The following is a 123,925-nucleotide window of genomic DNA, read 5'->3' as shown; positions in this document are numbered from 1 at the left end:
ATTTTATCTTTATATCATACACACAGCGTTGTTTTATTGCTTATAAACAAAACCATACACACTGGAGATAAATTTCTCTCCAATGTATATTATTGCACAGACACCTTGTCTGTGATTATGGTATCCAATGTCTGGACGGCGTGAATGGGTGCCTTGTTATAGCGCCCCCAAGAGGTCATGCTGACAAATGCGTAAACGTTCTTACACAGCAGTAGCATACATACATAGAGATACATGTAGAGTTCTTGAATGTGGTCACATGATTTGCCAATAGCCAACATTCAAACCTTTAATATTTTCATAAACTTGAAAGATTTTGTTACAGACACTCGCAAAAGAAAAAAACGTGGGCCTGTTGTCAATATGGTTTTGTGTAGTTGTTTTTAGGGAACGAGCAGAATATACGGCAGGGGGTGTGAGTTTGGTAAAAATGTTCTCGCAACCAGCCCCCCCATCCTTTGCACTCTAAATAAATATGCCCCAAGCCTGAAATGAATCCAAGAATTCCCAAACGCTACACATATATTTTATATATGCAATTCTACGGTACGCAACCCCCCTTCCACATTCTGGAGATGTGCAATTGTGTGGTACACTATAAAATAACGGTGGCAGTAGACTTCAGCATCCTTACATAATAAGAGATTTCTTGACAAATAGTGTGGGCTTTGCATAGATAAATCTCACATTGGGCTATAACCTATACTTGTGGTATTCCATGTCACAAAAAAATGCAAAGCTTAACACGACAAGAAATAAAAAAACAACACTATCTAAATTTACACAGCCATGTAATTACACCATGATACTGGAAGTCATCCTCTCTGAAGATGATTTATGTATGTATAACTAAGGGTAAACCATTCGATTCGGGGGGGTGTTTTTTTTTTTGGGGGGGGGGGGATTTGGAGGAGGAGGATTTGGATCCAACAACATTTTTTTTTCAACCACCATGACAGCAAAATTTGGCCAAGTAAGGGTACAGCAAGTACATGGTTTAAATTTGACTTTTCGCTGCGTCGTTTCACGTCGCCTCGTGTAACTTTTTATATTTGAAACAGGAGACACATAAATGATGAATGTAGCTTATTTCAAAAGTAAAGAGTTAACAATGAATGCAGCTTTAATATTCCAAAAGTGGCAGGTAAAATTGGAAAGTAGGCAGTAAAAAGATGAACAGAGGTTTGAGGGAGCCAAGTGGGGGAAAGTATTGGAGGGGGTTTCCCCCTTCCGCCCCTGGAGATTGTTAGACTAAAGATTGCTTTCTGGTGTTATTTTAACATGTCGAGGTAGTAATAATATGAGGTAAAAATTGAATCAAAACACAAAAGGAACAGTGTAGGGGTGGATACCCAAAGAAATTTTTGAAATTGAAGAACTAAAAGAATGCTTTTTGATGCTAATTAATAGGTCAAGATGGGCAACAATACTAGTTAAACTTTGAATCAAAATACAAGAGAGCAGTGTGGGGGCGGGCACAATTAGTTTGAAATTTAAGGACTAAAAGAGTGTTATCTGTTGTTATTTTGACATATCAAGGTGATAACAATACCCTTTCCTGGTCGCAATTGAAATGTAAATTCAGAAAAATCCTCAAAGTATATTGTAGCCTGCCATACCATTTAAAATTATTTTATCATTATGAAAAATTACAGGATTCATTCAAGATACTAAGTCAGGTCAGTATGCTTAGTAATTTGATTCGTCGGTAGTATTTTTTGGTTTGTTTCAGTATTTGCCAACAGTTAGTATATTTAACCTTTGACAAGAAACTTTAAAAGTTTAGGTGCCGCCTCCATAGCATCAGAAACACATGTGCCTAATTTGTAGCTAGTTTCTTCACTTGCAACACAACATTTTTTTAGCTCATACCCTGGGAACAGATTTTTTTCTGTCTTGAGTTGTTCAGCAAATTTTTTTTCCTGCTTTTGGCTGGCGACAATTTTTTTCTCGAAAAATCCTCCACACTCCCCCCCCCCCCCCGAAATCAAATGTGTACAACAGCTCCAGAGTATTTTGATTACAGGAGTTATATAATATCAATAGATCAACGAATGTACACTTAGTCAAGCATGGAAGTTTAATATACCTCCGGCCTCCATGAACCAGACAGCAGGAAATCGTACATTCGTACATTGAATACCAATAAGTTGTGTTCACGAAATGGATCACTCGGTTACCCCGACTTCTCCAATCTGAAGTGAGCCATCAGCGGTGAGACTGGGTAACCGAGACTCATACATACCGTATTCGGTTTCTCCGTTGTAATTACAAAATTAAGTTGTCAACAAATGTTTCCCAAAACGCATTCATGCACAGCTAAGTAAATCATGATTGGGCTGTGTATTAGTTTTGGTTCTTCTTCTTCTTTTCTTCTATTTTCAAATCTGTCACGGATTTCAAGATGATTTATGCCACTGAAGGTCAAACCTTGACCTTGATCCCCATAACGTGACCCCTAGACTTTAAAGTGTGTGAGTTAATTTGGTCCAACGCTTCGAGGCAGTATTGGTCAATCATTGGAAAACAACGAAAGTTTGAACACCTGTTCCACGACTAAATCTGTTGATCAAGCAGAACTTGGTATATTTTTTAATGTTTTGGTGTTTTTTATATATAAAATTTACATATAATTAATACATGTTTCTTTCACATTTCATTTACTGGATTTAATATGAAATGCGAAAACTAATCATCTCATTAACATTCCAAATGCAAACACGAATTTACATGTTCTTTGTATGCTATTTTTCTTAAATTTGATTAACCCGCAACCGAAATTTTACAATACTTTCACAGATCAATATTCATGTTATGAGCCTATTCTAAAACAATATCAAAATGGTCTTTGTTTAGAAAATGATAACTTTTTAATGCCACGTTACCCCTGGCAACCGACTGTACTTCGTTTACTAAACCATACTTTGGCGGGAAAGTACTTTGGCTTCTCTATTAGGGGTTTTGGCGCATCAAAGATACTGTTCACCGTGTATTTAGGTCCTCTTTCACAAGGCGTTGTTTTCAACAGAAAATCTCCATGCAAGTATGAGACACTTTCAATAGTGAGACCTTGTATAGCCATTGGCAATGAACTTGATCGGTAGATATAATCTCGTCTACTTTTTTGGAAGATTTCGAAAGGTTTTGTGGTTTTGACAGTTCGGTCAGACCTTGTCCTGAAAACAGACCTTGACCAAAATGATTAAACTGTCACCGGTGTTTTTTTCTAGACTAAGTGCACTTTTTTATTACTTTGGTTGTTAACGATGGTATTGGCAACGCTAATGGTTAACGTTGTTATTTTGGATGTCCATGGTCCACTTGACCAAATATGTTAATCGACAAAGTATTGTCCTGTATCGAAGTCAAGTAGTAAATCACGTCTCAACACCACAACAGATAATCAGTGTCAAAGTCAGCTCAGAATTAGTCGTAAACATAACATACACAATACATTCAGGACACTATAACATTCCTCACAGATATTTGTGAAAATATAAATCTGAATAAATGTTCGTTAATATTGACATTACTAACCAATAGTGATATTGAAGAGAGAGGACTTTACGGGTATCTATAACATAAAGTAATATTGAACCTATTCAACGTATAACACTAGCCTACTTTACGATGGTTGTGGTACTCTCTTTAACTCTCATACCACGAGAGATAAACGGCAAACAGTGTCTTACAAATCTATTTGATTCCATCCATGCGTCAACTTCAACGAATTTCCTGGCATGTGCCACAAAACTGTTCTTTGTCAAACCCTGGAATGTAATACCTGATCACCTAGTTCCTTTAGACGTGGTTTTGCCGATTAGTAGATTCATTTGTTTTACCACAGATAACTAACTGTTAGTTATCTGTGGTTGTACACACCCTCCCCACGTCTAGATCTGTTCATGCTATGCAAACCTATCGATGGTAGTATAGATATTCTACCTTCGGCTGCCCAAAGCAACACTGACCAAACACTCCTTATTAAATTAGCCATATGGATGAGAAAGGGTGTATTTATTTTGGATTTTTAATTGATAAGACAACACTACTATGTGTTCTACTTGAAAACAAAATGTGAAACAGCATGGGCCAACTTCTACATGCATCACAAGATCCATACATGGACTTGAATTTATAAGGCGTCTGGTTTGATATGAGCAGATAATCAACAACAACAACAACAACAACAACAACAACAACAACAACAACAACAACAACAACAACAACAGCTGCAGCTGCAGCAGCAGCAGCAACAACAACAACAAAATAGACTAGAGTAGAGTAGAGTAGAGTAGAGTAGAGTGGAGAAACCAGGATTTAAAGTTATTTTTACTGAGGGTTTTGAATACCATGATATTAATTTATTTTCATTGTTCCACATGATAGAACATTTTGATTTTCCAATGATAGATTATATTCAGGGGATGTCTTTCCTACTGCTACCTGATCCGGGTTCTGAAATCAGTTTTGTGTACCATGCAAAATCAATGACGTCTATAGTTATTTTGAATTCTTGGCAATGAACTGGTAGGCTGTATGAAGTACTAACAATGACAAGTTTTGTAACAATATATGTCATCGTACTTTTCGCACCTTTGCAAACCAATTGATATGACAGAAGTGTATAAATCATCACAGTTTATGTCTGACATCAAAATCATTGCGTACCTCAACTGACATTAGTCGACATGTTTATCGTGTACTGAATTTGTGTTATCTTTCTAGGTTGCCGCTGTTATTGTATGTTACACTATCATGGCAAGAGTTTAAGTTTCCATGACTACAATCATAGTCGAGATACTTTTCAGGTCGGATGTACTATAATATAGATGAATCGATTGACCCCCTTCTCTATTACAAGTAGGTCAGTTGAACATGGCAATGTAGCATGAAGCACAATGACTGAATTTGAGCAAACAGTGTCATTTTTATTAAGATGTCCAGTCATGCATGCATGTATGTCTTACTCACTGTCAACACTTTCAATATTTGAGCAAACAGTGTCATTTTTATTAAGATGTCAAGTCATGCATGCATGTATGTCTTACTCACTGTCAACACTTTAAATATTTGAACAGCATAAAAAAAATCAAACTTCACCTTTCATCACTTCTCCGTTGACGTCTTAAAATGACAATGACGACAGAACTAGGGACACATTCAACCTAAACTGGGTTATGAACAGTGTTGTCTAGATCTTACAATAAGTGTGATATTCACAGGTCGTCTTTTTTTAGAAACTGATCAAATCTGTTGTAGTCTGTTATCAATAGATTATTATAAAGATAAAGGTACAGTTTTCGGTCCCTTGTATGTTGTACAGTAAAGTCTTGTTTGGTACTCTATTGCTGTGTCTGCACGACTATAAAAGACTGTTTCGTTTCATCTCCACCGTCTTTTCTACATTACTAGATTAAACAGAGTATAAAACACCGAGACTTTTCACATCTACTATTACAAAGATTGTCATTGAAAAAAATTTTCTTCAATCGTTTTGTTTGCTTCGCTTTTAGGAGAGAACAAAAAGATGTAGAATGTTTATTTATATAACCCTCCCCCTCAATAATACGGGATGATATTCCGAATATTAATGTATGTATGTATGTATGTATGTATGTATGTATGTATGTATGTATGTATGTATGTATGTATGTATGTATGTACAGGCATGGATTCTCGCATTAAATGTTATCTTATCAGTGAAGTATATGGGATTCTATGTACATAAGATCACTCTTTTGTTAAGGACAAACTTTTTCTATAACTACCAGACAAGGAGTACTGTTTTTCACAATCACGTAGGTTTATCCGATCGAACTGGGCCTTTAAACATAAAGTTAGGACAGCAAAGGCTCTCGTTGGTGACTTGAACAAATCGTATGTACATGTATGGAACTCAACTATAAAGTTAACATAGCTATGGTGCACAGAAAGTTCACTGCAGAAGATTTTGAAGGTACTGTGAATGTGCGTGTCTATACAATACATCGACTCGTGTTGCATGACAACTCACATGAGTCAAACACTAGTATTAGCAATGTCACGTTATTGTTAAACTTGTGCTCTATGCCATGAAAGGTACACATACGAATCTAAAGCACTGACTCAATGAAGTTCCTTGTTAAGCAGCATACACGCAGCAGAGTATATTGTTGGGCAAATCTTTTCAGCAAAACGCTTTTTTTTTTAGAAAGTAGAACTATCAAAAGTGTGAACACCACCCTAATGAAGTGGATGTGTAAACATCTCTGTAAATAATACCCCATGCAAATAATATCATTGAACTTTTATCTATTGACTTTATAAGAATTTGTATTGAAATGTTCTTGACATATTGTGATTTATAAGAAGTGATAAAATATTTCCAATGGGCAAAAGTTGAACCATGATTACGTCCCACTATACTTTGCTGGGGCACAAGTTGAACCATGATAACGTCCCACTAAACTCTGCTGTATAAATTGGGGGATCTAGTAGTTAGAGGTTGCTGTGTGACAGCGTTGAGTAGAGGCAACAGGGATTGTATATTCCCAATGCAGTTGAGGAAGTGTCATGAGTTTGTGTCATTATAGGTACTTGCCAGGTGTAATAATTGTAAAACGCTTTGATTATAGTGTAATATATCACTATAAAAACTCCATATTGCATTACTATTGTTATATATATATATTTGGTCATGATGAAATACATTTGTTGTGACTTCGTTCCTTGGAAACCATGGTGGAAAATTCAACTCCATTGACCACCCAATAATACACTTCTTGGGAGGTAAAGCTTGGTGATTTGTTCATAACAGCTAACCTTGAACTTGGTGGTACATGGGGTGAGGAGGAAGTTGAACTCAATGATACAGTGGTACATGGGGTACCATGGGGAGGAAGTTGTACTTGATATGGGACATTGGGACATAGGGTGGGGAGGAAGTTGAACTCAATGATACACTGGGACATGGAGTGAGGAGGAAGTTGAACTCAATGGGGCATTGGGACATGGTGTGTGGGGGGGGGGGGAGGAAGTTGAAGGAATGGGTTTGGGTTAGATGTTAGCTGATTGTTATATAGAATATTCACTTCTTCAGATTCATACTTGCAGTAATATCAAAGTGAACATACGTTTATGTATTTCTTCTAAAAGCAGTAACATAAGCTAGTCAATTACTGTTTACTGTTTTCCATGGAAAATAACTAACATTGGCATAACATTCTGTACTGTACCAAGTTGTAGTGTCATCAGGGGTATTACCAGGTATTACAATACAAAAGTAGCCGGCATGGACCGGTTCAGCCTTAGGCAACAGTAGAGTGTAGAAAAGATATGAATTGTTGAAAAGATCCATTCTTACAAGAATCACAATAAAGGCAAACACACAATGTCTCAGTTCAACCTTTTATTCTAATACAGTCAAAGGTAAATAGGCACTTGCAAATCGTAAAAGTGTTTCGTCCTTGAAATGAAAATAAAAACATCAGAATGTAAAGAAATGTGCAGACTTTGGTCCTTGTAGTAAATTCAGAACATATAATACTGTACAAAAGATACAGATAGCCCTTTGACGGCCATTACAAGATCTTTCTTTTCTTCTTTTTCAACAAATATTTGCACAATATTTCTAGGTTTTCAGGTCATACTTGAGCGGTATGCGCTACAAGCAGAACAGTATCATTCATTCGGCTCCAAAATCACTTCAGATTCCATAAACAAATTCAGAAAAATTTGAAATTTTTTTTCTTCAAATTTTCGGATTTTCTGGAGAAACTTTACATATGGATGTTAAGAATATGTAAGTTTGATTCACTTGGCTCCAAAATGATAATCAGATCTTGTGAAAACTACAGAAAACTAAAATTTGTATAATAATTTTAAGCGGGAAAATGGCAGTCAAAGGGTTCTGATTGTGGACATGAAGGAATTCTGCATAGTAGAGATGCGCACCCCGAGAATACAATAAGTGCCCCTTGGGTATAAAAATATAACTTGTATTGATAAAAGATTAACTAAGGTTATGTTTAAAATAAATAACACAACTGTACAATTGAAATATTTATAAATAAGTTTTTTATGCATGTTTTGAAAAGTCTAAATTCATATTTACATAGGTATGGTTTATGCAGGTAGCAAGTACTATGAACAAGCTAGATGAAGTAGTTAGATTTTGCTGTATTTGTGATGGAAAGCAATATTTGCATACCCTATGTCATACATTTTGCATATTTCTAATACAATCTCAGGCTACAAAGTCACATGATCAAAATTGTGATGTCAAATTTTGGTTGTCGTACTAGAGTGTAGCCATGTTGGATTTTCGTCACTTTCTTTAACATTTGGTTCAAATGTAAACCAATACTCCAATATAACTCTCTCTGTTTCATTTCACTCTTGACTTGATACAAGGGTATGTTTTACTGATATATGTTCTTGGTATTAGTGCTAATTTTTGGAATTAAACTAATTATCTTGGTAAAAAAGAATGGTCAACTTAAGAATTTATTTTGAAAAATGTGGAATGTTTTGTTTTGTCGGTTGCTCAATATTTACAAAAATTAACCAAAAATTCTTGGTTTTGACTGGAATGTGATAAAAGCTTCTCAGCAGTCATGAAATAATCCTCAAAACCAGATATACTATCAAATTTGTAGTACAATGTTACTATTAGTACAGTAGATTGTTTCCTCTAATTTCAAATATTGATAACAATTTAGTACATGTGGGGTGAACAGGTACAGTCTTGTGAGTCAACCATGGGTCAAAAGTTGAAGTTACTAAGATTGTCACAATCTCAGGTCAGAGGTGAAAGTTCAAATCACCAAGACTGTCACAATTCTAGGTCAAAGTTCAAGTCCTTAAGACTATCATAATCTCAGGTCGAGGTGAAAGTTCAAATCACCAAGACTGTCACAATTTTAGGTCAAAGTTCAAGTCCTTAAGACTATCACAATCTCAGGTCAGAGGTGAAAGTTCAAGTCATTACAAATGTCATCATATATAAATGAATAAATAAATCATAACTGATCACAGGCAGAATGCATAAGCAATCGTGCATGTTTGTTAGTAGCTAAAACTGAATCTACCGCGATTGAATTTCTTTGACTTCTACGCTATATTATACTCATTTGTATAATACTTTAAAATCTGCATATGAACATCATTGTTGAATAAGTTAAATACTAACTCTATGAGAGCTGATTTCAATATGGGACAAAAACTCGGCAAGTATAAACTTGATTTGAAATGTTGATATTTACACTGCATATTAAGTACATTGTACATTACACGTAAGACTCCTCTGAATGGCTTTGTGACAACTCCTCATCGTCTGAACTGATAGGGCTAGCATTTTTGGCAGTGCTGGAGAGATGTTCAGACAATGGTGAGGCTGTTCTATGTGTGTACACAGGCTGTCGATAACTGTCACTGAGGTGCTCTTGCATATAAAATGGTGAAGAGTTCATTCGTTTGTCATAATTGTCACTACTGCTTCGTTGCACAGATTTGACTCTATTTGATTCACTTCTGCCCATGTACCTGTTGTGAGGTCCATTGTACCGTGAAACAGGATCAGACTCTGAGAATTGTTCATGCAAAGTCCTGTTTAGAGTGATCGGTTTCCGTCTGCTATCTCTCAGAGTTGTGCGATGTGAATGGATTGTTTTGACGTTTTGTATCGTCAGTCCCTGTTCTGGTGATTGGTTTGCGTGCGTTCGGTGTTGCAACACAGCGCGTCTGTTCATTGCTTCCTGATATGAAGGTGGTGCAAAGTTTCTTGGTTTGTCATGAGGGTCAGAAATACTTCGCCGAACAGATGACCTTGTCATCGCGTGACTATCCATTGGCAGCGGTAGCGTGGATGTGGTTGCTTGCGATGGAAAGAATTCTGTCGGAGGTGATTGTAAACTGTCTTCATTTTCACATGTCACATTAAGTTTATGTTTAAGCCGACTTGGTGTCACAATTCTCTTGCTAAACTTGTGTTTCATTTCTGGTGAGTCATTTGGAGATAATCTCCTCTCTCGTGGTGACACCATGGTTTTTTCAGAAGCTGGTGACCTCTGAATTGTAGATGCTTGAGCTCTTGGTGTCTCCTGTGAAAAATCCCTCTTTACTTTAGGTTGTGATCTCCACCGCTGTGCATCACTTCGTTTCAGCGAAACTTTCCTTTGAGCAGCATGATAAGTCGGAGGTGCTCTTTTGCATGTTAAACTACTGTCATCCTCAACATAAAATAGTCCGCGAGGAGACGTAAACTTACGTCCTGTCTGTGGTGATAGGATTCTTCTTTTATTGTGATTTTCAATTTCGAGGTCGACATCCAGAATGGAGCTGATAGAATTACTGCGCCTCATGGTTCGTGAAGAATGCGGTGGAACGCCAATGATTTGAAACTTTGTAAATTGTACAGTCGGACTCACTGGTGCAGAGTTCATACGACCTAAAGCATGTGAATCAACAACCTGTGAAGGCTGCCTAAGTCCTTCAATCAAGTCATTAGCAAAACGTGGGCTCAAAATTGGAGACTCCCCAAGCAAATCAGGATCAAACTCCAAAATATTCTTCCGCCTCATTTCTGATAAGTTTGGTTGTTTCTTTGAGGTGGAAACTCTTGAATCACTTTTAGGCTCTCTCTGATAAAACAGTTTATCCTGTGTGTTTTTGTTGAAGAAACGAGTGGGTGGTGGTGAAACCATGGGTTCAGACTGTCGTCGTTCACGATTCTGCTGTGTTCTCAGTATAGATTCTGGTGACGTTATGTTCCTGTTCAAACTGTGTGATAGCCCAATTCTTGATGTAAGACAGTTTGGACTCAGTGCTTTGCTGTCATAACCTGAATCTGTTGTATCTGTCGTATCAGACTCTGTAAAAAGCTGTGAATCACTCAAATGGATCTCAGAATCTTTGCTCAAAGCTGACGGTGACAGCTGATTGCTGTAAATGTACTGAACATTATTTTCGTTAAAGTTGATTTCCCTGTCCAGGCTGTCAAGTGATTCGTCATCTCGTCGGAGGTGTCCTACAAGATATGAAAATTGGGAAATATTAGAAATGAATGAATATATAGTTATATTTTTAAATAGCAATATGAAAGTTTGTTGGCAGATACTTGATTCTCAATCCAAAACCATACACTGTCAATTACTACATATCTTAGAAAACCAAGTCTCATTACAGAACAATTCAGAAAACGTTTACTACTTTGCAGAAAAATTAAATATGAAAAGTAGTAAGAACGAAACTATCAAAAATGAAAATCTTACATGTGATGGCTGTTTCTCTACAACTATACCTTATAAGGTTGCATTGATACCATATATGGTTCATGACATACCATATATGGTAACACAATTTCCATATATGGAAGTTTTTCTTACCTGTGTGGTCAGATGTGCTGTCAGAATCCCAGCCTGATCCAGAATCATGTCGTGATCGTAGTTTACTACCTTTCACTGGTGGGCTGCCAAATATTGAAGTAACATCACTACCCATGATAGTTGTCAGGTTTTCCAGCATAAACTCAATCAGAAGTGGAATTTTCTTAGATGTTTCAGCCTGCAGATAAACATTTTACATTATTCAATGTCTGGGTATCCAGCCAAAAAATCTGGACTTCAGAATTTAGGAATGTTGGTGAAAATATGTTCACCATCTGTGTTGATCTCTGTCAGTATTTCATGAATGTAGGTCAAGGTAACTACGCATTTCTTATCCAGATGCAAGTTACCACATTCCAAAAATGTGTAACACTACAACTTCACATGTTATCTTGTTTTTTTGATAAAATGAATATACATTTCTGCCAAAGTTGCTGAAGAAATTGATAAAAGTTACAATCTTTTAAAATTACTTTAGAAATATCTGATAGACATGAATAAGTAATTTATCTCTTTGGTTATTCCAAAACACTCAGCATATTATTGGTAGGTTGTTTAGTTAACTCAAATTTTTGAATACAACTTACTGGATTATTATTAGTTCTCTTGGTAGGTGGGAAGATCAAACTCTGACCAACACAGACTGACAGGTTGTATGCATTCATATTATTCTCCTCTGAGTTCTTGTCAATGTGGTAGAGTATACAGAAGAACTGCCTTAGGAGAGATTGGTTGATTTCTGGTAACTTGTCAAACATTCTGTGAATATAATTATAGGAAAATAAGGTTAATACGGTACTTGTTTGTATGATGTATGGGTGGGTAGGGGTGGAGTCAAAAAGAAAGACTGGGGTTGGGGGAGAGAAGTTTGAGAGAGAGAGAGTTTGAGAGAGAGAGAGAGAGAGAGAGAGAGAGAGAGTTTGAGAGAGAGAGAGAGAGAGAGAGAGAGAGAGAGAGAGAGAGAGAGAGAGAGAGAGAGAGAGAGAGAGAGAGAGAGAGAGAGAGAGAGAGAGAGAGAGAGAGAGAGAGAGAGAGAGAGAGAGAGAGAGAGAGAGAGAGAGAGAGAGAGAGAGGGAGGGAGGGAGGGAGGGAGGGAGGGAGGGAGGGAGGGAGGGAGGGAGGGAGAGAGAGAGAGAGAGAGAGAGAGATAGTTTGAGCGAGAGACAGAAGGAAACAGAGAGACATAAACAGATATATATAGAGAAATCATTATTCATTATTTTCTTACGTTTTTGTTCTATGTATCCTCTCTGTGCCATTCTCAATTTCAATACACTCCAACCAGCTATCATACAGATTACAGATGAACAGACAATCTGGCAAACTACGTATCAAATCCTGTAATATAAAAAACAAAACATGTGTTATGTTATATTAATCAAATCAAATACCATGTCTAGAAATCATACAACCATTCAATATATAGAACACAAAAACAGAGCAGAGGATATGTCAGAAAAATATGAATAATCAGAATTAGAAAAATACTATCTCTAAAGTTCCATGAACAGAAAAGGTCTAAAGTTGCTAAGTTCCATGAACAGAAAAGGTCTAAAGTTGCTAGAAAGGATAATAATATTTTTCTGGTTTTTTTTTGTACATTACCATGCGCCACACAATATTTAGGATATTTTTTAGACCAGACATTTTATTCAATAAAATTATGATTTTTTGAATTTCAGAGAGTAAATTGTTATTCACCTTCAAGATGGTGGCTGTTACCAACACAGGATAATCATCAAAGTTGACTTCTTCACCAGATTCCAGTTTTTCTTTCAGTTCTCGGCATACTCTGGCATTTGCTGACTTACGAAAGACACCCGTCAAGAATGGTGCGTTATTGTAGACATGGTTTAGCAGGTCTGAGATAATGATTGGAAGATTACCATCAACAAACAGTTGTTGCAATGGAAGACCAAACAACCTGGAAAATAATTAAAACATTGGTCAAAATCTTCAAAATACAAATATTCTTCCATTCAAAAATGTTTTCATTTCAAGAGAATTTGTCTTCAATCATTTCCCACAAAAAAAATCCATCTTTGTATAAATTTTCTGCCAAAGTTTAGTCTTGTGGCTTCTTTCACTATTGATATTTTCCCGCCAAAAAAAATAATTACCATTTTTTTTCAAAAAAAGAAATAAATTTGAATAAATTTGAATACATTAAAAAACCACACATTTCATTCTTCAAATTATCAGGATCCTACATCTTCTCAAAGATGCAGAGATATGAGATGAGAAATTTTGGAGTAAAAATTCTTGAACAGCAATCCTTATCATCATTATCATTACAGTCAGGTACTACACCAGACACAATACCTCTGTATTTGTTCTAAACACTAAAACCTGTTTCATTGGTAACACAATTCTTTCTTTTATTAGCTGCCATTGAAACCTAAATATTTAATTTTGGCTTTTGTTGCAATCCAAGTAGTTTCCTAGTAGTGCCTTGCCATGCAGCACTAACAAAGCTAACCTGTATTGACCGACTCAAACCTATCTTTTACAGGGCTACATAGTTGAAATACTTACAAAGCTTTGAAACTAGTCAACCATACTAACCTAGGAGAAGACGTGCTACCGTCCACGCTGTCACCACTTTTACTGGTACTCCTTTTGAATTTGAAATTAATCAACGAACTTCTCTTGGCTTTCTTGAAAGGTTTATGAGCCCCGCTGACATCTAGAACACAACAGGAGAAAGGAGAAGAATTAGATTACGTGGTCAAACACCTGTCGTTGTCTTCGTGCCAAAAATTGAGACCCAAATCTCCCAATAGCAATATTTAAACAATGTAATATAATACTACACAGCAGGCTTCCTACAGATTTCAGTGTCACATTTGCTATTTTGTGACTGGAAACTATAAACTTTGGAAATAAAAATTTGATGGACCTTAAACCTGCATTCCATGCATGCTACCAGTTCATTGTATGTCCATACATTAAGTGCAATAGGTATGAGTTCATACTAATCATAGTTATCAAAAAGTTGTTTCACAGCTTTGGCACTCAGTAAATAGTATGTGTAGAATGACTGCAATGTTGATGCAATATGAGTGGGAGGAATGAATGCAGAATCTAGCCGTTTGGATCAACTCTTTGGTTTCATTGAATGTACAAAGTTTGGGATACTGGTAGCAATCACATGATAACAATTGATAAACACACACAAACCATGGTTGGGAGATTAATTTGACTTACCAAGGTTCATCCTGTTAGATTTTCTCTTCAGTCTCAAGACAAACTGACATTGTGAGCCTGATGGGTAGTTATCCATACTACTATCAAGATCAAGTACACCCTCGTCATTCTGGTACATGTCTCGTAGGTGATTTATTTGAATTGCAAAGGGGATTTCATGTCCTGAAAAGATTACAGTATAGAAGTTATTGTAGACAGTGTCAAAGAGAAAGGTGGAGTGAAATGTATGTCATATATATATATGGGGAACAAGGGGGTTATGACAAAATTATGATGTGGTCAAAAATATCCAGATTTAGAAATGTTTTGAGAAGACTTACCAATGAGTGGATACAGAGTGTCTTCTTTCCGTGATTGAACCCAAAGTTGGAAGTCGTTTGTTTGGTAATCGTTGATCTTAAACTGTTCCAGGCACAGTCTTATTACTTCATTAGCATCATCTGAATTACATACTGGGATGCTTCTTGTCTGTACAAATAAACCAAACTCAATCTTAGGAAATTTGTTGTCAAAAAGTCAGAAAATATACATTTTATACATAAAATATACATATACATAAAAAAGAAAATATACGTTTTTTTTTGTATTCTTCTTGGTTGGTACTTCCAAATCTTGTGAGATGTCATAAATATTTACAAATTACATTACAGACATGTATTTCCCATCATGCATCATTCAATATGGCTACCGACACTACAACAAACTGAAAAGAGTTTGACTTACCACTGAATAACCATTGACATCATTGTTACTGACTTTCAAGTTCAATATTTTAGGTTCTTCCTTCATCCTTTCTTCTTTGATATTTCTGTCGAAAAAAAAAGATATAAATTTATGATAACAATTATTTACTCGGGCAGTGTCCGACAAGTTTCCAGTTTGTGTACTCTCTGGCTTTCTGCCTATTCAGATTTAATTTTGACATGTTATTTTACAGGTAGTTTGATGTACAAAAGTTCAAGGGATATTTTCGCAAGGTTTTTCTTCAAAACATTTGTTACATGTATTGAAAATTCTTAATATTTCTCAAATTTCAACTTCTCTATAGGAAAATCCAACTAGCTTGAAAACTTTGGAAATTTGTGTTACTTACTTGTTGATCATATTGCACCATAGCTGTCTAAGATCTGATGATGGAAACGTTACAACGTAGTTTGACGTCGGCCATCCCAAGACAAATGACTTGTCCATTGATTTCGACGACTCGCATACTTCCTCAAGACAACATGCTGTCCACATCTCACTCACTCTTACTTTCTGTTTTAACCTGAATGTGGTCCCAGATCTAGTAAAAAAATTAAGACAATAAAAAAAGTGAAAATTTGACAAGTTTAGGACACCAGCTTAGAAGTCATACCCGAGTACACATCCATTCAAAAAACATTCACAGTGACGCCAGACAAAATGAAAGCGTTCTTTCATATAAACACAGTCTTTTGATTCATTTGTTTTGAAAGAGTCACTTGTTTTGGGCCGCCTCTCTGTGATCACTGGAGTGTTGATGTAGTTGCCATTACATCTTTTCATTAGATCAACTGTACCTTGGCAAGTATGACAACATTATTGTTCAATAACACACTAATGGACACCAACAAAGAAAAAAAAAAGACATAAAAAAAAAACTTCTGAGGTGTTTATGTTTTAGATATAATAGAGGCCAGAATAGTTGTGTCATTACAATAGCCTGGGATAGACTTGAATGTTTCTATCATTGTATAATGTTTTTGATAAAATTGTCTAAAAGCTTCCTATAAAAAGCACTGGCCATGACTTCATAATAGTAACTTATTTTATTTTTTCTACAAATAGAACATCAACAGTCCCTAGGGATAGACTTGAAGGTTTCAATCATTGTACAAAGTTTTGGATTGACTTGTCTAAAAAAATCACTGGCCGTCACTATTCAGCAGCTTACTTTTGTAAGCTATTTTAGGTCTTCAACGGCCTAGAGATGCAATATCAAAGTTTCATTAATTGTACAATGTTTTGATAAATCTTGATGCATTTTCCAATAAAAATCACTGGCTGTTACTTACTTTGTTTTTGCTATTAATAAAACATCATTGAACAGGAAAATATATCGGTCTTGTGTTTGGACACCTGTTGTCAGTTGTACTGGGCCTTCCATCACGTACAGTCGGCTACTATCATTATGATTGGTCTTGTCACTAGAACTGTACAAAAATAAGACATTCTTAACTAACTTGAAAATTTTAAATCGATAAAGTTCTTCAAGTTTATATAGTCTAGATATTTAAAAAAAACAACAACAACACAAAACTCAAATAAAACTTACACTTGTAACTAGTCAACTAAACTATTGACATGCAAATATGTATAACTTTCTAATTTCAAGTTTGTGATTTATGTGGTCTGAAAGAAACAGAAAACTGAGAACAATTTACTCAGCTGCTTCGATTTGTTCACATGTTCACATCTGGTTGAAAATGGACTAATTATTAGACAAGGCATCTTACTGTTTCCACAGTCTATTTGACTACGAAGCCATTAAAATCCTTACAATTTGCATCATTCCGTGTCCAAGAATCACTGGAATGTTACTCTTTCACAACACCGCTTGGCGTAGGGTTTGGAAGTATTTCAACAAATGTATATATGGTTGTAGCACTGCCAGAAAGCAAACTGTATCGTTTCTAAGAATGTTTTATTTAAATTCTTAGAATATTCTGTTACAAAGTATGTACACACCTTTTACTAGCTGACATGTTTGTGTTGTTCAACTTATGTAGGCAAGATGCAAGATTAGATTGGAATTTCAGATAATGACTATCGATTCATTGAACTGTAGAACAGGACAGCTAACCTTGTTCTAAACCTGAGACTTGGTAGTCTAGTGCTATCTGTGCATCAAATCTCAAGATCTCCCTTTACCTGAGATGCTTTGATACCATGTTAGATTCTAGACTAGAGATTTGGCTGTCCTGCTTGACAGTGTCATTCTGTCAAGCAAGGTGCCAGATAGCCAAGTCTATGGGCAAAAGCTGTTCCTGTTTTACAGTATGAAAGGGTATGAAATGTTCCAGACTACAAGATCGAAGACAAAGTGTGTTCCAGAAGATAGCATGGATTTCAGAAAACAAAACAGCATGGGTTCTGACTAGTGTTGGTAACTGTTGCCTGAAACCCTTGCCACCTGTAAATCATTTCCTACTGTTCAGTTTCAACCTAAAGTTTCCTTAGAAAGGTTTATTTTATATGTGGATAGCTAGTCAGAAATACAATCTCTTTTTGTACTCAAATTTTGATAAATATCACAAGTATTCAATATCTAATTTTCTCCGCAAAATACCGAAAAGAAATTTAAAATCACTACAAGACTATCAACTAGATAAGTTTAAGAGTTATTCTGATCCAAAATGGGGAAGGAATTCTATGAAAATTTCCAAAGAAAGACAAATTTTTAAATTCCAATTTTGCTCAGAAACAATGCAAAGTGAAGTTGTGTTTATGTAACATGACCTCCTGAAGTGTTAGATGTAGACAATCAGTATATAAACTATCTGGTAATCACTATTAACATGTAACACATCAGGCTGATTTCATTAACCTGTATTCGCTGTTAATTGGTTAATAGCTGTGATAATGAACTACACCAGACAATGTCTTACAATACATGAATGCAAGAGCCTTTCAAAACAATGATATAACACTCTAAAGTGCTGTCTGTCATACAAGTTCAAGACTAGACTATACTCTGTGTTTACATCTAGGTTTCACTAGAACAAGACAATCCATCAAGAACAAAATTTCAATGCAAAGGTAAATTAGTTTGGGCAACTTAAGGACATATTACATTGCAATTTGAGTTTTCACTGAACAAAATCTTAGCAGAAAAAAATTAATTTGATAACTTTGAGATATTTTAATTTGAAATCTATTTTTTTCACTAGAATAAATCTTAGCAGAAAAAAAAATTGTTTTGACAACTTTGAGACATTTTAGATTTCAAAATTTCATTTTTCACTAAAATCAAATCTTTTGGAAAAAAATTTAAAAAACCTAAAATTTTGGGAAAACAGTTTTAACTTAATTCCTATATGTGAAACTATCATAATTAAGTGAATATAAAATGCTGGCAGTACAACATAGGTTTAAAACTTTTGTCATCGGTAAAATGTTGAAAAACATTACATGGAAAATGACTATTAATGATCAAAATGTTGAAAAACATTACATGGAAAATGACTATAAATGATCAAAAACTTTCAAAATTCTTACCTTGTGACCTTTGACTTGCTCAAAGAAGTACCCTTTGATCGTCTTTTCAAAGTTGAATTTTTGGATTTCTGTAAAAGAAATTTGAATATAATTAACCATTTTTGGGATAAAAAGGGAATTTGATTACCATTCTACAAAAAAAGGTAATTTGATTTTATTTGAGAAAAAAAGAAGAGAGAATTTGATTAGCCTTTTAAAAAAAAAAAGGTGTCAGAATCCTATTGTGTGGTGACAGACACATATCTCACATTTTTGACAGTTTTTCACAGCTTCATTTCTAAGTGCCATCTCTTTTGGATGTGTTATTTTTTGTTATTATGTTTCTAATTTGTGTGAAGGAGGCTCCCACACAAGCTGTGACAGGAATATCAAAGTCCTTGTATGAAAGTTCTAAAAATAATTGTGTTGTTTCTCCCGTTGTTCAATGTTGTGTCGATATCAGTTACGATAATTAGTTTGTGAATATTCAAACAACAAACTGAACGACTGCGCTGTGATGATTATCTCCCGTACGGGACAGACATACAATATTTGATGAAAAAACAAACATGTCCACAAACTTCTCTGCTACCGTTATAACAAACACACTAAAAAAAATAACATTCTTTCTATTGTGATGGAACTGAGAAGGTCTTGAAACTTTTACCCCTACGATCCATTAACTTGATGACTTAACAAGAAGGTGAAAAAGTACTCTGGAGTATAATCCCGGCCATAATCTCAGCAATTTAGCATGTTTCTTTCAAACACCACAGTTTGTGGGATGAGCATAATGAAAAGGGCCTGTAGTGAAAACTGAGTTAACTGGGCTGTGTTGTTATGTAACAAGCCCCTCAAGGCAGTAAGTCTTTTATAACTGCACAATAAAGGAAGCCTTGTTGAATTCATACCTTGTCAAAAAAAAACTCAACCCACACTAAAAATCTTTCTATTTCTTTTACTAAAAAAAGTTTTCTCTCTACACACAGTGATTCAATTGTGTGTTTGGAGTGACTTGCTACCATCCCATTACCATTATTCCGCATGGAGGAACTGTTATTGAGATATAGATTGCCCTAGTTGGCTGATGTGTATCTCTCTTCTATGATGGCATCCATAATTAATGACTGCTTGGCTTGACATACACAAACACAATACATCTTTATGAAGGAAATCATTGAATTTACACCGTGACTTGATCCACCGTAACTGAAGGCTCCATAAGACTCTTCATTCACTTAATTATGGAAGCTTTAGAAGGGGGTGATTAGAGGGAGGGGAATATCATACCTGTGCAATGCCAGCAGCTTTGTCAAACAGTTGTAAGTTGTCGTGAGGAAACCTTTCCTGCACTTGTTCAAGTTTATACTGGTTTCCAGCGACTTGGATTTCATTTTCCCTTTCTTTCACCATCTGTACAAGGAAACAATATATCACATGTAATGACAACAAAGTTACCATTTCACCTACATTACATCACTTTTATGGCTTCACATCATGATTGCAATAAGTTTCAAATTTGTATCTGATTCAGTACATCATACGTTTGCTATGGTATTATAAAAATAACAGAAATCAGCAGTTTCCATAATTCTGGTGACAGAGCAGTGAAATCAGGTATCTATTACACACTGGGACTAACATTTTGACAATGACTCTTAGTTGAACTGACACACATTTCATATCCATTGATCGACTTTTGACCTCTGTGCTACTAGTTGAAAATTCATAATTTTTTTTTTTACGTTTTGTAGACTTGAATGCAGAGATTGAAGGAGTGAACTTTTTAGTGGAGGAAGTAATAGATGGCATGCACAAAGCAAAGTTAAAGAAAACGAAAAACACGCTTGGTTACCTCCAAGACTGACTATTCTGAAACCTGAATGGCGACATATTTACACTAGGTTTGTGTATCGCTTTCACCTAATTACTCCCCTAGATTGCAATAGAAATCTAACTGCAATGCAAGGGTAGTTTTGAAGTGGACAGTATCTTAATCTTTAAGTAGGTCTGACTTGCACCAGAGACGAAATGTCTTCATTGAAGTGCTCACACACAGACATACAACCTTGGAAAGTTACCTGTAGAGGCGGTCCCACACACCTCTTAAAATTCTACCTTCAACTAAAATCACTTTAAACGGTACCTCCTTTACATAAATTCACAGATTATTTTTATGAATTTCTCATCGTAAAATCCTCAGATTGTGAATAGCAGGGGGAGGAGATGATGTCAAATAATTGAACTAAAACTATGGGTAATCTAATGAAGCATGGTAATAGTTGTAGTAGCCATTACATCAAGGATTAGTGAAAACTTTGTTTGCACATCACGTCTGTACAATTTCAACTTTGTCTGTGCTTGCAGGTACTATGGTAAATATAACTGTAGGTATACCCTAGCCATGCTCATTACCATGCGTAACAAAGTAAGGCTCCAGAAGTATCAGATTATTTGGAGTTGCAGACTGACGCATGAAAATGATACATGACAGACACGATATTTCAACATGGTTTTGATCTCTGTGTCAATAGACAAAGCAATGGTTGTTACATTAGCGTGTAAGTCTGCTACAAGGACAGATAAATTGTTACTAAAATAAGACTTACGTTGTTTACTTTCTGTACCACAGGATGAAGATCTTCGTAAGTTGGGTGAGATTTAGGAGTCTTCTCCAATAAAGAGGTTAAGTACTGGTCATATTGAGGGATTCTTTGTACCTGTAGATTAAAACGATATATTGGTCAAATCCACAGCTTTCCAGCCAGGCGTCCATGAAGGACACAATTACTCTGGTTTGCAATGAAATTCAAATTGAACCTGTGGACTGGAACCACTTGAAAAGAGAGATATTGTCACACATTGTTCAGTCATTACAGGTGGAACGGCACGTAGCATGAGCTAGTGGAATGCAGAAGAGAACAAGACAACAACCTCTTGTGTACCTGATCTTCTGGGGGACTGGTTAATCTCGCCATAGCGCATTGCTGTCGGCCATGTTACTTAGTTGCAGTGTACGTCCCAGAGGATGACATGTTGGTCAACCAGCTACAATATGTCCTTGTGGTAGAGATGGCACTTGGCCAAATAAATCTCTTACTGCCTTTGATATGTAAATGAACTAGAAGCCATACAAATGTAGATTGAGTGATACAATAGCACATAATAATGACACACAATAGCCATTGAAAGACTTGTTTATGCTAATTAGTTACCCAACAATTCTTTATTGTCAGTCAGGTTTTCATTATATACTGGGAACACTCTGACCTAATTCAATTACAGCTTAGCCACGTTTTTACCACAGTTTTAACAACTTTTTTTTTAATTTCAATATTTCCTGCTATGTCTATGACTTCATTCCAAGTATGGCAACAATAGCAATACATGCAATGATTATCATTTCCACATGATACATAATTCATCTTTTCAAAGCTAATCAACCAGTAAGTTTAGTACTGGGTACCCTACCACCCCTCCTTACTGTCAATGTTGGTTTGGTCCTAGTATTCTGCATTACAAGTGCAGTCAATCTTAAATAGTACAACCATTAACCAGATGAAAGTTGTAAGACAGTACATATACAGACAACTATCACGAAATCTCCTCAATTCTACACGTAAACATGTTTTTCTAGAGTCACAAAGTCTGTCATTTTTTGCTGAACACTTTTATCTTACATAACGAAAACAGAAGTCATTGACGGACATTTTAGACAAACCTCTAAAAACTTGGTTCTTGTTTTTCTACTGGAGAACGTCACGACAGTTCCATGTACCTGATTTCCCTACACTTTGAGTCAAATGGCACAAACCTGAATACGTGACCACAGGACTGTACCATCTTAATGTGCCAGGCAGGGTAAAGCCAATAAACCATCAGTTTATTTACATTTTGTAATAACTACAAAAGCTTTATTTTTCAGTATTCAATTTTAATTTTTGTTCCAAACACAACTTGAAAATTTACCTGAAATTTTCGACTGCACACTACAGTCTTTGTCAACAGATTGACCCGGCGCTATTCAGTACATGTGACCTTACGGACACGTGAGTATAATAAGGGGTCGTACATTTATTTCTTATTTCAACTTCAGCAAGAGGATAATCTTATCCTTCTGCTAATGTTAATTGATAAACAGTAGATGAGTTGATCATTGTTTTAACCCTACCACATCCCCCTAGTCAATATGCTCTCTATAGATTACATTTTGCCGCATAGTTTCACCAGGGTCTGTCTACTAACTTTTATTATTTATCTCCCTGACTATTTTTAGTCTCTTCATTTATTTTTCCCTTCTGTCTACACAAGGACAAATCTGTTTAAAACCGAATTAGATGATAATGGAACTGTGCTTGATTTAGCACACAAACTAATACAGTTTCCTTGAGACTTCACCATTCAATGTGAAGTGAGGCCTGGCTAGTTAAAGACCTGTGTCTCCAGTCTATGTATTTCAAGGATTGTAAATGCCATTATATCTATTCATCATCACCCCTCCACATTTTTCCTACTGTTTAAACATCCTCCAAACTTGATTTTGGACTTGAGAGCAAATTACGATGAAGTTATTGAATGAGGTAGCTCCATCCAATGTGCAATGAGGCCTAGCTGACTAAATACCTGTAAATCCATTTGTGTACTTCAAGGACTGTAGTCTGTTTAAAGCACTCTCCGGATACATCATTAGTTCTCTTGCCCCCACACTTTACAAAAACGAGGACAACCGACATATCTCGTCAGTGCTATAAACTGGCAATAAGGACTGAAAATTACATTACCTCTATTTAATCTGCCCTCCTTGGCATGTCCCCCCCTTCAAACAGCCTCCAAACTTGATTTTGAAGTTATGTGCAAATTAGATTACAATTCCTAAATAAAGTATGTCCGTCCAATGTAGAATGAGGCCCGGCTGACTAAGATGCTTAAAGACCAATACTTCTATTTGTATAACTCAAGGACTACATATGACATTGCATATTTTTACACCTACCCCCTCTGCAGTTTCCTTTGTTCATAAGTTATTTGTACTTGAATTTGAGTTTGTCAGAAATTACACTGATCTTTCCCTAATAAGACATCTCTATTGAATGTGCAATGGGGCCTGGATATCTTAAAGACCTGTGACTATGGTTAATGAACCTCAAATATTTCCCTTTCAGTTGATTTTCCTCCTCGACATATTCCCCTTCTGTTTGGACAATGTGCTTGAAGTTGGAGTTGAGAAACAAAATACCTGAATTAAACCCACTCAAAAGCCCATCTATTGTAATTATCTACAAGTTCCAATGTTGTAAGTGATGTTTCTAAAGCGCTTTGTATTTTGGAATGTCTTTACGTGATCTAGTTGTCACGAGACGTTGAAGGTAACAAGATGCAATGGTAAGTACATCTATTGTCTACATTATCTACATAGTTGAGTCACTGCTTGAAATGTAAAGTAGTCTTATTATCATTCCAAAGTCAATGTCCTACAGAAAAACTCCACAGAAAAAAAAAGGCTGCCGTAACGAAATCTTTTGAACTTCAGCCAAAAGTGTATGCAAACCACATAGACTTTTGATTTAATGCTAGGTATACAACATGTACAATACTTTGCTGTAATGTTCAGTTGTTGTTTATGTACATACTAATAGAGATAAAAGTACAGATGTGAAGAAACTCGGCCAAGATATCAGTTACTGTCATTGAATTGCACAAAAATATTATGATCTCTAAGTTACGGCAAACCACTGGAATTCAAAGCGATTGGCAAACACTGACAACTGCTACCTGTCACGTCGACACTTTACGACCCTTGACCTTTTCACTGACTATACCCATGGTAGTCATCTTGAATGGGTAATACGAGAGGAACACTTCAAGACCTCAAACAAATCAAAGGAAAAAGTGATTTTATCTGTTTGTCATCAAATTTTTTTGTTACGCGAATAAGCCACGTGTTTCATTGTCTGCCTATATTTGTAGTGTTCTTTTATATTTGAAGTTGGAACTTCCGCGTCAATTTTATGCTACTTGTGTGTTAACGCTATTGTTTCCTTTCCGATGACCAGCAACATTTTTTCTTTTCAGAGATCGGAGACTGAAGGCTGCTAGGACAGAGATCAGAGACAGTCGACTGTGCCGACTTCCATATTAACTGGATGTTTTGTAATAGCTATGAATAACTGGCTACCATCACAAAAGACTTCTCTTTTATCTCACATTTTTGTGTCGATGAGATGTTATATCAGATTGTCGTTTCCGAAATACAGAAGTTTGATAAGGGTGATGACTTTGGGAAAGTTTTAGTTTGCATATTGTGCAAACTTTCTCATATTGTTTCTTTTTTGCCTCCCCAGAGAGTGTTTAATAGAGACACAGAATATAAGTTGATTCTCAGCTATTTGTTGTTACATTCCCAAATGACTTTGGTAATTTTGACTTTTTAAAAAATCTAAGACTGAATTAAAAAACGCACACAGTAAATGACAGTAAGTACATCATGGATAATCTATGGGTGTCTACGTTGATGTATAGATGAAAGGTGCTAATGACAAGATAAATGGTTCAGCCTGAACGATAAACAACTTTTATTTTCAGTTGATGAATATCAGACAAACATCTCCACTCAACCATTATCTCTTCATAGATTCTTGATCAACTTTTCCCAAATTTTCCATCCACTGGAATCCAATAATAAGACCTTTCCCCTCTCACTTCATATATTCAAGTACCTGACTCTTAATAAGAACAAAGAAAAAATATTTTGGACCTAGTGCAGGAGGAATTTGCGACACCCGTTGAATTGAATACCGCAAGCGCTGCCTAGGATGCGAGATAATGCACACGACAGGTGCCATAAATCGATGACAGCAGGTTGGGGACAAGGCGGCACACGTTTAAACAATCGTGATACATACTTCACCTCAAGAATGTGGAGTTAATGATCCAATCGTTGGATGATTTATATCCACATACATATATATTTTTGTCTGTCATGATAGGGCATGTTTGTCAGTTTCTGCATTCTCAACCTCTGAACTACCCAACAGCTGTTCTTTGTCTGTGTATAGACATCTCAGCTGTTCTTTGTCTGTTTCTGAAGTCCCAAAACAAAAGTCCAAACTACAAATTAGCTATTTATTTGTCTTTTTCATTGATTGTTCTAAATTTTGCACTTCTACATTTTGGTGTTCTTTTATCCATCTTTTCTTTTTGTTCATTTTCTGCAGACATTTTTGCACAGTATGATTTTCTTGTAAAGTTTGATAATCTTTGCAGTCAGCAACTAAATTTAACTCCTTTTCTCAAAACGAATGTAAACAATTAGAAAGTACTGAATGCATGTTAATATATGCAACTTTTCTGACACAAATTTGAAAAGATTTCATTGATCCTATATTTCCAAAAACTTTCCAATCTCTGGCTTTTTCCTAAAGAATGCAGGAATGTAAGTCTTTGTTTTTTGGTTTCCATGGTTGCATTTTGCAATGCATTATAATTAGCCCCCCAGTTCTGTCATCATGTATGAATTATTACAAATTTGAATTGCAAGCATTTCTTGAATTTTCCTTGATATTGTTAAGTTGTTTTTCTCCAAGCCTGTACAGCATACCAACCCCTCCCCCCAACCTTTTTGAGCATACCAGCTCCTCCCCCTCACAAACCTTTTGACCTGATCTCCTCAAAACGTTTTCCGATGTAGAATCATTAATCATGATGATGGAACCATCCTTGGAACGTTCAACGTACAACAAATCCTTGACTTTGTGAACTCGGAACCAAAGCAGGCGTACCAGGCGCCTGTTCATCCGTTAACAAACCATTGTACAATACATTCCGGATCATATGAATTCAGAAGTACATCCGATTTTCTGATCTTTAAAGTTTTATTTTGATTACTTAAAATTTACTAAATGCACCATTGTAATTGTTTTGCACCAAATCATTACACAGACGTACCATTATGTTGTACCATTTATTACAAACAACAAAACTTTTCAGTGAAAAGGAACACAATTTATTGCTTGGACATCCCTCGAGGGGTGTTGAAACAATTGAATTGGAAACTAATTATTGTTTTTCAATGGTCAAGGTACAAGTGATGTCAGGGTTTCATAATTTCCCCATCATAGGTACAGACACAGACAACTCTATTGTGTTCAGTCAGGAAATGATTACTTCAAATATGATCTTTGCACTGGAACTGACAAAGCATCAAACATTTTAACTCTGGGACTTGGCTATCTGAAAACACAACTTACTGGCACATCATCTAGCTGGACAGCCAAGTCTCAGTCTGAGCTACAAAAGTTGCACTGAGAACTTATCATTGAAGTAAAAACATATATGAACATGGATCTCAGTGCCAATGCTTGGGGGCAGTACACAGGGGCTGCACTATATCTCACCCCTGGACTCTTTACTAGGGTTCAATAATAAAGTTTTGGTGGAGTGTATCAGATCCGATGTAATGTTCAAAAGCTCTCCTACTCTCTGAAGTATAAGATTTTCCTTCAAAATAATCATATGTATACAATATTTTCACTTCTCTATCACTGACATGTCGTTCCCTCTACAATTAAAGTTAAAATACGGAACTTTGTGCAAAGTTTACCAAATTTCCTCTTCCCTGGAATTCCCCTCCAAATCATGGTGTAATGTATACAACACAGTGGAAAATTTAGCAGACTTCCACTTCTCTGATATCTAGTTTCCCCTTAAAAGTTCTTTTGAAAAAGTCTACGACTTGAAATAGTGTAAACATTTACCCAAATTTACCCTCTTTGTCCCTGGGTTAAAAAAACCCCAACAAAATGACCATCAACATTATGTACAGTTTTGCTCCATTTCAGGTGAAACGTCACTTATCTAGCGCAGTACTTCAAGGGTGATTATTTTTGTCAATCTTTTTTGATGATAGAATGAATATGAGATTGCCACCAAGGATACATTGGTCGAATGCAGACTGTTAGTTGTCATGCCTCAATCACCCAGATATAAGGGAATGTGACATTGCTAGGCTGTTTAACACTGACCTTTTGTCACCCTACATTTATCGTTTAAAAATCTTTACGGTTGTTGAAACCCTGGCCTCTGAGTATAAACCTTGACTTTAAGGGACAAGGAGCACCTTGATTTCACTTGACAGTAATTTATACACTTGTAGCCTAATGTATAAATAACCATCTTTCAAACTCTGTCAAAACTTTGAAAACTTTCAGCTAGGAAAATAATACTAGCAGAAACAGCTGTTCAGTTGTTTTATGTTGTTATGATATTTGATGATTTGGATGGTGTGAGGAGGGGGGGGGGGGTCTGAGATTAAGAGGGGGGGGGGGTCTGAGATTAGACTCAAAGTAAGATTAGAATAATAACAATAATAAATAAACTACTATGGTCAGGACTGAGGGTCAAAACTCAAAAAACAACTAAGTTCGAAAAATCTGAATTTTTCAGATTCAAGTGGACTTTACTTCAAAATTTGAGGCATGGTGAATAGTGAGATGACTGCTATTGTTTCTACGTGCTCATTTGGATGTACTGCTACCAGTTGTTTGAGTTGTACTGTTTGAGTTTTGTCTAGATGTGGTGATGTTTGATATCAACAAACACAGCAACACACAATGGAAACCTTCACCACCGACAAGGGTCTGACAGATTTAACAAACATGCTTAGCTAACATTAAACATAAGACTACAGAAGAACTAGTCAGTAAAACAATTAGACTACTAGGTAGGAAGTTGACTTTCTACTACCTTGTTGAGTGTCTGATGAAAGATTGTCGGTTCAGACCTCCCGGTGTCTATTTCATGACAGAAATGTACACCATATCTCACACGTTCAATATTGGTATACTTTTCAAAAAAAAGTTACACCACAACAGAAAATGGTAGAAAAAATATAATACTGCGAAAAACTAGGTACAAAAAGTTTGAGAGGATTCCTACCTTGGTTTGGGTCTGTCCAAGTACACTTTTAACACTACTGTGAATTTCTCTCATTGCTGTCACGATTACAGAGGAACCCTGAGACACAGCCAACACTACGTGAGTGCTCACAATCAGTTCAACACACTGCGTATGACTTAAAGTCTGAACATGCGTACGTGCGTCACGTTACAACTGTGACGCAAATCAGATAAACCACGGTTCAAGTACGCTGAAGAAATACGTAAATGTCCAGTAAATATTTCACATAGAATCTAAACTATGGAACGTACTCTTCTCTCAGTGGTAGAGAGAAATACTGATACTTCACAATTTAGTAGAGACTTTACAAATGTTCTATGGTTGCAGTGTAACCATATGTCGATCTGTGCCAAAACCTGTGTAGTTCCGAGGTATACCCGCGATGACAATCGAACCACCCACTCACAACATTGGCTTGAATAGATATCCGGCCGATCCTACTCGTTGGACAACTCTGATTTCTTTGGCTCTCCAACACGGGACTGACACTCCCCTTTGTGTTGATACAGCATTCATACGCAAATGCTGTATATCTTTTATATGTAAATATTCATATGCAAATGTCGGCATACCAGTGATATGTAAATAACCAAGCCCAGAACCTTATCTATTATCTGAGATACCTGTGTATTGTTTGGTCAGCCTGATCATTCTAAACCGGTGTATGTTCAGCATACCATCAAGAAATATCAGTCTTGTTATTACTTAAAGGTTACATCCTGTGAAATACTGAACCGGTTCCAAGTTTGGGACAAAAAATACTATTTCTGTGGAATGACTTTTAACCTTTAGCTGTACTATATATCATCTTTTCAACCATAGTGCTATCATGACACCCTGATTGTATTTTCTATAATTAAATTGTCTTATCACTGAGTTATACTAATACAGTTACCCAACCCTCCTGATTATCTCCTTCCCGTATCCCCCCTCCCCCACATTAATTAAATCATTATCACAGCATACCATGACCTACAGAGTTCAAAATTACTGTTTTCATGTTGACCACAAGTTTGTAATTTAAGTCATCAACAGCAAAATATTGGTGGTACATACTTTGTAAGCCATTAGTTATTGCAATCGAATTTATTTTATCTGTAGACCCCCTCCTGCCCCCAATCATTTTTTGTATTCTTGTATTTATTTTCGATATAAAAACTTTCCAATTTGGGTATCTCAGGTTAACAATAAATTTATAGTGATCCTTCTTGGTGAAAAATCATGTGTTACAAAAATACCAATAAAACAAACACCACACCACTGAATTCAGCGTTGGTTGGAAGGTAAAATAGCAGTTGTTTTTTAAAATTAATAATAAATTTTTTTCCCTTCTCGTTTTTGATTTTAGACTACAATGAATCCATCAATCACTACATTTGGAATTAGAATATAATTTACATACATGTATACTGTCATGACATTAAATAACTTTTCCATAATTTTTAGTAAAATTTTCCGTTATCAATTTTTCCGTCGTTCACACGTCATCAGGTAAAGTACATGAGGTAGGGTCAAGTTGTGAGACCCACACATAGTTTTCATTTTTGCCTCACCTGTTTTCTTATCACCAACATTACATACTTCCCACCAATAAATCTATCCAATATATATATGTACAATACATGACATGTTTCATACTTTCATGCCAGCTTCATTTCCAGATTTCATTTTTATAAAAATAGATATTTTAATTTTATCTACGAAGAATATAATATTAGACAACAATCGTAATTCACAAATAGTGAAATAAGTAGATCCTTTCAAGAATAACAGTATTCTTCATAAAACTAATTGTTTTTCTCATCTTTTGATGAATATATACCATATTTTTCAGAATTTTGATGACTTTTGAGCACCAATCTGTCCAATTTTAAATTAACATTTTTTCATTTTCGATTCTAATCCTTAAGAAGAAATTTTAAATAATGACTAAATTGAAAGGACATTCAACCTACTCAAATTCTCTACTGTTACTGTAAATCTTTTGTATTTCTGAATTCTACAGATTTTTTTTGGTGAATTTCTATAGCAAATTTTGATTGAATAACTTTAGTTTGATTACTGATTGTCGGACAATACCTGCTACAATCGTTTGAACACACTGGTGCCATCTTGGAATGTATCAATATTGGCTGACAAGTAACAGTGCGGTTATTTACCCTTTGGCATCTATGGCTTAAAAGGGTGCCACATACACACAACAATCAGAACATCTTTGTCAATAACGTAACAATCAGGAGAGGAGTTAATATTTACATAGTCTCATTACGGTGAATTCAGCCATCGTTCTAAAGCTAGACAACAAAATGGCTGACTTTAAGTCTCAATCAAGACATAACTTTATTTTGGGCTCTCACAAAACTTTTCATTTTTTTGTTTTCTAAGTCTTGTACATTGGTCTTTCAACTCTTCAAAAAACTTCCAAGTTTGTTTTTTAAATTTCAAACCAACATGTTGAATACAACGAATTCAATTTTACAAATCGTACAAACTAGGAATTAAAAACAAATAAAAATATTACAAGTCTATCTTTCTGAAACATCTGCCAATGTATCCCTTTCCATTTACTGTTCCTCTGTTGTATGTTTACAAATGTTAAGGGTTTAAAAAAATGGTAAAACTATATTTAAAAAAAATGTAAACTACACTTTGGTCACAATTTGCTAATAAAGGGAATTGCTCTTTTTGTTTAAAGTCAACACCAGAAAAAAGAGAACAAAAAATAACAACCCCCCCCCCCCCCCCCCAAAAAAAAAAAAAAAAAAAAAAAAAAAAACCCACAAAAAAACAAACAAACAAACAAACAAACAAACAACAAAACAGTAAGAACAAGAAAAGATACAGGATATGAAAAAGAAAAAAAACGGAAGTAAAAGACTAGAGACCCATCATGAAGCTGAACGGCAACTTTTAAAATCCATCCCTTTCTGAGGTAATACAAAACAGTAACCCCTAGGGTAACAAAGTCTTTGTGACTGATGTCAGGTGGGAGTGATGAATCCCTTTTTTTAAACTTGACATGATTCAGTTGAACCAGAATGTCTTGTATAACTGTCACTAAACAAAAAATTGATAAAAGAAGAGTACATACATTTGGAAGAAAGAAATCAAAACAACTCCCACTTGTCATTTATCACAATAAGTTGATTGAAAAAACCCCCCACACACAGCGAAGTCCTTCAATGATAATCTAAATACGCCTTATATAATACTTATCTGTCTCTGTCCGACAGGCTTTGATCGAAAAAACCAGAATGCATTAAACTCAAGCGTTTGTTTTCACTGCGCCTACACAACTGATTGTGACTTTTGAATACTTAAGTAGTTTCCGCAGCAACAAATGATTACAATTAATTGATGCCTTAAAAACCTAAGCACCCACCTCATAATCTTACAATATATAAACACATTATTGGCCATAAAATGAAACACTCAGTTTTTTAAACATATATCGCCAGCTGCTCCAACTCATGTGGTTTGCAACGTGACAACACATCAAGTACTGTAATAAGAATGAACTCTTCAGTGATGTTAATTTTACGACTGAATTTTAATTACATCTCGTGACAATTTAATTAAAACAAGTTCTTTGAATAAGTGTCTGTATAGAACACCTTAGAAATCATTCACGTGCTCACAAACATGACTTGTACAGGATTTACAAATATAGTTACTTTCGATCTTTAATTAGTTTCTAATTTACTGTACCAAAGTAACTATATTTTAATGTTCTATTGATTCTTGGAGCCATGAACAATATATCAAGTTCTCTATGTTTTGTATAGTTTGACTCTTTATCAGATAATACTGTATATCATATGAAAAAATCATGCTGAAATTCTTGAAAAACTTTCATTTTGGAGTGTTAAGCTTGTAAACTTTGTAATCAATCAATCAATCAATCAATCAATCAATACATTTTGGAATATCTGTATTCTACAGGAAGTAAAAGTTCAGAAGTCCTGTACATTTATATATTGAAAGTTTTCACGTACACAATGTTTTAAGGTTCTTCCGGAAGGCATTGTCTGTGGGTTTTTGTTGTAGCTCTAGTGGGAATTTGTTCCAAAGATGTGGTACGGCACGTGAGAAGGCATGGCAATCAAAGGAATTCAGTCTATAGTTGGGTTCAAACTATAAACATGACTTGTTCATGAAAAGATAAACTGATAATCTTGACTTTTTTAGAGAATATTTTGGTTTAACTTCTGGCATAGTACTTAGAAAATTACTAATAATAGCTTTTATAGTGGGTAACATGTAGCTGTAAGGTCTAGTGGCTTTAAAGCCTGTAAATGGATAGTTCACAAAGCTTGTCAATCTATACAGGTGAAATGTTACTTATAACTAATTTAAACTTTTGGTCATGGTACCAGAATTAATTGCTAGTAATTAGTAGTATAAAAGAATTAATTAATTGTTTTCTTTAACTTCAAAACTCTTCCGCCATACTTATTGTTGTACCTGCTTCTGATAAGTTAATCATTTCACTTTTAAAAGAACAGGAAGTCAACAGATTCATGGTATTTTGTTTCACTTTTCACACTTTTTGAGTTTGTAAGTAATTAATTTCCAGACTCTACCTCAAACTATTTCCATGGTTACATTATTCATTGCGTGCTTTCACTGGTTGAGTAAAATACGCATCACAATTAAGTCACCAAACAAAAATATGAAGCCATTGGATATACTTACGGCTAGTATCTGACAGATTGTCGTATCATACCCAGTACCTAATGGTAGACGGTTCAACAACAGAATTTTCATCATCGTAAACTACGGTCTCTTTTAGTATTACGACACTGTCCGAGACACACCGTCAAGAGCCTGATATTTTGCAGTGTTCTGGTTTTGTGCGAATGCAGAATTCTTTAAATATGACATACTAACAATACTACATTGATTGCAACCTCGGTATTGTATTAAAATTGTACATCTGTAGAATAGAATATATCAAGTAACTATATGAAATTGAGAGCTAGCCTTGGCTATTGTGTCATCATCACGTGTACACAGGTGTGTCTTTTATAACATTATGCTTTTTCACATGTATTTGACACATTAAAGTGGCCATATGGATGAGGATTGGGGTATTTATTTTATAAAACAATTTTCCTACTTAAAAAACTAATATGAAATAACATAGATCAAGTCTGTGTTTGTAACTCAATATATTGCAAAATGCTAAAAAATGAGTAAAAAATGTTTATGATACGTACAATAACAAATATTTCACACATTTTATTAATCTTTTGCAATTTATTGAGTTACAAACAAGGACTTGGCATATGTTGTTTGACATTGATTTTTCAAGTAGGAAGACATGACAAAATTATTTATAAAATTAAAAATCCAAAATAAATAGCCAATCCTCATCCATATGTCCATTTTAAGTCTTCTTTTTGATTTGTGAAACTTTGAGAACAAGGAGAAGGAAATGTAAAGCCATAACTTCAAAAAAATCTTGAGTGTAACAATTACATGTAATAACTTCCTGTACAAATTTCAACTATTTATCATAAATCAATTCACTTTCAAAGTTTTGTCTATGGACTTTTTTATTGATTAATATGCAATCATATGTTATATCTCAACATATGTTTTTGAATCACCAAACATAATCACCAACATAATCCTTGTCGCTATGATCTGAAGACGAATGGTGGATAATATGAAGATGTTTGTTGAGAAAAACCTACATTTCTCAGCTGAAGAAAGGTATCACATGATAAATATAATCATGCCTACACAAGCTTAATTTGTGAAAATTTAAAGAAAATAATGACAATTTTTTTTACTCATATTTTGAGCACCTGAAGAACCAATGACGTAAGGATATGTTGTCGTATTATAGATCAACTTGAAATAAAGTTGACAAATGTGTAAACTGAGTTACATGTAGCATACAGTATAATAGAAGACATTGGTGATACAGAAATGAAGAACTAAAGTCTCTTCAAATTTCTAGACATTCATTATTTACATTGTCTACAGGCTATCCATGACCAGTAATTCACAGACCAAATATTCAAATATCATGTCCTTTATACTATTGTACAATGTGTACAGCTATGTCACATATCTAGAGGTGATGATCAATATACATCATTACACATGTGAACATCATTGTCGTAAACCACTACCTTCCTTCCTGCAATGTTTCTAGTAACCAAAGCCCCTTGCTTAGTATAAATATTTACTCTGGCTTGTGAGATGGTGTACATGTACACCTATGTAACAAACATGTACTTGCTATAGTATGTAGTATCTTCCAGTAATCAAAGCCTAGCAAAACCCATTAATTTAAATTTGTTTTACAAAAAAATTGTCAATTAGACACTCGTTACTTGTTGGTGATCATGCTGACAATCAAATGTCAAGCCAATATACACAGATTGTCAACAACTAGTTGACAGGTAATTCAGCGTATTAGAACCATTTATTAACCATTTCTAATCAAAGTTGGGTCATTTTTCAAAAGGTGAAAATTACTGAAAAACAGCAAAATTTTACATCTACTGGGGCTTTACTAGTATAATAATCTTATGATTATAAGCAAGTCACAGCAATTGATGCCAACATTTTAGAGATTGTTTATTTTGTTCCAAACACAAACTTGAATCAGTTACAGCTATTATATTTTTTCACAACAGCAAGATGATTAAAATGTTACAGAATACGATAATGAGTAACCTACCAAACATACATACTACGCCTAGTTTTATATCTAATGGTGATATCGCTGTATTGGGTGTGGATGTATTATAACCCCAAGATAACGATAACCCTGATAACATTTTCAATAACAACACGGTGTAAATAACCATTTTCAGATGAAAATTCATCTGTGTTGGTAAAACATAGCTTGGATTAAACTTCTGTTCCAAATACAAACTTCCCAATTGTTACCTGAAATTTTTGGCTGTACATTTCAGTCTTTACAAAAAATTTCAGGTAACAATTTTCAAGTTTGTGTTTGGAACCAAATAAACGATCTCTATTAAAACTCTAAAATTTTGGCATCAATTGCTGTGACTTGCTTATAATCATAAGATTATTATACTAGTAAAGCCCCAGTAGATGTAAAATTTTGCTATTTTTCAGTAATTTTCACCTTTTGAAAAATGACCCAACTTTTATTAGAAATGGTTAATAAATGGTTCTAATACGCTGAATTACCTGTCAACTAGTTGTTGACAATCTGTGTATATTGGCTTGACATTTGATTGTCAGCATGATCACCCAACAAGTAACGAGTGTCTAACTGACAATATTTTTGTAAAACAAACTGTGAATGAATGGATGTCTCTAGGCTTTGATTACTAGATGATACTACATACTATAGCAAATACAATAACATAGTTGAAATCAAGTACAAGATGCACAACAAAAACATGGTCTCAGTTGCAGCTATTGGAACTTGATGTATTGCTTACTCCTACATCAAGCCAATGTCTGATGTTGCTATTTCTATAATTTCGACATTGAGCTAACCTTTACTAAGGGTATTGACCCTTGTATGTACAAGTGAACTAATTAACATCGTTGGAACCTGGTCAACGGTAATTGCCTCGGTTTAGTTTTTTTTTCTCTGTGACCATGCAACGCATGGCAACACATGTGATGGCAACATTGACATATGGCAAAGTACACAACATCACAAGGAGAGACAAATTTACTCCTATGTCTGTATCAGTAACAGCAGAATGCTGACTATGGCATCAGAATATACTTGATATTTCATGATTTCCACACTACCTATGATGCTGTCATCACCATACACTTCATCACATTGTTGACTTGGTCATCTTACCTCAAGTTTCTGGTATTGCACTCCCAATCACAATATTGACAGTAGTGTATATGTACAAGTATTCTCATTAAAAGTGACTGTACCCTGGAGGAGTGTCAACTGCATACTACATTATACTTCATTTTATCTTGTTTTCCTTTGATGACAGTGCACATGGCAACACACGTGTTGTAAGCGTGATGTAGTATTACAGTGCAAGACAAATTAAAGAAATATCATGGGACTCTTGTCGGCTTTACCAAAGACAACTGAAATGTAACACATCTATATTATCAATCATAACAATTGACGCAATTGTCTGAACGTTTTTGTTAACTATCATGGAAACTAATTCAAATTCAAATTCATTCCAGAAATTAACATCACTTAAGAATGTATAATTGATCACCAATGATATGCAACTGTTGGTGAATCACATTGCAAACCACATGTATGTACCATGTGGAGTCATGATAGTTGAATGGTTCGAGGAGCTGACTTTCAATCAGTAAATTGCTGGTTCAATCCTCGTCACTGCTATTTTGTTGCCAAATGGCTAAAAGTCCTCTGGCAAGATATAACAAGTGGCCTGGTCAACCTGGAAGTATATACTTGGGGACCTGGTAGGATAGAGGTTGCAATGCATGTGAATGCTTTAGTCCTATGTACTTAGAGAGGCTACAATGGACTGTATGCTTCCCAGTGGGTTGTGGTAGTATAAAGGACTGTTGTACCGCTATAAGTCTATGCTTGGGGTTATAATTCTAATAAAAGCATTTGAAGAAAGTGATAAGAATACAAATCTCAACATTATTCATTACCATTTATATATCGACCAACTATTATTATACATGAACAATTTCTATGCTTTCTTCAACTAAACTCAACCCCAAGATGTGTTTCTAGTGTTTTAGGTAAAGGTTGTTGGTACACTTTGTTCCCTACATATTTTACAGGAAAGTTTGATTGACATTTGATGGTAATTGTATATTTCTACAAGTCATTTGACCCAGACTTTTCAGCAACCCCAGGGTGGCCAAAAGAACAACAGGAGGTATTAGCATTGATGTTGTATCCAGATCTAAGTACTGTACTTCCCAGCTGTTGAAAAACAAGTTTATCATGAATAAAAAAACACTGTCTAACAGCTGTACAAAAAGTTGTCTAATACCTGTCTGATCTCTGCCATAATCCTAAAGGTTTATTTACTTCAGATCATGACAAAACACTATAACAATGAAAATATTTGAACAAAATCTAACTCTCAGGCAAAAGTCAGATATATTTTGGATTAGAATTACACTAGATAATCTTGAGTGAATTGTTGTACATAACACATTTTGTTTACAAAAGTGATGCTAACATTGCATTTTCCACCAACAAATTACTTGTACTCAAATAGATCTGGAGAGACTCCATTTAAACTAAAATTCTCACTTGCTGTTACTTTTTTTGGCAAATATCTATTTCTTTTTAGACTACAAATAGATAAAAACAATCCATAAGCATGAATTATGCTCTTTCTAGATTACTGAGTCTTTTCCCGCCAAAATCATGTGCATAAAATTTTGGTAGTTTTGTAAAAGAATTTCCAAGATTTAATGTCATTTTAGTTTGGCAGGTTTAAATAATCCCTTATAATGAAAAATGTTGGAATAAAAGTGGCCACATGTAATGTAAAATTCAATTATTTACAAAAAATTATGTAAAATGGAGACAGAAACCCTACTTTTTCAGGTGACAGGTAACAAAGCTAAGTTGTCATGTTAACTGCTGCCTGAATGATTAATATTAGTTATAAATCACTTAAACTACCAATTAGAACTATTGTTATAAACCATTATTCATACTTCATCAACCTTTGGCAAAATGTCAACAGACAACCTATTTTTTCAGATGACTTCACTGGCAACAAATCTAGGTTATCATGTAAATTGCTGCCTGATTGATCGATTTATGTTGCAAATCACTTAATCTACCAATCAGAATTGTCGTCATAAAGCATTACAGGATAACCATACTTCAAACACATCTCATTAAGAGTACCTTTACTTGAGGGGAAGTGTTAAGCGTTTCTGTGACCCGACATACTTCTTTTTATGACTTCTTTTTTTTTCAATAAAGTTCTAATTTGATCACAGTTTACGACTTAAAACTAGCTTTTTGTTCAAATCCGATACATTTACAATTTTAACCTTTAACCTTTGTAAAGAAATACTCTGCACATTCAAGACTGTAACCCTAGTTGTTATCCCGAATCTATAGCAATGATTGCATAGAGATTTGTTTCGTTGAAACTAAGCATACATTATAGTGTAAAGTGTACAAACAGTGTATTTTACAATGATGTGTGAGTCTGGGAGACTTGAAAAGGTGATTGTATACACTATACAGTGATAAAATAGAATGGCCATGGTCCAATGAAGTTATACTACTCCAAAGACTAAATTTCTTGGTGTAACAATCTCAATAAGTGATCTAAACCAATAGGCCATGGTATAGGCACGTTCTTGAAATAGTAACACCAAGACAAATTTCTGGGCTATATTGGTTTATTAAGAGCTTCTTGAGATACCAAGACATATCTCTGGTGAGAGAACTTCTTGAAATAGTAACACCAAGACAAGTCTCTGGGTTACATGTATAGAAGTTAATGTAAAGCTGTTGTTTCACTGAGGTATGACATTTCTTTGAGAGATGCAGCCCTCAAACTTTTGATATCACTGTGTGTGAAAGTATGTAGTTATATTTCAGATTGTAATGTTAGTAACTGTTACGATAAAACATGGCTCTCTGAAATATATGAATTTTGAGCACATTTATGTTCCGTAGCCCAATTTGTGAGCTCACTTTTTATTTTTTATCTAAATCATAGATGACTACATTAATTCATCTTTGTGTATTGTACTGAGTATAAACCCAACAGTGTTTTCTTAAGTTACCTCTCTAATAATGTAAAATAATTATATTTTACTATGATTTTGTTGTTATAATGATGATTCATGAAAACGCCCCAAAATGTCATCAAATCTTCCATTTTGTTGGCCGAAATATGAAACTACAAATCTCCTGATTATATACTGAATGTAGTAATAACAAGGACAGTCACTATTAAACAAAATTTATTTAATTCTTCATGTGAAAAAACCAAAACATTCAACTATTCAGATTTGGACTGAGTTCCTTTCATATTTGTTATAATGAAATGTTCAGTTTTAACCGACTTCATAATAAATAGGTTATCACGAATTCTCATTTTAGTTTGCCTGGAAACCATACTGTTCTGTTCTACAGTGTGACATGTAACTAAATTTAGATAGGTATGGGTACCAAGCCTACTTGTCAGTAGTCTCGATCCAATACCTGTAACATGTAGAGGAGCTAGACTAACTTATCAGTTGCCCACGCATCCTGCCACGATGAAATGTCTTGAATTAGGTGGGTATGAGTTCCAACCTACTAAAATTGACTACTTCAATGGTACATGTTTTAAACTTTAATTTACTATGGTGACACGTCTTGGATTGTAGGTATATGTTGCAGTATGTAACAAAATGTCCTAAATTTGGTTAGGTATGGGTTCCAACCTACTGAGTCGACTATTTCAATGGTGCATGTTTTACACTCTACTCGTACGAGGTTGAAATGTCGTGGACTGTAGGTGTGCGTGTCAGGTACAGAATGACAGGAAACAAAATGTCCTAAATATGACTACTTACGGGTTACAACCTTCTCCTCTGAAGTTATACACTCGTACCAGCATGATAAAATGTGTCCTGAATTGAGTAGGTATGAGTTGCAGCCTACTTGTAACTTAGACTACTTTAATAGTGCATGTTTCATAATTTACTCATACTACCCGTAATTGTCAAATTGCATTAGCTTTATAACTTAAAATCAATGATTGATTGGGTATACTTCACTTATGTCGCCAGACGTCCAATGTATTAACTTTATCTGGACTCATTTCAATAGTACTACATTCCTATTACCATGTTAAACTACACACCTTTTGAACCCCAATCACTTTCCTGTTATTTCATGTTTTAACATTTGTACAGTAGACCGTGTTTCAGTCACAAGGAGACATTTTCTAATGATATTTGAATTTTATATTTGTCAAGGAGGTATTAATATTTTGTAGTGCATGTCAAATCGTGTCAGGTATTGTGTGGATGTTTGTAAGACTAACTCCTTGGTGTAGGCTAAAGAGAACGGCAGTGTTATCAGAAAGACCCATATTATATTGGAGGTCAGAGGTTACATGTTGGTTGGCATGGAAACCAAGTAATCGGAGAACGTGAAGTATAGTATATAATAAAATGATTTTACTCATAAGTAGTATAGAGAGATACAAGCCCTGCCTTTACTCAAGTTAAGTTGAACACTTTTCAGAGCAATATGTCACGATGTAGGGTTGAGAGTTTTTGATTTCAGCTGTCTTCACTTCTCGAACAACTTTCACTCTGATTTAGCAATGTTCATCTAGATGTAGGGCTGAGAGTTTGATTCAGATGTCTTTACTTGGCTAGTATATTATCAGTCTAGATGCTATTTGTGGCTTTTGAAGGTCTCTCTTCACCTAGTCTGGATGCCAACTGTGGTCTAACCACAGTGAAGGTATACATCGTAATGATACTGTATAGGAACTAGACTCCTCTTCACCCTTTATGGGGTAAATTTATCTTCAGATTCACAGAGGATGGTTAGTCCCTAGACTATTGCGTGATTGATATTGAAAGACTTTATGATGTAGTTACACATCAACTAACTTGTATTATAGTGGATTTGGTGTGTACTGATTACAGGGCCTGATTACTACAGGATGACGATATACATTGATCGCATACTAAAACCACTCCCTTGTAGTATATGATGTAAATGGGTCACAGATATGAACTTTGCACTAAACATATTACAAAATAAAAAAGACTCAATGAATAATGATGAATATTTATACTTGTAAAGAGACACAGACAGACAGATAAAAAGAGAAGATATAAAGAAAGAGGACAAGACCAGAGTCTGAGAGTTTGAGAGAGAGTTTGAGAGTTTGAGAGAGAGAGAGAGAGAGAGAGAGAGAGAGAGAGAGAGAGAGAGAGAGAGAGAGAGAGAGAGAGAGAGAGAGAGAGAGAGAGAGAGAGAGAGAGAGAGAGAGAGAGAGAGAGAGAGAGAGAGAGAAGAGAGAGAGAGAGAGAGAGAGAGAGAGAGAGAGAGAGAGAGAGAGAGAGAGAGAGAGAGAGAGAGAGAGAGAGAGAGAGAGAGAGAGAGAGAGAGAGAGAGAGAGAGAGAGAGAGAGAGAGAGACTGAGAGACACACAGACTAACAATGGGGGTGTGGTGGGAGAGTGAGGCAGATTCACTTTCAGCCATGTACCCCCTAAGCCAATCTGAAGTACCAAAATGTGAAGTATAAGTCCTATCCCTACATTACTTATTACGAAACCCAATTCTAATCATTTTGACCCATGATTAGACTGTAAACAGACTATCAGTATGTGTACATGTTCTGAAGACAAAACACACCTTACTTATCTTTAATGCGTCATAATGGTTGAATATTTCAAATGGTTCCTTAACATTTTTGTAACTAATTTAAAAGTACTTCAAAATTGATACGTGTCATTATTTTCTGTTTACACAAAACAGATAAAATTTATACAATGTACACCATAATTTTTACAAAATTTACAATCTCCATAATATCACAGAATATGATTTAAATAGGGTGCCAGACCATAGACCCTCCACCCAGGGTGGAGGGTCTATGGCCAGACATGTCTTTTGTACACATGTTTATGATCAATGAGCTAGGGGTGCCTGTATGTGCATGATTAGAGTATAATCAGTGAGCTAGGGGTACCTGTATGTACATGACTAGACATAACCAGATAAGATATAAACTGTTGATATCTGTCAATGTTTTACTGACCAGGGCGAAAATTCTTAAATTAAAACTTTTGGGTGAGGCAGAACAGCTGGTGTGGGTTGACATGGCAACCACATGTTGTAATCTATGCCAATCTAATTAGGGAATTATTATGTCATCTGATTGTAACATATTGGTGATTATCTTAGTAACTAATGTAGCATGGATAACACTTGACACTTTGTCTGATTTACAATTATATGGACTACTTGTTTCACCTTTATCAACAATCTGTGTCATATAATATTAAATATTCAAAACATAACTATACTAATTTCTATAAAACTTAAAAGTGTGTTGATATTGAAAATCAACAAGTGTTCAGTAAAGCATACAAGGACTTGTAATAAGATGATTCCCTACAATTTATATTATGACGTACACATTTTTTTTCACTTTTTAGTTTTATAGAAATATCCCTCCATTCTCAGTTTACACTTACCTAAGTGATAGTTGATCTTGACAGGCATGCTGAAAAACTGGACAAAGATTTGGCTGGAAACGTAAGGTGTACTAACTCTATCAAATCATATATTTATAACAATTGGTAAATTGCAGGATTCTTGATCAGTCTATTTCCTACTTTTTAATACAGACAATGGAGTGCTCGGATTGAGTTTATTAACGAAAATACTATTTTAACACTGACAAAAAAAGTCTTGGGAAGCCCCTATCTTTAGAGATTCACCGAGAGAAGGAAAAACCCAATCTTTTACCCATTCACCAAAAATGTCAAAGTTTAGTTTCTGTTCCTGATATATTTCTAAAACCGTTTCTTATAATCAGGACAATGTTACTACATTCTCGCAAACCAGAGCTGTTATTTCCGCTACCAGTAGGGACCAGCTTGTTAAGAACGGTCCCGTAAAATGGTTGTGGTTTGCGACGATGTGTTACTAAGACAATCTGTTTTAAAGTTTGATTGGTATTACTTTGATATGTAGCCCGTTTTTAGCACTGAATGAATGAGTGACTCTGATAATTCTTGTCTCATTTAGTGGAATGTTATCGAAATCTGTCATTCAGCACCATAAAACAGACTATTTGATGTGGGGGATAGGGAAATACTAAGTTAACATCATTTGCTAGCCAATCAACTTGGCTATCTGAATTGGCATACAGACTCAACGTGGACTGTTGAGTGACACTGTCAAACCAGGTAGTCAAGTCTCTGAACTATATCATGATTGCTGACAGTCCAGGAAATACCTAATCTTTCGTCTAGTTATTTTCAAAGAGTTAAACTGCAGTTTCTGTGTCTCACATTTTCCTTATTACTTTAATACTCATGACAATATTACAACGTGCACCATCTGTTTGAATGTTTGCACAGTAGTACTTTGCCGTCACTATCTAGGTCACAGGTCTACTTTCATACAAACACAGTGCACTACTTCTTTTTAGCTAAAGATTCCTGACTCAAGTTTACATTCTCCTTGGCGTTGTTCACTAGAGGGTCTAATGACAAGTCATTTCTTCCATCTAGTAGCCGACTGTTTGCACGGTGAGGAGAGGAGTGTTCAATGGTCAAGAGGGGAATGTTTGCATGGTGAGGAGGGGAGTGTTGAACCCTTAGGAGGGGAGTGTCCCCACTTATTGGGTCAGAATAGCAAGTACTGATACCTGGAGTATGGTGTCTGCTCTACTATGGCATGAACTCAATTAGTCTTAAGTATAATTTTATTTTATCAAGCACATGGCATGATCTCTGGAGTGTGGTGACTGTGCTATTAAAACATGAACTGTGTTAGTCTAAAGTATACTTTCACTAAAAAAAAGTACTTGGTATATCTCTCGAGTATGGTGACTGCTGTAATAACATGATCCAAATTACTCTGAAGTACAATTTTATTTTATCAAGCACCTTGCATGATCTCTGGAGAATGGTGACTGCTGTAAATGACACGAACTGAGTCAAATTTGAAGTACAATGTTATTTTATCAAGTGGACATTTTGATATAATAAAGACCACACTACATGTCATGTTCTGTTACTTTGTTCATAACACACCACTACAAACTTTCAAATCTTGGACTGACATATGTGGAAACCCAGTCAAAAACACAGCAACCCCAACCATAAACTTGTCTTGTGGTTTCTCATTACATGTGGAATGTTAACTGTTGTGATTGTCATGAAGACAAAGGTTGAGTAATAACATAGCAATTACTGTGAATTTGATTCTTCTAAATTGGCTTAAAATGAGTGGTTTAGTAACACTGATTACAGATTTTAAGTCGTAAATTAACAAAAGACTGGCCCAAACTGCTATGTTTATGGACTGTACAACAAGTATACTTTTGTTGGACTGTAATCAAAGTTTGGTAGAATGAATGACCACTTGCTTCTTTCATTTCCAAAAAACAACAACAATCTGAACATAAAAAGTAGAAAAGGAACCCTGGAAAGTATGCCTTTCACACCGTTTCTGTGACAATCCATAAAAAGTTGAAAGAATCAATGATTTTGTATTCACCTTCGGATAATGATGTCCACAGTAAACAAATAACGTTTGTGTTGATTTGTTTATTGTTCAAGGCCAGCTTTGCAAGAGTAGTGATCTTTACGGGATAGCCATGGAAAGTGTCCATTCTGAATATTCTTGTTTTGTTTTCTATAGAAATTCTCACAACTACTGCACTAAACTATGTTAGCAATAAAGCAATATATCAATTTATTACACCACTATATGTAATTGAAATCATATTTTTTGGGTGAGGTGGTAACTATAAAGTTGTAAGAGTAGTTGTAGTAACAAAACTTTAACTTGGTATGGCTTAGTTCATCTGCTGAATCAGATTACATAAGGACATGTTTATGGACACAACTTATCAGAATTAGTTACATGTATACATAGAAATGCTGTATTGCTGATAACTATGAAGTTTTGATGTTCTACAAATGGCTGCAATTGGACAAGAATCAAATGTCCCTATTTAGTCCATGTAACAATGATTTCACTTTAAATGGCCAAGTTATATCAGCTAATAGGTACCCTGGGGCAGTTACCAATGTTTTGGTACATTGATTTCAAATATTTGTAAACATTACATTAAAATAATCAAAAACCTGATTGCTTTGGAATTGAATGAATACTCCAATGTTTAGAAACAGTCAATCGCTGCAACAAGTAACTTGCATGGAATGGCTTCCTTGAAAGTCACCCAGAAGTACATTATGTGAATGGCAATAGACTGAAATCAAACAGTTGTAGAATGAGAAGTTGTGGTGTCAGTCCTAATAACAATATTTTAACTTGGTATGGCCTAACAATCAGTTCTCTTGAAACAAAAATCTAACTTGGTATGGCCTAGTAGATTCTCTGTGAATGGTATCAGATAGCAGATAGACATGCTTTTTTTTTTGATAAAGACTAATAATCTAAGATAAATATCATACTAAATATAAGTAGAATTATAGATTGTAATGGCAGTCAAATATTTGATCTTTAGTTTGTCATTAGGAGAGTTCATGGCCTTCAACAAATGTCGGTATATAGAAAAATGAGTCGTGGCAAGCCATGCTACTTCAAAATGAGAGATAAATATGTTGAGGAGCTCTCAGGTTTTGAGGCATGGTGTACTTGACAGCAATAATCAACTCATTACCAAGTCTATCAAGAGTAGGGTACACGGCTATGCATACTAAACAGTGGTGGTCATAGTCACATGGACGGAATCAAAACATTGTAATTTGACTAGCAGGCAACTTAAATACCTGTCACTGAATACATTAGATCAGACACTCTGCAAATATAGGTTTATTCTCTTCCTTTGGCCTTCAATATATTATGAAATCTGTTGGACTTTGTTTAAACCACAAACTCTAGGAATAGGAATACAGTTAAAGGATTAAGATTGGCTGAGTCATTAATTGATTTAACTGATGACGTAAGATAAACTTGCATGTTATAAGTTGTCTGTCTGTCTGTCTGTCTGTCTGTCTGTCTATCTGTCTGTCTGGTAGTGGGTGGACATGCAGTTATAATGACTTGGTATTCACTGTATTGTTATCAAAGTGGGCTTGTTTTAAAGGGGAACACTACTCCAGGAAAGAAACACATTTTCATAAACTTGGGGGTTCTAGAGAGTCATTTCATGATCTTACATCATCTACGATATGTGTAATTTCAGAGAAACATCAAGTTCAAGTTGTGCCTCATTTGGGGAATTTTTGCTATGGTCCGCATTGTCACATGGGATTCAGCTGAAATGTACATGCAATAGATGAACAATGAATATTCATGATGTTTTCACTGAAGGTAATAAGTGCTTGGGAGTCACGGAAAAAAAATCAGAATTCTTCCTTGTGAATTCTTTCAAGGGGCTTAGGGTATCAGGTCATATGATAAGCATCTCTAACTTAGTGACTGACAATACTCACTGGTAGAAGCAGTAATGAATCTATCGAATGTCTCGCAGCTCCTCTTTGCTTCTGACAAAACTCCTTAAAGTCAATATCACTGTTCTTCTTTTCATTAAGCAGTCTGTTAAACAAGAATAAGAAGAATGATTATCTTTTTTATGAAAGTAACATAACGGCATAGAGGAATGGATGGATGGTGAATCAAATTATCAAATTATCATGTATATGGCAAGGTAGAACAGGTGTATGCAAATACTATAACCAATTTGGGAATTTGCCTAGGGTAAAATTGATCTAATGATGAACTCCAATAAACAATATTTACTAAAGGTTTACCTCCAAACTTATTTGACATGTATACTAAACTGTGCACTTTTACCATAATGTCTTTCTTTTTTATTGGGATTCAAAAAACATAATACAATGTGTAACTCACATGGTTCAATATTGACGATGGAAAATGTTATTTAATTTCTATCATTTCTACTTTTTAACATTTTCATTCACATTTCTCTCCATATTTGGAAATGTGTACCACTACATGTACAGCTAGAAGATATAGAACTTGTACACAAAGTTGGAAATCATTTATCAGGAATAGGATGTTGCCAACCCTACCACTAACTCAAGATGTTTTATATAAACTTCAAAAGTAAATATCTTATAATACAAGAATAGATTTTGTGGTTGCACAACTGGTGATACAATTCCATCAACTTTGCATAAAATTACACTCATGAATACAAGATGCATTTTTGGGTTGGAGTATTTGGAATGTTAGATGTTGGCCCTACTAAGCTGAACGGAACGAGACACGATCTACACACATATTCTGGGTTTGAGCACTGTCAGCCCTAACAGCTGAGCTGAACTATATGTGCATATGAATGTATGCTACAATGGCATGAACTGAGATGCACAGACAAATTTTGGGTTTGCGCATTTAGAATATTAATATACTGCAAGCTGTAACAGTTGAGTTGAACTGTATATACTTGAACTTGTACTATATGTGCACATGAATGTATGCTACAATGGCTGCTTGACATGTACTGAATCAAAATGAACAGACAAATTGCAAAATTTGTGCATTTGGAAAATATTATGCTGTAAGCCCTAAGAGCTGAGTTGAACTGTATAAACTTGAACTTGTGCTATGTGTGCACATGAATGTATGCCATTTAACAACTCCTATGTAATGAATAGATGAATTTTGTCCCTGTCAATTCCAAATCACAATGTCTTGTAAGGTGTACAAATGCTGGATTAAACCAGTCAGATTCAAGAACTACCACTTTATCAGATAATCCCCAGGGTACTATCTACAAACTATTAGCTATTATACCCAGCCTTGGTGAGCTTTGCTATGTCTTTGACACTGCTTGTACATATTGTACACTTCTAATGAAAGTGTTTTCTGTTAACAACAAAGATTGAACTTTCAGCCTTACAAAATAAAACCTTTTTTCGGTCAAAAACCTGAGATAATTGTTAATTTTGAATGCACCTTTCTATTGTGTTTTTGTTCAGTAAATGATCTGCCCCGCCAATCCATTTACTATTACTATAGATACATTGTATACTAGTTTACAGTAGCTGGTTTGTGTTTAACAAAGAATCATTTCGTAGCATTCACTTTGAAGTAATTTTTCGGTCAAAACCCCAGTTAATTACCAAACACAACTTCTATGAGACCATTTCACTTTTGTTTATCAAGTGTGTTATTTCCTGTCTTTTAAGTTTGGTAATGAAAGGCAGGCAACCATTTAATAGGTTTTTGAACAAAACAATCTTTTTGGTCACAATTTTACTTTTTCCCTTTTTTGACGAGATTTTTTTTTTTTATGTTCTGATGTTGGTCACGTCTGTATCATATCAATACTTCCTGTTTTCAAGGAATTCTGGGATACCACTTGTATGTTGGAATGTTATTTTATTTACAACCAAAACACAGGAATGTCAGTCACAGTAAATGTTAGCTCAACGCAAAGAAAATTTGAGACTAAAATTTGTGTAGAAAATGGGTTGATATTGGTATCACTTCCTGTGTAGTTTGGTTACCACTATGTGCTGAGTAGTGTGGTACTATCACCTGTCAGGGCGATGTAAGATTAATGTTTTCAGCATCAAACCACAACTGACAACCAATGTAAGTCAGGCATGACACAGGACCTGCCATTAAATGAGGGCACTTAGAGTGTGTGACACTGAGTCACCGATTAGACATCACAATACTTAATGTGTTTTACTGAAGATTTTCTATTTTAAGGAAAGTTTAAAGTTTTTAGAAAACACATCTAAGGTTTGTTTATAGACACCAATCTTACAGAGAAATACATCAAATACAATTCAATATCTGAGTGCTTTTGTTCAGTTGTTAAGTAGGTAAAATTGGCCGAAGTTCCACCGGGCATTTAAAGAGAAGTTTCCTCTGACACTATGTTATAAAGTTTATGAACAACTACTTTAATTGTACAACTACAAGATTTCTTACTTTTTAATACTAAGGATTACAAAACATTGACAAAAAACCACTCAAATTTTAATTGTTGACATATTACAACATTATGTATGCTACTAAAACATAAAGTTAGAGTAATATCAAACACATCAAACTTTTATTTCACATTTCTAGCTGTCTGGCTACAGTTCTCAGACTATCACAATTCCCAAAGGGTTCAAAGTTCATCAAATGGGAAATTATTTTATACATATTTTTTTTATTTATTATGTATATACTTGTCATGGTGTCACTAGAGATAGTGAGATTATATAACAACTTGAACAAATGTCTTGGTTAAGTATATATAGTCTAGTTCCTATACAGTATCGTTACGATTTATACCTTCACTATAAACAAGGTATAAATCGTAATGACACTGAAATCACAGTTGTCATCCAGATTGTATGTTATATATACTGACAGGACTTGAAATTAACTTTTGTAGCCATAGTCGACTACCATTTGGTAGCCCAAAGATGGTGACCAGTAGTCCCATATTCCTGAATTGAAAACAGAGTTCCTCTGTTGGAAATATGTGTGTTATAAAAATACTTTTATGTCTGTAAATCTTGCATCCTTAAAATCATCGCATAATCAGTGGTAGCCTGAGTGGGCTATCAGTTACAAATTATGGTAGTCCCATGACAAGAATTCAGTGGTAGTCTGTGGACATAGGACTATTGCTAATTTCGAGTCCTGATTGACGAACAAATTCTCTCTGTCTTGCCACTAAAAACAAAATAACAGATTTATAATTTTTGTAAAGATTATAAAAATGTTTTAGCAGTGGAAGGTAACACAGCAATTATCTACTTGAGGTGATTTATTATAGTGTAAGTATCATATCCTAAAATGGCAAGAAATGCTTGGATTCCATCTTTTAACTGAGATTGATTTTTAAATCATGTTCACAAAATTAATCAAACTATTGAATAAAGTATTCTTCTAAGAAAAATGTTTTGTAAATATTGAAATAAATTTGATGAAATGTTATGCATGGTTACCTAGTGTACATTTATTTCATTTTAATGTTACATTTGTTGCTGGGCATACAGACACAGAACTAAGTCTTAGTTGAACAGCTGTTACAAATACAATAGTGGTACTTCCTTTACATACATCATATTTCACCATACACGACATGACCTGGTTTTTAAATCACGATTAATTCTGTTTGACCACATTTTACACGGAAAGACTTTTTTTTCTTCAATAAGTTGATCTGAAACTATGCCATTTTGTGGGTAGAGTTGTTATTTGACAGACAATAGTCCTTGTGGACTAGGGTAAAACACCCTTACAAGATTCATATATGAACACCAGACCATACACTTGTCTCATATAGATAGATAGAAGCATCATATATAGTTTGAATTTCAACATCTTTCTTTACTGACAAAGGAGCGACTCAGTGGAGGTGTTTCTTGTATGCTTGCTACATAGTCAGCTGACCACTCTGAACCCCCTCCCTCCCACAAGGAAGGAATTAGTACACATGGTATGATAGCCAACATTCCCTTCTCTAACAGGACAGACTTTTACATGCATATAAACACAGGTCTGTCAGTGACATGTTGATACGGTAGAACTTTTTGACTCTTCGTCATAGTATACTTGAAGCTAGTAAATTACCTGCTACTACTATTGTTACAGTAATTTCAGTTTTTCTGAATTGTTACTTAGCGGAAAAAAACCTATTACTAAATTTCCATATTACCACTTGTCTGTGGTACACCTGGGAATGGCTGTACCAATCAAATCAAGACTTACCCTTTAATATGTGGATACCGTAAATGATAATTACTGTACATCGATAAAAACTCTTCAGTAAATAATTTTCCTGTAGGTGAAATCAAAGAAAGAAACAATGTTGTTATAATATTTCAGTTTGTTTCAAATAAAAAAATCTAAAACAAAAAACTTTCTACACGTGTAACAAATCAAATAATATATCCTAAACTGTATTTGAACATTTCAAACCTGCCAGATTCAAGCGATAGGGGTGATAGATCTGAAATAGTTCAATTTTCATATTAGGCAATTTAAATGAGTTTTGCAGTCATTTTGACAGAATTTTTGTCGTCTGGTAATACATGTAGTATTTTGCAAAATGGCAACTGATGGAAGAAGTTTGTTGACAAGATTATTTTATCATTGCTGATTTTGTAATTTTTCACAAATTTTACTTTTCAGTCATTTCAAGGACCATGACTTTACCTTAGTTTCCACAAGTGTCAAGAACTTTCCAGAAATGTATGAGTTCTGTAGCTAGCAACAACAACCCATTCACCATGTCACCAGACTTTGCAATTCAATATTTCAGGTTTATTTAAAACATTTCAAATATCTTTTAAACACCACTTCCTTGATTGCTTAATTGTAATCTCCATGCAATGTTAAATTACCCAACAATAGTAAAGGCTATGAGAATGAGTTGGACATGAAACGTTCAGTCTCAGACAGAACATTACAACAACATTTGCAAAATCTACAACTCCAGTGAAGATGGACGAGTCTCCATTGTATTCTGCACTTTACTCACAAAACAGGAATGTTCAAAAGTGCAAACAAAATCTTCGACAAAAAAATTTGATTTTCATCTAAACATTCTCCTCAATTTGTCTTCGTAAAAAAAATTAATCAAGATACGCATAAACTGGACCATTTTGATCAAATATTGTCCAAAATAAACTCAAATTGTTTCAAAGATTGCATTAACGTAGAACGTTTTACCCAAAATCTTGGCATGAAAATATAAATGCCGACGTGCACACTATAAGTTTTGGACAAAAGAACATTTAGACTCACCTAGTGAAGTATGTACATTATTCCAGTCTCGAAGGACTTCTTGCAACTAAATACAGAAAAAACAATGCATTCCTTTTCATATTAGAGTACAACAAACACTTCAAAATATTATTTTCCTGTGCACGTTTCGCAAAGTCAAAATATCACTATGTTTACAACTAGGTTCTTCCTGTTGTTATTGTAAGAAATAATAACATTCAACAATACTGACAAAAAGTACATTCTCTGACCGTCAAAAACATTTACAAGTTCCACCAACTGTGACCAATTTCCATTCAACTCGATACTTTGCCAAAGAATAGAACAGAGGAAAGCTTTGTACAGTATTGTTCATGACCCGAACTTATGGTCAAATCTTATTGAAACTACGCAGTGTTGTGCCAAACTTTCCACAGAAATGTTTTGAAATAGTTGTATGTCAAACAGATGGTATTGTTGCGGTGTTTGTTTTTGTTATACATACCTGGGAAAAGAAGAAGGAATTCATCGATAAAAACGGTTCTAACCAGCTAAACATAATATGTACTTCTTCTTGGCTAAGTAAAGAGCATTTCCTGCGAAAAAAACCCAACAAACATGATCAACAGATCTATTCTTTGGTTATATGTTGACGCAAAGCGTAACCATTCATTTTTCATAAGCAGGTCATTGAAGAGGGAATGCTTGATCACAACATTTTATTACTTCAGTTGAACCTATAAACCGCAAACAGAGACCATCTACTTTGTCTTTGGTTTTTGGTACACATAGCAATAACTTGTTATCGTACAAAATATTGATGTTTATATCACTTTGATGATTGAACATACAGACTTCTTTGCCTTCAGATAAAATTAAATTTGTCAGTATAAACTTTCATTCAAACTTAGAGCAGAGACTTGCCTTGGTGTTATTATCATGAGAATGAGATGCTATTTTGGTGTAAAGAGCTTCTTGAGATAGTAACACCAAGACAAATCTCTGGGCTTGAGAGCTTCTTGAGATAGTAACACCAAGACAAGTCTCTCTGGGCTAGAGAGCTTCTTGAGATAGTAACACCAAAGACAAGTCTCTAGGATAGAGAGCTTCTTGAGATAGTAACACCAAGACAAGTCTCTGGGCTTGAGAGCTTCTTGAGATAGTAACACCAAAGACAAGCCTCTAGGATAGAGAGCTTCTTGAGATAGTAACACCAAGACAAATCTCTGGGCTTGAGAGCTTCTTGAGATAGTAACACCAAGACAAGTCTCTGGGCTTGAGAGCTTCTTGAGATAGTAACACCCAAGACAAATCTCTGGACTATCTGGTGTAGTGGGCTTCCTGGTAAACACCAAGACAAATATCTGGACTATCTCCATATACCGGTATATGTTTTATATCATTTCGTCAGACTGAACTGTCAACTTTTATAAAGCATTGAATGTCTCGTGATGTTTGCTTTTAGCTTTTATTATCCTTAAATTTATCTGCGTATAATCCTTTGGTCCTAAATATTATCAGTTACATGACAATTTATTTCAACTGTCAAATATTCATTCTACACTCACCAACTTAACATGTGTACCATGGACTTATAAAACCAAAATAGCTAACTAATTTAATATTGCAATTATAGTAGTTGGCATTTTTGCCTTGATGCATCAAACTCGCAACATCTACAAGATTTTCATTCTAGTAATTCAGCATTTGGAGCCTTAGATCATTAATAATCTTTATTTATACTGGATAGTTCTTTAAGTATATAAACACTTGTGAGGGCCATCCCTCATGGGTTCAGTGTTAATGTAGGAGGAAACCGGAGTACCCGGGGAAAACCTGCGTTGTTTCGTAGAGTCAAACTGAACGACACTCTTCTTACTTACAGTGTGGTAAATTTAATTGAACCCTGAATGGGGTTTGAACCCCAACCGCAGTGGTAAGAGGCAAGTGGTTTAACCACTCAGCCAAGGACAACCCTTACAAATCATTAAAGCTACACTAGCTGCAACTTGGACATTATTTTTTAGATCTGACAACCAACATTATATTTACTAAAAATTGTTAAAATATCCATAATTAGACATTGTATGTTAATTAAAGGTCAACTTTATCCATACGTAGTAAGTAACAGGTTGGAATTGTAATTGCATTTGGGTGCTAATTTTTGGGTATGGACCTAAAAATACATTTGATTGGATACATTGTATCATACTATGTGTACTGCTGCACAAATCTGTTTACCCACAAGTGATTCAATACTGTTCAGGGTGTACGATATTACAAGTACGTTATCATACTTAACAATACGGTTACAAAAAACTTTTCGGTTGCAGGTAGTGCTGCTTTAATATAAATTAATGTAATATACGGCCTTGTCGCTATTCATAAAATGTACGTGACGATCATACTTCACTTCTTCTGCTGAACTATAAAAAGTAAAAAACTGGTTTATCGTCTTCGTCTTTTTGTACTCAAAATTTTAGAATACAATTGATATATTTGTTGCTTTAGTCCTATTCATATGTGATGTCATAATTCTTTTATGTCTTTTGCCGAACTATAGTATAAATAGTAAACAACCCAGTTTGTTATCTGTGGCTTTGTTTGATCTTTTTGTACTCAAAATTTCTTCTTAAGATTTATACATTTGTTGCTTTTTTTTCCATTCATACGTGATGACAATTTATTGTTGTATCCCGTACCCTACACAGTACAGACAATGGTCGTCCATTCACCTTGATACACTACCGTAGTGAGTTTGCAGTTTTCACTATGAGTCATTGCCCTCTAATCAAACGTTTGAAAGACAACTTATCCGTACCGACACACTTTGATCTAAGGTGGGGGGTAGGTAGATTTATGCTTTCCTGCTGTGTAGTTGTCAGTTTTTCATTCAAGCATGGAAAACTATCACTTTTTACTATCCTTACCCTACTTTATTGTATTTTACTGGTTCTACTCATATATCTACTTTCTATTCTGAATCTGACAAATAGTTTCCATTATGCTATATATGACACAAGCGATTTTTTTCAGTTGAGATCGAAATACATTATTTCCTCTTTATCACCTAGTATGCTTTTTTCTTTTCATAATTACATATATATTCTGAAATTATTTTATCTTATGTTTTAGCATAACAAAAACTTATTGCAGAAAATCCAATGAAGAAATGTAGTTTTTCTTAACAGATGCAATAAAGATTCTATTCTATCCTATGTTAGCGAAGTGGGTAAAATCTACCTGCGTTCTTTGTTCATATTGCCCAGGATCAACACTAAAATTATTGTATTGTAACATATGTACTTTCCATTAGTGATTGCAGTCATACATGATGTTATGTATTTATATGACTGACTTTGTGTGAGACTGAGCTTTGATTACCTCACTTACAGACAGATAGATCCTAACTTTAGTATGTTTGAAAAATTCACCTACACACTGATTAAAGACAACTAGATAGATGGTTTGTGTACAACTTACAAGGCATAAATATGGTTTACCAGGTTTCTCCTAGTGTATTCAAAATATATACATTACTTCCAATCCAAGTGTACTTAGTTGTATTGGAGATAATAAACACTTACAAACAAACCCTAATGTCACAGTATCCTTCATTTAGCTGGATTTACCATGCGTAACATACATTATGTTCCTTTCAAGTATGTAGAGCTCAGCTCACTTGCGCTAATGTGGTCCGTTTTTCTAAGAATTCACCCACTCCCCTTTAGATTGGCTTGAGGTATGTCAATTTAGTAGCGGTTCTCATAGTCTAAAGTTCTCACTAGGTTAAAAGTCTGATCAACTGAAGTTCCTGTTAATACAGGAAATTCAAATTAACCTGTCACCATGGTTACTGCAATCTCAGTCATGTGAGTTTCAAATTGTTCTAAGTTTTGATGATTCAGCATATTTCAAGTTGGTAACAGAACCGATGTCACCTAATACAGATATTAATGTTCTACACCTTGAAATGTGAATACACAACAGTTGATAAAAAAATTCTTTTCATAATTCGCTTTACAAAATACTTCCCTTGGACAATATAACTCAGTGGAAGTATAAAGGGTGTGTTCAGCAATATTGTTGCAGTGTACAATACTGGTAATTTGGAAACTGGCAGGGGGATTTACCTTTGTATGCACAAAACTGTCATGGGGATGTTCCATTTAAACACACACCTATAATGCTGGAGGGAACTGAGCATTATACTCACAGCCAAAGTACTTTATGATCAAACCAATCCCATGGTGAGGTAGAACTACTCAGCCATCTTTGTTGTTAGAGGTGAATAAAGTAATAAACTGATCTTGGCAAGTTTAATTCTATAGACTAGCAATGTAAACCAAACCAGGGTTTGATTAAAGTTACCCAAGAGTTTGGTTGAAAATTATAATTTCTATCATGCTACTAGCTCTTGAATCAAAGTATACACAGTTTGATTGTTATTTCTATCTACTTACTGAACCAAACCACAGTTTGACTGTTGAGAGTAATTAATAGTTACCTGAGGGGTACTGAACCAAACCACAGTTTGACTGTTGAGAGTAATTAAAAAGTTACCTGAGGGGTACTGAACCAAACCACACTTTGACTGTTGAGAGTAATTAATAGTTACCTGAGGGGTACTGAACCGAACCACACTTTGACTGTTGAGAGTAATTAATAGTTACCTGAGGGGTACTGAACCAAACCACACTTTGACTGTTGAGAGTAATTAATAGTTACCTGAGGGGTACTGAACCAAACCACACTTTGACTGTTGAGAGTAATTAATAGTTACCTGAGGGGTACTGAACCAAACCACACTTTGACTGTTGAGAGTAATTAATAGTTACCTGAGGGGTACTGAACCAAACCACACTTTGACTGTTGAGAGTAATTAATAGTTACCTGAGGGGTACTGAACCAAACCACACTTTGACTGTTGAGAGTAATTAATAGTTACCTGAGGGGTTCGGAGTACGTTGGTTTTAATCCACACAGACACTCCATATAATTCTTCTCTGTTTCCACAAAATCATAAATAATTTTCAACCTGGCATCTGTGTCTGTAGAATGAAAATAATAATATCAAAATTGTTGAAAAAATAAATAATGTTGACAATAATAGAATTATGTACATGACAAGTCTAGTAATTTTGAACCTGGTGTCTGTGTCTTTGGAATGTTGATAGCAATATTAAAGCTATTGAAAAAAACACATAATCATAAAGATATTGAACTATATATGTGACATGTCCAGTAATAATGTTTGTAAATCTTGACAGAAATTCATGAAATATATTGAATCATCAACCCGTTCCTGTAAAACAATGTAAAAATTTTCAAGTTTATAGAACCAATATAGACATAAGAACATAATATTTATTAAACAAAACATTTGTAAGGGAATGTCAAGCATACTTTTGTCAGTTTAATTGTTGACAATTATGTTCGTTACTTCTTTCCTCCAATATCTATGTCTCCAATGAAGTCAACAATTTTTGAAAACAATTAAATTAAATTATGAAGATTTATAACCGGACAAAATGTATCAATGTTTTAACAGCCTAGTTTGACATGACAGATGCAGTCAAGCTGAAATAAAAAAGACTCAAGTAAAATGGAGTCATGGTGTATTGACCTTTGTTGGTGGTAACAGGTGGACAGTTGAAATAATATCATGAATTATTCAATGTAATCAAAATATGTTTTATTCATACAGTGTAGGGGGCCGATTAAACAAAAAATATTACTATTATTAGTCACTTTTCATCTTTATAATTAAAAATATTTGAATATCATTATCTAATCATATAAATACAGCATTTTTAGACAATTTTGTTGTAAAAACTACATGAAAATAATTTTTGTTTTGTGAATTTACTTGGTGGTCTGGCACCTTTTCATGATAAATATTTACATTTCAGAATGTATATTCATGGATATTTTACATTTTCAAAATTTCATATTTAGATAATCATACAAGAAAATAAAAATTCACAACTAAAAAATGTAAAACTGAAATGATTTTTTTATTTTACATTTCTGTGTTATGTGTATATTTATTATCTGGTGTTCATAAGAATTTTAAGTGAATTCGAACTGATTCAAACGGAACTGATTCAGTTCAGTTCAAAACCACTTTCTGTCTTTATGAGAAAACTGAGCAATGGATTTGAATTGATTCTCTTTAGCTTTTGCTTCACTTTTGAACAGAATCATTCCTTGAGGTGATTTGAACCGATTCAACTAAATCAGCTCAAACCAGTTATAGTGCATGTTTGGACAAGAGAACTGACTTCAATTTGATTTTGAACCACTTCAAATTTCCTCATGGGACAGGACCACAAACTGAGAAAACTTAATTAATGTATAATTACAGGAAATAATAAATTATGGGATGTTTTCTTCTACAACCACAACATATCTCAGCAGTGTAGGAATTATTACGTTGGCGAGGTCACATCCCACATTAAGAGAGACACACAGTAAAACAATTTATTGGGATGGAGAGAAAATTACATATAAATGAGTGATAGCATGTCTTAGTGATACAAATTACATTTTGTAAATCACCATATAATTGAGATAGTGTAAACACTGGATGTCACTAAGAATGTACACTGGTGTCTATGTAATAAACTGCTGCATTCCAACAGATTGGTCCATTCTACTATCAATGTCCATTGATGGATTAATGTCACCATAACATTTAATTTGTCTCTGTCTTAGATTGTAGAAACTAAGGACACCGCAGTTGTACTTTTAGGAAACACATCAGCCCTGTCCCCATTTGGAATGTTAAATCACTTGAAATCAAATTGAAATCGGTTCTCCTGTCCTAACATGCACTCAAACCAGTTTGAACCAATTTAGTTGAAACAGTTTGAAACCAATTTTAATAGTTGAACCAGTTTGAAACCATCTGAACCTCAGAGGGGTAGTCTTGAACTGATTTCAAGTATCTCAGCTAGAAACCTACACCAAAGTAAAAGTGAATTGACCCATATCCACTGCCTATTTCTAGGGGGGGGGGGGGGCAGAAACCAGTTTTGAAAATTGAACCAATGTAACTGAATTCAGTTTGAATCAGTTTTGAATTGATTCAGTTGAAGACAGGGCTATGATTTCACTTTGGTATCTAGTTCTTCATCCATGCTTATAACTACAATGAAAACATAATGTTAACATCAGATCTTCAATCAGTGTCACAAAATACCTATTTCCTTCCTTTTCACTAAGTAACAAAACCATTTGGAAGACATTTCCCCTCAGGGAAAGTTTGTTTTTATACACTTGTTGTAAACCATAGCCTCTTTTACTCCAAGACTTGATATTTTGCAGTGTTGTGGAAGAAATATCATCTCAGGTTGATGAGAATGTTATACACATTATATTCGTTTTGTTCGTCAAGAATGATATCTGTAGACGTATAGTAGTAGTGTTTTCAAACCTTTCAACAGCAAGTACATGTATATTGAAACTGGTTCTGTACAAGAATAACATTTTTGAACCTATCTCCAATGACTGGATGCTGAGAAATGATGGCACGGAAAATGACCATGACTGATGCACCAAAAGAAATGTTAAATAAAATAAATTCTATCCCAAAACCGAAAATCGCTAACTGTCTGTCAACTTTTTTGGAGGTTTTGTCTTAATTTATACTAGTTATTCTATTCTTACTTTATACAGGACTGACCAGACGGTATAAAATGTGATATATCAGTTTATATAACAGCAAAAAAGGCCACAACATTCAGTGCTTCTGTATAATTATGTTTCTATGACATATTGGAAACCTTCCAAATGTATGTGATGAACTGAATCTGACAGTCTGCCTAGGATTAACTATAGTTGTCTAATACAACAACTTAAATAGTATAATTATTCGTACAAATGACATATGATAACGCTCATCAAAGTGGCCCTTCAGGGTTACGATATATGTCAATCAATAGCAGCTATTTAGTTGTAAGCTTGTCGTCACATGTATCTGTACATCACTCAAGGCCAGGTGTTGTCAGATGTACACATACCTTCCTAATTTTAGCATTCACTTTCTGCTACATTAACCATAAATAAAAGTTTATTGATTTCTTGTCTTGCCCGCCACACTTTTGTTTCCGATTATTGTTCCACTCAAGTATGTCTGGTTTTGAAGCATTGACAAGTTACCATGGCAACTTTTGGACAGTAATAAACATGAAGTTTGTTCTTATTGTTTAGAATTGATAGTCAATGTGAGTGTTCAAGTTAAGGTATAAATATAGGCAGTCATATAGTTCAAAGCTCTTATTAACGTTTAATATCATGTGTCTCACATTTTTCAAAAAGCAACGTCAATTTTTGATGACTAGATATTCAAAATAATATCAAAATGGCTGAGTATCTAAGGCAAACAGTAAAACGATTATTACAACATCAACGGATAGCTTATGATACATAATTTTAATATGATTTATAAATTTAGTTATCTGATATTAGCTACTACTATGTAAATCATACGATAAAATGGACAAAAACTAAAACCATTCTTGATGACCATACAAGTGAGTAATAGCTCAGACTACTAATGCTTGGTTATATAGGGGTGCCTTGATAATGTTGATATAATCATCCCGTGATCACGATACTGAATGGGGTAGATGTGTTGTCAATTGAGAAAAACAAGTATTGTTGCATGTAATATATTACACAAGTGGGTGATAGCAGTGTCTTGGTTATGTGGATATTATCACCCTGTAATCAAGATAGTGTAAACACTGAATGGGGTTCAGTGTGCAAAACTTGTAGAAAACGTGCTATCAGAGACACTGTACTCTGTACAGTGTAAGTGGAATTACATCAATGTCTAATGATAACTTAACATGTTGCAATTCATAGTTTTAGTTTGTATCTATCTTAGTTTGCCGATAGCTTGGTTTCCATAGTAGTATATCAACAATAGTTTTAGTTTATGTCTATATTAGTTTGCCGATAGCTTGGTTTCCATAGTAGTACAATACATCAACAATAGTTTTAGTTTGTATCTATCTTAGTTTGCCTATAGCGTGATTTCCATAGTAGTATATCAACAATAGTTTTAGTTTGTGTCTATCTTAGTTTGCCGATAGCTTGATTTCCATAGTAGTACAATACATTAACAGCAATACTTTTAGTTTGTGTGTCTTAGTTTGCCGATAGCTTGATTTCCATAGTAGTAGCTGACTACCATGGCCTCAGAATACTACATACATGCTGTACATGTCCTACTAGTCTAGAATCTAAGTGTGTCGACCTCAATACTTGTTGTTCTAAGCAGATAGTCGAAGGAATGCATTGATATACTTTATATTCTACTAGGCCGATGTCCTACATGGAGAGGGTCACAACAAACTAATGTGTGTGTAAACAAATAAAGGAAATGTTTACATGGACAAAGTAGAAGTCGCCAGATATAATCCCCACAGCATCATTTATACACGTATCTTATCTTTGGTAAATAGCAAGTTAATACCACAATTTATGCCGACTAAGCTTAATTTTGATATTTATCGTTACCTAAAATAGAAATAGCACTCTTCAGACTGACTAAGATATTCAAATTCTCATTATCTGATATACAATTTTACCACCTAGGTGCATAAAAGTAATAATTAATCGTTTTCTGTGTCAACACCAAAGCATATTATTGAAGCATATTTTATATCAGTGATATTGCATTTCAATTAGTTTTATCAATTCCTTATTCTGTGATTGTTTATTAGTTACGTCTCAGTCTTTGTTATCATGTCCTGTCTTCATTATCTTTATTGACAGTCCTGGATAAGACTAGGGATTAGCTAACCAGGTTATCTGTATCATTTTTAACCATCTTTAAATGAAGTTAAGATAAATAACATTAAACACCAAGTGCATACTAAAGGCATGATTAAGAATACGTTGACCTTGTTCTATTTTGACTCTCTAGCATGAGATAAAATGCTATTACAGGTACCGAGAATTATTAGTATGGTGTGTGCATGTGTACCCCTTGTATGTAATTGTGCAACTGTATGTATGTGCGTGTATGTATTCTTTGTATGGATCTGTACATGTGTACCTACGTGTATGTGTGTGTGTGCACCCCTGTGCACAGGTGTCAATGTGCCTAGCCACAGTAAGGGTGTGTGTGTGTATGTATGTATGTATGTATGTATGTATGTATGTATGTATGTATGTGTGTGTGTGTGTGTGTGTGTGTGTGTGTGTGTGTGTGTGGTGTGTGTGTGTGTGTGTGTGTGCATGTGCGTGTGTATGTATGTATGTATGTATGCATGTATGTATGTATGTATGTGTGTGTGTGTGTGTGTGTGTGTGTGTGTGTGTGTGTGTGTGTGTGTGCATGTGCGTGTGCATGTGTGAAATGAAAATCTTTCACCACTGGTATCTATGAATAACACTATACACACATTCATAATGCCCAATAGAACGATAAAGAATTAAAATCTTTACATACTTACATAACTTACACGTTTATTGTACTATCATTTACTACTTACCATCAGGGAGGTTTTGTAAGTAATCTTTCGTCGTATCTTCAATGGTAATTTTTTGACTGGCAAGGACACTGGCATCTGCATCCACATTGAGTAATGCTAGCGTATCACTCAACTTGACTCTGTACTCCGATAACTTGAATTCTAAAACTACATTAGCTATTAAATCACGGACACGCATTCCGGCTTCTCCATGGAGCTGTGGATGGAAAATGGGAAAATATTACATCTCTGTCTGGAATAGAAAATACTGTATTTTGTCATAGATTTCAATACTGTTAATGATCTTTCTAATTTTCAAATGAAAATCCATCTCTTTTACTATCTATTGAATAACAGTTCAAAATATGAGACAACGTGGATATATATTGAATTTATATTGCTGATCATGATAAAATACAAGTGTCTGAACATTGGCGCCTGAGAGTTGCAAATTCAGTGTGTGGCTCCCTCGTTCATCGGTTTTGGGAAATCTTTTTGTGTGTGTGTTGTCAGCATTAAACATGTTAAATGGTAAATCCTTGCGGTGTAGACCTATTCAAAATATTGGCACCATCAGTCAATAAGTTTGTCTGTCTCAGTGTCTCTCTCAAACTCTAGAATTCCATACTTATTTTTTCCAATACGTGGACATCCTAATAAAGCACCTATGATCATTTGACTGAATGCAGTAGAGACAATATAACTGTGGCTTAGTCTCAAGGTGTTAGAGAGAGTATTAAGGACTGCCATCTTTCTATTGTGTTCACATATTTGTACACAATGCATGTATTGATCTTATATGACTTATCTCATCATTCACACCATTCACAAATCTACAATCATGGAATACCAGTTATCTCAAAAACGGTCAGTTGGTTAATTGGTGGTCAACTGACAAACTTGTTTTTACTAAAGTTTTGGAACCCTCTATAACCTTCATTGGAAAATTACAATGCTCTAATGCATTACACAAATCATGAACTTCCTTCACCCATACCATTCAAACTCAATAATTTCAGTGACTACCATGTAAATAGCGCCCTCTATTGTCAGATTTTGAGTAGTTATGGCACAACAAATATCACAGCCTTACTTCATTGGATATAAATTCTATTATTATTAGTTTATTTAATGTTATCCAAACAGTGTAGAAGTAAAAATAAATATCACCCAATGTTGTTGATAAGATTTATATACAGTTGCAATTTTTATCATTTTAGTAATTTAGTATTATGGAAGGCCTAAATAATATAATTGTGTGGTTCTGGTTACCCAACCTCACCTAGTTTTTCACTGCCGACCCTAAACTTGTTTTTATGTATTCGAGAAAAAAATAATAAAATTGCAATAATTGTGAAGTTTCAGGAGATATGGTGGATGCGCGCGGAAACTGACATCAACTTAACCCACAATATAAAACTATTCTTCCAATCTGTAATGGCTGTACATCTGATAGGAAGAAATAAACAACACAGAGACCATTTGGTAAACAATGGAAAACCTGAACTAGCCACTCACTCATGAAAAAAAAAAAAATCTACCTACCCAGCTATTTTAAAATTGAGCGTAACCGGAACCACACAATTTTTTTTATTAGGCCTAACTGTACTATCATTTTAGGTTTTTTATTTTGTAATATTTATTATATTACCCTGGTAGCCCTATAAATTGTTATAATTGTTATTGTCATTGTATCTATGTATCTAAATTTTTAGCATTGTAAGAGAACCGAGACGTTGTGTAGTAAATCTTTTAAGAAATTAAATTGTTATCAAAACTAAATTTCAAGACAATAGATTCTCTTACTGATAAAAATTTAAAAATTTAATGTTAATATCCAAATATGTGTGCCTAAATATCTTATGTAAATAGCAAATGGGTAGGAAATTAAAATTGACAATAAACCCGCATGGTTTCTGTATTAGCAGTAGTTACACTATTTTACACACTTCTCATGGTTACAAATAGCCTACCTGTAGACTTCACTGACTATGGTACACTATTTACGCTTTCCTAAAAGATCCTTTGAGTTTTTGAATTTTTGTTGTCACGAGATAGACGAATAAAAAAAAATATCAACTATGATAGCAAAACTGTGTAGTAGTGTTAGTCCTTCAAGTCTACATATTTTTAATATCGGTACATCAAGCATGAAAGGAAGAAACTTGATAAACTATTTTCAATATTAACACTAATTGAAGTCAAGTTAAATGCTTTGAGAATACAGTATTGTGTAATATTTGATGTAAGCATTCCTTGGTTGATGTATACAGTGTTTAATCTGTCTACCTAAATAATATGTTTACTAACCTGGCCGTCATAAACTTCTATAAAACAAGGACACACATTTTATTGTAAAACATATGGTTCCAATGCTATTGTGACACTGGATATGCATTCAATTGTAATAACCCTGCTATACTACATCAAAAATTATCGTATGGTGCTTTTCAAAACATCTATTCATCTTTTGACATGGTTCTGATTTTAGTCGATACATGTATTGTAAGTGTCAAGTACAAACTAAAATCTGCATTTGCCAAAACAAGAGTCAAAATATTGCACGACTGCTCATGATGAAATGTTGGTAGCCCAATTGACATTTTATTTAGTTTTAGCAGCTACTACTTGTACTTGAAATAAAAAGGTTTGAGACTTTCATCATACAAAATCAGCCAAAAAACTCCATTTTTAAGTCTTAAAAAAAGAAGAAGTTATAGTTGTTATATCTTGAAACTGTTCGTATATAATGTTATACTTATAGCATGTTACACTGTAATGATAATTTTACAAGTTGATATTTTTATCACCCCATAATATTGTTTGTTGTAAAAATGTCATAATTCATTTACCACTGGTACAAAAGCATCAAGCCTCTGTTGTTGAATGTTGGATTGAATTTCATTCATTGATTTATTTTTAAATCTAAAAACTTTGGAATACTATCTATCAATTCAACATTTCCGAAACCAATATCAGGAAAGTGTGACAAACAGTAGAACAGTTGTTTTCTTACATCTGTTCCTGTACAAACACAGAATACTAGGTACTCTAAGGACAGTGATATGATTACCTAGGTTAGGTACAGTTCACCACCAAAACTACAAACATACAGTGTGTGGTCCACATCGACTGTGAAATTTAATTAAGTTTGAATTCCCTGGTGTCTCAGCAGTGGAACAGCTCCCTCTACAGGTGGATAGTAAATAACTGACATACTTCTGTATGTTGTGTGTTACTGCAGAGTTGCACATGAAGGTTTTATGGGAGATGCTTAGAATACTAGCACTTACTAAGTATACTACATGTTCTAAAGGTAGATTTCTAAAATAGAAATCCATCCCACTGTAACAAGTAGAGTGAACCATTGGATTTTACTCACTAATGCATCTGTAAAAAGTTATTTTCTACATGGTATTTAGAAGTAATGGTAGAGGTTTGTTAAAATTCTCAGATATCAGATGCACATTTGTACTACAGGGGTGAACAAATCCACTGGTCCTGGGTCCGAGACTAGTGATTTTTTTGGTCGGACCTCACAAATTTGACCTTGTCTGGTCCATCGGACCAGTACCTTACTGTTAATAACTGTGTTAAAAAGTCGTCTGAATATACAGATTCATAGGCAAGATTTAATGTTTCACATTAGCAGGACCTGGGACCACCAATTCTTTCAGCAGGACCACTGGATTTTAAGGCACTGGTGCGGGGACCACCAGTTCACAAAATGATTTGTTCACCCCTGTACTAGATATAACCATGTGTCAACTTACAGTGAAATTAACATCTATTCATATTTCAAAATTAGGGTGCATTTTGCATTTTAGTTTGTGATATCTACTATAGACACTCAATGTAACAGCTTTTTACTACGCATTATCACGTATTATTTAAAAAAGAAAAGAAAAATAAACCTGACAATACCCTGACAATACTAGTATATATATCTATACATTGTTACTTCCTATCACTTTTACAGGCTCTGAGATACATGTGTATAGTGTTTTCCTAACATATGTCTGTTTAGAAATTGATACATATTTCTATGTCAGTACAATTGGTGTCATGTAAAAGAAAGTCGTGTGTCATATTATGTGTCCATATGGCCATAGCCTTGTGTCAAATAGATGCAAGCCTTTAATATATCACATACAGGTTCCATTATTGTTTGCATAAAAACCCTTCTGTTTGAATACAATGAAAACCTGAACTATAACATATGAGCTTCATACTTGTGTACATGTTAGCATTATTCATTGTGTCCTCTAAGTCAATTCAACATGATGCTGACTGATGCACACAATTCCTTGTCATATACCAAAATCTTGTGTTCCTGAATGATTCCCTTACCAGCGTGCCCTCTAAGCCAATTTGACGCGCCACTGACACACAAAATTTCAAGTGACGCACCAAAATTTGGTGGTCCCCTATCTCTTACTATAGGGTGACTCACAAGAAATGCCAGTTTTTCTCACAAAAAACTAAATTTGGCTATCATTAGAGGACACACTGTCCCTTACTATGTGGTGACTGATAGAAAATGAAATTAACCCATGCAACAAAACATGTCTTTATTAGTGACTGGGTAACACTAGATCATCCAAATTTATAAAGCAGAGAATGGGGTCATACCCAAAACTCAGTGGCATATATTACCTATATGGATAAAATCAACATCTAAGTAATATGCACAATGTCTCATTATTGGTATTTTAACAATTTCCAATCAATTTTTGTAAAATCAAAAATAGTACTCTAATTACTGTCAGTGCAACTTTAGAAGTGTTACTGTTTATATGTTACAACAGGCTTCTGTTCAATATAATTTGGGTCACCTGCACAGAAGGTCAAAGTGTCTAGTTACAGTCACAACCCCCCCCCCCCCTCCATCCCTCCATATAAAACTTCTGTATGTAGTGGTAATTTTACACTTCGAAGTCAAACAGGTTTTGTACCAGGTACCAATTATAACACAGTTTCAATACTTTGTTGTCACCATGCATATTTTATAAGTAGGTCAGGTGAAATCTAAGAAGGCAGGTGGTGTGTATATATGCAAATATCTGGAAGTTGACTACATAGTACATATTTATTCAAATCTACAAATCTTTGTTTTCTGTACATTGACCAGAACCCCCAACTTTTTGTTTATACAAAATAACTATGAAAATAGCCTTTTCTATACTTTGTCTTACATAGTACTTATGGGAATATACAGGTTTACCACATGAATTTTTGTATCAAAGCTAAATTCTAGGGTTTATTTGAAGTTTTTTATAATTGCAAAATGTAATCTATAATATATGTAATTATTTTATACAAGATCCAAGACTGGCATAGTGTAATGCAAATCTATGTTTTGATAACTAATATATAAACTTTGTTCAAGTCCTACAGTGCTATCATTTTGATGGTCAGTAGTGACTTTATCACAGTGACTCCTTAAACTGAACATTGACCTTGAGTGACCTACTCATTAGCATATATAATTAACCACTAATTAGCATAGTTAATTAACATGACAAGTTCATGAAATATTCATCCTAGGTTGACATTGTTTGCATAGTGACTTGTACAAACATTGATATTGTGCTTTCATATGCAAATTGTGAACTGACATAGATATGGGATCCCACAAGGTAAAATGGTGATATCTATCATTGCATGGATGTATTTGTGAGATCATTGTCATATGTTTTCATTTTTCATCTCTCACTCTGCAGGTAACAAAAAAGTTTTCTCATTATAGTAGTGAGAAGACAATGGTAAAAATGTGAGTTATAGAAACAATAGAATTTTGGTGGTATACAACTTTTACATTTTTTTGTAGATTTTGCCTATATATGGCAGAATTAGAAAAACATCTCCCCTTGCTTTACCCCTCAATAAAGAGAAGAAGAATGATGGGGGGGGGGGGGGGAGAAGAGGAGGAGGAGATCTAAGAATCTAAATTATATACAGGCAATGTACAACACAACTCAACCTTGTTGTTTAAATATATTGGTTGTAATATGCATGTACATTGAATAAAAATAATTACATTAAATATTAAAACTTTACGACAAAACTGGTGTGGTTTTAAATTAATTTATTTTATATTAGGTCTAAAAAAATAATTGTTTGGTTCTGGTTACCCAACCTCACCTACTTTTTCACTGCAGACCCTAAACTTTTTAAAAATGTATTTGAGGAAAAAAATAATAAAATCGCAAAAACTGTGATACGGAAACTGACATGAACTTGAAAATACATTGTACAATATAAAACCATTCTTCCAATCTGTAATGGCTGTACATCTGATAGGAAGAAACCAATAACACAGAGACCATTTGGAAAACAATGGAAAACCTGAACTAGACACTCGCCCATGATAAAAATATATAATAATAAAATAAAAAAATGTACCTACCCCACCTATTTTAAAATTGAGCGTACTTGGAACCATTTTGTTTATTAGGCCTTACAATTATATAATTATAATATTCCGTTATAAATGGACAAATTTGCAAACCTAACCTAGGTATTATGTAACATAAAAATAATTTACCAAACTATTCAAGGTGATATAAATATAATTGTGTGTGTTCAATTAACTGTCTCTACCATTTCAACTGCTAATCAAACAAAAGGATTGAAAGTATTTTAAAATGTCAACATTATAATATAAAACATCACAAATTCAACTATAAAGACAAAAATAATTTTTTTTTTTAAAAAAAGAAAGAATTATAAACTATTTTTTAAGGGATCTAATCAGAGGCACATTTTATTTTGCTCTATCACTACAGTAAGATAACTTAAACTAGTGTACATTATTCAAATTTATTATGTGGCTGTTATTTGGCTATGGTAAGTTTATTTTGATTTCTGTGAACAAGTTTAATTTTAACATTCAATTTCAAATACACACAGATGCCATTAAATAAAAGATTTAGTCTCTCAATTTGCTAATACTAATAGTCAAACGAGATAGTAAATCACAGATAGTTACTTATAACTAGGGGCTTGGGAAAATGTACAACGCTACCTTGAAAACAATCATTATGATATCTTTTTATAACATGCTATAATTCTCTTGATTTCTCCAACTTCTGAACATGTAGAGTTAAATATTTCCACAAACAGTACAAAATTGTAGTTCTACGATGTGATAACATTCCTGTCTACTACTTCAGTAATATCTTTTAGATAAATAGAAAGATAACATTTCATTGAAATATGATAACCCCATTTCGGTGCAAACATCATTTTCACTCCATTTACTTCATCACCGATGTCATGTAGTATATGCCACAGATGGATGAAGATCCGCCCATTACCACACTTCACACCTACTTATTTAACCAAGTGAAAGGCCTCTCTGTTGTGCCTCTCTGATGTTTGGTGACGTTTGATAGATAACTTCCAAACAGCAAAGGACTGGGAGTTCACACAATACCACACAAAGGTCTCTTTATTCTACTGGGTGCTGTATTACGCTAAAATATACAACTGAGCTGTTTGCTGTTTTCCTTGGTTTTTGTTGTTGTTTTATTGAAAACTGTTCAAATATGCAAACAACAACCTTGGCCATGTAGCGGTGGGATTTTCAATTCTGTACTATTTTGTAATTGGTCGATTTGATACAGCATCGACGTTTTAGAAAACAAACAAACAGGCTTAAACGAAATATGAATGAGCGCAAGTATTATAAATGGGATCGAACAATACCTGTGTTACGTACACCATTCACGGTCGGTTGAAGCGTCTAGCAAGTCGCCTTTTTACCACTATCGCCAATGATTGCGTCTGACGGTCTGCGTTCCAAATTCAAATTCACTTTATGTAACAACACATAACAGAAGTAAAGACAATAACAAACTCACCTGTCGGAAACGTCCGTCTGGGAGCGTAGCATACACAACATAATGCCGTTTCTCCAGGTCTATCGCTTTGTTAAATATAGTAACGTTACTACTAGTACCATGTTTACTACTACAATCGCCGCTTTCATAGCGCTGTAGCTGTGGCGAGTCCACCCTCTCTGCGGAGTTTCCCCGTTCTCGAGCTACATGCTGCGGCCTTGTTCGTTCTGTCATCGTAATCATTGACGTAGAGATATCCAACACAGTGGGATCCAAACGCCGATTTCATGGATTCAACGCCCAAAGCGATCAGAATCCACGATCGTATCCATTCTTTATCGGATTAGCGTTAATTTTCTTTCTGGGCAGTGAAGCTGTCTTTCACGCCTCCAACAACGACGCCCCATGATCAGCATCTTGTGTGAAAATCCGATGACATTGGGCACGAAAGCTTCCGGTGATTTTTAGCAAAAACTCTTCCGTGTTCGTTAGTGCTATCGTATCGTATCTATCAATTTCAGAGAAGTGAAACTAAATCGTAGTAGATAAGGTTGCTCCAAATCAACAAATTTACTTTCCCACCGCCATATTGCTCGATCGATCGATCGATGGTTGCAATCTGAAACAGCGCCACGGTGGTGAAATTTACATAACATTTAACAATAAACGATAGGTAACGTGAATTAATGCCACAAGAGGGCGCTAATCCACCGAAACCATCTCGAGCTCTCAGTGTAGGGTGTATGATTTTACTTAGGGACCGGTCAGTTTCATCGGCCTGGGGGGGGGGGGGTGGATTGGGAGGGGGGTCACCCTGTTTTTGAAATAGGCAGTAGGGGGGTCATGCTGTCTTCAAAATTGTGGATGGGGGGGGGGGGTCATTGTGTTTTGGATTGTGATGGAAGAAAAAAATCCTTTTTCTACAATGGCATATAGCCTTGTCTGAAATGTGGTACATGTAAATATTTGTTCTTCTCCCTGTTTCTTACATGAATTCTTTAATATTACTTATAAGTTCAAGTATAACTATAAATATACATATACATGTATTACCTACCTACCACACTAGTCACCGAACATGTCATGTAAATACTTGGCTGTTTCACAATCAGTGCTTCACTTATATTGCACTGGGGAAAAGTGAACTTGAAGGTTTCGTAATGGTAATCTTCATAGATAGTTTATAAAAGAAGTTAATCTAAAATGTTCCCTACTCGTCACTATGAACTTGTCAGAAGGGACTAATACACTTCTATTTTGGACACTACATGTTATTGACACTACAAATCACCACATCTCATCAGATTCCAGTTTCTATTATACACTAGGTTAGACTGTAAGACTGTTTCGCCCTCACCGGCCTCCTCGTAGGGGTTGGCCGATGTTTGAGGGCGCCCCGTCACGGCGTACCTTACAGACTAACACTAGGTATGACCACCTAAAGTTCTCTAACATATCGGTTACTTTACTATACATGCAATATTAATGCCACTATACTAATGTTACAGGGCCATTTTTATGTGACATGGGAAACTCATTTAAAACTTACATTTACGTTAGCTATTCGAAGCTTGGAAATATTACCTCAAAGGCTATGAATAACCTAAACTGAAAAAAAACCCTGCAGATCTGCCAGGGGGAAAACCCCCAAGGACTCCCTTACCTCCAGAGGTCACTCATGCATTCAACCAACAATCAGATGCACCAACAACCTTTTTACTGTCATAATGGTATTAAACTTTTCTTAAATATTTTCACCCTATTCTAATTTGAGATGATACATGTATTGTGTTTTAAAGATGTGAAATGTTTGCCACGGTAGTCTAAAATTGCAAATCTCCCCTACCAATGATACTACCAGTAGATGTGCTGACCTTTACTACATGTATATAATGATGTCATTTAACTTTTTAAGAACATATTTCAACCCTATGTAAGTTATAAAGAATAGTTTCTGATACTTGATGGTGCTGTCTTGTAAAGCATGGATTGAGTTATTGCTTGAAGGGGTCTGAATAGCCTAAATATTGGCTTTATTAGAGTAAAAATCCTCCAGGGTTTCTAGAGGGAGACCCCCTTGGAACCACATGAGGTGGACATATCCCAGTCTCAAGCTCTTCCCCTCTTACTGTCAAGATGCTATCAAAGTATATTTCAAAAGTATTTCAACCCTGTGTAGTTGGCTTTTTACATGTTGGTGCTGTCTTGTAAAGCTTGGAAATTATTGTCTGAAAGGGTCTGAATAGTCTCAAAATTGACTTTTCAGAGTAAAAAACCTCCAGGACTTCTAGGGGGAGACCCCAAGGACCCCCTCCCACTACATGAGGTGTAAACATCCCAGTCTCACGCTCTTCCCCCTACCTCTTACTGTCAAGATGCTATCAAACTTAATATTTCAAAAATATTTTTTCTTTTTACATGTTGTGCTGTCTTGTAAAGCTTGGAAATTATTGTCTGAAAGGGCCTGAATAGTCTTCAGAGTAAAAAACCTCCAGGGCTTCTAGGAGGAGACCCCCTAGGACCCCCATAAGAGATATACATATTCCCTGCTCAAGCTTTCCCATACCTTTCACTGTCAAGATGCTATTAAACTCCTTTTGGAATATATTTACCCTGTGTAGTCAATAATTATAATTATGATAGTGCTTAACCCGGGATCTTATAAAGTAGATGCAAGACAGTCAAGCAGTCCACACTGAGTCAAGATCAATAAAAAAATACCTGTCATATGAATATTATATATATATATATATATATATATATATATATATATATATATATATATATATATATATATATATATATATATATATATATAGTTTTGGTAGTACAGGAACTCTTTCTTGGGTGTAACTCGGAGTTTCACGCATATTGCGATCATCAGACACTCTGTGTGAAACTCCGAGTTACACCCAAGAAAGAGTTCCAGTACCACCAAAACTATATATATATATATATATATATATATATATATATATATATATATATATATATATATATATATATATATATATATATATATATATATATATATATATATATATATATATATATATATATATATATATATATATATATATATATATATGGGGGGGGGGGGGTCATCATGTTTTAGAATTAAGTGATAGGGGGGGGGTCAGCCTGTTTTTGGTTTTACAGATAGGGGGTCAGTGACTTTTTGTCGGGCCAATTTAAGAATCCACCGCCCCCCTCCCCCCCGGCTGAAGAAACTGACCGGTCCCTTAGTCTGTAAGATACATACACTTTATCTTTCGTGGTCTTAACTTAAGATACAGACAGTCGTACCACGCTATCATCCAGCACTAAAAGCCTGATAGGTTGAAACACGACGTATTTTACAGTCTACATCTCACGTGGCCTATTCCAACGAATACAATTCACAGTGGGAAAAAGTTGGGGGGGGGGGATGGGAGCCATAAAAGAAAATTGGAGGTGCTCAAGAAGGGGGGGGGGATTGAAAAGTCTGATGGTCTGGAAGGGGCCTTGAACTATTTCGGTCTTGATTTTGAACTCTCTGAAGCAAAGTGCAATGTAATTAAAACCTTAGGACCAGTTGCTCACCATGTGCATTTAAAAAATATCTTTCATCTTTGCCGCAATAATGTACACATCGTTTACATGTTGTATCTACATATGATTACGAGACGGGTGATAGCCAAAAGAATATATGTTTGTACAATTGTGTCAGGCTTAATATCTCTCTGTGTGCATGTATATATACGGTTGGAGTGAGGACAACTGACATATGATATTAGATAAACAAATACTAACACAGGGTTTTGTAGAACGATTCGAAATACAGTATCCATATGGAATCTATTTCCATCAATAGGCCTTGTCAGTTTCCAGTCCAAGGCATGGTATGCGAAGGTCGTGGACCGGTGCCAGACGAGGTCAGATGTATGCGTATCGGTATCGTTGCATGCTACACTCATACGAGTAAAAATTAGATTATCGAAGCTGTACAACAGTCCTACAAACTTTTAAAGTTAGAATCACAGGAAGTAAATATACAACTAACTGTCTCAAAAAATCGTTGAATTGACACTCAATTTAAAGCAAAAATATCAATGAAACGTAAAGGATGCACATCACCCATAGCTTTCCTATTTCGTCAACTAAACTGAACTGAACTGAACTGAACTGAACTGAACTGAGCAAAATTAAAATCATACTAATAACTATTGTTGTTTTCATAAACAAAATAAAGTTGATTTATCATTCAAACAATTACTTCTCATGTTCTTCTACCTTTATTTGGTATCAGCAAGGTCAACAGCCCTGTATATATTGTATATATATAATGACTGCTTACAAATGTAATAATAGTTCTATTATTTTCAATGTATTATCAGTTTGAGTGACCTTATGTCTTGACCTCGACCTCTGACGTCCATATACATGTGATACAGCTACATGTGAACTGATGTCATGGCAACGAATTACGAAGTCATAAATGGAGTTTTGACACATGTCAAACCCTACATAAAAAGTGTGTTGCCATCATCACATTTGGTGTACATACAGTTTGTGTTGTCACCATTACATCGCGGTTGTGTATATAGCAGAGCTTTAAACGCTGTGACCCGAATAAAATTAATATACAGTACTTGTCATAAAAGAACTTGAAGGCTTGGTATTGGCATATTGTCTTATTGAACCCAAAATCTAGAGTTTGAGATGTACTACTTTAATACGTCGCCTTAGAGTTGAAAGTCACATTATTTGTTGTCTAAACATAGCTGTCATGACAAAGATGGAATGCCTAACTCTGAAGTTAACCACGGTCATTTGTGGGTTGCTATGTCACTTTTGAATACATCTTGTAACCAATGGAACCAGGATTTTATTAGTCTGTAAGATAAACACATTCGTGCCACTCTCAGCTAGCTCTCAGATCTACTAATTACTAGTACATGGTGAATGGGACCGAGGAAGGGTCAATGGTTGAGGGCGCTCAGTAGAACAAATTCACAAATAATTAATAAGTTAATCATAGTATTGGTTTATTAAAACCAACAAAAGAAGAGGTTAAAATTAATTTAGAAGAAAATACAACACCAGATTTTCAAATCATTACTTTATTACATGGAACCTGGTAGGAAAAAGATATTTTTAAAGAGCAAAGAAAAAAGTAAACAAACAGAAATATTTGTTCTGTAAAGAAAGAAAGAAAGTAAACAATAAACAAAAAAACAACTATTCGTGAACAAATATGGCCAATTCCAAGCCCCTGTGGATTTACTAAGATATTCATAAGTTCATTAAGAAAATGCTAATTAATCAAAACCACCCAGTAGGTATGGTCACGTGGTAGGCCACAAGAAACAGTTATGAAACCGTATAAACAGGCACGCTCATCTGTCATATTTTAGACAGATAGTCTGAGAGAAAGAATCTGCGTATCAGAGACCGACAGGCTAGCTCTAGAAATTACAAGTGTACTTATTAAACAATGACTCACACTATTTACTTTGGATATCAAAGTAGGTCGGGGCTACATGTACTCAAGGTCTCAAAGCAAATACATTGTTCACTTTTGTTGTTGACTTTTTGCTCAGAATTTACATCCCCGTATACATTGTTGACTTTTTGCTCAGGATTTACACCCCGTGTTATCGATACGAGCGAAATATGTACTTAATAAAGATAAACATTAAGGCGATAGTCACAATCTAAGGCGAGGGTGGGGTGAATTGGGATTATGGAAGAAAATTTACGCTGAAAGGGGGAGGGGCTTTAAACTTGTTTCACGATTGAATGGGTGGGGGAGCTGAGAATTTTTTTTACGTCGAAGTAAAAGTGAGAGTAATATATTCAGTTGATAGTGAGTTTGAATTTTCATATATAACTATTTGTGAAAGGAACTGACATGTACATGTGACACATTTCACAGTCTTTTCCTCCCGAAACAAATAAACGACAACATAGAGTTTTTCTTTAAAAATTCAGACTCAGCTCTCCATATGAGGGCGCTCAAAATACGACGTGTACAAATGAATACTCTGTTGTTCATTACCTCGGGCCTAAAGAAAAATCATTGTTTGCTTCCGGTTACCCGACCCCACCTATTTTTTTTTTTTTACATATTCGAGAAAAAAATAATAAAATCGTGAAAAAATGTGAAGTCTCGCCAGAAATAGTGGACGCGGAAACTGACATCAACTTAAAGAGACAGTATAGAACTGTTCTTCCAATCTGTAATGGCTGTACATCTGATAGGAAGAAATAAATAACATAGAGACGATTTGGAAAACAATGGAAAACCTGAACTAGACACTCACACATGAAAAAAATATAATAAAATAAAATTAAAAAGCTACCTACCCCACCTATTCTAAAATTGAGCGTAATCGGAATCACACATTTTTTTTATTAAGCCCACAAAGAACAATCAATTTATGGTTTCTTCAAAGCGCATTTATTCAATGGTAAGTAATCCATCTCGACCTTTCAGGTTTCCATGGTGATTTTAAAGCTGGAGTTTTTTTTACTCAAGTGACAATACATATATATACGTGTAAAATCTCGGTTGATATACTACTCTAGTATAACGTTGATGTCGATGGATGCTTTCTTTGACATTTCAATTGTCTTCTGGCATTGTTACAACAGTTGACTACATCTAGCAGTCGACACTTTCTAGACATATTTTTTAGTACGTATAATTGATTACGTCATCGGATCGTTTGAGTTATGGAAGTGATTGTTAATACTGCGAATGTCTCAAAAATTTATAAATTCAGTTTGTGACCCTTTACAACAGCCCGTACCCCTAAAAATGAGATGCTGAAAGAAGAAGCCGATATTTTGCTGGTGAAAACCATACATGCCAACCTTTCCTCAATCCATTGGATCAAATAAATGTAGAGCAAATCTTATAAGTCTACTACTATATTTTTTGAAATTATGTTGTTATGACTACTAGAGGAGATAAAGTTCAATTTGCAGCTCTCTCTTCAAATTACTTTGTATGTTTTAAATCTTTAAAAAATGAATATCACGATTAGACCTAACAAAAAAATGTATGGTTCCGATTACGCTCAATTTTAGAATAGGTGGGATAGGTTGATTTGTTAGTTTAATTATATATATAAATATATCTATCTGTGTGTGTGTGTGTGTGTGTGTGTGTGTGTGTGTGTGTATACATATATATATATATATATATACACACACACACACACACACACACACACACACACACACACACACACACACACACACACATATATATATATATATATATATATATATATATATATATATATATATATATATATATATATATATATATATATATATATATATATATATATATATACAACAGCCAAGTCTCTGGTCTATGCTTTTTAATACAAGATCTCTGGTGATGTGATATATCGTGACAAAGAACAGAGGATCATCAAGATGAAATCCATATTTTATAGCTGTCTATAATATTTTTGTTAATTTGGAGGGGACACCCTGTCCTATGCCCCCTCTTTGTCAACTAGTGACATGTTGCTTCATAACACAACCGTGACTGTCAATTGCTAATGTTCAAAAATGGAGTAATTATTCTTGTAAATATATTTACTTTATTTTCCGGGATATTTTTCTAAGAAACGCTGTATCTGTTTAAAATATTCAAACGAGAGAAGATTGGGGATTATAACTGAATTCTGCAATTGTGTCTTTTGTTCTCAGTGAAATAGCTGGTTTAATTTTTCAACTCGATCGCAATTCCCTTTCAAGGGAAGGGGATCGAAATCGTGTTCGGGCAAGAAAGGAATTCCTTTATTTGGGTAGATAGGAGGTGGGAGACGCAAGGAGATAAATGTGTTCAAAATAAATTCCTTTTACCCCCCCCCCTTGTCAATTCTGATCGCACCTTACTGTGCAGCGGAAAGTAGGATTCATACAATCAGGCAGGACAACCGTTACTCCAGCAAAATGTTACAGTTCGACGATATTCTCAAATATTTGGGAGAATTTGGACCGTATCAGCGGCGTCATTATTTTCTTCTCTGTCTGATGGCGATAACTCCGGCTATACATGCCTTTGCCCAAGTGTTTTTAGCAGCCGAGACCGATTATTGGTGTTACGTCCCCGAGCTCCAATCCTATCGGGACGATAACTGCACGAGCGCAGGAGTAATAGAGGAAACGTGTGTCGAATCTTTGAAAAATTTCAGCATCCCACTGGAAGAGAGTTCGGATTCGTGTGGCAACAGTTTTACGTACAGTAACTGTTATCGGTATAACATTACCAACATCAAATATGGTCCCGATAAAGTTATTACAGATTACACCAACGACACCAAAAAATGTGACCATGGTTGGGAGTATGACCGTTCTCAGTATAAATCATCAGTGTTTCAAGAGGTATGTATTTCATATGATGAATGATGTACACATTTAAATGTGTCATAGTTGTGTTGCTATTCTTGTTATAAACCGAATTGGAGTCAACAGTTGATAGAGTGACTTGCAGTAGAAAATACAGGATGTTTACATACAAGGCACTCTGTTGGTGGAGGGGGCCTACGACCCGTAGTTGCGTGCGATGACAAGCATGCAGGTTAGACACTTTCACTGAACAATACATAAACATTTATAGAAGACCATAGAACCAAAGTATCTTGGTATTTATCTAGTTCCAGGCTATGAGTGATTGGCCATAAATGTATAAGCTTATAACATATGTTGCACCGGTCTATCTTTCACTCTTGGTTATCCTACACCCTCGCTGGGTTCAAAGTTGATTTGGGCCACAGGCACTCGAATCAATCTGTGTAATTTAAAAAATATGTATAGTAAAAATACATTTAAAAAAAACAATCATACAGATAGATTCGAGTGCCTGTGATTTGGGCCACGTCCTCTCAGCACTCTCGAGGTTTGTATTGAGAGGATATAACAGAAACGAACTATGTGAAGGCTTTAGGCCAAGACCTGGTAGACCTCTTGTACTCCCAGTCTAGGTCAAGACTTGGTAGTTTGTTTGAATAAGTAGGCGTTGTTTTCACTTTGATGGTGTTTGCTTATATGCTGTTCTAATAGTTTTATGGAATAAACACCAACTGTTGTTTTCTATGCATATTAGAATCTGATAACGGGTTTTATACCCTTTTACTGTCAAAATGTTGACTCGATGTTTGACATGTACACGATTAGCAGTCCTCTACCGGAGCTAATATTAAAGTTTGTGTAGCGGGTTATAACATTTTGACAGCTAAAGGGTATAAAACACGATAAATCGTAGTTGAATGCAGTGTGTCATGTCAACTTGTGAGCTAATATTCTTTTCAAGGATGGTCATATAACTGTGCAAACGCTGGTGGCCGGTATTTTTTTGTGTGAATATTCGTAAATACCCAATAATGGATTATGACCACCCCTGAATAGAATATTAGCTCACAAGTGACTGTGGTTCTGTCGTGAACAAACCAGTTGTGAACTAGGAATTACCTCAGACCACTAAAGAATGCAAGAGGTGGTCCATGTTCCACTTCTACACTTGGTAATCGGACACAGCCGGGGACAGACCTTCAGTGTAAAGGTTACAAGTTGAACATTATCGGTTGAATCTCAGTTTGCTGTCTGAGGTTGAAAACTACAGTCATGGCAGGGCTCAGTATACAGTTTCAATTAGACGAGATGTCAAGTTCAGTGAGACTGACCACAAGGTTTAGAATATAATATAAATTAGAGATCGACCTCTCACTGTGAAAGTGACCACAATGGTCATCAACTTGGTAGATGAAATGACGATAGATCGAACGCTTAATGCTAACAAAATTTTGAACTGTTTAAGTGTTATAACCTTTGTAAATCACTGTGAAAGTGTTTCATTCGTATATGATCGAGACTAGTTAGTAGTACAATCAATTCAGTAATATTTTAACATGTATCTAAACGTCTCGTCAGACTTTCTGCCTTCACCTGAAATCAAGTTCTGTGTCCATTGCCAACCTTGTAATATTGACGGGACCAGTTCTTTACCTATCTTTTGAGTTACATTTAATTACCACGTGTCTATATAAGACGAATGCAAGATTTTTAGCATTTTTTAGTCGAACTCATTCTACCCTGATATTTTCGAAAAGGAATTCCACAGTAACTTTTTACGTTTAAGGTTACGTTGATTACTCTGTGCCCTGGCCCTGGAGCAATGTCAGGGACATCTGTACTAGAGTCGTTTCGGGAATTTTCCCAGGATATCTATGATACTTAATATAAACAAATGTAGTATATATATATATATATATATATATATATATATATATATATATATATATATATATATATATATATATATATATATATATATATATATATGTGTGTGTGTGTGTGTGTGTGTGTGTGTGTGTGTGTGTGTGTGTGTGTGTGTGTGTGTGTGTGTGTGTGTGTGTGTGTGTGTGTGTGTGTGTGTGTGTAACATGACTCTCCCTTGTTAAACTATTTCAAACATGGGTTAAAATGCTATTAGAGAAGAAAATGGACACGAGTTCAAGAATCAATGGTAAGGACTTAATCCCACCGCTGCCACCATGTTAACCATTTGATAGCCAGTGGTTATTTCCCTAGAGTAAATTTGTTTAAAGGCACTGCGTTAACCAATGCATCAATCAATACATGTACCTGTGTTGATGATCAGAACTACCAAATATTAGATGAGTGCGCTCCCAACATGGTCGCGGCCGAGGTAAACATCCCACAACATTTATATCCCTAATATCTTTCCCAACTACTCCCGTTTTACTCCTATGGAACCCACTGCTCTTCTCACATCATAACATAGTGTCAATTGATTCACTGCATGGTTGTCAGCAGTTATTTGATTGATTTCGTCTGCTATCACGGTACCTTAAACCCTAACCCTAACCTCAGACCACTATTTAGTGGTGTGAGCCCTAACCCTAACCTAATCGCAACATTTGGATGTAGCACTGGTGGCAGTGTTAGGGTGCTAAATCACAAGATAATGCAAAGTTGGACAACAAAATAAGTCAAAGTAAAACGTGACCCTCACCCAATTCCATTTTCTAAAATACAACCCTCCCCTGAGAACTAATTTGTAAAAAGTGACCCACCCCCTAATTCCCTGGCCCTCCCTTCTTGTAATTACTGAAGGCTCCCTAAAGCATGCCAATTTTAGCCACACCACGAGCAACAGATTTCTGACGAGTAGTATGGATGCTAACGTAGTCTCTAACAAAAACTAGGAGTGGAGGTGTAAATCGTAACGATACCGACGTCACTTGAGTGTATCTGACCATAGACCCTACACCATAGGGTCTATGATCTGACGAGCAATTTCTCTTTCTTTCGATCCACCACCTCGACCGAGTAAACTATAGCTACCCTCACATTCTGTGTCTGTGTCTGTGTCTAGTCACATCAACAGAATGAAGTATGTAGAACGTGAAGGCATGGAGTCCAGTCAAGGAATGGTTACGAGTTCTGACTGTTTTATTTGTGATTTATTCGTAATGCTGACATAATATAATCCCATGCCACAGAAAGGTAATGCTCTTTTGGTGAACAAATTATGTCATACTATACTGCAAGATTCATCTTGATCAGCTGCGCTGTACATTGCACGCAATGACGAATTTGTCTGTCTAGCAATGTTTGACGTACGTAAAAGGAGAACGAATCTGTGATTAAATCTACAGCTGAGCCGGCCCGAGTGTAAATAAGTTGCATATTTAATTTATATTTTCATCCACACCACAACAAATGCCATTTGCTGAGTTTCAGAGGCCGAGAGGTCTTTTTTGTAGTTTGACATTGATTATAATATTGATGACGACATCAACCTTAATAACCTTAATACTATGGATATATGATACTCCTAGGCTGGTCATATAGACTGTCGACAGTCTACTGGTCATATAAACTATAATGATATGTCATGCTGTACAGAAATGAATACTGTCACGGGAACATGCATTACTGTTTAGATTGTTGTTTTCCCAAAGGAAAATATCACACGAATCCTGTTACTACAAATGTATCAATATATACTCTATGCTATAAGGTTGTGTGTGTGTGTGGGGGGGGGGGGTGTCAAAACGTTATCATATTTAGCCCCTAGACAAGGAAAACAACAAACTACGAGTCCGTGTTATATGCACGGTGTTGTATCTCACTGCGCTGTGTTTGCAGGTTAAACATTGCAATGTGCATCGCGGCTGAGGGAAGTGACATCAAACACGTCACAGAAAAGACCAGAGAAAGACATTGAGTGGTTCATAAACACAACAACCGTCAACATGGACAAACAAAGAAATGAACCGATATGTACATTATGATATAATATGTGGATAAAAGCAACAACGTCTGCCTGCCTGTTATTCGTCCATTCACCAGTACAAATATCCACTTTACTCTCGGCGTGGGTTCAACATACTTGTAATACTAGTAACAACTCGTTTAGGCCATACTCATTTGGTACGGTTGTCTGTGAACACTCTCATTTGTAATGGATATTATGTTTTTACTTATTTAAATCACATTTATAGATTATAAATAAGCTTAGTGCCTAAACACTCAGATCTAAGGGAGCGTTCAGTTTTTACGGCGGGGTAAATCGTGGTTCGTTTCGAGAAGGGCTCACGGGGAGTGGATGAGGTGGGGTGGCGGTTCAGTCTATTTCAGTACAACACAACACAAACCTAGCAGCCCTATTTTGCAGTGAAATAAAGAAACCAAATGTAATGTACTTTAAAATAAACAGAAAGTGCTGCTGTTTTATGATAACAATTACACAGCCAATTGATCGATCAATCGATCGATCGACAGAACGAAACACACCCACCAATCAACAAACCAGCCAACCCACCAACCCACCCACCCACCCATCCAAAAACCACATTCATCAATCGACATGTGTGCTATCCGTTTCGCAAACAACTTTTCAGAAACTCAACCCACCACACACACACATCAACCAATCCACCCACCCACCCTCCCACCCACCCACCCTCCGACCGACCCATCCACCAATTAGTCAAATCAACAACGTAAGCAAAGAAAGTTATGGCGTGTATTGATTGAATAACTCATGTTTCATTGTAGTTTGACCTCGTATGTGACAACTACTACTTAGGAGCTTTGTCATCTTCAATGTACATGGTTGGTCTGTTTATTGGTGCTGGACTGTTTGGCGCCCTCTCTGACAAGTAAGTACTCTCAACTGTCACATATCACGATTACATTTGTATGTAGCTTTTGCGTCACTTCGATGCCTCCTTGTTGATATTGACTCTGTATTGTATACTGAAATTACCAGGCAAATCTTGTGATCTATGAATTGATTTTGAATGTCATCCAAAATATAACCAACAATATCTTTGGAATACATGTTTCACATATTCATTTTTGTATCTATGGACAAAAAATGCATTGTCTAATAAAGCGTGTTAAAGTGTAGCTTTATATTTCAATGAGTAATTTCAATAATTGATAATTTTTGGTGATTAATTAGGCAATGTCTCATGAATACATATTTCAAATCCTTACAATGTTGGTGTTTAAATTGATGATGACGAAACACTCGTGTCCTACAAAGATTGATGGTGTAGCTGTAGATTTTAATGACATTTACATATTTAATGTTTCTTTTGTAATTAGGCAATATCTTCAGAATGAATACTTCAAACCTCACAGGCTAGACAGACCGACCGATATCGACAGTCTCGGTTACCCAGACTCTCGCCGCTCAGGGGGCTCTGCCTACGACTCTCGTCTGGGTCGTCTCTCATAGAAGAGCCCCCAGCGAGGTGAGAGTCTGGATAACAAAGACCATGGAAGTATAATTATTATAAGTTATATATACGTTATACTTCCATGTCGAGATTAACCGACAGACAGTCAGCCAACCAGCTAGCCAGCCAACCAGCTAGCCAGACAGACAGACAGACAGACAGACAGACAGCCAGCCAGCCAGCCAGACAGGCAGACAGACAGACAGACAGACAGACAGACAGACAGGCAGACAGACTCTCACACACACGCACACACACACATATATTTATATATACAATTTAATTTTTCTGACAGGATTGGTCGATTATCCTCACTGATGGTATCTAACTTAGGTTTTCTAGTTTTTGGTACAGCGTGTGCCTTCTCACCAAACATTATCGCTTACAGTGTTTTCAGAGTCGGTGTTGGTGCTTGTTGTATGGGAAATTTTCTTGTCGCCTTTGTGTTAAGTATGTCTACTAAAACGATATAATTACAAGTATGTAAAAAGGACATATATAGTCCAGAAATCAATGTAATACTATTTTCATTGTTGTTCTGTTTCATACGACGAAGAACTAACTTTATTTTCATCTAAATATAGGGAATGGTGCATGTGATTTGACTGATTGAAAGATGAAAATTGTATCCACATCCCTTAATAATCGAATAGAAAATTATCGAGTTATATTTGTACTAAAAATTACAAGTTGCAAGTTTTCAATTAATCTATTATACAGCGTCTCAGACTGTGTTCTTTCAACATGATAAAACCTTATCATTTCGTATCACCATGCCCTCTAGCGTTAGATTAATAATTTGACCATATATTATGATTTATCTTCTAGGCACTGAACTGGTAGGACCAAGCAAACGAGTTTTCGCGGGAATAACAATAGAATTTTTCTTTAGTTTTGGTTATATGTTACTTGCGTTGTTGGCATATTTAATTCGCGAATGGTGGATACTTCAACTCGTCACAACTCTGCCAAGTATATTGTTCATAACATATTGGTGGTGAGTTAGTCTATTGCTAAATCTACATCCGGGACATACACCCACCACGGCACAATATTCCCAAACAGTTTTTAGGGTCCCTAGGGGGAGCTAGTACAATGGGTCCCGTGCGTGCGTGCGTGCGTACGCCCGACAGCCCGTGCGTGCATCCCTAATACGTTATTTTCTGACATGCAATATCCAATTTCATTCAAACTTGGAACAAAGGTGATATATCATGACACCTATGAACATCATTTTGTTTTGCGACACACGCAAATTTGACAGAATGGCAGCCATATTTGTATTCAAAATCAACATTTACTGCATAACTCCCAATCTATAAGTGTCTACCCCAAACTATCAGGGGTCGAATGAATTAAACTGATTGTCTAAATTGTCTCCTTTTTCGACTTTACTATACTTATCCTCCGTGAAATTATATTTGTTTTCGTTTCATGCTTTCTTCAAAGGATAATCCCAGAATCACCAAGATGGCTGCTTTCAGCTGGTAAGCTAAAGAAGGCCGAGAAAATAATCAGAAAATGTGCCAAAGTCAATAAACGTACTGTTCCTGAAAGTATATATGACGAAATGCACGGAAGTGGACAGCAGAAAACTAAAGTGAGTTTCCATGGCAATAATCAGATCAGTTCAATATAACAGAAATGAGTGAGTGAGTAAGAGAGAGAGTGTGTGTGTGTATGTATGTATGTATGTATGTATGTATGTATGTATGTATGTATGTATGTATGTATGTATGTATGTATGTATGCCTGCCTGCCTGCCTGCCTGCCTGCCTGTCTGTCTGTATGTATGTATGTATGTATGTATGTATGTATGTATGTATGTATGTATGTATGTATGTGTGTATGTATGTATGTATGTATGTATGTATGTGTGTGTGCATACATGCATGTATGTATGTATGTATGTATGTATGTATGTATGTATGTATGTATGTATGTATGTATGTATGTATGTATGTATGTGTGTGTGTGTGTGTGCGTGCGTGCGTGCGTGCGTGCGTGTGTGTGTGTGTGTGTGTGTGTGTGTGTGTGTGTGTGTGTGTATGTGTATGTGTGTGTCCGTGTGCCTATATGATGTATGTTGAAGCAATAGCGTTAAAAAAATATTGACTAAATTGAAACTGCCCTCAATGTGAATGCGTTTGTTTTTTCATGACGTTGAATTTGATCATCATAATAGTGTACATAGCTGAATAAGATACGAGAGAGAAGGTATAGATTAACTTGGTCATGAATGATTTTTTCCAGCTCCATAATTTACATGACCTGGTGGATTTGTAGATGATAAGGAGGCAAGACAATTCCTTCTGTTTTGAAATATGGTCACATTAATTCACACTAATTTAAGAGTACTTTTTCTCACAGGAAGAAGAAGTTGAAGAAGAGGAAAAGGCCAACTTTTTGGATCTATTTCGTCTTCCAAATATGCGAAAAAAGACTTTGAATGTATTTTACAATTGGTAGGTTTACAACTGTACAGCAGCATTGGGTAGATTTATCAGCTGACGGCGATAAGAATGTTTGCAGGTCGAGGTCTGGTACTGTTTAATATATGTGTTACTTTACAGGACAAATGTGATCAAGTCGCAATCGAAGTATATTGTACTGCAGATATAAAAGGAAGTGACGTATCAGTTGATAACGAGGCTCCACCGCCCCAATAGTCCTTTCCAAAATTTGACATGGTGGCACTCTACTTCCTGTCTGTGTGTACCTTGGGGGTATACATGGTATAGGTTACTCAGTTAATCATAGTACACTGCTGCTTTCCTTGATGTCTGAACAATGCAAAAAACATCCCTGATTTACACTTTTACAGAATACCAAGGAACAAAGCGGTAAAATGAGGTGATGATACCCCAATTTGAGTGAGGGCGCTGTATTCTCAATTTCCTGTTTGCAGTCTGCAATGGCCTATTGCAATTAACGTCATCTACATATTCGTTTCGCGTACACGGCCAGGTGCTTATATACTTTAGACTGTTTGGTAAATGAAGTGCTGTGAGGCGAACCACAGTAATGTGCAATGTTATGAATTTTGAATTATGCTGTTTTCATGTTTGAATAGCTTTCATGGTGTTTTCTCAGAGGTACACAGACAAGCGAGAATTGAAAAAAAATGTTACTTTGCTCTGTGACTTATACCCTACATTGCAATCTTTGTTCTATTTTAGGTTCACGAACAGTCTTGTATACTATGGGTTATCACTGAACACGTCCAACCTTGGAGGCGATGACTACCTCAATGCATTTATTTCCGGTGCTGTGGAGATTCCTGCCTATATTCTCAGTATATACATACAAGAGACTTTCCTTGGTCGACGATGGTCTTTATTTGTCACCATGGTGCTAGGAGGTGTTGCCTGTATTCTGACTCTAGCAGTACCAGATTGTAAGTTTCACTTTAGTAGAGTGCAACGAGATGGAAGATTATGTGGAAGATATAGATTTAGGAAGACTTTGGTATTTCATTTTGAGGACTTATCTGAAGATAATGGTGAAAAAATAAATTCTGTTGCAACTAGTGATGGGTCATTCGATATTTTGTTGATTAGTTCTTCATTTGTCAAGCTACACTTAGACTATTTTTTGAGGGGTGGAGATCACACAGATGTGACATTTTACTTTCACCTAATTTTCCCTGTCCACAAAAATAATGTTTAATCATTACGTCTGATCCTCGATTTAATATATTTGTTCAAAGTTTGAAAGAAACCACTTTTATGATATACATTATTGGTAAGTACTACAAACATGATGTGTGGACAAAATCAGAATTTCTAACTTTATCGAAATATGTAAGGAACAAGATATGTTTTGAGATGAGAGATTGGCTTAGATGAATTCTTATTCAAGGTTGATACATGTTCGTATATTGTAGTCCTGTAAACTCCTACAATTCGTTGGCCCACAGGGGTGGGGGTGGGTGCATAACTGTAACCTTTTAGCACATTCATCATATTCTAGGCAACTCATTACACAATTTCATCTCATTCTCACAACATTATGGGCCCCTACAGGCGATGTCTGTCCGTCAATCCATGTGTGGGCCAACCTCTCCTTGCATAATTTCTTTGATGTGCATCAGCTTATTTCAACCAACTTGGGCAGACACATGCACATGTCTTAATTACTTGACGATGAAGTTCATTTCAAAATGGCTGCCATATTTGTGATGAAAAGCACATTTTGCCTCATATCTTAAGAAGTGTGATACATACGAACACCAGTCAAATATCTACCTCAACGTTATAAATAACAATCTTTCTAACGAGGTTTTGTATTCAGAGAGGCCATTCAAGTGTTTGCAACTATATCTATTGGGCTAGGGTTTTAAACGGGACATAACATTTTTGACCTTGACCTTTATCTTCAAGGTCGAATTGTACAATATTCAATAACATTAGAGGTTTTACAGTGACAGACACCATTCAAATTTGTACCCCAATATTGTCAAAGGTAAGCTTTCTTTGTATACCCTGACGTGTGATCTTGACCTCAATCTTCAAGGTCAAATAGTAATTGCTCAATAGCTGACATTTGTTATTAATTACCATTCGAGTGTCTACACATGTTTGTACCAAAATAATCTTTCAAGATGTATTGTACTAAAGGCTGTGGGCCCAACCTTCACCTTCAAGGTCAAACAGTAAATTGATCTAAACTTTCAGATTATGAATTGTTAATAACTTTTGAAGATCTATACCAAGAGACAATGTGTACACCCATAGTTTTAGCGGTAAGTTTACTCTTCAAGCTGACTTTAACCTTACCCTTCATCTCCATTGTCATGATAAAATTTAAATTTACATAAAAACATTGCTATACAACAAAAACCAGTTTGGTGCTATGTCTTGTATAAAAGGTTCTTTTAATTACAGGTGAATATGAATGGATCGGGGTAACACTCGCCATGATAGGAAAATTTGGAATATCAGCCTCGTTTGCTATCATATATGTCTTCTCAGCAGAACTGTATCCAACCCCTGTACGGTAAGTTTTACATCCATCATCAATGTACATTTTGGTAGCAGTAGATTCTATCTTTCTTGTCAAATGAATAGAATACTGGGAATACATAAGCCTAAATGTCACAATTGGCTTCAGACGTTTGCATACGTTTTTGAACCTCGCCTCAGATTATGTTGACCATGTAAGCACTATGATTCGTCAAGTTCTCTTACTCCACCTTTTGATTTAGAAACAAATATTGACCCAGGCCGCATGCGTTATTATTTGGAGGGACAGTGACCTCTTGTGCGATAAGACATTATTGACCAACAATAGCAACCGTGATTCTAAAGTCGAGCGAATATGTTGACAAACTGACAATAAACAAAGATATCCCAATCTGCTTGTATATCGATTGATATACATGTAACTCACTGTGCCATGGAACATCTTGATTTGGAACACTTTCTTTTGAACTCTAATTTAACAATAGTAAATGTAAATTCATAAATCATGTAAATTGTATTCTTGTCATTTTCGACACGACGGCCAAATTTTACTTCAGATACATTGTTGGCAAGTCGTCCATTCCCAGCTCCCTCCTTTAAATCCGAGTCGAGTGCACAGTAGTGCATAGGTGATAAACTTGTGTGTAAAGAGTGCGCTCTATTCCATTGATTATTTTCATGAATATCAACTTTAACTTTGAAATCTCACAAATTATAAGTCATAACGTTCAAGCCTCAATGGTGATCTGCTCTTTAAAGTTTGCCAATGCGTGAGGGCGTCTGGACACACCGAATCTTACGGACTAGTTCTATGCAAGCACAACACACAAATCTATTTGCTCAATTCTTTTCTCACGTTGAAATCCTCAATATTCAAACTTTATATTCTACAACACAGAACTATTGGAATGGGAATGTCGTCAATGTGTGCCCGAATTGGTGGAGTTTTAGCTCCTCAGATGATTTTGATTGGTCAGCTGTGGGAACCTCTCCCAATCATCATTTTCGGCACAACTTCAATTCTTGCCGGAATTTTGGCAGTGCTTTTACCAGAAACAAGAAATCAGAAATTGCCAGAGACAATGGAAGAAGGAGAACGTTTCGGAAAGTAAGTTATTCGCACATATACCAATTTATTTTCATTGACCAGTACAGTTCATTTTCCTAAAGACGTTGTACCATAGACAGTGTCTATGGTTGTACAAACTGTTGTTCCTGTCACGATGTCGCCAACTGATCATAAAAATGTCACGTTCTTTTTAAGTTGAACCAATAGCGTGGTCTCATACTCTAGGCACTAATGTATATGTTTTGGTCAAGTAATTTCAAGGTGAAAATTGTTTTAAGGAAGACGTATTGTGTGTTGTGTTGTGTTGTGTTGTGTTGTGTTGTGTTGTGTTGTGTTGTGTTGTGTTGTCTGGTCAGGTTTGGTGCAGTCTATGTAGTATGGTTGTTCTATGGTGTACTGCAGTGTGGTCTGGTCTGATGCAGTGTGATGTGGCCTGTTGTAGCGTGATATGGTATGGTGCAATGTGGTGTGCTATGGCATGGTTCAGTGTAGTGTGCTATGATGTGCTATTGTTTGCTATAATTTGGCGTGGTGTATTTTCCCTATACAGGAAATGTAAATCGACAGCCGAACAAGCCAAATCTTTGGGACATGACAATAAAGCACTCTCTATGGAAGACAAGAAAAAACGTTATGTGGTTGAAAACGGTGCTAACACTGATGGAATAAGTAACCCATCTATGGATACATCTACTGAAGTTACGACAAACCCACGTAACGTAGCAACCAAACGATAAATTAGGATACATCACATAAATCAAGTCATTCGCCAAAACTTACATTTTTTTATTTTCATATGGTTGTATGTAATCTGTAAAATGCAGGTTGTTTTCAAGGGTATTCTTAGGAAAAGTGTGTTATAATACACGTATAAAGTAACTCTAATTCGTTTGTACAGAAAGGGAAGAGAAAATAGATTAGAGTTTTAGTACATATATAAGATAGACGTGTATAAAACAGTCATGTATCTTTAGTGACAGTGTCCATTTTTTATATAAATGATTATGGAAAGCTTATATGAAACGTTTCGATGCAGAAAGTAGAAGTGTGATTATTAGTGTATAGAGGAGGGACAGAGAACAACTAATTAAACAGCCGAGGTATGGAATTGATAGTCCTAATGTACCTGTTTTTATGCTGTATCTTTGAGAAGCCGTTTTTCTGTAATTTTGGTATCTGTAAAGGAAAAATAAACTGTGGAACCAGGCCATGAGTCTGATTCTAAAGCCAATATCATGTTTCTCTCTTCATTTCATGAACACGATAATCAGACTGTATGCTAACCACATATTGAAATACTGCAATGTACTGCAGTGAATTTCACAATACCATGCAACTTTTCTGTTTCACAATACCATGCACAAATAAGAAACTACATATGCCACACTTCACAAGCAAGGTCGTATTTTTGCTACATTTTAGTCTAAATGAAATAAACTATTTAAATGTATTGCAACTCCAGGCAGACATTCGGGCACCAATGTTTTTCTTAGTATCAAACATCCAATGAAGGGCGTTTTAAATATCCTTTGTGGTGTTCATTTGATGTCTGTATAGTGGTATGTGTAGTTCATTTCACTTTGACAAAATGTAGCAATAAAATGTACTCACTCAATCTTGCTATTTTAAGTTTCTCATTGGTTTCTGCTTTGTTGTATCAAACAGAAAAGCTGCATGGTATTGAGAAAATCGCTGTATGTGTCAATGACTTACAGTTGTAAAAGACGTTATCATTGTTATTGTAAGATAAACAACAGATGGGTTTCAACTTTCAAACATTGGATTGACAGACTGTCAATATAATTTCATACAACGACCTTAACATAATATATATGGCCATAGGAGATGAATGATTGTTGTCAGATGGTAATCCTCTCTTATTACAAACGCAAGAGACGGTTATAGCAGACAATTACAGTGGTGATGGTGATGGTGATGGTGATGGTGATATTGTTGTTCTTGTCGTTTTTGTTGATTTTGTTGTTGTTGTTGTTGATGTTGTTGTTGTTGTTGTTGTTGATGATGATGATGATGATGATGATGATGATGATGATGATGATGATGATGAAGATGGTACATAACTTCACAGACATCATGGCCAAGCAAGTATGCCTTCCTGGAGAATGGTGATTTAAGAGGAGTATAAACCCCCTTCCCTACCCTCCACAATCAGGTCCGAAGACAAATCACTACGTTGACAATACAACTTTAGTAGAATAATAGTATTTTACAATATACATTATAATGTGTTGCTTTTTCACCTATCATTGATAGTGTTATTTTCTGTAGATCTTCTAAGGAGTCGATGGGCTTGTAGTGTTAGAGACACTGACAGGAACAGCAAATATCAACTATCGCATGTCATTAGTTTTCTACACATTATTCTGATCAAATATGATAAGCCAACTAAGTCACCATTTTTACTTACGAAATTCCTTTAGTATAAATTGCTATACGCTAGTCCTGACATCAAAGCCCACCAAAGTCCATGGTTCCATATGTTAATACACTTTTATTTACAATCCAACATGACATTAATTGTTGTATGTTGAAAACTACATTGTTGAACTGCGACAGCAGGGACACAAACTGAATATATGAGCTGTTTACTCAAGTCAAAATACTCACAAAAACCTAGATTAAACTATTCTAGTGTAATGTTAATGTCTTCGATGACATAGTTTTTTGCATTCCTAGAACTGTTGATTGCATGGTAGGGAACTGTTGATTGCATAGTAGGGTATCCCTGTACATTTTTGATACGTATTATAAATTACATCATCGGATTGTTCTTTAGCTATATCTTAATACCAGGTTTGAGTTCAGCAAATTGCAAATGGTGGTTAAGTGTACATCAGTAAGTAGAAAAATGTGAGTAACTTTTGATGTGGATAAAAAATTCATATAAGCTCAGCTTATCCTCCTTTAATATTGCCAGGCAGACAATCGGCAATCATAATAGGTAGAAAGAAATGCATATGAAACTTGTAAGTCAGTCCGTATAAATTGATGTAAAATACGACGTTTCGAATAAATATTCTTTTTCAAGGTGCTATCAGCGAGCTTTAGACATGTTAGGTAAAAACACCTGAACACATCTGAATCTTATGGAACAGAACATCATAATAGGTAGGCAGTTCTCATACTATTCTGAAAGAATCTGTTTTGAAATTGAGTTCGGATTGTTGATGACTATCCAGATGTTAACTGTGTAAGATAGTTTTCATAACAGAAAGTTGATTTATAATTCAACAACAATTTCTTGCATTGTTCCTCTACATTGATTTGATATCAGCAAGGTCAACAGACCCTAAACGTACACTTTGTATTCATACGTGAGAAATCATATGTATCTGAAAATGATATTGTTTAGTCGTTATTTTATTTTCAACGTATAAGTTCGAGTGGCCTTATTCCTGACAGCGACCTCTGAAGTCGATATAGATTTGAGTTGAAGTCATGGCAATAATTCTTTATTGCCATGACTTCAAACTGACATATATGTCAAAACCTGTGTCTCCAAATCATTTCAATATTTGGCTGTTTGTTTGCTTTGTTGTCACCTTCACATGTTAAGTACATACGGACTTTTGAGGCTGTGACCAAGATAAAACACCAGGGACTTTACAAGTAAGTTCTCTGGGGAGGGTAATATTTTAGAAACTTGAATTACTGAGTTCCAATTTACTTTGATTCATTGTATTATTGTTATCTAACTTTAGCTCTTCCGTTTTTGTAGATTTTGGTATCTCACTACTCCCACCGCTGCCACCGTTGTATCATAATATCAAAACATGAAATTGAAATCACTGTTGACAATCATGCAGTGAATCAGTTGTAAGTTGTGGTGTGAGTATCTCACAAGCGTAATTGAAAGGGAAACAATGGTATGAGATATTGGGGATAATGAAGTGAATAGAGGATGTTGGCCTTGGTCCAGAAGTGCACAAAGCTTATCTTTAAGAGATTATAGCTCTGCCAATTTACATCCAAACATGGGAATTGATAAATGCAGTGAATTCGCACGAACTCGTTGTGGTGGTAGTAGAAAAGGGAAACAAGTTGAATGTGGAATTCTTTGAAATTATCAACGTGGTTTCAGTGATGGGTAGTCTCAGCCCTTGACTCTGAAACTTGTGTCCCTTTTCACGTCTGACAACACCATAAGCTATCAACAAATATTTTAACAGAGGGAGGATCTTGAGAAAGGAAATTTGGGGAAAGGAAATTTGGGGAGGGTCACATTTTAGGAAACAGAATAAGGGGATAAGGACATTTTACGCAATTGACAAATTTGATTCCCCATTATTATCATTGAAGGCTCCCACAGTCATAAAAACCCAAGGCTTGCCATTGATACACGTGTTATCATGAATATGGTCTAGGCTTTGAACCCTTGTGATTTCATCACTGAACTTTGTTGTAACTAAAAGTCAGCGTTTGGATTAACTGTTATGCAATCCATGCCTTGTATATCTAACTTTAATCAAAATATTATAGTAGTATATTTACTATCCAAGTGCGAGATTTACTGAGGCATTGATAGCTTCAATAACGAATGCTAAGGGAGACTTCGGTAATTACAAAGAGGGCGGGAACCCGGACTGGACTGAACATAGGAGACTGGAGTAAAATACCCCCCCCCCCCTCCAACCATATTATCCCTAGTCTTGTAGTAAGATTTCGGATCTGCACTGTGAAGGTAGCCGAACAAAAGCGGGAAGATGATTGAAAACCTACGCTGTGAATTTTCAGTATATGCAAATACAAACAACGCTCGAGAAATGTTGGTACTTGTAGAAAGGGAGGGGTCTTTAAAAGTTTTGGAAGAGGAAATGTGGGTGGGGCTGGGAAAAAAGTGTGTTTCAAATAGTTTCTCTCCCTCCCCTCGCTCTGTAAATTCTGACCACAGCCTTGTTGCCCAGGCTTCAGATACAAGTAGTACAAACGTTATACTTACTCCCGGGACCAGCAAAATGTTGCAATTTGACGATATTCTCAAATATTTAGGCGAGTTCGGACCGTACCAAAGACGTCGCTATTTTCTACTCTGTCTGATGGCGATAATTCCAGCTTTCCATGCATTTGCACAAGTGTTTTTAGCAGCTGAGACCGATTATTGGTGTCGCGTCCCCGAACTCCAATCTTACCGGGACGATAACTGCACGAGCGAGGGAGTACCAGATGAAACGTGTATCGAATCTTTGAAGAATTTCAGCATCCCAGTGGAAGCGAGTTCGGATTCGTGTGGCAACAGTTTTACGTACAGTAACTGTTATCGGTATAACATTACCAACATCAAGTATGGTGCCGATAAAGTTATTACAGATTACACCAACGACACCAAAAAATGTGACTATGGTTGGGAGTATGACCGTTCTCAGTATAAATCATCAGTGTTTCAAGAGGTATGTATTTCATATGATGAATGATGTACACATTTAAATATGTCATAGTTGTGTTGCTATTCTTGTTATAAACCAAGTTGGAGTCAACAGTTGATGTTTTTCATATGATGGTATGTATTTCATATGATGAATAAATTATACATTTGTCATATTAAGTTTTGTAGCTATTCTTGTTGCAAATGAAGTTGGCGTTACAGTTTGACCCTGTGCCTAGCATTAGACTTTGCAGAGTGTTGATATACAATGATATTATATTACAGTGATAAAAAAAACTGTATGTGTGTGGGGGTGGGGGGTGCTACGATCCGAAGTTGCAATGACTAAGATAATTCATTTATTAAATTACGTTCACATGTCGTCACTATAACTCTTACTACTACTACTACTACTACTACTACTACTACTACTACTACTACTACTACTACTACTACTACTATAGTTTTGTGTCTTTTCGTGTCCTGAACAGCGTAGCCTGCCGTAGGAGTATTCATAGAAGACCATAAAGCTAAAGCTACATAGAAAATCTCGATATCTCTCTGGATTCAGGCTATGGGTGATTGGCCATACATATAACATATGTTGCACTGGTCTATCTTTCACTCTTGGTTATCCTACACCCTCGCTGGACTCAAAGTTGATTTAGGCTATGTCCTCGCTCCGAGTTTTGAGAGGATATAATATTACCAGAAATCAATTATTATGTGTGAGAGATCTAGACCAAGTCTTGCTAGATATGTGTTATACTATTATTCTTAGTAGGTTTTTCTATTTGAATAAGTAGGCGTTGTTTTCAGATGTACTGTCTACTTTGATGATGTTTTACTAATATGCAGTGCTTTGGCCGTTTTATAGAATAAATACATCTGTTGTTTTTACTTTTATTTTGCATATGATAACTGGCTGTAATACAATATATATCTGAAATTATCAAAAAGACCACGTTCCACCACGTTCCGCCAAGGACAGCCCTTTAGTGTGAAGGTTATCATTGAAACATTCTGAGCCTCGGTTGAATCTCATAGACCGCCGAACAAATTGTTTAGTGGTTTTAGGGTGAATATTACAGCTATTACAGGGCTAGTTTATAGTTTCAATGACACGAGATATCAGGTTCGATTTCAGTGAGACTGGCTACAAGGTTTTATGTTAAATACAACAAGATGCTGCACAATGAACTGTATAGCAAACATTGGCTGTGTCTCTGTTTATAAGTCCGAGCCCTGGTATGTAGGAACAAATATTGGCTGGGCATGTATATGTACACACACACACACACACACACACACACACACACACACACACACACACACACACACACACACACAGCCAGAATGAGAAATTAACTTTTGTGGTGTATTTAACTTCTTCCGTTATGGTAGGAAGGCAAATTTTGGCTATCTGACATATTTGATTACTGCAAAGTTGGATATTTTAATGTACATATGTCTATTGTAACAGTAGTAGTGTGCATGCTGCTACTGTGTATATTTATTAACCAAAAGCAGAGCAGACAATCTCGTGCTATCTGTAATATATCGTGGTCAGTCTTACTAAACTTTTGCCGTGAACAGTGTGATAACTTTAGGGTCGATTTTACAGTGTCAGTTACTCTTTACAAATCCTTAGAGTAGGCGACTGTCAGTGTGATAGTTAGTCTATCTAGCAATGTTGAACGGTAAGGTGAACAAACTTGGGACAAAACCTACATCACCAAACATTGTTGCACAGTGCAAATAAGTTGTATATTGAAGTGATCTATTCATTCACACCACGACAAAATTTTTAATGTCACTTTCTATCACACTTTTAAAGGTTGAGAGGTGTTTTTGTAGTTTCGACATCGATTATAATTGCTGACTACATCGACCTTTACTATCGATATATGAAAACCCTAGGCAGATCATAAACCATAATGTTACATTGTGTGTCATGCTGTACATACATGTAAAATCCACAGTGTTATCACAATGCGTTGTGTTTGTGTGGTGAATACCGCCTCGGCTGAGGGTAGTGACATTAAACTTGTGACATGTGGACCGACAGGGGAAATTCGACAGTAAGTGGTTCCTGAACATACCGACTGCCAAAATGGACACAAAAATACATAAACTGCTAAGTACATGTACGTGATATATGTGGGTAAAACCAACAACGTCTGCCAACCTGTCATTCGTCCATCTATCCATCCATCCATCCATCCATCAGTACAATTATCCACTTCAAAGTTGACTAATTTCGATTTGTTTGGGATGAAGTCGAAGTAAGAATATTATCGATAACATAAGTAATTAGTTGTGCCGGTTGACATGGCAACCAGATTTGAACAACCACAGACAAGGAGAAAAAGTCAACTTCTGATTTAATATAAAATCTTATTATCGAGAGTGATGTCAATCAATGACACGATGCAAGTCGAAGGCATTTAATATGCTGAATTTGAATATGGAGAGAAAGTGATAGGTCAAATAAAGCCAAGTTCTACAAAGGTAGACAGTCCGAAATATGTGTACAGGAAATATGTAAATATTCAAATTTTCGGAATGGTAAACATGTATCTTGGGCTAGACAAACTTGGAACGGTTTACTAACCTATCCAACACTTTCATAAACGAGAAAAAATGGACCCACTATACTAGGGTTGTCGGCATCATTTGCATGCTTATACTTCATACACACAATTTCTATAATAGTAACTTTCCATCATTTAATTAATGAAGGCCAACAATTACAATTGAACAGCTTTAAAAGCAAATTGCCGATATGTGTATTAATTGAATAATTCATGTTCCATTGTAGTTTGACCTCGTATGTGACAACTACTACTTAGGAGCTTTGTCATCTTCAATGTACATGGTTGGTCTGTTCATTGGTGCTGGACTGTTTGGCGCCCTCTCTGATAAGTAAGTACCTTCAACTGGCATGATTATAGTTTTTGTCACTTCATAGTAACGTGTGTGTGTGTGTGTGTGTGTGTGTGTGTGTGTGTGTGTAAAGAGAGAGAGAGAGAGAGAGAGAGAGAGAGAGAGAGAGAGAGAGAGAGAGAGAGAGAGAGAGAGAGAGAGAGAGAGAGAGAGAGAGAGAGAGAGTAGTATATCTGACAGGTTCAGCCTATCAGGGTCTGTTTGTGCACATAGAAATATATATTAAATTTTAAATACACAAACAGACCATGACAAGCTGAAACAGTCGTCTGAAGATCGTAAAAGTGTCAAACTCCAACTATAATTCCTTTTAAGTATATATTTCTCTCTCTCTCTCTCTCTCTCTCTCTCGCTCTCTCTCTCTCTCTCTCTCTCTCTCTCTCTCTCTCTCTCTCTCTCTCTCTCTCTCTCTCTCTCTCTCTCTTATATATTTTACAGGATTGGTCGATTATCGTCGTTGATGATATCGAATTTTGCTTTGATTATTTTTGGTACAGCGTGTGCCTTCTCACCAAACATTATCGCTTACAGTGTTTTCAGAGTCGGTGTTGGTGCTTGTGTTATGGGAAATTTTCTTGTCGCCTTTGTGTTAAGTACGACTTCTCTGATTATATTATATAATTAACAGTACATAGTCCAGAAATAAATTTATTTTCTTTGGTTTTGCTTCGTAGTAAGAGCTGTTACTCAGATCACATCGGTCTGTCGTTAAAAATAATATAGTTTTTTCCCCACAAATACTATTTTCATCAAAAATTTGTGTTACATGGAATGTTGCGTATGATTTGTTGAAATGAAACATGAACATTGCACCCCTTAATATTCTCATTGAAAATGACAAAATCATATGTTGCCGTAAATAGAAACAAAAAGCAAAAAAAAAGAAGTAAATCTATTGTAGTGCTTTAGACCGTATCCTTTCAACGTAATACTTGTTTTTGAACTTGAAAGACGAGAACCATGCCCTCCAGTGTTAAGTTTATAATATGTCCAAACATTCTGTCTTCCAGGCACTGAACTGGTGGGACCAAGCAAACGAGTTTTCGCGGGAATAGTAATAGAATTTTTCTTTAGTTTTGGTTATATGTTACTGGCGTTGCTGGCATATTTAATTCGTGAATGGTGGATACTTCAACTCGTCACAACTCTGCCAAGTATATTTTTCATAACATATTGGTGGTGAGTCACAGCTGAGTTTTTGACATCATAGTTAATCCTGCATCCGGGACATACATCTACCTGGCTATAAGATTTCCCGGCACTTTTTTCAAAACAAAGTGTTTTTCTCTGCAAAATTTAACAAATGTTGACACGCAATTTTTGAATTTAAATCTTATTGCTAAATCAGTACGCACGAATTCATGTCGAAGGTTTTGAACATAATTTGTAATATTTGATATATTTAAAGTGGCCATATGGATGAGAATTTGGTATTTATTTTGGATTTTTATTTGATAAAACAGCTTCACTATGTTTTTCTACTTGACAAAATAATGTGAAATAACATATACCAAGTCTATGTTCACATCTCAATAAACGACAAAACATTAAACAATGTGTAAAATGTTTGTTATTGTACGTACAATAACAAACTTTTTACACTCTTTGCATCTTTTTGCAATGTATTGAGTTATGAACATGGACTTGGTATACGTTCTTTCGCATTATTTTTTCAAGTAGAAAAACATAGTGAAGCTGTTTTATCAAATGAAAATCCAAAATAAATACCAAATTCTCATCCATATGGCCACTTTAAGGAGATTTTATTTTCAGAGAAGCGTGTAGCTACCCATTCTACATTGGTGACACGGTGTTCTGTTCAGTACTTCTAAAATAAATAAGAAGTCTTGCTACATTTTGTGTAAATATATCAATATAGTACTCAATTCTAGTCGAATATAGATAACGAGGAACACATCATAAAGTAATTCGACGTTGCATAAATATTCCACATTATTCTATCTTATGTCACGTGACTTGGAAAATTAACCTCGCTAATTAATGTAAAAATAGTGAAAGAGTGAATGATTGGTGTTTGGTCGGCGGGAAAGACTTTAAGAAAACAAACATTTCGACAAAGAAAACACCCCTTTACCAACGCAACACCATTATCAAGACAACACGTTATGTAGTAAATTGACATGCATTGATTTAATTACGACATTCCAAATATATAGTTAAAGTGTCAGCTGAAGAGATTTGTAGTGATGTTTATTTAAAAACCCGGACAAAAACGCAGATAAAATGTTTTGTCTAAATTGTCTCCTTTTCTGACTTTACTAATTTTAAACCTTAGTGAGTCTAAACTGTTTTCGTTTAAAGGATAATTCCAGAATCCCCCAGATGGCTGCTGTCAGCTGGTAAGATTAAGAGGGCTGAGAAAATTATCAGAAAATGTGCTCAGGTCAATAAACGTACTGTTCCTGAAAGTGTTTATGATGAAATGCATGGAATTGGACAGCAGAAAACTAAAGTGAGTTTCCATGGCAATAATCAGAGTTCAATTTAGCAGAAATGAGTGAGTGAGTGAGTGAGTGAGTGAGTGAGTGAGTGAGTGAGTGTGTGTGTGTGTGTGTGTGTGTGTGTGTGTGCACGCACGCGCGTGCGCGCGTGCCTGTCTCTATGTCGGCGTATGTTTGCTTGTGTGCCTCATGTTGCTGTTCACCCCCCCCCTACATGATGAAATTGAGACTCGGCATTGAGTATTACTTAAATGCGTTTAATTGAATGTGTTTTTGAAATGATGTGTAGATGGTGGAGAATGCAAGACATTTCTCTCCTGCTGACAAACTGAAATGGGGTCACACTATAAATCAATACACTATAAATAAGAGTACTTTTTCTCACAGGAAGAAGTTGAAGAAGATGAAAAAGCCAGCTTTTTGGATCTCTTTCGTCTTCCAAATATGCGGAAAAAGACTTTGAATATATTTTTCAATTGGTAGGTTTACAACTGCAAGTTTTGGTAGACGTCTGTATTGTACAAAACACCATGGTTTACCTTTACAGGACAACGTGACACTGAGCCGCCATTGAAATATTGCACAAATAAACGGAAGTGACGTAACATCTGATAACGAGGCTCTTCGCATTAGTAGGATAGGTTGTGTGTTATTTTCCCCGACACAGTAGTACTATTAGTACTACTAGTACTACTGTCTACTAGACTGGGCGACTACAGAACAGGCTAAATTTGGAGATAACAAGCAAAACCTTCCTTTCTTTGGCTTTTGAGGTGGCGAGCATCGTCCTTAACCCTCAGTAAGCTAGTAACTAAGGCCATTTCCAGCATTAACATTGTCGTGCATAAGGTATATCGAATGAAAGAACTGAAAGAAAGTTGTTTCTTTACTCTTTTTATGACTTGTATTAAAGTTGTAATCTCTTTGATGTCAGGGCTTGATACCAACTTGATACTCAACATTGCATTTTATTTTAGGTTCACGAACAGTCTTGTATACTATGGATTATCACTGAACACGTCCAACCTTGGAGGCGATGACTACCTCAATGCATTTATTTCCGGTGCTGTGGAGATTCCTGCTTATGCTATTAGTTTGTACATACAAGAAACTTTCCTTGGTCGACGATGGTCTTTATTTGTCACCATGGTTCTGGGAGGTGTTGCCTGTATTCTGACTCTAGCAGTACCAGATTGTAAGTTTGCATTTAGTAGAGTGCAACGAAGTGGAAGATTGAGTGGCACAATATTTTGTTGATTAGTTTTCCATGTACAAATATATCAATTTATAGTTTAATAGACTTTTTTTTTTTTGGGGGGGGGGGGGGTTCACACGTAGACTATTTTATGAGGGGGCTAGTGTTCGGAGGGTTGGGAAGGTTCAAACATGACATTACAATTACACCTAATTACACGTGTTTAATTGTGCCTCAAGAATTCAGACATTAATTTGAGTAAATAATCTCAAAAACCGTGACTACAGCAAATGCAACAAGTCCATTTTCAATGACACTGGTCCACAAATAAAGTATGTTTAAATCACTATGCCTGAAACTTCCTATAGTTGTGCAAAGTTTGAATGAAACCATTTGTATGATACACGGTACTGTTAAGTCCCAGAAACATTGCACAAAATCAGGATTTCGGGCTTTATAAAAATGTTTAAGGAAATCGATCTGCTTACTTCAACCTTTTAACTCATCCTTCAGGTTCTAGAAAACCAAGTACACAATTTCATCACATTTCATCACTCCATTATTACTAGCTCCCAACAGGCGATGCCTGGAGCTATTACATTGGGTTCTATCTATACGTCCGTCCTTGTGTGTGTGTGTGTGTGTGTGTGTGTGTGTGTGTGTGTGTGTGTGTGTGTGTGTGTGTGTGTGTGTCCTTCAATCGTTTCTCAGACATACATGTGCCAATTTCAACCAAACTTGGCTCAAAGGTAATATAAGCTTACTATGTGTGATATATACTCGTTTCTTAATTACGCTACCTTGACCATTATTTGAAACTGATTGCTATATTTGTGACAAAGAAGTACATTTTGCCTCTTATCTCCAGATTTGAAACATATTGACACCATTCAAGTGGCTACCTTAAATGTTATCAATGGTAGGAATTCTAATAGGACATTGTCGTTTGATCTTGACCTCCACCTTTAAGGTCAAATAGGAAATTACTTGATAACTTACGAGGTTTTGTATTCTACTAGTTCTAGGGATGTCATTCAAGTACGCCTATATCTTTAGCGGTTAGCCTTCAAGCTGGCTGGACTCTAAAGCTTCACCCTTGATCCTAATCTTCAGGGTTAAGTAGTAAATTGTTTAATAATTATATTATTGAAAGCAAGCTTTCTTTTTATACTTTGACCTTTGACCCTGACCTATATCTTCATGGTCAATACACAAATTGCTCAATGTCTTATCCTTTGAATCAAGAAACACCATTCAAGTAAGTGTCTGCATTTATTTTCAAGATCTAAAGCTTTGACCTTGACCTTCATCTTCAAGGTTAAATGGCAAATCTTTCAATAACTTTGGAAGAAGTATAACTAGAGCCACCATTCAAATGTGTGCACCAACATTAATAGAAGTAAATTTACTATTCAGACTGACTTTTGACCTTGACCTTCATCTCCGTCTTTATAGTCAATTTTGCGATACAAAAAAAAAACAAGTCTGGGGCTACGTTCATTATGACGGCTTTTTTAATTACAGGTGAATATCAGTGGATCGGGGTAACTCTCGCCATGATAGGAAAATTCGGAATATCAGCCTCGTTCGCTATCATATACGTCTTCTCAGCAGAACTGTATCCTACCCCTGTACGGTAAGTTTTACAGCCTTCATCAATGTGCATTTTCTAGGAATGGACTCTTGTCAAATAGAAAATAGAAAACAGGTGCTGTGGTAGAGGTGCCTAAATTTCACCAGGTAGAGATACCTAAATACTGTAAAACAAAAATACCAAAGATTAACATCCATGGTCGATTCTCTAAGTCTAGTGATCATGACAAACTCATATTATGGAACAGCTATGATTTGAAAAGACTTTCTGTATCATGATAGCCTGTGTAAATCCATAAAATAACTTTTTTGTCGTCTTGTAACACAACGGTCAAACTTTTTTCTTCTGATACCATGTTCATAAATGGTCCACTCCCGGGTCCTCCTTCAAATAAACCCGAGTGCACCGTAGTGTGCAGAGGTGATAAAATGGCATGGAATATAAACAGTGCACGTTCACAGATTTGCGTACAGTCTGTGATCGGCAGTAACGATGAAATATATTGAGTTTAATATGTTTGAGCTCATTTGACCATTTTGAAACAAAGCCAATAAAACCAAGTTAGGTAATGTATTATTTTTCGAAATTGACAAGTTCTAATCAGCATGTGGCCTTAAGGAATATCTGATTCTACTACTATTTGATCAGCGTTAAACTGCCATTTTTGATATTTTACCTTTGAAATCTGACAAGTGCTAGGCTAGACGCTGAGATACATCGTATTCCACCTTCAATGGTCTGCCCTTTCAGTTTGACGATGCGTAACTTACGGACAAGTTCTAAACAAGCAACACTATTCTAGCGGAGAAATCTTCAGTGTTGAAGGACATATTAATCATTACAAATTATTTCTTACAACATAGTACTATTGGAATGGGAATGTCATCAATGTTTGCCCGAATTGGTGGAGTTTTAGCTCCTCAGATGATTTTGATTGGTCAGATATGGGAACCTCTCCCAATCCTCATATTCGGTACAACTTCAATTCTTGCTGGAATTTTGGCAGTGCTTTTACCAGAAACAAGGAATCAGAAACTGCCAGAGACAATGGAAGAAGGAGAACGTTTTGGAAAGTAAGTTATTCTCACAATACCAGTTTATTTGAAATGACTGTGTTTCTTTAAATGACGTCAACACCTGATCACAAAAGCGACAGATCGCGTTCTTTTAGAAAACACAAAATAGAATCTCGTGATTAGTACTCTGCCACACATGGAGACACACCAGACCACAGGGGACAGCGAGCATGTAGACACATTAAACTAAGTGTAAATGTATTGGTACGAGAATGTGATGTGGTCTGGTGCACTGTGGCATGGCGGTCTGGCGCAGTGTGGTATGGTATGGTGCAGTGTGGTACTGTGTGGTGCAGTGTAGTGTTATGTGGTGCAGTGTTATGTGGTCCGGTACAGTGTGATGTGTTCTGGTCTGGTGCAGTGTTCTGTTGTCTGATGCAGTGTGGTGCAGTGTGGTGTGGTGTGGTGTGGTGTGGTGTGGTGTGGTGTGGTGTGGTGAAGTGTGATGTCATGTGGTCTGGTCTGGTCAGATTTGGTGCAGTGTGGTGTGTTATCATAATGCAATGTGGTCTGGTGTAGTGCGGTGTGTGGTGTGTGATGATGCAATGTGGCGTGGTCTGGAGCAGTGTGTTGTGGTCTGGTGCAGTGTGGCGTGGTCTGGTGCAGCGTGGTGTGCTCTGCTGCAGTATGGTGTAGTATGGTGCAGTGTGGTATGGTATATATGATGTAGTATTGTATGATATAATGGGATGTGGTTTGATGTAATTTTCCCTATACAGGAAATGTAAATCGACAGCCGAACAAGCCAAGTCATTGGGACATGACAATAAAGCACTCTCTATGGAAGACAAGAAAGAACGTTACATGGTTGAAAACAATGCTGACCGTGACGGAATAAGTAACCCTTCGATGGATACATCTACTGGAGATATGAAAAACTCAAGTAACGTTGCAACCAAACTATAGATTGAGCTACATCGTCCTCATCACATGGTTATTACGTGGCGTATGACGAATCTAATCTATATAATTCAGGATATTCTAAGAAAACAAAAATCTGTGCATTATAGCATACATGTAAACTAAGTTTTATTCATTCGGACAGAGAACGAAGAAAACATAGATTACATTTTAATGTACATGTATAACTTAGGTAGACATATATAAAACAATCATATATCTTTAGTGACAGTATCTTTGTAATGTAAATGACTGTATAGTAAGCTTAATAATAAAGGTTTTGACACTCAACATAGAAGAGTGATTACTTTAATTTGTCTAGATAAGTGAATAGATTTGTCAAATACTGATAGAGGAGCAGAGAACAACTCTTAAAGAAGAGGGGTATGTTATTGATAATATTATGGATATCGTACTTATTCTCCACTTTCAGGGAGAACGTATACCTTCTTTCGGTTACTGGTTTGACTAGTTTTGGTGTACATTATTAATGAGGTTATATACATAAATAACGATCTTGCACGAAGAAAGGCTCATTTCGAGACAATAAAGATGTATTGTATTGTATTGTCTTGCGTTGCGTTGCGTTGCATTGTGTTGTGTTGTGTTGTGTTGTATTGTATTGTATTGCGTTGCGTTGCGTTGCGTTGCGTTGCGTTGCGTTGTGTTGTGTTGTGTTGTGTTGTGTTGTGTTGTGTTGTGTTGTGTTGTGTTGTATATCTTAATAATACATATTTCAAATTTCCTATAATGTCGTACATGCATTGATGGTAAAAGCCCACATGTATTGCACAAATCTTAGCTTTTATCCACAATCAGCAATTTGCATAATTAATTATTTCTGTAATCAGGCAATATCTTTTTATTACAAGCTTCGAATTTTATATAATTTAGTACATACATTGCAAATAACAAAGCAAAAATATATCCCCAACGTTTGTTGATGTATCATTTAAATGTATTGAGTAATTTGAATACAATTACGATTTTCTGCATAAAGAATAGATCTTTCAAATTTCGTATAATTTGGTACATACATTGATGAAAACAAAATGCACTTGTCCTATATACTCTATCAATGTAGTAGTTAAAGTCTAAGGAGTCATTTGCATAATTAATGATTTTCGTTAATGAGGCAAATATTTGAATGCAAGCTTACAATTTAATATAATTTTGGTACATACACCGATGATAGCAGAATGCAATGTGCTCTATAAACCGGTTAAATTTTAATTTTGATAATTCATCTGCATATTTAATGAACTTTACAAATGAAGTGATATACCATATGTTGCTAGCTAAGAATTATTTCACATTCTGATTATGAGTGAAGGAACTAATTGAAAGGCCTTAATGGAAGTCATTCAGTTTACATCTTGTGTATTTATAAGATTATCGATAATTAAAGTGGCACAAGCTGAGTTTATAAGCTTTTTACTCAAGTGAAAATACTTGCATAATAACCTCGATTGAACTAGTTTTAAATGATGTTAATGTCAATGCATGCTTTCTATAACATTACATTGTCTTCTGGTTTTGTTAAAGTAGTTTATTACATAGTAGGGATTTCATGACCATTTTTGATTGCATGATAAAGTACGTTATCTGACCATTTATAAATTATATAGTGATACCAGGTTTGATTTCAGTTAATTGCAAGTGGTGGCTAAGTGTGCTTCAGTAAGTCCAGTACTGCGAGTACCTTATAAATATGCAGCATAAACTGTGCCCATACACGCGTAAACTCAGCTTGTGCATGCCCCTGGCCTTTAAGGAAGAAAGTATATGTATCTGATAATGGCTTAATAGCTATATTATTTTCTTTGTATCGGATCGACTGGCGATTTGTCCTGACAAGCGTCCTCTGAAGTCGATAAAGCCTTTGACATAGTGGACTGATGTCATGGCAACGAATTACGAAGTCGATATAGTTTTGACACATGTCAAACCCTAAATCTCTAGATCTTTTCAATTGTTGACTTTTCATTTTTGTTGTCATCACATTTTTTTACATGTCAGTTTATATTGTGATATGTTTTATTTCTGTACTTTGGCCACAGGCCTATGGTACGACAAATACAAAAATTATGAAAAGAATATACAAAGACAGAGGAGCCATAATTTACTCATACCTCCAACCTTTTCTGGCGTCTACAAAGTGAGTAGAACACATACTTAGATAAATCCAACAATATAGTAGCATTTTCAACTTGCATTAAACTGATAAATTTCCTGTATGAGGGTTCGTTGTGGTAATATAAAGGTAAGTATTTTCTCCTTAAATCGGAGTACAAGTTACAAACCAGGGTAAAGTGGTATTCATTTTCTACATCACCTGTTTTGCAAAGATTACAAGTTCGTCTATCTCTATGTATTCCCAGTTTACGACCCGCTTCTATGTTTAAATTATGCGACACTGTTCTAAGTCGACACAATGCACCCCTAAATCTAGGGTCGTCTATGACACTAAGATATAACTCAAACTGAAAATTTGTTTTGAAATTGCGATAGGTATCAAGTTTAGAAAAGTTCTCTAAGTTGGATCTCCACGTCTGGGCAAAATTGTCAATCAATCTCCGCTTAAATAAATAAATAAAAAAATCTTCATTTCCTACATCTTGGTGTAACCAGGCGTACCCAAATCCATACAAGTGAAGAAATTGTTTAACTTTTAAAGCCCAACAATTGCGATCATTTTCTGCTTCTTTAAATTGTTGCGCATAACACTGATACACAATCCTATGGGTTCCCATTTTCAAAAGTCGCAACCAATACTTATACATAACGTAAAACACTCAGTGGAACACGCCCTAATTCACCATAAACGGCTTGATTTGGAGTGTTCTGATACAAATTCAGTATAAATTTACAATACTTGCGGTGTGCTCTCTCAACATAATCACCTTCATGGAACCCCCAAATTTCACTTCCATACATAAGGATCGGGAGAACTTTACAATCGAAGATCTTAAAAGCAACTTCAATGTTTACAAACTTGAACTTTGAAAGACCTCTTTTTACCGAAAAAATCGCTTTAGAAGCTTGTTCTGCCAGAGACTTTTGAGCCATGTACGCATAGCCCACTGCTCGATAACATAATACCAAGATAACTAAAGTATGGTACAACTTCTATAGGGTGACCATTATAAAACCATTTTTCATAATTTCTGAGTCTCCCTGACGACCTAAAAACAACAATTTTCGTTTTCCCTATGTTCACCTTGAGTTTCCATTTCGAGGCATAGTTTAACAGACTGTTTAAAAGTCTCTGGAGACCAATTGCATTGTAATTAAAAAATGACAAGTCATCTGCGAAAAGAAGGTAAAATAATTTCAAAACTCCAACATAAATGCCTGTAAACCTTTCCTCCAGGTGTTCACCCAGGTCATTGATAAATAAGGTAAACAATAAAGGTGACAATACTAAGCCTTGCTGTACCCCACACGTCATGCATCTAAATGCCTCAGTTATTCCGTTTGGCGTTCGCACATGTGCTTTCACATTCATATACATGGAGCGTAAAGTTTTGAACATATTTCCATGCAGGCCATTTTTCAACAACTTGTAAAACAACATGTAGTGATCAATGTGGTCAAATGCTTTTTCAAAGTCGACAAAGGCACAATACAGTCTGCTTTTCAGTGTAAAATATCTGTTAACAATTGTATCTATTATAAAAACATTGTCCATTGTTCTATATGTTTTCCTGAAGCCTGCCTGGTTTTCTGCAAGAGGACAGTTTCTTTCAACCCTTAAGTGTAGTCTATTGTAGATAATTAACATGTATATCTTACCAACAAGTGAAAGTAGGGTAATACCCCGATAGTTATTTACATTTTCATGATTTCCCTTTTTGTACAAAGGAACAATTAATCCTAGAACCCACTCACCAGGGAAATAACCAACTGAAAACAGCTTGTTAAAAAGTTCAACTAGTAGGCATTTAAATTTACGCGGACACCTTTTCAAAAATTCAGCTGTAACACCATCATAACCAGGTGCTTTACCACTCTTAAGCTTTGCGATGCTATCTACAACTTCTTCAATTGTAACCGGTGAATTTAAATCGTCACATCCAATATGAATACAGTCATTTTCGTTCACAGTTTCTTGGAAATTGTCTACAAAATCCTTCACTTCATCATAAAATGAATCGTCGACACCTTCGTCATTGGGATTGAATAAATTTTGAAAATAATGAAACCGGGTATCACTTGAAATCTCTGTTGATGGTCCAGCTTTACTGTCGTTAAGCAAAGACCAAAATCTACGAGCGTCGTTCGATGCCGCGGCTTCCATCAAACGTTTGCTTTGATCTGCTTCATAATCATTCTTTCTATCTACTAGTAAATTGTTGTATTCAGTTTTATTATTTTCTTTGTATCGGATCGACTGGCGATTTGTCCTGACAGCGTCCTCTGAAGTCGATAAAGCCTTTGACATAGTGGACTGATGTCATGGCAACGAATTACGAAGTCGATATAGTTTTGACACATGTCAAACCCTAAATCTCTAGATCTTTTCAATTGTTGACTTTTCATTTTTGTTGTCATCACATTTTTTTACATGTCAGTTTATATTGTCAAGTTCACACATTGATTACCTAGCAAGGATACAGAGGTTGTGACCCAAATAAAACATTAGGGAGCCTTCAGTAATTACAATATGGGGGGGGGGTCTGAGGGAAGGGAAGGGACGGGGTCAGGGTTATATTTTAGCAAATTGACCCAGGGAGGCTCACATGTTACATTGACTCGTTGCATTATCTAACGTTTTCATTATCTTGTGATTTTGGCATACCATCGTTGCCACTGCTGCCACATCCCACCACTGGCAGTGCTGTGTGTTAATAACATCGCCATATATCCATCAAAAATATGCTGACAAACATGCAGTGAACCAATTGTTAGCTGAGTTGTGAGGAGAAGGAGTGGAATAGTTTTCACAGTAATGAAGGAGAATAGTGTGGTAAGATGTTTGGGATAATGTGGTGGAACAAGATGCTGGTCTTGCTCCAGGTAATGTTGGTAGTGCACCCATCTTGTGTCTAGGATTTCTGGCCTTCAAATCTTGAGCAGAGGATGTGTAAATGTGGTGAGTATGAGACGAAGTTCCACCTTTGACTTAATTTACCCAGGTGATCTCTACCCTGGGGGCTGTAGACAGTCGAAAGTAGTACTGCATCTCGTACTACCCCTGGACAGAGATGGTGGTTAGGTGGGTCACAGGTAGGGTAAAGGTGGTAATTGGACTTTTTGTGTAATGATCTTATAAAGTAAGACATTTTGGACTACCTAAGATATGTCTTTCTCTTCACATGAACATATTTAATTGTCTTTGCTGCAATTGGAAAATGAGCACGGTGACCTATCCATTTCTTTGCATTTTCAAATTGCGTTCAGAAGGTTCCTGAGCAAAATCTGAAGGATGCTTGAAAAAGATGGGGACTACAATATCTTTGGATATACGCAAAAAAATGTCTAAAAATGTAGGCTATGTCAATTTTCATCAATATATAAACTCGTGAAAGGAATGAATGTATATATATATATATATATATATATATATATATATATATATATATATATATATATATATATATATATATATATATATATATATATATATATATATATATATATATATACGTTTTTTGTAGTCTTTTAACCTGGGACCGTCACTCCCACCAGTGTTGGCCCTTTCATGCATGAGGGGAGTGGAAATATTGCTACTTGGACAGGGGTAGGAGTCTAACAAGCTAGGTAAACATATGTTCCAAACAGTTTCTCCCCCCCCGTCTGTAAAGTTTGACCACATCCTTACTGCTCTGTGTTATGTAGCTTGGGATACAAACAGTGTATTCGTTACTCTAGTAAAATGTTGCAATTTGACGATATTCTCAAATATTTAGGCGAGTTCGGACCGTATCAAAGACGTCATTATTTTCTGCTCTGTCTGATTGCTATAACTCCTGCTATACACGCCTTTGCACATGTGTTTTTAGCAGCCGAGACCGATCACTGGTGTCGCGTCCCCGAACTCCAATCTTACCAATACGACAACTGCACGAGCGAGGGAGTAGTAGATGAAAAGTGTATCGAATCTTTGAAGAATTTCAGCATCCCAGTGGAAGAGAGTTCGGAGTCGTGTGGCAACAGTTTTACGTACAGTAACTGTTATCGGTATAGCATTACCAACATCAAGTATGGTGCCGATAAAGTTATTACAGATTACACCAACAACACCAAAAAGTGTGACAATGGTTGGGAGTATGACCGTTCTCAGTATAAATCATCAGTGTTTCAAGAGGTATGTATTTCGTATGGTGAATGATGTACACATTTTCATTCACCAAGTTTTGTTGTTCTTGTTGTAAATCGAGTTTGTATCAACACTTTGATATTGCTAGACAGAGACTAGGCTAGAGTAGCGACTAAACACAATATTGACAATCAAATAGCTAACTCTCTAGCCCATGATGGTCGAATGGTTAAAGTGGTCGGCTTGAAATCTGCAGGTTCGAGCCCCGTCGGTGCCATTTCTTTCTTGATGGCTAAGATCCTTGGGCAAAATTTGAACCTCGATTGCGCCTCAGTCAACCCAGCTGTATAATTGATGACTTGGTAGGACAGTGGTCGCAATGTGAATGCTTCAATCCTATGCGCTTATAGAGTCTGCAATGGTTGTATGCTCCCCAGAGAGTTGACGATACATACATAAAGATGAAATATCTTTTATACTACCATAGTGTACATAAGCTCAAGTTCTCAGTTGGCTATCTTTGTTGTCATTCTGTTTTGATGCAAAACAGATTTGCCTTGGGTATAATATTAGGAGGATCAAGTTCTCTACTGACAAACCTTATCTGATATCAGTTAGTCAATGGACATATTTCAGAGCAGCCTACTTCTGTGGTCGGCTTCTTCGACCAAAATGATCCTTCTAAAGTTCACATGCTGTCATTATAGTCACTGTATACAGTGTTGGAAAATTAATCTTGGGCAAAAGGAAATGAAGAAACACAACAGGACAGGACAAAACATCTTTAATAGAGATGAAAGTGTTACGAAAGTCTTTCAAATTCACAATACTAAGAGCGAGGAACTACCCCCTCCCATTGGTTTGTTTGTACACGTTGATGGAAGTGTAAGGGAACGTATTAGTAACCTCTGCCAGAGGCTCTGGAACGTAAAGTTATTTGATGCAGATACACTAAATGTCAGGCTCAAGAAAGCAAATATAGCTTCTGAAATGTGAGTAGCTGGTTGATGTAAGGTTTTACTGTGTTTGGAGTTAGTTCTGGTGAATTTGACCGAATATTTGAAGACTTGAATACAAGATACAGGAAAGGAAAACAAAGGATGAGGAGAGTTGCTATTCGCTCGTTCGCAGACGTCACAGGAGATCGATTGTGGTGATTTGCGTGAGATGAGATGCTGATGACTAAAAAAACAAATTAAAACATGATTTACCGATCCCCTAGACGTACAAAACGGATCACTCTCTAACATTGGATCTGTGTTGTACTAGTTTATCTATTATGCTTGGTTAGCACAGAGGCTCCGAGTGTTTAGACAGAGAGGACATAATAGCATGAACTGAAATCAACCAAGTGAAGGTAGTCTTGGCAGATGGGTTATACTAAGCCTATCTTTTTACTTTTGATGGATGCTTCTGTTTGAATAAGTGGGCGTTGTTTTTCAGATTTACTGTACAGGAGCTGGTGAACACTATTCCAATAACAACCAATTTTTATTTATGTCGCAAGAGACCTTTAATATCGATTTATCATACTTTAATAGAGGTCATAAATCGCAATGCTGTGTCGACATGTCATGGTGTATATAAATCCATAGTGTTATCTCACTGCGTTGTGTTTGTATGGTAAATATATCTTATTAGCATTCAGGGTAATGAAATCAAGAATATCAAAATGTAGGTCGACAGCCCAGTCAATGGGGGACAGGTTGACTTAACCAATGGAATGGCGCCTAAACATACCGACTGCCAATTGGTAATTTGAAAATGGATAGGTGTCATCTATTCACGAATAAATGAACCGCTAGATACATGGATATCATTGAATAATGAATGTTGTATTATATATGTGTAAAATTTGACACTGTCCATCCATACCCACCTACTTTTGGTGTGGGCTCAATGTGTATCGATGCCCCAACACGTTCAGCCTTAATCGTCTTAACTCTATTTTTATGAACACTAGTTAAACCGAAATGTATGAGTTATAATCGATTTTATGTTTACTTGTGTAAATCTTACACATAGAACTTTCATTCATAAAGGACACAGGCTCATGATATGTCAGCTAATCATTTAGCAAACAACCCGATTAAACCCAAAACATGTCATCAAACCAGTCAAATCACACCACAGGTAAGCAAACAAGTACTCCCACTGCGACATGTATATAAATTTCAATATCACTGTTTTATTGTAGTTCGACCTAGTATGTGACAACTACTTCTTAGGACCGTTGGCCTCTTCCATGTTTATGGTGGGTAAGTTTCTTGGTAATGCAGTGTTTGGCGCCCTCTCTGACAAGTAAGTGTTCTCACCTCTTATTATCACTGCTTAACGTAGCTTCAATATCTTGTTATAAACCTCTCAACGAGTAACACACGGAGGGGACTATTACATTTTGTGCTCTGTCCATCTATCCGTCCATCCATCTATACGTTCATGCAGATGGGCTTCCATCCATCAGTCTATCCGTGCACTCTCATTTTTTTTGACATACACCAGAATAAACTGAACCAGACTTATTTTAGCATAAAGGTAACATAACATAAACAAGTCTCATAGATAAGGGAATTTTTTTCAGAAACTATCAGCCATATTTGTGATTAAAAAACAAATTTTTGATTTTATCTTTGAACCCTCAATTTCTTTCATGCCCCCCCCCCCCAATTTCTCCCCTGCACCCGTCGAAAATTCTGACCTCAGCCTAACAATTCTAAAAATAGCGGAAATAGGAACGATTCGGCAACAGTATCCGGATAAAATACGATGTAGCGGTCTATTCCTACCGAGACCAAAATCAAAACCTGAACACATGGTACAAAGGCTAAAAGAACGAAGGTCATAGTATTAAAATAAGTAACCGACCACTGCATTGAATTTTAAGCAGATTGGCGTCCGAATCGGTCGTTTTCTCAATTCTGAAGACCCCTGATAATGTTAATAATCCCAATCTCTACTGACAAATATGTAACATTTCTTACAGGATTGGTCGATTATCGACGCTGATGATAGCTAATTTAGGTTTTATTGTTTTTGGTACTGCGTGTGCCTTCTCACCAAACATTATCGCTTACACATTATTCAGACTCATCGTTGGTGCTTGTATGACAGGGTCTTTTCTTGTCGCCTTTGTGTTAGGTAAGTTTACTAAAACAATACATTATGTATTATATTGAACGTTTAGTGTTCAGAAGTCAATATACTTTCATTTTCGTTAAAGGTTAGAAGTTCAGATGTCAATATAATTTTTTTGATTTTTTTAAAAGTATACAAACAGGCTTATTAGTCATACCCGGACTATACCCATCATACGGTATCGGATCTGTTGTTAGAAATAACGTATATGCATTTCACAAAGTAGTATTGTTTACTTTAAAAAATGCATAAACGAAAGCCATTGGACTATTTTTACGTGTTGGTTTGTACGCAGTTATTCTTGCTATAGAAATTTGAAAATCTCTCTTAGGAGAACCCTGCCCTCTAGTGTTATATTAATAATCTGACCTACGTGTTCTCTCTTCCAGCCACGGAACTGGTAGGACCAGGCAAACGAGCTTTCGCGGGAATCTTCATAGAGTTTTTCTTTAGTTTTGGTTATATGTTACTGGCGTTGCTGGCTTATTTAATTCGTGAATGGTGGATACTTCAACTCGCCACAACTCTGCCATGTATATTGTTTATAACATATTGGTGGTGAGTTGAGTTTTTGACCGTCACAAACTTATATAACATCCGGGACATACATCTATCGCTCCACAAACACTTCCCGCCATTTTTTGCCAAACAACTGGGGTTTCCCTGTAATGTTTTTACGTAAATTTGAATTTTACCATGAAGATGGAGATGAAGGGTAAGGTGAAAGTCAGCTTGAAGAGTAAACTTACCGCTAAAACCCTGGGTGTACACATTGTCTCTTGGTATAGATCTTCAAAAGTTATTAACAATTCATAATTTTTTACCGTCACAGTCACAAACTTATATATATGTCATATTTAAAAAAGAGACTCGGAAAATTAATCTTCATTTTCTCGCCATATAATGTAAGATACAAATCAAAGAACACATTGATGTTTAGAAAGGAAATTTCATAAAAAACATTTCAACAAATGTAGATATTGGAGGGAACCTCTCCAAGATCCATGTGACAAATGTGACAGCTAATAAATATCAAATAACTTCTTCATCGGCGCAAACCACTGTCTATAGACAACACATCGCCTTTGAGTCGACGTTAAACCGGAAAATGACCTCTCGCAGCAAGATATGGAAAGGTATAATAACATGCTTATTTAAAAGATCAGGCAAAAACCCAAATGAAATTTGATTGTCTCAATAGTCCCTCTTTCTAACTTTACAAATATTCCAGGCAGTGGATGTCTAACGTTTTTGTTGCGTATTTTCTTCAAAGGATAATCCCAGAATCCCCCAGATGGCTACTGTCAGCTGGTAAGATAAAGAGGGCTGAGACAATTATCAGAAAATGTGCTCAGGTCAATAAACGTACTGTTCCTGAAAGTATTTATGACGAAATGCATGGAATTGGACTGAAGAAGACTAAAGTGAGTTTCCATGGCAATAAGTTCTAACAAAATTGGACACTTAAAGGTGTGTGAGTGTGTGTGTTGATGTGTACACAGCTCGTGTACGTAGCTGTGCACTGAGATGAAATTGAATATTATAGAGTTACGTATCAAAACGTTTTATTGAACATTTGTTTTGATTTAAAAAAAGTTATGACAAAGGCAAATCAGCTATGTGCGAAACTTTTCCTGCTACTCATTTTGAAATATGGTCAACATAATAATTTAAGAGTACTTTTGTCTAACAGGAAGAAGCCAAGGAACAAGTGGAAAAGGGCAACGTTTTGGATCTCTTTCGTCTTCCAAATATGCGAAGAAAGACGTTGAATTTATTTTACAATTGGTAAGTTTACAACAACAGGTTTTGGTGGATTTATTAGCTGTCGGGGTTAAAATGTCTGAGGTCTGGTATCGTACAGAACATCATGTTTTACTTTACACGAAACATGACAAACCATAGTCTCGGTCACCCAGACTGTCACCGTTGGGCCTCTACTATGAGACCATCTAGTCTTGGTTACCCAGACTCTCACCGATGGGCCTCTACTACGAGACCATCTAGTCTTGGTCACCCAGACTCTCACCGTTGGGCCTCTACTACGAGACCATCTAGTCTTGGTTACCCAGACTCTCACCGTTGGGCCTCTACTACGAGACCATCTAGTCTTGGTCACCAAGACTCTCACCGTTGGGCCTCTACTACGAGACCATCTAGTCTTGGTTACACAGACTCTCACCGTTGGGCCTCTAATACGAGACCACCAGACGGGAGCCTGGAGAAACGTAATCCAAAGACATCTGCACCGGAATTCACCACACAGTACATATCTTCCAAGACATGAAATTGCGTGAAGTTTCCTTGTATCATCCAACAGTGATGTTGATTTGTGTTCACAGCGAGATATGATGTATCACTTTGTGATATGCGTTCATGCAATTAGTGGCTGTAGTTTGTTTTATGTAATTTCAAGTTGTAACAAAAAAAACCCACGTTAACGTTGTTCGAAACACATGGTGAAACTCAATAGTCGGTCTGGTTTGGTATCAAACGAAAAAAAAACTTAAAAGAGAAAATAATGTCATTTAAATGGCTCTTTTCACGACTCGTAATCCGTTAACACATTGCCCATACATGTTGCAACGTTTGTTTTATTGAAGGTCCACGAACAGTCTTGTATACTATGGGTTATCATTGAACACGTCCAGCCTTGGAGGCAATGACTACCTCAATGCGTTTATTTCCGGAGCTGTGGAGATTCCTGCCTATATTCTCAGTATTTACATACAAGAGACTTTCCTTGGTCGACGATGGTCTTTATTTGTCACCATGGTTCTGGGAGGTGTTGCCTGTATTCTGACTCTAGCAGTACCAGATTGTAAGTTAATTAGTGCAACGAGGTTGAAGATTGTACATGTGTGACAACATATTTTGGTGATTAGTTCTCCATCTACCCAATAATCTACACTTTGACATCTACATGTAGACTTTCATTCAGATTGGGATCCTAGGTAGTGGGGATGGGGTCTTTCAAATGCTTTAAATGGCTTCGACTTCCAACACAACATATAGCATTTCGGACTTTTGATTGTGTAAAGAAACGACTTAATTTTATAACACTAGAAGTTGTCCATTAATTTTATCACACTAGAAGTTGTCCATTAATTTTATCACACTAGAAGTTGTCCATTAATTTTATCACACTAGAAGTTGTCCATTAATTTTATAACACTAGAAGTTGTCCATTAATTTTATCACACTAGAAGTTGTCCATTAATTTTATAACACTATAGGTTGTCCATTTTAAAGGCGACTGCTCCAGGAATAAATCACATTAAGTCACGTATGATCCTACATATCTTATAATAATTGGCCATTGCAGACTGCAAACAGGAAATTGAGAATACAGCGCCCTCGCTCTAATTGGGGGTATCATCAACTCATAATACCGTTTACTTGGTATTCTGTAGCAGTGTATTAAAATCAGGGGTGTTTTTCGTATTGTTCAGACATCGAGGAAAGCAGCAGAGCTCTATGATTAACTGAGTAACCTATACCATGTATACCCCCAAGGTACACACCGACAGGAAGTACAGCGCCACCAATGCAAATTTTGGAAAGGCCTATTGCAGTTTCGCAATGAAACAACCTTGCCCAGCCCCTGGCAATATTACTGTGTGATGAACAAAAGGTGACATACAGGTCTGATGAATTAATGGACAATATCAGTATTCGGCCTCTGTCAATATTACTGTGTGATGAACAACAGATGACATACAGGCTAATGAATTCTCATCCAACTATGACAGGAAGTCAGACACATATACAAAAGTTACACATCCAAATTTCGTTGGCCTCTCAATATTCGAAGGCCGGGAACAAGAGAGATGTAACACATAACACTAGAGTTACGTCCATCTTAGGCAGGATAACTGAATACATATTTCCCCCACATTATGACATTATTATTTCAATTACAGGTGAATATGAATGGATCAAGATAACACTCGCCATGATAGGAAAATTCGGAATATCAGCCTCGTTCGCTATCACATATGTATTCGGTGCAGAACTGTATCCCACCCCTGTACGGTAAGTTTTACATCCTAAATCACCGTATATTTTGTTGTATTGGTTCTCTTCTTTGCCTTGTATCATTTATAAATGGGTTTCTTATCTTTTTACACGACTGTCTAACATTCACTTCTGACACAATGTTTATCTATATTAAATCGTCCCCTCCACAGTTTCCCGAGTGATAACAGAAGTGTGCAGAGGGGATAAAATGGTATGATATAAACAGTGCATCGTGTTTCATTGACTTGTTTTACGGTCTGATTATTTCCATGAAAATTACGTATAATATAAATTTTGAAAATTGACAACTAGGAGGGATAGACTCATAGACACGTCATATCTTTCCGACCTTAGTGGTCTACTCTACTAAGGTTGACCGATGCATGAGGGTGTCTCGACACTGTTTACGAACTAGTTCTAGGCAAGCAACAAGCATGAATGCATTTGTCTATTTTATTTTTCAAACGGGGAAATCCTCGATGTTGAAGGACTTATTAGTAATTGAAACCAAACTTTAATTCCTACAACATAGTACGACTGGACTGGGAATGTCAGCAATGGCTGCCCGAATTGGTGGAGTTTTAGCTCCTCAGTTGATTTTGATTGGTCAGCTGTGGAAACCTCTCCCAATCATCGTATTCGGCGCAACTTCAATTCTTGCCGGAACTTTGGCCCTGTTGTTACCAGAAACAAGAAATCAGAAACTGCCAGAGACAATGGAAGAAGGAGAACGTTTTGGAAAGTAAGTTACTCACACAATACCAATACAGTACGATTATAAATACATGATCACAGTGTTTAATTTATGTTTTGTAATTTTTAGGTAACAGCCTGAGGGAAGACGTATAGTTTGGTGTGTAGTGTAGCGTAGTGTGGTGTGGTGTGGTGTGGTGTGATGTGGTGTGGTGTGGTGTGGTGTGGTATGTTTTTTTGCAGCGTGGTGTGGTATGACGAGTACTGTTATATTATGTGTTGTAATGTGTTGTAATTTTTTTCCATGCACAGGAAAAGTAAATCGACAGCCGAACAAGACAAGTCATTGGGACATGACAATAAAGCACTATCCATGGAAGACAAGAAAGAACGTTACATGGTTGAAAACAATGCTGACCGTAATGGAATAAGTAACCCTTCTATGGATACATCCACTGAAGATATGACAAACCAAAGTAACGTATCAACCAAACTATAAATGAAGCGACATCGTGCAAGGCCTCCATCCAAACTTTAAAACGGCTTATGTTTACAACCAGTAATTGGTAATTAATGACACGAATGTAAGCTGCATAATTTAGTTTTTAGTGATAAAACTGGGCTTTGCTATAGAAATGACTACATAACATATTTATACAAGACTTTTTGACAAACAACATAATTAGCCTAGGCCTAACAAAAAAAATTGTATGGTTCCGACTGCGCTCAATTTTAGAATATGTGGGGAAGGTAGATTTTTAAATATTTTGTTTTCATATCTGAGTGTCTAGTTCAAGTAGTTATATTTTCCGTTGTTTTCCATATGGTCTCTCTGTTATATGTTTTTTCTCATCAGATGTACAGCCATTACAGATTGGAAGAACAGTTTTATATTGTCTTTTTAAGTTGATGTCAGTTTCTGCATCAACTATTTCTTGCGAGACTTCACAATTATCGCGATGTTATTATTTTTTCTCGAATACGTAAAAAAATCAGGGTCGGTGGCGGAAACTAGGTGGGGTCGGGTAACCGGAACTATTTTTTTTTAGTTAGTTAGGCCTTACAAGTGAATAGATGTGTGAAATGCCGACAGAGAGACAGGGAACAACTGGGGTATGGAACTGATAGTGTTTTATTGCAATGGTACACTGTCGCGTTTCTGTATGTTTGTCACACGCAGAAATTTTAAAGTAATTTCACCTATCCTACATAGAGTGACAGAGAGCTTTACACCAAAGTAAGCTCTAACAATGGTGAGGCTATTGTTTCAAGAGGTGATTGGCTCCTAACTTTGATTTCCCAGAATGTCTTGCCCCAGTGTACAACAGGAGACCGATTTGCCAATTGTAATAACTGTATTTTAGAGAGGTCGCACGTTGCAAGGTTGGTGAAATGATTTTCTGGGTCCCTAGGCAAAACGCATACAGCTATGGTACAACAAGGCTCGTATTTGTTACCCTTTTAGAAGTCAACTATAGTCTGTAGTAGAATATTATCAAGTTCATCTTTGAGAAGCCATCTTTCTGCAATCTTTAAGGGAAAAATAAATTGTCGAACCACACTTTATGAGCCAATCTTATGTTTCTTTATTTGATCAAAAGGGTGATTAGACTGTAAATTGACCATAAGTTGTAATACTTCCTGTACTGGGGTAAAGGTTGTTTATTCTTACTATTGATGTAAAATGAAGAAGCTGAAACACTGGATTGACAGGCTGTCAAATTAGTATTAACCTTATACAGATACCATGATAAGATATGTACATGGTAGTAGGAGATGAACGATTGTATTCACGTTAAGCTGGAAAAAACAGTAAACATGAGAAACTGTAGACAATTACAGCAATGATTATGATTATGATGATGATGATGATGATGATGATGATGATTTACCAATTGGTATCCATACTGAACCAAGTGTAGGAACCTTTCAGATAAGACTTACAACCATACTATCTGTAGAATAAAGGCTTATTTTTTATTACATGATATCAAATCACACAGAAGAGAACGTTCTTAGGTTCTTGGGAACGTTCTTCGGAACTAACTCGCACTATGGGAAATCAAAGTGATTTCATCTTGTGCTCCCAAAGGTAGGAATACATAGTTGCTATGGTTACTTTTAAGAACGGATGTAAATGAAAATTCAGATAAAAGCAAACAGCCTTTTGTTATTAACATAGGCATCGCCATAGTAACGTAAATGTTTTAATCAATAGTACTGACATAAAACTTTAAAAGTGTCACTTAAATTTCAAGTAGCAAGTTGACTGTGTTGACACAACGATGACTACAGAAACTTGACGAAATTTAAACAGTAGCAGACGAGCTGCAAACGATACGTAACAGGCTACCTCGACTGCTAGCCGGCCAAGGAGAGTACTGAACTGGGTCAAAGTTCACAATAAAATTACCTCGACTAATTACTCCCTCCGAGGGCGCTTTACTTGCGCTGCCCTCAACCGGACAAACATCTCAAATGAACTATAATGCATGAACACACTGAATCTGAGTTCACTATACTTTCAAAGTCACTCGAGAAAATGCAAATTTGTGTGAAGAGAGGAAATGACCATGATTACAAATGAACTGATTATATTAATTTCATAAAATTTAAATTATCCTGAAGTGATGATGCAGTCATTATGGAGGCAGATACCCTTACTCTACTCCATCTTATAAGAAATTGACAACTTAAGCAAATGAACTAAGGAAAAGTTAGTTATGCATTTGTAGTGTAACTCTGAATTCTGAGTTAGTGTTTCGTCCAAACATTAACTATTTTTTTAAAAATTGCCAGCTCCCAGTATACTATGTTCACATAACTGCGGCCATGTTCTTCGTCCGTTTACTACTCTTCTTTAAGATTTGTAAATAAAATATCAAAAGTTATATTTATAATTGCCTGTCATGTACTTGACGATTGTCGAGGTTAAAAACCTTAAAATTGTTGGTAACTCTTATACAGATGGAAATCATATAATAGTTCCTTTAAACTACAAGAAAATGTTCAGTTTAGTTCCCTTTCTCTTAATCTTGGATTTCTGAAGTTTATGTCTTAATTTTTTCCAATGGAATGTCGACAAATCCATTATTAACTGTTCCATCCGGGGAATCCATGTCGACTTGAACTTCCGTCGTTGCGTGCAATGCAGCCTTCTCGGTATCCTTAGTAACTTCAATGGGTTCCTTTTTCTTTTTAGTTTTCCTAATAAAAACATCAACAATGGTCAGTATCATTTGATTTTGAGCATTTTACCACGTCAATGTCTGATTCATTGATTCTGCTGTGCTCGAAAAGTGTCAAAACGTCAAGAACAACCCTTATTTCTGTCGATGTTTCTTGCACGCGCATATAATTTTCATCATTGTCAATATGCATTCATTAAGCAAGGAAATACTCGTGACATACGGGTTTCCAAATTGCTCGTCTTCGACTCATGGTGGCAAGCTCTCTTATGTCACCTGTATTTTCCTTGCCTGAATAAAGAAAACTAACCTAAGGGGGATTACATGTCTTATAGATCAGTACACTAAAACATTGTCGTGCTCACACTGCACTGCAGGCAATTGGTATTGTGGATACGTTTGTTTACACAAACAAATTATGACGTCATAAGAACTTCTACAAAGCAATGCTGTATCAGCTACTGAGTACATGCTACAAAGGTAGAGTCTGGTGATGTATAGATCACTTTGTTTCGATTTTTTCCAGTGATGATGAAACCTCGAGTAAATGTAACTTATTCAAGCAATAATCATATCTATATCAAATAAATATGTCCATGTACTTGACAACTAAACTTACTTTCCAAAGTTTTCACCTTCTTCAAGAGTCTCTGGAAGTTTTTTATTCAACGTTTCTGGTAGGAGAATAGCAAGAAGGCCGGCGATAACGGAAGTTACTCCAAAAATAATAAGTGGCAGTGGTTCCCATATTGTACCAATTAGAATCATTTGAGGAGCAAGCATACCACCAATACGAGCACACATGGATGACAATCCCATACCGACGTTT

The 123,925-nt window shown here is 35.7% G+C and overlaps 5 protein-coding genes across 5 annotated transcripts in view; 3 read left to right on the top strand and 2 right to left on the bottom strand.

The window, feature by feature from the left end:
- Positions 1-7,377: 7,377 nt before the first annotated feature.
- LOC144433321 (uncharacterized) lies at positions 7,378-70,665 on the bottom strand. The gene is made up of 21 exons (XM_078121628.1): positions 70,453-70,665; positions 62,609-62,804; positions 57,049-57,151; positions 52,606-52,696; positions 52,143-52,188; positions 51,105-51,174; positions 46,850-46,952; positions 21,401-21,511; positions 20,082-20,204; positions 18,813-18,880; positions 16,610-16,747; positions 15,667-15,858; positions 15,297-15,381; positions 14,894-15,041; positions 14,574-14,735; positions 13,932-14,052; positions 13,068-13,290; positions 12,595-12,704; positions 11,954-12,125; positions 11,367-11,544; positions 7,378-11,008 (listed from the first exon to the last, which is right to left on the bottom strand). Exons 1-21 carry the CDS (start codon positions 70,663-70,665, stop codon positions 9,270-9,272), a joined length of 4,392 nt encoding a protein of 1,463 aa, XP_077977754.1. The 3' UTR covers positions 7,378-9,269.
- A 7,689-nt stretch (positions 70,666-78,354) lies between these two features.
- Positions 78,355-91,442, top strand: LOC144432607 (organic cation transporter protein-like). The gene is made up of 10 exons (XM_078120859.1): positions 78,355-78,819; positions 83,521-83,624; positions 84,505-84,659; positions 85,038-85,206; positions 85,659-85,809; positions 86,580-86,674; positions 87,389-87,606; positions 89,096-89,207; positions 90,072-90,281; positions 90,793-91,442. Exons 1-10 carry the CDS (start codon positions 78,388-78,390, stop codon positions 90,977-90,979), a joined length of 1,833 nt encoding a protein of 610 aa, XP_077976985.1. The 5' UTR covers positions 78,355-78,387; the 3' UTR covers positions 90,980-91,442.
- Positions 91,443-95,218: 3,776 nt separating this feature from the next.
- Positions 95,219-105,804, top strand: LOC144433320 (organic cation transporter protein-like). The gene is made up of 10 exons (XM_078121627.1): positions 95,219-95,650; positions 98,447-98,550; positions 99,010-99,164; positions 99,582-99,750; positions 100,894-101,044; positions 101,421-101,512; positions 102,011-102,228; positions 103,753-103,864; positions 104,686-104,895; positions 105,618-105,804. The coding sequence occupies exons 1-10, from the start codon at positions 95,219-95,221 to the stop codon at positions 105,802-105,804; spliced, it is 1,830 nt and encodes a 609-aa protein (XP_077977753.1).
- A 5,872-nt stretch (positions 105,805-111,676) lies between these two features.
- LOC144432545 (organic cation transporter protein-like) lies at positions 111,677-119,961 on the top strand. Its single transcript, XM_078120782.1, has 9 exons — positions 111,677-112,108; positions 114,258-114,361; positions 115,044-115,198; positions 115,585-115,753; positions 116,469-116,619; positions 116,889-116,983; positions 117,799-118,016; positions 119,119-119,230; positions 119,748-119,961. The coding sequence occupies exons 1-9, from the start codon at positions 111,677-111,679 to the stop codon at positions 119,959-119,961; spliced, it is 1,650 nt and encodes a 549-aa protein (XP_077976908.1).
- A 2,997-nt stretch (positions 119,962-122,958) lies between these two features.
- LOC144433318 (organic cation transporter protein-like) overlaps positions 122,959-123,925 on the bottom strand; it is a 7,872-nt gene continuing 6,905 nt past the window's right edge. The window contains exons 9-10 of the mRNA XM_078121626.1: positions 123,716-123,925; positions 122,959-123,115 (exon numbers count right to left, since the gene is read on the bottom strand). Of these exons, the coding sequence (XP_077977752.1) occupies positions 122,959-123,115; positions 123,716-123,925 (367 nt within the window). The remainder of the gene's footprint in view (positions 123,116-123,715) is intronic.

The sequence above is a fragment of the Glandiceps talaboti genome, chromosome 3 (assembly GCF_964340395.1).
Source record: "Glandiceps talaboti chromosome 3, keGlaTala1.1, whole genome shotgun sequence".
NCBI classification, from domain to species: domain Eukaryota; kingdom Metazoa; phylum Hemichordata; class Enteropneusta; family Spengelidae; genus Glandiceps; species Glandiceps talaboti.
This window is presented reverse-complemented; position numbering and strand designations above follow the sequence as displayed.

Coding starts and splice junctions, on each gene's coding strand:
- LOC144433321 (XM_078121628.1), bottom strand. CDS start 70,665: ATGACAGAACGAACAAGGCCGCAGCATGTAGCTCGAGAACGGGGAAAC. Junction 21,512..46,849: donor ATTCATTACTGCTTCTACCA/GTGAGTATTGTC, acceptor TTTAATCTACAG/GTACAAAGAATCCCTCAATA. Junction 20,205..21,400: donor TGGTACAGAAAGTAAACAAC/GTAAGTCTTATT, acceptor TTCCTTGTACAG/ATGGTGAAAGAAAGGGAAAA.
- LOC144432607 (XM_078120859.1), top strand. CDS start 78,388: ATGTTACAGTTCGACGATATTCTCAAATATTTGGGAGAATTTGGACCG. Junction 86,675..87,388: donor TTGAATGTATTTTACAATTG/GTAGGTTTACAA, acceptor GTTCTATTTTAG/GTTCACGAACAGTCTTGTAT. Junction 90,282..90,792: donor GAAGGAGAACGTTTCGGAAA/GTAAGTTATTCG, acceptor TTCCCTATACAG/GAAATGTAAATCGACAGCCG.
- LOC144433320 (XM_078121627.1), top strand. CDS start 95,219: ATGTTGCAATTTGACGATATTCTCAAATATTTAGGCGAGTTCGGACCG. Junction 98,551..99,009: donor TTTGGCGCCCTCTCTGATAA/GTAAGTACCTTC, acceptor TATATTTTACAG/GATTGGTCGATTATCGTCGT. Junction 104,896..105,617: donor GAAGGAGAACGTTTTGGAAA/GTAAGTTATTCT, acceptor TTCCCTATACAG/GAAATGTAAATCGACAGCCG.
- LOC144432545 (XM_078120782.1), top strand. CDS start 111,677: ATGTTGCAATTTGACGATATTCTCAAATATTTAGGCGAGTTCGGACCG. Junction 114,362..115,043: donor TTTGGCGCCCTCTCTGACAA/GTAAGTGTTCTC, acceptor CATTTCTTACAG/GATTGGTCGATTATCGACGC. Junction 118,017..119,118: donor GACTCTAGCAGTACCAGATT/GTAAGTTAATTA, acceptor TTTCAATTACAG/GTGAATATGAATGGATCAAG.